This window comes from Schistocerca gregaria, chromosome 1 (assembly GCF_023897955.1).
Source record: "Schistocerca gregaria isolate iqSchGreg1 chromosome 1, iqSchGreg1.2, whole genome shotgun sequence".
Classification (NCBI taxonomy): domain Eukaryota; kingdom Metazoa; phylum Arthropoda; class Insecta; order Orthoptera; family Acrididae; genus Schistocerca; species Schistocerca gregaria.
This window is the reverse complement of record NC_064920.1, coordinates 1,047,798,255-1,047,942,433: the sequence shown is the minus strand read 5'-3', so window position 1 is coordinate 1,047,942,433 and position 144,179 is coordinate 1,047,798,255.

Below are 144,179 nucleotides of genomic sequence, written 5' to 3'. Positions count from 1 at the left end.
ATTCATAGTCATTGGCGCAATTATAGGGATTCCCTTGCCATAACTGAACCCTCTGATGACGGAAAGTCCAACCACCACCATTTTGCTATTAGTACGTGACGACTGACGTTGTATTAGACTTGTAGTGGGTACGCGAGCAGTCAACAACTGAAGTGGATGTCTTTTTGAAAGTCTGATTTTAAGCTGAGCTTGATAGTGGTGGTGGCGTCTAGGTTTTATGTTGTGTGTGTGTGTGTGTTTTTTTTTTTTTTTTAATTTCTCTCTCACTCACATCTACGTTTGGTTATGTAAGGGTAGTAGGAGTAATCCATTTAACTACAGACCTATATCATTGACGTCGGTTTGCAGTAGGGTTTTGGAGCATATACTGTATTCAAACATTATGAATCACCTCGAAGGGAACAATCTATTGACACGTAATCAGCATGGCTTCAGAAAACATCGCTCTTGTGCAACGCAGCTAGCTCTTTATTCGCACGAAGTAATGGCCGCTATCGACAGGGGATCTCAAGTTGATTCCGTATTTCTAGATTTCCGGAAAGCTTTTGACACCGTTCCTCACAAGCGACTTGTAATCAAGCTGCGGGCCTATGGGGTATCGTCTCAGTTGTGCGACTGGATTCGTGATTTCCTGTCAGGAAGGTCGCAGTTCGTAGTAATAGACGGCAAATCATCGAGTAAAACTGAAGTGATATCAGGTGTTCCCCAGGGAAGCGTCCTGGGAATTCTGCTGTTCCTGATCTATATACATGACCTGGGTGACAATCCGAGCAGTTCTCTTAGATCGTTCGCAGATGATGCTGTAATTTACCGTCTAGTAAGGTCATCCGAAGACCAGTATCAGTTGCAAAGCGATTTAGAAAAGATTGCTGTATGGTGTGTCAGGTGGCAGTTGACGCTAAATAACGAAAAGTGTGAGATGATCCACATGAGTTCCAAAAGAAATCCGTTGGAATTCGATTACTCGATAAACAGTACAATTCTCAAGGCTGTCAATTCAACTAAGTACCTGGGTGTTAAAATTACGAACAACTTCAGTTGGAAGGACCACATAGATAACATTGTCGGGAAGGCGAGCCAAAGGTAGCGTTTCATTGGCAGGACACTTAGAAGATGCAACAAGTCCACTAAAGAGACAGCTTACACTACACTCGTTCGTCCTCTGTTAGAATATTGCTGCGCGGTATGGGATCCTTACCAGGTGGGATTGACGGAGGGCATCGAAAGGGTGCAAAAAAGAGCAGCTCGTTTTGTGTTATCACGTTATAGGGGAGAGAGTGTGGCAGATATGATACACGAGTTGGGATGGAAGTCATTACAGCATAGATGTTATTCGTCGCGGCGAGACCTTTTTACGAAATTCAGGCACCAACTTTCTCTTCCGAATGCGAAAATATTTTGTTGAGCCCAACCTACATAGGTAGGAAAGATAATCAAAATAAAATAAGAGAAATCAGAGCTCGAACAGAAAGGTTTAGGTGTTCGTTTTTCCCGCTCGCTTTCGGGAGTGGAATAGTAAAGAGATAGTATGATTGTGGTTCGATGAACCCTCTGCCAAGCACTTAAATGTTAGTTGCAGAGTAGTCATGTAGATGTAGATGTAGATCTAATTCAGTACCAAGTCCCCGTATTATCATGTTATCCACTACTTTGAATAAACTGAAAGAGAATAATCAAGTTTTGAACATTGAAAAGGGAAGTAAAAAAAGCAAAAATAGAGGTAGAAAGTTTATTGATCTTACTTTGAGCAAGCACCCTCACGTCAGTGATATAATATAAATCAATGAGTGACGAGTCTTTACAAAAAAAAAGCAAATGAGTATTTTATCAAAGTTTAAGAACACAAAGGTAACTATTTACGTAATTTCTTGAGATGTAACATTGGAGTTACAGTCAAAACGTATGTTATTCTTGACACTTATTAGCCAATACGCAAAGATTTACTTACGAAATAATTTTGATTTAGTACAAAAGATTGTATTTAAGCTTTAATACCAGAGGTATCGCTAATCTGACGATTCAAAATACTGTTGTCTATTTCCATAGCAACAAATACACCTTTGGCTTCAGACGTCAACTGCTTCATGAAAATAATGAAATGTAGAACCATTTTGTACATTTTGGAATGAGTAAGTGCGGTCATTAAGAATTGAGATTAATTAACTGAAGTATCTTAATGTCAAGTGCAAAGTTGTTATTATCTGAGTAACGTGTTGTGTCAATATTACGCTGTAGAGTACGACTGTCAAGTATGATTTTCATTAAATAAATAAAGTATTAAAAATTAAGTTCTGTGAACGGTTGTATCGACTGTAGGATACAACAGCAGAAAAAAATTGTAGAATTAGGTTCCTCAATTTTTTTGGTGACGTGGAAGACACCTTCTTGTTTTGGAAGCAAGACAGACGCTTTTCGGTGATTACGGCAGGTTTATACGACACACGGCCCCGTAACATTTACAACAACTGATTTAATGTAAGTCTCATTGAAAATTTATTGATTATGTTTGATAATTGAATATTATGATAATACTTATTGTTTGTTTCATTTGATATTGACAGTTATCTCAGTTACACTGCGTCGTCAATGGCTAAATGTTGCGTATTCATTCAATACACATAAATAGTTCAGTACGAACCATTTGTTCGGTGAAGAAATGTTTTCAAAGTCCGATATAAAACATTTTTTTCATTTAAAGAGGTATCCATTGTCGATTAAAAGAATCTGAATGGACCTTCCATACAAAGCGATTGTAAAGCGCGCCTAACAAAACTAAAGTATTTACAAACATCATTACTTATTTGTAATAAGTTGTCTCAATCCCTAGCATTTGTCCAAGCGTCCCGTCAGAATTAGCAATAAAATAGAGTTTAAAAGGCACAGACACAGTTACACACCTTCAATCTGCCTCGAGAGATGATTGGGCAAGACAACAATAAACTGATTCGTCATTCATGGTTACAATGTATGTGTTTCTACAGTGCCTGTATCTTTACAATTCAACGTCCTTCACACATGCGTTCTTGTATAAACAGTCATTGTAACCATGACGTATCCATGCCTTGGCGGGCTACAGTGACGACATAATACAGTCTAACACAAAAAATAGAATGACGCACCACGATGGAATTATTCGAATGGAGCAAACATCAGTAGATGTGATGTACGTGTACAGGCAAACAAATAATTTCAGTTTCACAAAAAGTGGGTGATTTATACAAGAGCTAAAGCTTCACAAATTGAGCCAGTCAATAGCGCTTTGGTCCACTTCTGTGTCTTACGCAAACAGTTAATCGGCTTGGCCTTGACAGAGTTGCCGGATGTGCTCCTCAGGGATTTCGTGGCAAATTCTGTCTAATTGGCGAGTTGCATCGTCAGAATAATGAGCCGCTTGGAGGGCCCTTCCCTTAATGCTGCAAACATTCTCAGCTGAGGAGAGATCGGGCTACCTTGCTGGCCAAGTTCGGATTTGGCAGCGACCGTTGTGGCCGAACGGTTCTAGGCGCTTCAGTCTGGAACCGCGCTGCTGCTACGGTGGCAGGTTCGAATCCTGCCTCGGGCATGTATGTGTGTGGTGTCCTTAGGTGAGTCTAGGGGACTGATGACCTCAGCAGTTAAGTACCATAGTGCTCAGAGCCATTTGAACCACTTAGGATTTGGTAAGCAAAATGACAAACAATAGGAACACTCGCTGTGTAAGAAAAGACATTATGTTCCTAACATGTAAGGACAAGATGGGTTACTATGAAGGCATACAAAGCAGGGTGTACAATATCATCGATGTGTGCTGTAAGGGTACCGAGGATAACAACCAATGTGGTCCTGTTATGAAAGAAGTGGCATTCCAGACCATCACTCCCTGGTGTCGGACTGTATGACAAGCGACAGTGAAGTTGTTATCTCATCATTGTCCGGGCAGCCACCAGACTCAATTTCGCTGATAATTTGGCTCGGATCGAAGCAGGGCACTTGACGGAAGACATGTCTACTCCATTTGATGAGATTCTAGACCGAAGCTTGTCTGGAAACGCCCTCGACAGCGGTGGGAATCCAACCTGACTGTCGCAGCCGTAAGCCCGACAACCTGAAGTAGTGATGTAGGGTGCCTGTTCCGTTCAGAGGGGGACCCCTTTGGTTGCCATGCCTGACACTGTTACAGCACAGCGGATCATCGACGTTATAGTACGCCTCATTTCGTTGTGCAGGACATCCTGGGCTTACACACAGTGAAAGTTTCTTCTGCTTGTCTTCGTGCTTCCCAAACACTATCTTAGCCAGAAACGTCGCGTGATATCTCCCCAACTGACAACATTTGAAGCATTCTGAGCAGGGCCCTCCAACTTTCTCGGGTTTTTGAAGATCTAACGCAGAAATGTGATAGAACTAGGAACGATATCACTCAGGAGAGCATCCAACAGCTCCATCAATCAGTGCCAAGGCGAATAACTGCTAGCATAAGGGCCAGAGGTGGTCCAACGCTTTATTCACTTGCTCAGTTTGTGAAGATGAAATACATCATCAAATTTTTCTCGATCTTTAAACAGCTGTAGTCTGTACCTTTAAATTGCATCTACCGATTTCAGTCCAATTCAATTAATTACTTTGTAGTTTGTCTTTTTTGTCCTTTACAGTGAATTTGTCCGTATGTGCGAATCTCGAATTGTGCGAGCATAAGGGCTGTGATTAGGTGACATAAGGAAGTTTAGGCTGGTCCTGGAGGCGTGTCCGGATAGCTGATTTGCCTACCGCTCGCGAAAGGCGGGAAATCTGTGTTCTACTTCCGGTATTACACAAATTTTCATGTGTAACAAACAGCTGACCTCAATGTATAGTCGCAGAATATTAATCCGCTTCGTAATGAACTTATTGTCCGGTACATAATTATAGAGGCGACAATGCTTAAATTCACTCACCGCAATAGTATGGTGAATCGTGTGTGTGTGTGTGTGTGTGTGTGTGTGTGTGTGTGTGTGTGTGTGACAATCTCAATAAGAGTGTTGCACACGTTGGCGTTGTTCGCAATGTTCGTTTTGGTTTCATTTCTACCGGAATCCTTCTTGTGCTTAAGTAGGACAACATTCTAGGCCATATATCTACCACGGATTTAATTGTTGGTTCAGAGCATGTTTATCTACTGAAACTTGTGGCAGGCTCGGATCGTTTGTTGAAAACACTCGAAAATGGTTCAGAAATGGTTCTGAGCACTATGGGACTTAACATCTATGGTCATCAGTCCCCTAGAACTTAAAACTACTTAAAGCGGACTAACCTAAGGACATCACACACTTCCATGCCCGAGGCAGGATTCGAACCTGCGATCTTAGAAGTCGCGCGGCTCCGGACTGAGCGCCTAGATACGCTAGACCACCGCGGCCGGTTCGAAAATGGTACTTTGCAGGTATGAAGATGAATATTTTCCTTACTAGCAGTAAACTCCTTTAATTTGAAGAACCAGTAAACAGATACCACATTATCTCATCTAAGAAAAATAAATATGAGCAGTATTGCTACGTATGTGCATCTTTGCTGAGTAGCTGGTATTGGTAGCATTACTTAAAAGCTGGACGTGGAACATCACTTCCTGTTGTCTAAGATATAAAATGTGCATGTGGTGTATTACACATTACATCTATAGAGTTCAGTACAATTAACTGTGTCCGCAACCTTACTTGGACAAGGGACTGTACGATACAGTATCCTAAAATGTCCATACAGCTATCAAGTAAAATGTTTTATCATTGTCTGTTCCAACGTCCAAAATCATTTTCCGAAGCAGAGTTAACTATGATAAAGTTCATTGCCTCAACTAATTACGGTATCCCAGTCACAAATGACTACATCTTACATAAGAAACAAAAATTGGATATTATTCCCCTCCTCTATGCTCCCTTTCTGTTCCATCCAGGGTTTGCATAAAGTGGTGTACTATCCTCTATTTAGGACAGGTATAACTGAAAGTAACCAAAACAGTGAAATACTGCAACTATAAAATTTTCAGTATCAAAGACTGGACACAATTTGCTAAACTCATAACATTACTTGTCGAGAGTGAAATTGTACTGATCAGTCAGGCAGAGACATGGTAATTAAATTAGCTGAACATGAAAGCAGCTGGGTGTTGCAGAACTCTGACTGCACATTGCTGAGTACGTACTGAACAAGGGCTCACACTACCATCACTATTCTCATGTCTTCCTCTTAGCAAAGAAATATCGAAAACTTAATCTTTTGGGATACACGGAAATCAACAAACATCTGGCACACGATACTTATTTAATATTAACTGATCAAACACATCGTAATACGAACCCTCTGCAACACCACAGTAGAGCCCCACATTTCTCCAATTCATCCCGCACTGCCTGTCTCATTATATTCCTCTGTTTGTCATGCTGTTTTTATTATGATTGTGCCGTATATGCATTTAATATATTCTGGTCTTTCATTGATTGTACATCTTCCCCAAAAAAAGAATAAATCTTCATACATAGCGATACGTTAATAGGGCATGTACTCGTATTTCTTGTTGAAATTTTCATATACATTCTACTCTGTTACTGCATCACCTTTCATGCACACTAACTACTTCAAGAGTTTCCCAGTAGTAGACTATATTTCCTTTATTTTCGTTTACTGAGGCCATTAATTCAATTTACATTGTTACATAAGCTATGAAGTTGTTTTAAAACATGGCAATTTTTTCTGTTGAATGTATTTCTCTGAGTCTGTCTTTCGTTGTAAATATTTTCTGATTAGTTCTCTTGACTTTTTATGTTTAGCTTTAACATTTTCAATAACGTTGCTATCCCATTGTGAAATTTAACGTTTCCTCTACATGTGTAGTTCTTTTTTCAGTGTGACATCCTTTTAGATGGCTATATACAGTAGTTGTCTAATGGCCTTGTGAGTTGAAAATTGGCTGTCGAAATAAAGTTTATATTGTAGAGCAACCTGTTAAGTAGCAACTACGTTGCGTGTAAATGCATAAATGGCTCCCCCTCTACATTTTATTTTACTTTCATAAATTGTTATAAGAAATTTTTTTATTATAATAACTTAAATGCTCTTCGAAAACTGAAGGAGAAGCATTGCACACTACCAGTAAGGCGACTTGAATAAACTATTTACTTCACATTACAGTTAATACAGGAGGACTCTCTTGAAATGGTACTACCCCTGGACGTTACGTAAATAAAGCGACGTGTTGCCAAGATCGGGAAGGCACCACAGTCGGTTTTCTGGAATCTATATTGGTGTAGTATCTGCACGGGAAAGCAGAACATCTGGAAGTGCCTAGAACAATCTTCACCTAGGTAAATCTTTTCGTCAGCTTAAAAGTGTGCGTAATGGCTATCAGTGCGTAACGGCTATCACGAAGGGGAATCCCCGTACTGGTCTGCTATGGAGTAAATCGAGGTATCGCAAAAGACATAAAATATCTCAGGAGTTCCTAATCCCTCACCTTAACAACTACTTATTTGAACAACAATCTAAGGAATAAGTTACATTCATCTATTACAGCCGCTCGAAGTGGCCGAGCGGTTCTAGGCGCTGCAGCCTGGAACCGTGCGGCCGCTACGGTCGCAGATTTCGAATCCTGCATCGGGCATGTATGTGTTAGATGTCCTTAGGTTAGTTTGATTTAAGTAGTTCTACGTTCTAGGGGACTGATGACCTCAGAAGTTAAGTCCCATAGTGCTCAGAGCCATTTGAACCATCTATTACAAGTTGTAGGTGTTTACTCATTTACAAATCGCTCTGATGTAACTCACGAGTTTGGAGCGTACATTGAATGGGGGGGGGGGGGGGGGGGGGCAGGACACATAAATGAACGCAACACAAAAATCAACATTTCGAATTTGAAGCAGTACTTTCGGAGTACGCTGCTCTCAGTGTCCGAAACAGCAGCTAAACGGTGACACGTTATTCTGAAATTATCCTCTAACACCCAAAGTGTTTGAAACCTCCCCTTAGAAAATTATAAATGACTGTGCTAATAAACGTCTTACGTTACTTGATTTTCAAACAGCTGAACGTACTCAGACATTTCTCTCTTTACTTATTCTGATCGGCCGGACGGGGTGGCCGTGCGGTTCGAGGCGCTCCAGTCCGGAACCACGCGACTGCTACGGTCGCAGGTTCGAATCCTGCCTCGGGCATGGATGTGTATGTTGTCCTTAGGTTACTTAGTTTTAAGTAGTTCTAAGTTCTAGGGGACTTATGACCTCAGCAGTTGAGTCCCATAGTGCTCAGAGCCACTGTAATAGCAAATATTCCAACAATGCAAACCACCCACAGACTGCACACAGCACAGTCAGTGATTTTCATACAGAGCGCTACGTAACGTTACCAACATAAAAACCTAAACATGTTGTGTACGAGCAGGAAGTGACTTTGAGTCTGCGCGCAGCTGACTGTGACGATCTTTAGAACGACGGTAAGAGTGCGTTCTCGAATTATTATGGTGCCTCAACATGACGGCTAAGTGATTTTGGTGCATGAGTTCGCACTTGCAAGAATTTTTAATGTTGTGTCTCCACAGCTGCGCACATGAAGTGTTGAATTCCGATCATTTGTTCTGTGTTACTTTGCGCGGCGAGCTAGAGGTTATTTTAGAATTTATATTGAAAGACCCGCTTGGCGGTGCAATATGCTGTTAATGCAACTTCGATCACATATGGTTTTACATGTTACACCTAGTTTAATTTCCAAAGTGCATGAGGTAGATTTCCGTGTTCTAGAAATGGCTAACGTGCGTAAAGATTGTCGTTGTGGTGAGTTCTTGATTTTATTTGACATGATTGACGTAAGAGCCCGCAAGGGAAGACGTTTCACTGATACCGCTGTCCTTCGTCAGCTCTCATCGTAAATGATAGGTACCAGACTCAACTGTAACTACGATCCATTGTTAGATTTAGCTGCTAATTGAAAGACGAAAATGCGCCGCTCAGTTACATTTGATGTTTAACTACAGTTATGTCTGTTCATTTGTGGCTAACAAATTCTGAATCCTAGGCCACCCCAATTTGTTGTGGTAATCCTTAAATATTTACATCTACATCTACATCCATACTCAGCAAGCAACCTGATGGTGTGTGGCGGAGGGTACTTTGAGTACCTCTATCGGTTCTCCCTTCTATTCTAGTCTCGTATTGTTCGTGGAAAGAAGGATTGTCGGTATGCTTCTGTGGGGAGCAATATACTGCTTGACTTCTCGGTGAAGGTATGTTCTCGAAACTTCAACAAAAGCCCGTACCGAGCAACTAAGCGTCTCTCCAGCAAAGTCTTCCACTGGAGTTTATCTATCATCTCCGTAACGCTTCCGCGATTACGGAATGATCCTGTAACGAAGCGGGCTGCTCTCCGTTGGATCTTCTCTATCTCTTCTATCAACCCTATCTGGTACGGATCCCACACCGGATAAAAGCATTCAATCAGTGGGCGAACACATGTACTGTAACCTACTTCCTTTGTTTTCGGATAACATTTCCTTAGGATTCTTCCAATTAATCTGGCTGGCATCTGCTTTACGGACGGTGAACATTGTATGATCATTCGATTTTAAATCAGTCCTAATGCTTACTCCCAAATAATGTATGGAATTAACTGCTTCCAGTTGCTGACCCGATATATTGTAGCTAAATAATAAAGGATCTTTCTTTCTATGTATTCGCAGCACATTACACTTGTCTACATTGAGATTCAAATGCCATTCCCTGCACCATGCGTCAATTCGTTGCAAATCCACCTGCATTTCAGTACAATTTTCCATCGTTACAACCTCTCGATATATCACAGCATCACCCACAAAACGCGTCAGTGAACTTCCGATGTCATCCACAAGGTCACTTATGTATATTGTGAATAGCAACGGTCCTACGACACTCCCCTGCGGCACACCTGAAATCACTCTTACTTCGGATGACTTATCTCCATTGAGAATGACATGCTACGTTCTGTTATCTAGGAACTCTTCAATCCAACCACACTATTGGTCTGATAGTCCATATGCTCTTAATTTGTTCGTTAAACGACTGTGGGGAACTGTATCGAACGCCTTGCGGAAGTCAAGAAACACGGCATCTACCTGTGGCCCTCTGAGTGTGTGCTTACGAGAAAGGAAAGCAAGTTTTTCGTTGAGTACCAGTTAGATGACGCAGTAAAATATCGGGGTCCATGGCCACCGACGTGTTACAGGCGTGAGATGGCTATGGGCATGTTTCCTGTACTAATTAACGAATATAGTGACACATACGCACTTAATTAACTGACCATTGACATGTGACCGTTACAATTCTGACTAACGTATTGATATAATATCGTTCTTCTAGTTACATTGATAGCCACGTGGGATTAATTAACATGTTTTCCAATTCACTACAGTACCTGTTAAATTCGAAATCACAATTTCGTGCCTTTAATTTTAGGAAAGGCAAACCTACGTTTCTAGCATTTGTAGACTTAGAGAAAGCTTTTGACAATGTTGACTGGAATACTCTCTTCCTAATCCTGGTAAAATACAGGGAGCGAAAGGCTATTTACAATTTGTACAGAAACCAGATGTCAGTTACAAGAGTTGAGGGGCACGAAAGGGAAGCAGTGGTTGGGAAGGGAGAGAGACAGGGTTGTAGCCCATCCCCAATGTTATTCAATCTGCATATTGAGCAAGCAGTAAAGGAAACAAAAAAAATTCGGAGTAGGTATTAAAACCAATAGAGAAAAAATAAAAACGATGAGATTCTAATTCTGAGAGAGACAGCACAGGACTAGGAAGAGCAGTTGAACGGAATGGACAGTGTCTTCAAACGGGGATATAAGATGAACATCAACAAAAGCAAAACGTGGATAATGGAATGTAGTCGAATTAAATCAGGTGATTCTGAGGGAATTAGATTACGAAATGAGACACTTAAAGTAGTATGGAAGTTTTGCTATTTGGGGAACAAAGTAACTGACGACTGTCGAAGTAGAGAGGATATAAAATGTAGACTGGCAATAGCAAGGAAAGCGTTTCTGAAGAAGAGAAATTTGACCAATAGAGTATAGATTTAAGTGTCAGGAAGTCGTTTCTGAAAGTATTTGTATGGATTGTAGCCATGATGGAAGTGAAACATGGACGACAAATAGTTTGGACAAGAAGAGAATAGAAGCTTTCGAAATGTGGTGTTACAGAAGAATGCTGAAGATTAGATGGGTAGATCACATAACTAATGAGGAGGCATTGAATAGAATTAGGGAGAAGAGACGTTTGTGGCAAAACTTGGCCAGAAGAAGAGATCGGTTGGTAGGACATGTTCTGAAGCATCAAGGGATCACAAATTTAGCGTTGAATGGCAGCGTGGAGGGTAAACATCGTTGAGGGAGACCAAGAGATGAATACACTAAGCAGATTCAGTTTCAGGACTGAAGACAACAACAACAACAGCCACAACATAGGCTATGAGGTTGTTTTAAAACATGACAATTTTTTCTGTGGAGTGTAATTAACCCTCTCTGTCTTGCGTTGTAAATACTTTCTGGTTAGTTCTCTTGATCTTTTTTTTACTGTTTATCTTCAACATTTTCATTTACGTTGCTATCCCTCTCAGAAATTTGACGTTCCCTCTGCATGTGTAACATTTTGTTTTTTCTTTGTGGTATCCTGTCAGACTGCTGTATAGTTGTATAATGGCCTTGTGAGCTATAAATTGGGAATCGAAATAAATTTAATATTGTAGAGCAACCTGTAAAGTAACAACTGTTGCACATTAATGTATAAATAGCTCCCCCTCTACATTTCACTTTACTTCCATAAATTTTTATAAGAAGTTTTTAATTATAATGACTTAAAGGCTCCACCAAAACTGAAAGAGAAGCATTGCACACTACCTATAAGGCGTCGTGAATAAACTATTTACTTCACATTACAGTTAACACAGGAGGGCGCTCTTGAGATGATACTATGCATGCAGAAGACTGGACGTTGCGTAAACAAAGCGGCGTGTTGCCAAGTGCGGGAAGGCACGACAGTAGGTTATCCGGAACTTTTACTGGTGTGGTATCTGCACGGGAAAGCAGAACATCTGGAAGTGCCTAGAACCATCTTCGCCGAGTTAAATCCTTTCGTCAGCTTAAAAGTGTGCGTAATGGAATCCCCGTACTGGTCTGCTATGGAGTAAATGGAGATATCGCAAAAGACATAAAATATTTCAGGAGTTCCCAATCCCTCAGCTTAACGACTACTAATTTGAACCACAATCTAAAGAATGAGTTACATTCATCTATTACATTCTGTAGTCCTTCACTCATTTTCAGAGCGTACAGTGAATGGAAGGGGGAAGGGGCGAGGGCGTATGACAACTAAGGTATCGGTTCGCCCGAAAGAGTGAGTAGCTAATGGGGTCCCTTAGAAAGCAGGACACATAAATGAACACACCACAAAAATCTACAATTCGAATTAGAAGCAGCACTTTCGGAGTACGCTACTCTCAGTGTCCAAAACAGAAGCTGAGCGGTGACACGTTATTTTGCAATTAGCCTGTAACACGCAGGTGTTGTGTACGAGTAGGAAGTGACCTCGAGAGTGTGTGGAGCTGATTGTGACGATCTTTAGATCGACGGTAAGACCGCGTTTTCGAGTTATTGTGGTGCCTAAACATCAGGGCTAAGTGATTTTTAATGTTGTGTCTCCAAAGCAATGAACCTGAAGTTATGGATTCAAATCATTTGTGTGTTACTATGCGCGGTAAGCTAGAGCTTATTTTAGAATAATTATTGAAAGACCTTCTTGGCAGTGGAGTATTAATCAGTGTCAATGCAAATTCAATCAAGTATGGTTTTACGTGTTACACCTATTTTAAACTCCAAAGTGCATAAGGTAGATTTCCGTGTTCTAGAAATGGCTAACGTGCGTAAAGTTTCTCGCTGTGGTGCGTACTTGATTCGCGACAAGAATTATATCTGACATGATTGACGGAAGTGCGCAGAGGGGAAGACGTTCGACTGATACCGCTGTCTTCGTGTGCACTCGTCTTAAACAATAGGTGCTAGACACAACTGCAAATACGATCCAAGGTTAGGGTGAACTGCTGACTGAAAGAGGACAACGCGCCGCTCAATTATATTGGATATTTAACTGCAGTCATGTCTGTTTATCTGTGGCTAACTAATCCTAAGCCTTAGGCCACCACAATTTGTTGTGGTAATCCTTCAATATTTACAGGTGCGCTTACGAGAAAGGAAAGCAAGTTTGTCGTTGAGTGGCAGTTCGATGATGCAGTAAAATATCGGGGTCCGTGGCTAGCGACGTGTTACAGACGTGAGACGGCTATGGGAATGTTTCCTGTACTAATTAATAAATATTGTGACACATATGCACTCAAGTAACTGGCCATTGACATCTGACCGTTTATATAATATCACTCTTCTAGTTACATTGATAGCCACGTGGGATTAATTAGCACGTTTTCCAATTCACCACAGTACCTGTTAAGTTCCAAGCCACAGTTTAGTGCCTTTAATTTTAGGAAAGGCAAATCTACGTTTCTAGCATTTGTAGACTTAGAGAAAGCTTTTGACAATGTTGACTGTAATACTCTCTTCCCAATTCTAAAGGTGACAGGGGTAAAGTACAGGGAGCGAAAGGCTATTTACAATTTGTACAGAAACCAGATGGCAGTTATAAGGGTCGAGGGGCACGAAAGGGAAGCAGTGGTTGGGAAGGGAGTGAGACAGGGTTTTAGCCTCTACCTAATGTTATTCAATCTGTATATTGAGCAAGCAGTAAAGGAAACAAAAAAAAATTCGGAGTAGCTAATTAAATACATGGAAAAGAAATAAAAACTTTGAGGTTAGCCGATGACATTCTAATTCTGTCAGACACAGCACAGGACTTGGAAGAGCAGTTGAACGGAATGGACAGCGTCTTGAAAGGGGTATATAAGATGAACATCAACAAAAGCAAAGCGAAGATAATGGAATGTAGTCGAATTAGTCGGGCGATGCTGAGGAAATTAGATTAGGAAATGAGACACTTAATGTAGTAAAGGAATTTTGCTATTTATGGAGCTAAATAACTGATGATGGTCGAAGTAGAGAGGATATAAAATGTAGACTGGCAATGCAAAGGAAAGCGTTTCTGAAGAAGAGAACTTTTACCAATAGAGTATAGATTTAAATGTCCGGAGGACGTTTCTGAAAGTATTTGTATGGAGTGTAGCCGTGTATGGAAGTGGAACATGGACGATAAATAGTTTGGACAAGAATAGATAGCAGCTTTCGAAATGTGGTGCTGCAGAAGAATGCTGAAGATTAGATGGGTAGATCACGTAACAAATGAGGAGGTATTGAATAGAATTGGGGAGAAGAGGAGTTCGTTGCAGTAGTTGACAAGAAGAAGGCACCGGTTGGTAGGACATGTTCTGAGGCATCAGATCATCACAAATTTAGTATTGGAGGGCAGTGTGGAGGGTAAAAATCGTAGAGAGTGACCAAGAGACGAATACACTAAGCAGATTCGGAAAGATGTAGGTTGCAGTAAGTACTGGTAGATGAAGAAACTTGCACAGGATAGAGTAGCATGGATAGCTGCATCAAACCAGTCTCAGGACTGAAGACCACAACAACAACAACCACAATTTATTATTATTATTCATATAACAACTGATCTACTAACCAGACACATGATAATAAGTGATGCATTAAAAGTTGAATTTCCGTAATTCGATGTTCAGCGATTATTGCAGCACCGAGTGAGAAAACCAGTAGCACCGAGGCGGCCTTCGGCTGCAGCAGCGACCGCCACTACTGACAGCGACGCCCGTCTCCAGACACGACAGCCCACTCCAGCCAGAACCCAGACAGCCACACAGCGCGGTAGTGCAATAATGGGGGCGCGGCTGGGCGGATTCCAGGTCCGTTATGCGGCCCGCGAGCGGTCGGCGAGAGCATTAATTACTGGCGCGCCCAAGGTACCGGCTGCGTAATGGCTTTCAAGTTGGCCGGGAGGGCTGGCTGGCTGCGAGCTTAGCGGTGGGTGCCTCTGCCAACTTGAGCCGCCTCTAGAGGGCGCTGACGCAACGCGGCGCTGTAGACACTGGCGATCACAGGCGCGGAACGAGCGCGCCAGCAGAAACTCACCTCTGCAAATACTGCACCGCTACGATAGACGGGAAATGACGGCCGAGACTCCAACTGAAGGGCCATTCCTAATCTAATCGTCTCACAGGTATTAATGCTCAAGAGACCTTTCAAGAAGCAGAATGTAGCCGCCAACCAAACAGAACGTTGTCCCGGTACTTAAGGGGACTGAGACGCAGCTTTCGAGTCCACAACGGGCCAACGTGCCTTAGTGTAGCTGTGAGAGAAGATGATTATCCCTGGTGAAGACAGTGGTACATTAATAGATTCAACAATACTATCAGTATTATACTATCGACTAATAATGTCGATGCTATGTAATAGCGGATGAACTATTACATAAAATTGACTTTATAAAACGGCAAAAACGGGAGAAATGAACTATTACATAACATCGACTTCATTAGAACGCAAAAATGGGAGAATACTGTTCAAAATCTAGACGTTTCAGAGTCAAGTCGACAAGCCTGGTCCCTACTGCGTAAACTTGGAGGCGCAAATCCACCCGAACATAGAAAGGACTAAATATCTCCCAACAAGGTTCCATCCCGCATAGTTACTGCGTCAAGAGCCCCACGAGACAGAAAGCACGCAACAAAGTGAAGAAGGACTTAAAAACAATTAAAAAGTACCCCTGCAATGGACTCAAAATATTCATCACATATTCGTATCGAGGAGGTTACCAATAACCTGAAGAAGCTGGAATCAGTACCTATCGCTGCTGTACAGATCAAGTCCTATCACTGACAACATGTATAGAGGCTGGGTTGCAGAAGAAACATGACGTGGCTGCAGCATTCATAGACCTATCAGCAGCCTATGATACAATTTTGAAACAGGGACTCATGTACAAATTAATCTGTGCCGTACCCTGCAACAAGATAACCAACCTCATTGACGATATGTTGTCAAATAGAACCTTCCAAGTAATAATGGGGAATGAGAGAAGTAGACAGATGAAATTCAATAATGGACTCCCACAAGGCTCTGTCCTTGCGCCCCTTCTTTTCACTCTTTACGTCGCTGACACGCCTGCAACCAGATCGCGCTAGTTTGGTTATGGTGACGACTGGGCTCTGGCAACATCCCACAGAAATATAGAAACTGCCGAAGATATCCTTACGAGTGACCTAGGGATTCTCAGCGAGTACTTTAGAAAATAAAGGCTACACCCTAGTGCTACAAAGACGGAAGTATCTGCCTTCCATTTGAACAACAAAATGGCCAACTACATGTATATCTAGACGGGAAAATACTAAATCACAACAAACACCCAAAGTACCTTGAGGTTACCCTAGATAGGACACTAACATTCAAAGAACACCTGACCAAAACTGCAGCGAAACTTAAAACACGCAACAATATATTGCAGAAGCTCTGTGGCACCACTTGGGGCTCCACAGCATCTACCTTAAGAACATCCGCACTTGGCTTGGTGTATCCTATGGCAGAATACTGTGCCCCAGTGTGGCTCAACAACAAACACACACACGTGGTAGATATCAGGCACAATCAGGCCAACTCCTACAGTGTGGTTGCCCGTCCTCAGTAACATAGCCCCTCCTAACCTGCGCCGAGAACACGCTCTGGTTAGAGAATGACCAACCCTCTACTACAAATCCATGAAGATACTCACGGCTTCCAAGGAAACCGACTCCGGTCTAGGCATCCTCCACTAAAGACCGCACAGGCGCTGAACGAAATCAACTTTAAAATAAATGACCGATGGAAAGAGGAATGGGAGAGCAGAACAGCAGTAAACTACCACTGTATGACATGCATCTTTAGTAAACCAAAAGGATTTGATTGGCCTCGCAAAGTTTGGTCAACTCTTAATAGCATCAGAACCAACTGTGGGAGATGCGCCGACTCCTTAGACAGATGGGGCAAACTTCCTTCGGCCGCTTGCGACTGTGGCGCTGAGGGACAGACGGTCAAACACATCGTGCAGGCATGCCCACTAACGGCATATGAGGGTGACCCACTGGGTTTCCTAATGGCGACCCAAGAGGCAATCGACTATATATTATCTAAGCTGGACTTTTGTTTGTGATTGCTCTTCTGTGAGTGTAAATTTACAATTGGTGGTGTCCTTATATACAAACTGTTATTTATTGTTCTGTTTATACATATGTGATTTTTTTAAATCGTATTGTTTCTGTAATTTTTTACTGAGATGTTATGAGCCATAAGCTAAATAAATAAATAAAATGCTATCAATCCTCTTTGAGTACGTACATGATCTGGCGATTTAAAAAATACTCAATAGCGAAGCATCTTAGAGACACACCTTGTGAAGGTCCTTTAAATGGCCTACACATACAAATAAATATTCGCGCCGTCTCTGTACGTCAAAGATATCGTAGGGACATATGATTACATCTACGCTGACTGAAAATTGAAGAACAAAACTACATATTATTTTATGTACCTCGTTTGTCTTTTTTCACCGATCTCGATGTCTGCCGGTCTTTTGAGCTGGTGTGAGAAAGATGTATGTAATAGAGCTCGTGCAGCATTGTGTTAAGAAAGCTATACTATGCGGAAGCAGCAAGTTTTCGTTCTGCTACCAACATACGACGTAATTTCCTTCACCCGATGCGACGAGGACTTCCGTTTTTAAATGGACAGTTTCACAGACCAAGTTAACACAATGAGAGAATAGCTGCCGCAGCCAGGACGGCATTTTTGTGCATAACTGGGGAGAAAAGTTAAATTACCAAGCCCCCACACTCAGCTAAATGATATTAATATGAATTTCATTTTTAGTTCTGTCACACTGTTCTTCATAACACGCATCTTTGCGTGCGCGTGTTTCTGGGCTACAGTTTTTGGAGTGGCTAATTATAATTACTGTTTATATTTCTCCCTTCAACCAAAATAATATCTAACATCATTCTGTAACCCACACGTTACAGATCAGGAAATACGCTGCCTTATATGTTCACTTAGCGCGCCCCTCCCCGAAAAAACTAACCTTTACTCGCCAATAAAAACAAAAACGTCACAACTGCTTATTTTTTCAATTTTTACGAGAAAAATGATAACACGTCATTTATACATAAGTTATTTCCAAATGATAGTCCTGAAACCATTGTCATATAAAAATGCAACACTGGAGTTTTTGTGCCACCATCCGCTTCTTCTCCTTGTCCCTTTCCCAGAGCAGACTCAACAGTAAGATCTGGCTTTTACGCAGCTGCCAGTGGGTGGCACCTTTTCTGGAAAATGGCGACCAAAACTGATATCTAAGCTAGTGGTTGGTGTTGCTTCCAAAGGTCGAATATCTCCTCCTGCAGGCACCAAGTCCTTGCAAACTTTTTTTTTTTTAATTCCACTACAGACATCTTTTGCTCGGTGAAATTCTTGCACCGATTTATATCATTCACGGCAGACATTGGGAAAACGTGAATGAAAAGGCTTGTCCATCACTACATCGTTTTTATTGCGGATGGGTACTGGCTGTAAAACTGAGTGCCGTGGTCTATATCAGCCTTGTTCGCATTATTTTGTGATAATGTTTGAGTTTATTGTTTTTTTTACGTGCTTTGGAACGCACAGAAATCTCTTTGCTTCTGCTGTATCTTGCAGTCGGCGCCCGTATGGTATACGGACGCCTTTAACAACGCCGGTACATGATCATTTGTATGGCGTAAGAGCACAGCGCTGAAACTGTTAAAGGTGTATGCGCGCACGTCAGAAGCAACGTTGCATTGTTCGTCTTAACAATACAGACACTCCAGCAGCCTATTTAGCCACCTACGCCAGGCAGCGACTTTCAGTTAAAATGCCCAGGAAAGACGAGATACAGGAGTTTGGGTCTGGCCTTGAACCGTGCAAGGGGACATCCGGATTCGAGTTCCGGTCCTCCACAAACTTTTACTGTAGTCATTCCCTCGTACACTAAGTAGCCAAAATTATGGTATACTTTCTACAATCGAGTCGCATCTCCTTTTAACCCGAGATAGTGCACCACCTCGAAATGACATGTATTCAGCATGTCGTTGGAAGTCCCTTGCAGAAATATTGAGTATTATTGCCTCTACAGCTGTCCATCATTGCGCAAGTGTTGCCGGTGCAGGATTTTGTGCATGAAACGATCATTCGATTATGTCTGACAAATGTTCTATCGGAGTCATGTCGGGAGATACGAATGTCTAAATCATCCGATGGAATTGCCCAGGAAGTTTTTCAGACCAGTTGAGAACAGTTGAGGCCAGGTGACATGATGCATTGTCATCCGTATAAATTCGATTGTTGTTCCGGAACATGAAGTCTATGAAAGGCTCAAAATGGTCTTCAAGCAGCCAAACATAACACATCCCACACCATTATGGGACCACCACTAGCTTGCACAGTGCCTTTATAACCTTGGTCCATAGAATCATGCAGTCTCCACCAGACTCTAACCCTATCGTTACCAACTGAAATTGGAACTCATCTGACCAGGCCACGATTTTCCAGTAGCCTACGGTCCAATCGAAATGGTCACGAGCCCAGGAGAGAGGCTGCAGGCGGTGTCGTGTTCTTAGCAAAGACAATCATGTCGATCGTCTGCTGCCATAGCCAATTACTACCAAATTTCGCCGACTGTCCTAAGGGAGATGTTTTTCCCATTTTTTCCCAGCGGTTGTTTCACGCAGTGTTGCTTGTCTGTTGGCACTGACAATTCTAAGCAAACGCCGATGCTCCCGGTCGTTAACTGCAGGGTGTCGTCCACTGCGTTTTCCGTAGTGAGAGTTAATACCTTATATTTGGTATTCTCAGTACACTCTCGTAACATTTCCGAAATGGAATGTCCCACGTGTCTGCTGGAACCAATATTCCGCGTTCAATTTATGTCCATTCCCGTCGTGCGCCCGTAATCGCGTGGGAAACCTTTTCGCATGGATCACTTGAGTACAAACGACAACTCCGCCAAATCTCTTTTATAACTATAGTACGCAATACTACGTCCATCTGTATATGTGCATACCTTCAATGACATAAGCCATCGTAGTGTACTGCTGATGGTTACTCGTATTCGCAACTGCGAATACACTTTATTACATTATACCTTTTCGATGCATGTGCTGAGAGCTGCTGATAACTGCTAATTGTAACGGCCAGATCCATCGTGGTTGCCGGAACTTCGTAGATGGAGACTAGGATGTCTGAGTACCACTACCGAAGGCGAGGATGCTGTGGAGCTGTACGTGGGTGCCTGTGAGACGCCAGATGTGACGTAAGAAGCTCTGGTAAACCATTCATCGTTTCTCGTGTCGTTGGCCTGGAAAGTCAGCGTCCACGCGAGGTAAGCAGCTGGCGCTCGGTCGAGGAAGGCGCTGCAGTCAGTGCGCAACTACGTGCAGGCGCCACAGTACGGCAAGGCCAGTGACCAGGCAGGACAGAAACTCAACGTCATCAGCGACTGTTAGACACCAGTAGCAGATCTGGTCGATGACAGCCACGTTGGATATGATCACACCACCGAGCCTGCGCAAAAGTGGTAGCTACCAGCAGCAGAGTCTGCTCAGAGCTAAGACAGGCAGCAACAAGTCAGCCCGCACAGGCGATTGCGCACTAGAGGGTGCACGTCTCCGTAAAGCACAGAACTCCACAGTGAAAGGTCTCTACTCCACGCAGTCTGCTGGTTGGAAACCACTACATCCACATCATCTGACTTGGCACCAACAGTAGTATAACAGTTAGATGCGGCAGGGTGTTACTTGTTGACTCGTGGAGCGACCAAAGCAACTCCTCAGGATTAGTAGTTGGCAGACTGCGATCCCTTTGACTAAAAGTTAAGGTTATTTGTATTGCTTTCAGCCGGCCGGTGTGGACGAGCGGTTCTAGGCGCTTCAGTCTGGAACCACGCGACCGCAACGGTCGCAGGTTCGAATCCTGCCTCGGGCATGGATGTGTGATGTCCTTAGATTAGGTTTACGTAGTTATAAGTTCTAGGGGACTGATGAGCTCAGATGTTAAGTCCCATTGTGCTCAGAGCCATTTGAACCAATTTTTGTACTGCCTTCGTGCGCAGTTGTTTTCCCACTGAATCGGTTCTGCTCGAGCAAGCACAATAAGATCGTGGCTGGGACGTGAAGCAATTGTAGGTGCAATGGCGCTGTCTTTATGCTGTGTAGCTGCTTGAGCGCCTCTGGTCGCTCTCCTTGGCTGCACTGTGAAGTAACCACCTTTAAGTTGTAGGTGCTTTCCTGTTGTATCATCAAGTAGCCCACGATGCTATAACGTTCTGGTCTGACCGATTAACGAGCCCGTACGTTATCCAAGGAAGTAATCATAATTTTTCCCTCTTCACACTAATATCATTTTGTGGCGCAACGTAATATTAACCACTATCGCAGGTGATGTAGCTATGTATAATAAAGTACAGTCCTCAAAAGGTTGCACAAATATCTAGTGGTATCTTGGTAATATAACAAAGTGGTGCAGAGGAACCTTCTCATGAAATTCCAATCACCAACTTTCTCTTCCGAATGCCAAAATATTTTGTTGACACCGACCTACATAGGGAGATACGATCACCAGGTTAAAATAAGGGAAATCAGAGCTCGTACGGATATATAGGTGTTCGTTCTTCCCGCGCGCTATACGAGATTGGAATAACAGAGAATTGTGAAGGTGGTTCGATGAACCCTCTGTCAGACACTTAAATGTGATTTGCAGTGTGTCTATGTAGATATAGATTGGCAACTTGCTTTATATTTTCAGGAATCCCGAACTGTACAGCCGGCCGTTGTGGCCAAGCGGTTCTAGGCACTTCAGGCTTGAACCTCGCGACCGCTACGGTCGCAGGTTGAATCCTGCCTCGGGTATGGATGTGTGTGATGTCCTTAGGTTAGTTAGGTTTAAGTAGTTCTAAGTTCTAGGGGACTTATGACCTCAGATGTTAAGTCCCAAAGTGCTCAGAGCCATTTGAACAGAACTGTACGAACTATCCTATGACTACAATATCAAGGAGTTACAACTGCTGTCAGTCAACTTTAACCAATATGTGGGTGCAACAAATGCAGGGACGTGAAATGGTCGATCGCATAGGTAAGGCAGATAGCAGACTTCTGTTCAAAGGTGAGATACTAGAAAATGCAGACAGTTTGCAAAGTATATTACAGAATACAGAAGTGTCCCATCAACAACATCTCACAAATGTGTGCAAATAGTAGTAACGAGGGACACTGGACAGATAGCATGACTGGTCCCATGCTATTCTGGCACATACGAGAGTATCACGGATACGATAAAACACTGAACTGTCCGATACCTAAAAATAGACTTTAACTACAATGTGAACGCAAGTTACGCATTTTGTTTTCTTTTTTTCGACCTGCGGCGCTAGGTTATCTATCTTCTCTTGCAGAAGGCTCAGCACAGGGTGTAGAGGGGTGGTGTAGAGGAAGAGGAGATTGGTGTTTAACGTTCCGTCGACAACAGGGTCACTAGAGACGGAGCACAAGCTCGAATTACGGAAGGATGGGGAAGGAAACCGGCCGTGCCCTTGCACAGGAACCATCTCGGCATTTGCCTGTAGCAATTTAGGGCAATCACGGAAAATCTAAATCAGGATGGCAAGACGCGGGTTTGAACCATCGTTCTCCCAAATGGGAGTCCAGTGTGCTCCATTGCACCACCGCGCTCGATGGCTAGTGTAGAGAATGTGTAAGTAGGCTGGTGACGTCACGTAGCGCTCTGTATGAAAATCACTGACTGTGCTGTGTGCAGTCTGTGGCTAGTTTGCATTGTTGGAATTTGCTATTGTAGTGTTGGGCAGTTGGCTGTTAACAGCGTGTAGCGTTGCGCAGTTGGAGGTGAGCCGCCAGCAGTGGTGGATGTGGGGAGAGACATGGCGAAGTTTTGAGAGCGGATGATCTGGACGTGTGTCCATCAGAGACAGTAAATTTGTAAGACTGGATGTCATGAACTTATATATATATATATATATATATATATATATATATATATATATATATATATATATACTCCTGGAAATTGAAATAAGAACACCGTGAATTCATTGTCCCAGGAAGGGGAAACTTTATTGACACATTCCTGGGGTCAGATACATCACATGATCACACTGACAGAACCACAGGCACATAGACACAGGCAACAGAGCATGCACAATGTCGGCACTATTACAGTGTATATCCACCTATCGCAGCAATGCAGGCTGCTATTCTCCCATGGAGACGATCGTAGAGTTGCTGGATATAGTCCTGTGGAACGGCTTGCCATGCCATTTCCACCTGGCGCCTCAGTTGGACCAGCGTTCGTGCTGGACGTGCAGACCGCGTGAGACGACGCTTCATCCAGTCCCAAACATGCTCAATGGGGGACAGATCCGGAGATCTTGCTGGCCAGGGTAGTTGACTTACACCTTCTAGAGCACGTTGAGTGGTACGGGATACATGCGGACGTGCATTGTCCTGTTGGAACAGCAAGTTCCCTTGCCGGTCTAGGAATGGTAGAACGATGGGTTCGATGACGGTTTGGATGTACCGTGCACTATTCAGTGTCCCCTCGACGATCACCAGAGGTGTACGGCCAATGTAGGAGATCGCTCCCCACACCATGATGCCGGGTGTTGGCCCTGTGTGCCTCGGTCGTATGCAGTCCTGATTGTGGCGCTCACCTGCACGGCGCCAAACACGCATACGACCATCATTGGCACCAAGGCAGAAGCGACTCCCATCGCTGAAGACGACACGTCTCCATTCGTCCCTCCATTCACACCTGTCGCGACACCACTGGAGGCGGGCTGCACGATGTTGGGGCGTGAGCGGAAGACGGCCTAACGGTGTGAGGAACCGTAGCCCAGCTTCATGGAGATGGTTGCGAATGGTCCTCGCCGATACCCCAGGAGCAACAGTGTCCCTAATTTGCTGGGAAGTGGCGGTGCGGTCCTCTACTGCACTGCGTAGGATCCTACGGTCTTGGCGTGCATCCGTGCGTCGCTGCGGTCCGGTCCCAGGTCGACGGGCACTTGCACCTTCCGCCGACCACTGGCGACAACATCGATGTAATGTGGAGACCTCACGCCCCACGTGTTGAGCAATTCGGCGGTACGTCCACCCGGCCTCCCGCATGCCCACTATACGCCCTTGCTCAAAGTCCGTCAACTGCACATACGGTTCACGTCCACGCTGTCGCGACATGCTACCAGTGTTAAAGACTGCGATGGAGCTCCGTATGCCACGGCAAACTGGCTGACACCGACGGCGGCGGTGCACAAATGCTGCGCAGCTAGCGCCATTCCTGGTGTGTCCGCTGTGCCGTGCGTGTGATCATTGCTTGTACAGCCCTCTCGCAGTGTCTGGAGCAAGTAAGGTGGGTCTGACACACCGGTGTCAATGTGTTCGTTTTTCCATTTCTAGGAGTAATATATATATATATATATATATATATATATATATATATATATATATATATATATGATGACTTTTGAATATTATTAAAGTAATTACATTGTTTGTTCTCTATCAGAATCTTTCATTTGCTAACTATGCCTTTCAGTAGTTAGTGCCTTCAGTAGTTAGAGGATCTTTTATTTAGCTGTATTGCAGTAGTTCGAGTAACGAAGATTTTTGGTAAGGTAAGTGATTCATGAAAGGTAAAGGTTATTGTTAGTCAGGGACATTCTTTTGCAGGGATTATTGAAAGTCAGATTGCGTTGCGCTAAAAATATTGTGTGTCAGTTTAGTGATGATCAGAATAAGTAAAGAGAGAAATGTCTGTGCACGTTCAGTTTTCCTCAGCTGTTTGAAAATCAAATAACGTTAGGGGTTTACCAGCACAGTAATTCAATAATTTTTATAAGGGGACGTTTCAAATGTCCGGAGGCGTTACTGACAGTATCTGTAATAGCTTTTATCTGCCGGCATGTGTTTACAGATTTAAAAAGCTAAGTGCGTCACACGATGACCAGGGATCAGTTCGAGCAGCGAAGAAGTTCTGTCGTTCCACATCATCGAGCCGTGACGTCGAAGCTTTACGTAGGTGAATGAGTCGCTTCCGCGCGTCGTGCAACCGGCGGTGTAGACACGGGCAAGCGTCTGGATAGCTGGCTGTATGCTCCAGGTGAAGCTGTCGTGAAGATTAGGCAATGATCATCAACTGTGGATCGACAGGTAGTGAAGCAGATCTTACGAGTCAGCCAAGAGGCTGCCACGCCTGGAAGGTGTGAGGATAACAACTTGCAGGTCATCTGACCCTCAGTTGGAGGAGGACTGTCTTCTCCTCATCTGTGATGTCCCAGTAGAGGGCAACGGCAGACAACTGTGGTTTTGAATCAGGTTGGCTGTGTTGAAGTCAGCAAGTGGGTAGCAGGAAGACCATCTTCAAACAGCTTGTCCTGGTTTCATTGCCACTCAGTAGGCAGCCATACTCTATGGTTCTAGTGACATGGTCAGAGTGGCAGCACGGCGGAACGGGTCTTTGACCTCAGGGAGTTCCGCTATTTGAAGAGCCGAGCCCACACCTATGACACAGTTACTCGTATGATAGAATTTTCCTTGGTTTATTTGTCTCATAAGCGCTCCTTGCCTCATTGTGGTTGTTCAGTAATTATTTTGGGTCAGGGAACTATTATCTTTCTGTAACATTTGATTAATACAGTGTCGCACTGATGCAGAATTACGGAGCTTTATTTCGTACTGCCTTATTATGTTGTATTTTGACGTTTGTGATTTTGCTTCCCTAGCTCGGAGGTTACGTGCAATGCTCCCCTTGTGCCCTGTCTTCTCCTACATTGGTGGCAGGCCATGTGGCCATTCCAACTTGCACACCGGTTCACAGCTGTCTTCTCAGCTCTGAGCTCGCTTTGTAGTACTTTAAAAAATTTAGGCATTTACAACGAAATCCTTCTGCAGAACAACAAATTCAAGTATGAACGTTTGAATATACTAGAACCCTATAACTATAGGTTTCATGGGGATCACAAGGTTCTTATCGAGGATTTTCGGCAACTCATTTAACCGTTGCATGCATAAAGATTTTTTGCCGTATTGGAAACCCATCCACTAAAGTATGAGAGTTGACAGAGAGAAAGAGAGTGATGAAAGCCGATGAAGCAGTGCTGGAATGATGTATGACAAAATATTAAATTACAATTGGTTTAAATCACAGTACAGACCTACATTCAAGTTGAAATGTGTTGGTTTTGAGAAATAGGTTTGTGACACATTGATTTTCTGTTCTACACTTAAAGAGATGAGTGTTTAGTACACAAACCTGAACTTTGAAGAATGTCAAACAACTATTTCATTTTTAGATTTCAAAATACGAGTTGAGCAGTAGAATGGACGACAACGCTTATACAGCCCATGTTTCTAAAGCCAGCTTCCTCTTTTGCTGCGTTATTGTTCTTTCAGTGTTGATGATGCCAAAAGTATTGAAGTACTACACTAACTCAATTTGAAATTAAAATTAGAACTCTGAGCTCGAATAACAAACTTATCCAACTAGACTCACGTAGGCCCCGCTCTTTGCTATCATGATGATGTTTACAGGCCTTTAATTTCTAACCTTCTTCCTTGTTTACAGTATTGTAGTTTCCAACATTCTCAGATTCCATGATACTGGAATCAACGAATTTGCCAGGAAATGCGGAATGTGATTTGAGTACTTACGTGCAAAGATTTCGGGAAACGTTTATCAGATACCCTACAAGTTAGTTCATTTGGGACCCTATGGCATTTGAATTGGTCCTCATATTCTTGACATCGCTGGATCGCACGCACCGTTCAAAAGCAGTTTATCTCAGCGTCGATAAGATATTCGGGCACCTGAATTTCTGTTAACTGTTTAATTGTGTAGATGCAGCAGGTTCTGGCGAGCAATGCATCGTTGATTTCATTGTAATACATATGGTGGTCCAGGGATACGCGAAGTTTGCCAAATGTTAGCTAAATGGACAGCAAAATACCCGTAAATCATTAACGTACAAATGGCGCTCACTGGCTGTAATTTTGAATGTTCTATATCCATTACGTCTTACTGACTAGGAATCTTATAGATTCCTGCATCTCAACGGCCTTGTGAGCTTCACGAGTTGAAGCACGCCTGGGACTTAGTACACAAAATAAGTGTCTCATTTGCTACGCATTGTTTGATAATCTAATCGTGGACTGTTAAAGTTATCGATCCTAAGTTCCACTGGACACATTAATAAACAATAATACATAGGAAAACTCATTATATTGTATGGATGGTAATGAAACGTGGCATAGTGCCATTGATAAGGAGACTGAGGTTGTGCGTCTGCATTTTCTGAGCGCTATATCACTCCATACTCATATATGTCATTTATTTAACCACAGATTATTCTTTTAACCTCAAAATTACTCCAATAACGATTCACTTGGAACATTTTAATCGAACTGCTATTTGGACAACGCTTTCGTTTTACTTCGTTTATAGACTTTTAGATGGTGGATTCTTCTCGGGTTATCAGCCGAGTGGTGGCGTCGTCTTGTCGCAACGTTTCAATGAGTTTGTACCCATCATCTTCGCACTAAACTCACTGACACGTTGTGCAAGTCGACGACACCACTGGGCTGATAACCCGACAAGAATTCATCAGTGGAATACGCCGAGAAAGATTTTCATGTGTGTTTCAGACGAAGGAGTTAACGTCTTCACCAAAATTTTTAGTTATTGTAAACATACTGTAATAATACACTTCCATTGTGTGCTGGTAGTTGTTCAACGTTTCATATTTAAAGATTTGTATTATTCACAAAATCTGCCATCACTGTCAGTTTATCACATTTTTCAAACCTTTACTTTTTCTAGTTTTGCATTAAAAGTTTTCTGTGAACAATTACCAACATGTAAAACACGAAATTATGAAAGAATGCCACATGAAAGCTTTGGCGATGAGTCAGTGGTTTTGTGGAAGCGCGAGAAATAGGATGAATATGTAATTAATTCTGCATGTTCTGTTCGGTTACGAACTGGCTATAACTGGCCATACTGTAGTCCTGCTCCATCAGCGACGAAGCTATAACGCTTGATAAAATTTTTAATGAAACAGCAATAAAAATTGTTAGTTCCTTATCAATACATATCGAAGACATAAATGCGTCTACCTGTTTGGTGAAAGCATTGAGGAGCAGCACAACATTGTATTATAAGTATTATATATCTATTCAGTTCTATAAGTAACTTGCGATTATGTACACGCAAAATAGGTTCTGTTTGTAATACTATGCGAAAGTGCATCGGACAGCTGCCGAAACACAGACTGAAATTTCAGTTTTCTTGTTTAGAATTGTATTTTTGAAAATTAAACAGTGACTGGTAGCAAAGGACCTGTTACACATTATACAAAGCAGTATAATATAAACTCCTTTGTAAGAAAACAAAATTCAAGAATAAGTGTAGTCATAATTTGCAGATTCTTATCGCAGGGAAACGACTTAGTACGTGTAGCCCGCAAGTAACCCTAGAGGCAGTGCACGCAGTACTGGGAACGGAAACCTGCTCAGCAAAAAATTGCGTGCATGAAACAGATCTATAAAATGCAACAAAGATGCAAAAGAGAAATGACGGAAAATATCACCGACATCTTACATTCGGCGAAATCTAATGCATATTGTGGCAAGGACACGTAGATGTCTACAGACTAGCTGAGGAAATGGACTAGGTCACTGGCAGTCCATGAAAAAATAAACAGAAATTGCACCTAGTGAATTTCAAAAGCCCGCCGCCGTGGTCGACGAGCGGTTCTAGCACTTCAGTACAGAACCACACGATTGCTACGGTCGCAGGTTCGAATCCTGCCTCTGGCATGAATGTGTGTGACGTCCTTAGGTTAGTTAGGTTTAAGTAGTTCTAGGGGATTGAGGACCTCAGATTTTAAGTCCCATAGTGCTCAGAGCCATTTGAAGCATTCGAATTTTAAAACAGAGTGTGGATATCCGCTCAGAACTGGTACATATCAAAAGGCATGTCGACAAAACATGGAAAAGAACTACTTCACCTTTAATGTCAGGAACAGCGAACACGAAATTTCTTTGTTTTGAGTTGAAAGGACACACGTTATTACAACATCGCTTAATTTATGATAATGAAAGGAGTTTTACAGACAGGACTATGAGTAAGACATTTCATATTCTTTAGATGAAGTATTTAGTTTGTATAAGAAGGCAGTAGCAGTATACTGAACAATTGCCGCAGATTACCACTGCACTTTACTGCTGTGTTACTGAATATACTGATCTGCAGGACAGTGCTAATTTTCTTGCGTATCGTTCTTCTTAAGCAAGTTACTTCTTAAGTAAATTCGAATGTTTAGGTACGTTTCTTCCACTTTTCACAGACTATTATGTCATCACTTATCACTTTTATTCCCCTCTGATCCTCTCTGGTTCAATTAATCAACTACTTCGTTGGGCTTCCTCTCTTCCTCGTGCCTCATACGTCCGTTCCACTACTCTTCTTGAAATGTGAACCTGATCTCTTCTCATATCTCCATACCCTCGCACGCATGGTCTCTGGATTTTCTTGGACACTACAGAAACTTTAAAACATGTTAAAAATGTATGTATCATTTGTTTCTCTGTCACAGCTGCACATTTATTTACATTATTAGTAGTTTCGATTATTCTCGGCCGGTCGCTGTGGCCGAGCAGTTTTGGGCGCTTCACTCTAGAACCACGCTGCTGCTGTGGTCGCAGGTTCGAATCCTGCCTCGGACATGGATGTGTGTGATGTCCTTAGCTTAGTTAGGTTTAAGTAGTTCTAAGTTCTAGGGGACTAATGACCCCAGCAGTTGAGTCCCATAGTGCTCAGAGCCATTTGAACCATTTTTTGACCTCAGATGTTAAGTCCCATAGTGCTTAGAGGCATTTGAACCTTTTGATTATTCTCGATGAGCTTCAGATCTATGTAGTTGCAACAGTAACTTTCCATGTGTACATAGGAACTGTACGTCAGAATACTTTAAAAAGTGTAAGATTATCTCAATCGTTTTCCTGCTATTCCGAGGACTCCATACATCGATCCAAACACCTTCATCACATTAAGATTTAGCGTCATATACTGATTTTTAATAGCTACCCACTTCTCCGTTATGTGCAGCAATGTGGTCTCAGATCGTTTTATACTTTTATGTGTCTTTGAAGTTGATGTCCCTGTAAAGAAAGTTTCGGAAATAGATCTGGATTGCAACCTGAGACCTGTATCAGGATTCAGGTTACCAACAGAAACCACACTTTATTCGAAGAACCTAAAGCAGTCTTCTCTATTTGAATTCTCCCTGTTCATTAGGATTGTTCAAACTTCCTCTTTTCCTGGACAATGATAGTCTGTTTCGCTGATTTTACGCCCCCTGCACTGCAGTCTTCAATTATTCACTTTATAGTTTCCTCGTTGCTACCGAACAAAGTGATATCGTCTGCAAACACTCACAGTCCTTAGTGCTTATCCTCTTGTTAATTCTAAGAAGCCGACCATAATTAAACGAACGATGTGGAACGGTAGATCCACGATGCGAGCCAGCCAGCTTGGCACGATATTAATTTCCCAAATATACAGAGTTTCTTTCGTTTGTTTTTTTCATTTCTACACACACGTATTATAAATGATGCTCCATCGTCCATGGCACTGGCTTCTTTATCACAAATGCCGAATTTCCTGCCGTGGCACTCTCTCACCAGTGGATTTAAAGACTTAACTGTAATGGCTCACTGTGGTTATGCCAAAGTCAAACAGAAGTATCTTTAAAAGCAAAAATTCGTGATTGGCTGTACTACGACTGTTACTGGTGTGGAGTGAAACTAAAAGTTTAGTGTAGCCAATCACAGCTGACATATTTCCACGACGTGTTTCAGAGAGTTAAACCCCGACCACAGGTGGATTTACATTGTTTAATGCGACATGCGCATGTAGTGTTATGACTCTTTTGTAACCTGCGTGGCATGGTCTAGTAGAAGAACACATAAAAAAATACTGCATCAATACTCAGTATTTTGTGGATGTCTTTGACTGAAAGGGTGAAATAAAACATAAATGAAAAATAAAGAATAATGACAGTGGTAAAAGGGTAGTCTTTCGTGTTATATCACATACACACACTATGTAAACATTGAAGGAATCAACGATTGTGTCTAGAATCTGATAAGTGTAGAGTGACCGAAACATTCAAAATAAACTCTGGAAACAATGTGGAGAACTTTCAAGTCTATATATGAATAAAAATATAAGGGTAAATATCTCTAGCGGCAACAGAGTCTCTTCTGTCAGGTTTACACAGCTGAAATCTGCTCCTGGTGGAGCTAAAAAAAAGGCGCAAATGCTCGTCTTCACAAGACTTTGACAGAAGGGTGGGAAACCAGCTGCCTCAATCCTACTCCTCTTTCCTCATCAAAAACTTTGGCTTGTGAACGTGTCCGAACTCTTTTAACGTAGAACATTCTAAATCCTTTTATAGAATCTGTGTTTTTAATTAACCCTTCATATTCAGCATCTCCCTGTCACTGTCACTCTCTACACGTGCCTCTCTTCCATTGTCTCGTTTGTCTCCAATTGGCACTTTCTCCTGTCTATCTCTCGCACTGTGACTGTCTTCATTCCTTTGTCCTGCTCTTCCTTACCAATGTCTCTTTCTCTGCCACTTTCATGGTCTCCCTGTCACACTGTTGTTCTGTATATCCCATTGCCACTGTTCTTACTGTCTCTCTTATAGGTAGCTGCCTTTCTCTTCAACTACCATTGTCACATCCCCATCCATGGCCACAGATTGCTTTGGTTTTTGAGCCCTAGACCTGGAAACTTTAACACGTGGGTTTAGGGGGCTGGGTAAAAGAAGCAGATTTATTCGTGTCAAGGTTCGGCGGCTTGTGGAGGTTTCAAACATCCCAATCCTATGTAGGGTCTCCGCGCATCTGTCTATTACTTTCACTGTCTCCTCTCTCTTTTGATATTACTGCTACTACCTCCATCCATCTATCTTCCTCTTTTACTTCTACTGTCTCTCACTGACTATTTCTATCTCCTCTCTCTTTGAAACCCACTGTTGTTGTCTCTATTCATCTCTCTCCCTTCCTCTTTTACTTCTACTGTCTCTCACTGACTATTTCTATCTCCTCTCTCTTTGAAACCCACTGTTGTTGTCTCTATTCATCTCTCTCTCTCTGTTTCGCCGCCATTTTCTCCCCCCACCAACAATATCTCCTCTCTCTTTCTCTCCCACTGTCACTGTGTCGTCTTTCTTCCATCGTCTCTGTCTCTCTGCTTCCCTATTTCAGCACAAAAAATATACGAATGTGTTGGGGGGCCAAAATTTTTGTTGAGGAAAGCGTAATGAGGACTGAGGCAGATATTTCTCCACTTTCCTGTCAGTCTTTTAAAGATGAGCATATTCGCCTGTTTTGAGCAGCGACGGAAGTACTTATCAGCTGGCTCTGCTCTTTTTATTGTTGCAAAATAGTTTGCTGTGTATATAAAATGAATTCTGTAGGGTTAGTAAAGTTTTGACAGATTATTTATAAACTTCAACACGTGTCTGTATTTTTACAAACACATACAACAAATAAGTACGCATAATATAAAGTGAAAACTAATTTGTCTCTCATCCATCGCAAGTCCACTTAACATTACTTACATAAAATGTACAAAATTTTATGGTTAGACCTACAGTATACCATAAATTGCTGTGTTTCATTTCAAAGTACAAAGAATTACGAGAGATAAAATAATTTGTCGTAAGGCACTTAACCCGCCTGGTGGTACCACTGAATTATTCCTAGTTCAAGACAACCAAATAAGGGTGAAGTACCCATTATACAGAGGCAGTGCATCATAAGGTTTTATTGGTGAAAAAACGACGTTTAAAAACAGTCTGGTAACCTCGAAACTCTTGCGATGACTCCAGAACACTTGAAATATGTTCGCTACATCAATTATAACTATATTTACGATTCAAACCGAATATTACGTGCATATTTTCTATGCATACGTACGATAGCATTGAACCTCTGGAGGTCGGTAACAGATGAAGATATCTGAAAGAATTTCAAGGTTCTCCGAGAAGGTCATCTTAAAAACTTATGGTAAAAATTTAGACGGCTTCCCACGAACAGAAATTATGTAAGTGGCCGTACCCTAGATTTTTACTTTGAGGTCCAGAACTCTTTGTTTATCGGGTGCAGCTTGATAACAGTTAAAGATTTTCGAAAACGGGAAAAGGGTGTTTCTAACATAAATGTCTAAAGAGGGTAAAGTTAAAATTGGCGCCATTTTGTAAGGTTAGTTTCTTATATAATTGAAGTCCACGGTGCAAAAACGGCTAAAAACGGTATTTTTGGTTCTTTGCATGAGTACGGTAAATTTGAACCTATGGATTTAGGTAATGGATGATGCGATCGAAAAAGATTTCGAATTTTCCCGAGGACATCATCTTATGAATATATGGTTAAAAATCTCGGACGTTTGCCATGAGTGGAAATTACATAAGTGGCAGTTTCCCTCTCCAAGGTTAATAGCTTGTTGTGTAACTCTGTGCACACCCTTTGGAAAGGCCCTTGACAGAACGAGGATGACTTCTCATACCAGTAGTCTTCAGCCACCATTGCTGACGATCTTTATTCACAATTTATTCATTGGATGGGCTCGAACCTGGAAAGCAACCGCTACATAAAGTACCATCCGAAGCACATTTTCTCATGCCACGGTTCACAAAATTGCAGCATTCCGGTATATGGTTGACAGAACAACCCAACTGTCTCTCTTGAAAAGCAAGGAATGGAAACACTATGGCGAAAAGCTCTTGCAAGCAGTTTTAGCAGCTTTACAGTAGACACATTGCGACACAAAAATGGTAAAAGAATTAAATAATTAAAAGAAACACACATAGGACATGATCACCCCTACAATCCCATTGACGGGTAATATTTGATATCACATTTCCAAAGTCATACTCTTATCTTCCACCGTTGATAACAACGTTCGACAGATATCATTTTATTACAACAACACGAGAAATCCTCTCACCGTACGCATGCATACCAAAGTTAATCTTTGGACTGTTGCCGATTATACATGGGTCAGACAGGTAGATAATTTGAAAACAGGTACGAGGAATAAATGGGTTCAAATGGTTCAAATGGCTCTGAGCACTATGGGACTTACCATCTGAGGGCATTAGTCCTCTAGAACTTAGAACTACTTAAACTACTAACCTAAGGACATCACACACATTCATTCCCGAGGCACGATTCGAACCTTCGACAGTAGCGGTCGCGTGGCTCCAGACTGAAGCGCCTATAACCGCTCGGCCACAGCAGCCGGCTTCAAGTAATTCTTCGCAGAACTAAGAAACAGTGAACGTAACACACCAGCAGTATTATTTTATGTAAACATGACAGAAAAGAATCTATTGCCACTGAAGATATTTGCACTGCTGGTTTCCTTCATCTGTGCTATCAAAAAGCTCCATATTTTAAGACTTGTTTCAAAATAATGTTCTGTTTAGCGATATGTTGTTTACAACATTTACATTCTAGATACCACTTTTACTCCCTTCAGTATTTACGTAGCTTGATGGTGTATGTAAAGTAACACGTAACATGACATGAAAAAGAGCCGCAGACCACTGTAAATATTTTTACGTCGCCAAAGACTTGCACAAAATGTTACCTATGAACTGAAATATTGTTTTTTGTTTATACTTCTAGTCTGTGACACAGATTGCCCCGTATTCATGACGTAACACGTGATTGTGTTAATCTACTCAAATCCACGTGAAGATGAAGATATAGACATGCCGCACCCTGGAAATAAATAGAGTGTGGCTGGCGATAGTGTACTTGTTGGTTTATTAAATATCAAAAATATCTTAGAAACTTCAGTAAATGTGCCTAGGAACTATACACAGGTCATATCACGGGGTTTTTACTTTACAGTTGCGACTTAAAGGATTGAAATGTTTCTTTACAGCTCCACGGTCTGCTGAACGATGTGTTATCGGTAAACTGTATGATTCTAGTTCTCCATTGGAGCGACCACTCGCTTTAGTACTCTGTCGCACTTGTGTGAAAAGTTTATACGTTCAACAGCAGTGATTATTCATCTACATCACCACTCTGCAAGTCACGATTAAGTACCGAGCAAAGGCACTTCGTTAAAGTATAGGACGTAGGTCGTCAATAAATTTCGGCGTGAAACGAGAATTTGTTCGTTATTCCTTTAAATCAACAGAATTCAGTAATAAATATCAGAATTCTAGTGCACTGATTGGGACATGAATGCCAAGTGCAGCATGACTGCGTGAGAGTGAGATCTTGGCTGCAGTATTCGTTTTTCAAATAATTTTGCAGATTTGAACACTATAAACTAAGCTGGAAATAATTAGATACTACCGCTAAAGTTTCTGATGGTTCGCTCTAACTTGCTGAAGTTCGACTCACTGCACGTAATTTCAGCTAAGTCCAACGCGATATGCCACACGAATAAGTCGGAGTTCTGTGCCACTGTGCGCTGATTTTTACCAAGTCTGAAATTTACGCTTCTGCACGTAATTATTCGAAGTTCAGCTCTGCAGTATTCCATCTCCCCAAAGTCTGTCTCCGTAACTTTCACTCGACTTTCCAAGCCACAAAACACGTGAATCCTTCCCAGGCAGCCCTGATTCACACGAAGTTCCCCACTCTGCGCTCCCAGTCCTTATATATATCCTCTTTCTACATATCCCATACTTTCAGTGCCTAAATACATAAACATGAAGATCAAAGAAGCTTGCAACCCGCATTAAACTACTGGCACCACAGCGTGGCGCTTCCAAAGCTGCATCTGCTGCCATCAAACACGATGGTGTTTGCGTTTACCGTTCGCCTTCAACAGTCTTTTATGAACCTTGTCCTATATAAGATGCTATACTTTGCTGATTAAAAAGATATTATTAAAAAGAAGCATGAGCCCATTTCCCCGATCAGTTCACTAGAAATAGCCAAAATAGCCAAACGTCCTTTACTTTAATAATCCTTACTTAAAATGAAAATTAATTTTTATTGAAGAGTTAAAATATAATTAATTATAAAAAATTAAATATATCTACAATTATTCCAAACAAATACTCGAACTGTCAAAACATGTTCTATATCATTCGCTGCAGTGTGACGTGCGTTAATTCTGTTACATTTTGCTAGAAAGTTACTGAGTTTGAAAGAAAATGTTGCAACCCACTCTTTACCTTTGGCACGAATCGTCCATTTGGTATCGAAAGCAATGTGCCCCTTTTTTAAATTGGGTATTTTTACTAAGTCGATTTGTGTTCTCGCTTGTTGACCACTGTTTACTGCGTTGAACTTAACGGGATTTTACGGTGGTACAATGCTGAAATGGTAGTGTCTACAGTAGCACCTCGTGGCACCAATCAAGTGTACGTATAGTTTTGGAGGGAAAACTTCTGGCAATTTCACCGGATACGCTGGGATGGATCAGGCTTAGCCAGTTCTGGCTGACTCGCGCGCTCACGACCGTAATCCCCCCCACAAGTCTCACATGGAGAGTACGATTAAATCAGTAGTACAGCAGATACAATAATATTACCGCAAACAACAGGTATTGTTCACATAGGAGGGCACTGAATTCTGTAGGGCTGCGGTTTGAGGACTGACACTGACGAGCATGGCAAGCCAGTGAATGACTTCGCGATTCTGCTGTTCAAGTTTGGTCTTCCGTGCCGAAATTTACTCTGGGGGAGACAAAGGTGCATACATCAGGGAATTACCTAATTATTAAGTTGGATCAGGGCATTGACGAAGAGCAACCTCAGGCTGTACAAGACGAATATGTGAATAGTGAACTTCCCCAGCTAAATGTGGTTGCGAAGATACCTCTCGATTGGAGGACGTTGTTAAATTTGTTTCCATGTGCTACTGCCAGAGAATGAATATCTTTCCTCATTCTATGAATGCTGCAGTTGATGACTGTACTAGTTGTCACCCTATTTAAGTCACTTCTTTGTAAGATAGTTCACATTTATTACTGGTTTTGTGGAATCAGTGAGAAAACGAGTGATCCCTGGCCAGTGACATTGACGTCTACTGTCACCTAGCAGGGATAGTCAACCATGCCGGCGAGAAACACGTGTCTGAACATCAACTCAGATGCTAGCCAAACCTATAGAATGCGTTGTTGGCCACGTACGGGACCTATTCAGTCTTCAGTATCTTAAAAGTGTCACTCGCGGTCACAACAATATTCTGTATAGGTGTGAGCGCATTGTGTCGGAGTTAAGCGAAATCGAACATGGGGCAAATTGTTGACACTCCTGTGGTGGCTGCTTCCGTAAACAAGGTAGCCGAAGCGTTTGGTGTGTAAAGACACACCATAGAGAAGATCTACATTGCATACAAAGGAAGCGGGAAACATCATCTGCTGTGTCCCACGGCGGACTGAATTTTGCGTTGAGAAATCGTGACAGGCGGTCATTGAAAAGGATTGTCACTAAAAACAGGAAGACGGTTCTTCAAAAGTCACTGCGGAACTTAATGGCCCACATGCGAACCCTGTCAACACCGAAGCAACAGGAACAAAGCTCCATAAGTAGGAAACTTCAGTGTAGGCTGGAATTCCTAAACCACTCATCAGTAGTGCAGATACCCGTAACAGCAAAACGTGTTCCTGAAGCCATACAGCCAGGACTGTGGAGCGATGGGAGAATGTTATATGGTCGGAAGAGGCTTATTTCACCGTGTTTCCAGCTTATGGACGAGTTTACGGTCCAAGAGTGAAACATGGTGACGTTTCGGTGACGACTTGTACAGCCATATCGTGGCATTCCATGGACCAGAAGATTGATTTACACATGGCGTTACTGCCAACCATTATGTGACCATATTTGCTGATCAGGTGCATTCCTTGGTGCAATGTTTGTTCCGCAGCGGTGATGCTGTGACCTGAGACGATAGGCACTCTGTTCACACAGCTCACACGGTTAACGACTTGTTCTGTCAGCACGAGGATGAAGTGTTGCACCTGCTTTGGCCACAACAGTCAACAGTGGCATTGAGCACTTGTGATCTACTTTGAAGAGAAAGATAAGTGACTGCTTTTCCACACCATCATCGTTGCCTGAACTGGCCACTACTTTTCAGGAATAACGGTACAAGATTCCTATGAAAAACATACTGGACCTGCGTTTATCCACTCCGAGACAAATGGAAACTGTTCCGGATGCCAACTGTTTTCCTGTACCGTATGAGGGATGGTAACGTGTTGTGTTCCTTGTGTTTCCAGCCGAGCGGGATAGCCGTGGGGTCTAGGCGTCTTGTTACGGTTGGCGCAGCTCCCTCCGTCGGAGATTCGAGTCCTCCCTCGGGCATCCGTGTGTGTGTTGTCCTTAGCGTAATAGAGGCCGATAATCGCAGCAGCTTGGTCCCACAGGAACTTACCACAAATATCTTATGTTTTTCACATTTTTTTCCACTTCCTAGTACAACCAAAATGCAAGAACTTCTAAAGGAAGCACGAACACGGATGTCATAGTTTGGTTCTCGTCGCTGTGGGGACAGCTTGAAATAGCATTGCCATGTTTGTTCTTCCACCGTACTCAGGGAACCTACGTAAGAGATGAATATCGGCCATCTCGTGTGTAACTTTTCTGTCCATTATATACACTTCCAAAAAATCAAAACCGATACAGAAGCGAATAGTAAATACTGTAGTACCGTGAGTGAAAGAAACAAGTTTGCTTACAAATAACAGTTACAGCTTACATCGCCGACATTTGCATTGTTGAGGGGGATCATTCCAGCGCAGTACAGATGCAAAGATAAATGACGGTAATAAATCAAACGAACTGCAATTATTCTCTAACGACCGACAGGAGACAACAGGGCCCTCACAGCCGAAATATTCGCAAAATATTACTGGACAACAGGGACACGTCTAGGCGCAGGATAAATATGGTGTTTCAAAATTCCTGTTATCGCGTTCTAGTCACTGTGAAGGTAACGTGGTAGATAAAATTTTTATGGGTGCACTGTTTTGATGTTAAATAAGTCTGAAAAAAGAATAGGGTCACCAGATGTTCCACGTGAAATATGGAACATCTGCCCAAAATTTGGATAAAAACGGTAAAAAACGGGTCGTTAGACAAAAAGAAAATATTCTGCATAAATGACTGCGTCGCTTCACTAAAATAACTGAAAGCTTAAATTTATACATACCAAAACGAGTTTATTTTAACAAGACACATCGAAACTGGCCTGTAATGGCACTGTATCTTATGACAATTCATTGTTTTTCCAAGAACTGATTATACAACAAATGAAAATATGGTGAAATTGATAGAATGATTCTGGGTATCTCGTAATAAATGTTGTGTGTACTTGTGATCTGTATCCAGTTGTGTTGGTTCCTAAGTTTGTTGCTTGGTAATAACAGAACATGAGGTGTCGTTTAACTTCATCAGACCATCTCATCCTCTGTCTTTCTTTTCCTTCTACAGTGGTTGCAGGAAGCATATTCTGCGAAACACCTCTATTTGGATTTAAATCATTTTCCCTGTGGCTAACAGTGTCGTTACCATTGTGGACGGGCATAGGGTTCAAGCGTTGTCCCCGACCATGGCAGCGCTTTTCCGAGGCTTCATTAGTTCTGTCCTGAAGCAACTAATCACACTAAAAGGGGGCTTAGCCCTATTTGCGGTTTGTTCTTTTCGTCGCCTTTTACAACTGGCAGAACATACCGGAGACGTATTCTTTTCCCGGGCCTCCATGGGGTTTATTATTATTATTATTATTATTATTATTATTATTATTATTACTATTTTCCTTTCTCAGACGTTATGTCTGGTTAAAAATGGAAAGTGACGCGGACCTTGATCTAGTGCGACTTCCTTTTAACTGTATGGTATTTGTTACATTGCATTTAGGAACTTTTGGGTAGTGGAACATGTATCAAAAATTACAGATTTCTGTAGTTGCATATATACGTTTGGATGTAGCTGTATTGCGTTGATGTACTGGTGGACATTGTGTGGTATGACTCCTGTAGTTGATAGTATAATTGGTATAATGTCAACATTATCCTAATGCAACATGTCCTTGACTTCCTCAAATTCAAATGGCTCTGAGCACTATGCTACTTAACTTCTGAGGTTATCAGTCGCCTAGAACTTAAACTAATTAAACCTAACTAACCTAAGGGCATCACACACTTCCATGTCAGAGGCAGGATTCGAACCTGGGATCGTAGCGGTCGCTCGGCTCCAGACACTAGCGCCTAAAACCGCACGGCCACTCCGGTCGGATTGACTTCCTCAACCAGTTGCCCGACGTAGACATAGAAAATCTGTATACCTTGTAGCTAGTTATCAGAAACAGTGGTACTAATTCTGTACGTATCAGAAGGCCTAACATCTTTCAAAACCTTTGAACTGGTTAATAGCAAATTCCAAAAGTCCTTGCATGTAAGTCTTAACTATTACAATATCTTCAATAGTTTCAGTAGTAAAACGGTTTTTCTCTTCAATCCAAAGGGATTTGACAATTGAAAATACCCTTTCAACAGTAGTATTTGTGCCTGGTACAGAAAGAGAAAAACTTACAAGGATCTCTATACTTTTAAATTAAGTAACTGTACGTTTAAGTGAAGAGTGTGGAATTATCTGTTTCCAAATTAGCTTTTTCCCATTCCTCAAGTTTCTTGGATACATTGTTGTTCACACACACTATCTCATCAAACAATACATTTTCGTCCATCTGAAATGTTGCACCTGAATCTGCTGTCTTAAGAATTTTCCGATTCTTGAATCATGCCTTGTCGTCGAATATGGGGCGTCTAGGAAACCTGCTTCCTCGGGTCGCTAGACAACAATTCAAGCAAGTCGTATTAACGAGTTTTGTTACAGAAAATAAATGACAATACTTAGCTTTGAGAAATACAGATGTGACGAAAGCAATGGGCGCCATGCAAAATAAACAATGTTCTTCAGTATATAGAACTCGTAAGTAGCTGATCTTGAAGTGCCTAACCTCGATGCTGCAGCAGAAGTGGGCTGCGGCCATTCGGCGCGGCGCTTATGTTCTCTTCGCATAGAGGCCGCTACTGTCACGTTGTTGTCCTGGAGAGACGTCGGTCAACGTGCAATTGGCTGACCTCTTGTTCGCAGCTCTCTCTGCTCTCTCATTTCCGGCTGGCGTGCTGGGCGTTTGATTTTTATGCTGCAGCACAGGCAGTTTAAAAGTTGAGCCCAAGAAACAGAATTTTTCAGTGTTATCCACTGAAATGGTTTCAGAGCTTGAAACAGAGAAGACCACTTTTCTAAATAAGCCGCTAAAGTGTCCTAAAATAAATCGGTAATCGTCTCGTACTTTGACTAAATGAAAATACCTTTCTTTTCCAAGTTGGTTAAAATTGAAGAAATAACTGAATTTTGATATTTACTACATTTCCTGTTACTGATTTCTTTTCCTTTAAGCAGCGTTAACTCCTCAGCTGATTCATTAACCGAAATCGTGGGTCTTTCCAACTTTAGGATTGCATTTGAAAACATTTTCAATTGGCCTTCTGTGAAATAAAGCCAAAGAAGGGGCTGTGGGTTCTCAAAAAACTGTTTCAGCAGTGTATAAGTAATACACTTCTCATGAGACAGAAAATAACATTTCAAAGATTGATAAATATCAGCAAGCTTTGTTACTCCTGGCAACTACGAAAACCATCTAGTTTTAACACTAGCTAGATCTTGTTTGTATTCAGCTTCAACTAAATCACAGAATGATTTCAGTTCTTCCACACGCACAGTGCAAATGTGAAAATATTGAAAAATTTTATTCAATGTTGTTTCCACTTCAATGGAAAGACTGCACTTTTTTGAATTCCATTGTGAACTACATGGGCTCTACAACCGATGCTTTGAATGTTCATCTTGAGAATACAACTTAGTTTTGAGTACACATAGTTTGTTCCTACCCTCTTGTACCTACCTAAGTTGGTATTACAGTTATGTGTACCAAACGCGAGAATCTTGTGATCTATATTTTGCTTTTTTTTTAAGTATGCAGAATCTAGCTAGCTAATAATTCTGCCGTTTCTTCTCCAGTATTCTGAAGACAGATTACTTTGCAATGAACACCTTTGATATGGACAAAATACCTATCTATAACGGCACTAGTTTTAAGATTCTGTGATTTGATATATCAACCATCACAGACACATACTTAGCATCGTAAAGTTCTCATTGAACTTCAAGCATGTTCACTAAAAACTACTCGCAGTTTTTGTCCTAGAACATATAATTTTTTTTCTCAAATAGGTCTCTTATGAGAAGAGGCTCGCAGCCCATTGAACAGAAATAATGATTGTAATTGCGGTATGGAACGCCAACAGCCCTTCTTCCGCAGCGATACGGTATTCTTACGCTGTTTGTATCTTATTCTTACTTATGAAGGAAGTTACGTTGCTAGAAGTTCTCGCGGAAACTGCCAAGAGGTGCTTCTTTTTCTTTATGAGCTGCATTTTATGGGCACGTCCTCCACGTTGAACGGAAAAAAACTGAACGACACAATGTTCATGCCACCCCCGTGCTCGTGGTTTCCTTCAAGAAAGGCATCCCTTCTTTCATGGTTTTCGACGAAGAACTCTTTCTTTTCCCCATATGAACGACAGCGAATTACTTTCATTCACAGCAAACAACAGACATCAGAACGCACTAAAGCAAACTTGCCGAACCCTGTGTTGAAACTGTCCCTTATTTCTCATTGTTGCCTGTAACAGTCCGAAGACATCGTGTCGGTTGCATCTACAGCAAATTTATGTCATCTAACAGTGAATAACTATTTCGTAACTACAAATACAGTCGAGCGTTGACAGTCCTGTAGTGATCTTTAACTAAAACTTGTTACATCCGTCCGTCGTTCCTGCAGTAGCAAATTATCGATACGACTCGCGAAATCACGCATATACGTCACTGTGATAGGGCACGATGACGGCAAGTCTTATATTCGCACCTTTCCTCATCCCTTGACCAAAGAGTGCTTATTTATTTCATCTTTGCGTTCAAGACAAAGCAAGACTCAAGAAAAACTTAAAAAAAAACTATATCTATGACACTAAATTGACATAAAAACAAAAACACAAAATGAATAAAAAAACCGGATATTTGGCGTCCCGTTGAATACGGGACAGTTCGCCACCCTAAGATAGTATGACTTTAAAATCTGCCTCAACGCAGCATGCGCACAGGGGGGGCACTGAGATCTGATGTGGGTGCTGTACAGGAGCGTCTCTACGCCCCGACTCCGCTGTTCGTTGCTCAATCTCTGCCTACGTCGCTTTCTTTCATACAAACTGTCTACAGACCCTGTTGGAACACCATAGTCGACACTCGTATTTGTGGTCGTACTAATTCTTCGCTGTCGTTGTCTATTCGGACGAAGATTGTATATGAGTGAGTCAGGGCACCCAGGAAAAATTCTCGATATCCACAAAGCGCAGCTCGGTCACTAGGTACAGTGTCGTCAAATGGGAGTAATGAAAATGGTCTGATCTTCGGACATTTTATATGCGAACGGTACACTTCTGGACATGGGTTCCTTATGAAAACCTCATACACGAAGTCCCCTCTACAACTACCAAAAGTCTGTAATAGGAATTAACAGGAATTCTGATACATCCTTTACAGGCTGCAGCTTAGGGACCAACCGCAAATGGGCCCAAAAAATAGTTAAAAGTCTATTACGTTATTATTTTCTGTGGGTCTTATTGGGCTGAATTATCAAGTGGATCACTGATGCAAATTACGTCAACGTTCACCTCTCAAAGCACTTGCATGAAGACGCCTGTGAGAACCGGTTATACAAGAGCCACTTCAGCCCGCAAAGAAGCTTAACACCTTTTCAACGAATGGTTAACAGTTTGATCAGGGTTTGATATCTCAAAAAGTTGATTTCTCCCGAACCTTATTTCATCCAAATCGGAACCGTTAATCCTTCATTTCATGTTATCAGACGTGGGTTCTTGAGCTCCTGAAGAGGAGGAAACCCGCTTTGCGATAACTTCAGCTTTAAGAAGATATCCCGGTAGGTGTACAGGATTTCTTAAGATCCATAGCGACTGGCAGTTATCTGACAACCTACCGCTGTCATATCAAGGTTACGCGGTCGCCAAGAATGTTTTAATGGTAAACTTTATCTACTAACTTCTCTCTAAAATTCATAAAATTCAATATCAGGAACTGTGAAACAGCCTGTATGTCTTGCACTTACAGGCTGCCATATAATCCAGTAACATTTACTAAGCATTTTAGTATGGGGGACCCGTGGTCTCCATCTCCGTACAGAGTAATAAACCAATGTGTCTTTAAAAATAATACGAATGCATTTTTATAAAAACATACTTCCACTATAGTTGTACATAGAGATGTTAATAAATTTCGTTGAAGATATCAGTAATTTGAATTCCGATGACAATATTTTCTGAGACATTAGGCGGCATCATATTGTTCTTCAGATTTTTTCAGTGTGCGACGGTTCGGTCCCTCTGCCGGGGTTTCTTTCAGTATTTCTCTGGTGTCCCTGAATGGATGAACACTGTCTTATAAAGACTGTCTCGTTCACTTATAAAACGCTATTTTCCTGCCCTTTTGAAACGTTTCAGTTACAACTTCTTCATAATGTTCGCATTCTCGATGCATCTAGCGCACTTGTTTTGATTTTCGTAGTGCACTTTGTTCTGTACGATTAACCAGTAGCCTCTGGAGAAGGTATGGAGCAATCTGTTCATTCGATTTCTCGATAAATATCCTATCCTGTTCCATTCCCTCTTACATATTGTCATGGCTGAGTGTGTATCTGCTTATATACAATCCAAACGTTTGTCCTGGCAGCGACAGTATGGGTGGTGTGCAGTCATTGCGAACGTAACCTGGTTTGGTAGTTTAGCCACTAAGTTGAGAGCAGAGCGTAAGACAAATGTAGGTTCAGATTTTGTCGTGATGTAGTTGGTCAGAAGCAACGGATCTCTCTCCCCACTACCACTGTTTGACAGTAAAACCGTTTCGCCTAGGCACCACGTTAGGCTTTCTGTTGCTGAATGGGTATAGCAGCTGCCATGGTCTTGTGGGCAGGATGGTCCCAGAGTGGATATTGGTATTGAAAAATGTTGGTTCAGTTTGTCGAAGTTTCTAACCGATTTGTTTCAATATTAGAGAGACGTTTTCCATTAAATATTATACGGATTTTGTATGGGAGAGCGCTTTCGTGATACTAGATTTGTTCGAACTTCAAGGAACACAGCGAGTTTCCAAAACCATGCGACCTCATCATTTCATGCTAGTTCTATCCGTTTTATAGTTTCGATGGTGTATTTTCCGTGAAGTTATTTCCGTTTTTAAAGCACCATTCTTTGTGTTTTTCATCGGGGCCTTTGTGGTGTTAACCACACCGCGTGTTGGTGGTCTTGTAGCTTCTTTTGCATAACGGACCCGTGTATCATGCAGCGCGTGAGATACTGCACCGAACGAGTCACAGTATCAACACTGGATTTTTGCCATCAAACACTTTTTCAGATTTTTAACGAAATGACGGAAACCGCATTTAGGCTACATCCAGTAACTGCTGCTACTGATCAGTAGCTTTATCTGCTTGTTTTCACAGTAACTGGGAGTGGAATAGATCGTTGCCCGTCTTCTTCAACTACGGGAGCGTGCATGTATTACCTGACTGTTTGGGTGTGTTTTGGTTGGAATCCTAGCCTTTCTGTTGTAAGTCTGAATGCATTCCAAGTTCGCTACACCCCTGTCATTCATTAAAAGTAGTACTTTAAGGGTGCTTCATGTAATTATCACTTCTAATTATTAGCACATTGTTGTGACTTGAAATGCAGTTGGTGGTGGTACCACAATTTTCTCTTTCGGTAAATGATTACTATTCCCTAGTACTGCTCCATTCGTGTACATGTAGCCGGTTGTAAGTAAGAGACATGTAAGTCATAAGAGAACTTCAACAGTTGGAGAAATAGTATAAAAAGAAGTGGGGGATATATGAGAGCTTCCAAAGATAGAGAAATGAGTATAAGTGGGATGGGCGACGTAACACAGGTCTAAAGAATGTTCAGTACGTTGCATTCCCTGTCGTGATAGTGTAGTTTTGCCTAATCAGTTGTGCTAATTAATTAATTACCAGTCTTATTGGGTAGTATCTGTTGAGTTATCAGTAAGTATTCGAAGCATGCTAGGCAGCGGAAGTAACCTAACTGGAAATGCACTTATTCATTTGCATTTGATTTCACGTAGGTCTCTCCGTTAAGTGCCCGCATTCAAATATACAAGTAAACTGTAAGGAAATAACGAGACACCCAACATCAAGGGCTGCCATACCTCGGCGCAAGTGGGGGCCGCGGCTCATCCATCAAGCTGTCAGCGAAAGGACAAAATATAATGTAGTCGGGTGTTCTCCTTTCAATAAAATGTTTTAAATGTTCGTATTGCTTTTAACAGGATCGAAACTAGAACTTTTTTGTGCCTACTTACAAGTCGCCATTCGTCTTCCTAAATATTATAAATACTTCATACCCAAATGTCTTTCCCTCCATCCTACAAATTAACGTATTGGCGCCCTTGCCTAACATCCCCCCTTTGGAGTAGCGACTCTTCTCAGTCATGTTTCACGAATAATTAGATTTTCGGCAACCGGTTTCACTTCTTCGGAGAAATCGAGTAACCGCGTAAAAATCTTCCGAATGTTGTTAGTACTCAAATTGACAGGTAATCCAAAATATTACTATTATTGATTTAAATAATGAGAACTCCACCTGTTACTTATTTTTTGCTCTTCAGAACAATGTGTTTCGAGAATCTATTCTCGTTTTCAAGTGTATTTGTACATTTGTTTACAGGAATATGTTTTGTGGTGTTTACGTATGTGCTTTTCTGCCTCTCTTGCGTGTTGTCGAAGTTAGACTGCAATCGGAAAATCGGACAGAATGAATTTGTGCGGTCTTTTTAAATACTAGTGTTAGGAATGGTATCTTTGTTTGTTTATTTACAAGTACTGTGCCTCCTCCATTATACAGAATATCACACACACGCAAATGATCATTAATACTGTTTGTTTACAAAACATGCTACAAAGATATTATCACATTATGGTTTCACAAAGACTATGTACAGTCAGAGTTGTTACAGTGCTTTGAATTACGTTATGTGTGTATATAAGTTTGTAAATAAGAGAACGTGGTCTCGTGGTTCTAGGCGCGCAGTCCGGAACCGAGCGACTGCTACGGTCGCAGGTTCGAATCCTGCCTCGGGCATGGATGTGTGTGATGTCCTTAGGTTAGTTAGGTTTAAGTAGTTCTAAGTTCTAGTGATGATCACAGCTGTTAAGTCCCGTAGTGCTCAGAACCAATTGAACCAAAACGTATTCATTATTTTACCGCTATTGATTACTAAATTGTCGATTACATTTTTTCGTTTAATGTCATAAGCAGGAGAAATATTTAAAGAAATTAACTGATTCACTGCCTAGCTTGTCATTCAGAATGTTTCTCCTTGCTTTTGTGGTGCACAAAAATTTCAAGCTTCTCTATTAAACCCTTTGTATGAGTTTTCTTGGAAGTGGCGAAGTAAGTTAAGATTTTCTTCTATATTTCCGAATGGGTGTCCAGCGTTTGTTATGTGTTGCTACTGCTGATTTTGTAAATTGGTTGTGCGTGCAATGGTTGATGTTTTCAGTGTATCTGATTTGAGAATTCCTCCCAGTTTGTCGTATGCAATACCCGTTATTTCGTATATTCCTGTGTCTATGAATCTATCTTTTTTATTGTTTAAGGTGTGGACTAGTTCCTGTTGTGCTTTATGGAGAAAGCTACTTTCACTTTATGTGACCTAAGGAGCCAGGGATTTCTTTCTGTTTTGTTATTTGTCTCTGCGTACTGTGTAACATTATTTCAGTCATTAATGACACAATTGCAGGCTTTCACAGAACATCTAATATTCTACAGGCCAGGATATTTTTTGAAATTCTTTTATGTCCCCCCCAACGCCGATGCAGGATGTTTACTTCCGTAATAGCGGGTAGCCACGAAGAAGGGAACCCTTCATCTCTATTGAAATTGTACTCATTCTTTGATATTTCCACTTATTAACTGGCTGTCATTCTAAAAGTTTCACTTCTCCGTGTAGAATGATTATGTTCTTAAAACTTTTTTTTATTGGTCGGCTGCCGGTGCGTTAACTTAAGTCTTGAACGTGTGTGGCATTCGTTCTCTTTGTTTTCTTTTACTATCCTTCCACTTTCGCCAGTGTACATAATCAGACTCCACTTCTCATAACCTCGAAGCGTGCAGGTGATCAAGGACGTCCATTGTAGATTGCAAGAAATCCTTTAACATGACTCGATTCGAACTCAGTCATTTAACTATTCTTCCGTGGGATTCTGTATATGAGATCGCTTGCGTAAGAAACAAACGTTTATCTCAGTGAATATGCAGAAAATTCTTATCGTTAGCGCTATTATCAACACCACCCTGAATGAGGGCCCCATTTATGCAGAAGGCGTCATTATCGTTGGCCATCCATGTTTCCCTGAGGAAATCTAGCTCTGATCAAAAGCTGATGCAGAATGCACGCGGAAGACAGTGTTGAGATCAGTTTGTTTTTGGTCCACCAATAGCAGCCGAAAAAGTTTTACCCAGTAGCTCTACATCTGAGTCAGATCACGGGAAAATAGTCTTCTGTAAGTGAATGCGATACCGCTTTTCGACGGTGTTCACCAGTGTAATTCTAATGAAATATTCCAGCAGAAGGATTGAAACGTCTAACAGGGAATACACTCCTGGAAATGGAAAAAAGAACACATTGACACCGGTGTGTCAGACCCACCATACTTGCTCCGGACACTGCGAGAGGGCTGTACAAGCAATGATCACACGCACGGCACAGCGGACACACCAGGAACCGCGGTGTTGGCCGTCGAATGGCGCTACCTGCGCAGCATTTGTGCACCGCAGCCGTCAGTGTCAGCCAGTTTGCCGTGGCATACGGAGCCTGATCGCAGTCTTTAACACTAGTAGCATGCCTCGACAGCGTGGATGTGAACCGTATGTGCAGTGACGGACTTTCAGCGAGGGCGTATAGTGGGCATGCGGGAGGCCGGGTGGACGTACAGCCGAATTGCTCAACACGTGGGGCGTGAGGTCTCCACAGTACATCGATGTTGTCGCCAGTGGTCGGCGGAAGGTGCACGTGACCGTCGACCTGAGACCGGACCGCAGCGACGCACGGATGCACTCAGTGCCGTAGGGGACCGCACCGCCACTTCCCAGCAAATTAGGGACACTGTTGCTCCCGGGGTATCGGCGACGACCATTCGCAACCGTCTCCATGAAGCTGGGCTACGGTCCCGCACACCGTTAGGCCGTCTTCCACTCACGCCCCAACATCGTGCAGCCCGCCTCCAGTGGTGTCGCGACAGGCGTGAATGGAGGGACGAATGGAGACGTGTCGTCTTCAGCGATGAGAGTCGGTCCTGCCAATGATGGTCGTATGCGTTGTAATTATGTAATAGGCGTATTTAAACTGTTTTAGCATGTAGTTATCTGAACTGTTTCTTATATAAATTGTTTTGTTAATTAAATTGCATTGTGTATTATTGAGAAAGAGCGGGAAACCGCGCATAGATACATTTTGAGAAAGAGCGGGAAACAGCGCGCAGTAATACATCTGTAATGGTAGCAGGGATTGTCTGCACCAAAAACCATTGTTGGCGGCGAGACCGCACTTTTGTAGCATTGAGCGTTGGAAGCGAGCAGTTGCGAGTAAGATGTGAGACGAGGCAGTCGTAGCTAGCGAGACATGAGAGGAGGTCGCTGTAAGCGAGGTATGAATTAACACTTTGAAAGAAGCGGTGTGCTCGCCAGCCACTCGCTATATGTAGCGCAATGCTAGTTTTTAAGAATTTTTGTAAAGCACTATGCCCCTTGTAATTGTTTGTCAAGATCGTTCTCAGAATATAGTTATGTAATTTTGATGGAAAATTAGGTATATAGCGCAACGCTACTTTTTAAGAATTTTTGTAAAGAACTATACCCCTTGTAATTGTTTGTCAAGATCGTTCTCAGAATATAGTTAACTTCTACCAGATTAAATGCATTAAGAATTTTCAATCCCAAAATCATTCACGTAAATGCTTTACGGAATTTATTGTTATCTTAAAAGAAAAGTCTAAACTGAGCTTCAGCTTTTATCAAATCTAAATTAACTTCAACTTAAAGAATTCCAGTCACAAAGTATTATGAAACTCCACCAGCAGCTTATAATTATGTTAAAGAGAAGTAAGTATATTCATTCCACAGTTTGCTGTAGCAGTCAGATGGCGATCCAGTATAAATAATTAAAGGTAAGAATCAGTCTTAAAAATTTCAGGTAACGACTGAGGGCCACGGCGACAACACATTTTATGTTTCGTCGTAATAATCAGCAGGTAGTCTTGACAGAGCAGCAGTTAAAAGATTTTAAGAGACGCAGCGTTCAGTCAGCAAGCAAACGTTCATCCAATATTAGACGGGAAGGTTTCAGCGTGTTTGGCGCCGTGCAGGTGAGCGCCACAATCAGGACTGCATACCACCGAGGCACACAGGGCCAACACCCGGCATCATGGTGTGGGGAGCGATCTCGTACACTGGCCGTACACCTCTGGTGATCGTCGAGGGGACACTGAATAGTGCACGGTACATCCAAACCGTCATCGAACCCATCGTTCTACCATTCCTAGACCGGCAAGGGAACTTGCTGTTCCAACAGGACAATGCACGTCCGCATGTATCCCGTGCCACCCAACGTGCTCTAGATGGTGTAAGTCAACTACCCTGGCCAGCAAGATCTCCGGATCTGTCCCCCATTGAGCATGTTTGGGACTGGATGAAGCGTCGTCTCACGCGGTCTGCACGTCCAGCACGAACGCTGGTCCAACTGAGGCGCCAGGTGGAAATGGCATGGCACGCCGTTCCACAGGACTACATCCAGCATCTCTACGATCGTCTTCATGGGAGAATAGCAGCCTGCATTGCTGCGAAAGGTGGATATACACTGTACTAGTGCCGACATTGTGCATGCTCTGTTGCCTGTGTCTATGTGCCTGTGGTTCTGTCAGTGTGATCATGTGATGTATCTGACCCCAGGAATGTGTCAATAAAGTTTCCCCTTCCTGGGACAATGAATTCACGGTGTTCTTATTTCAATTTCCAGGAGTGTACATTGGAAGAATAATACCACGCAGCCTAATGACTCAGATTTTATAATGAACGATAACGGATACAAAAGCTTATGGAACTAATAACTTTTGTTCATTTTCATAGTCTCGTTAATTCAATAAATCATAAATTTATAATAATTTTTTATTAAATTAAACGAAAAACTTTAATGTCACTTTGTAACGCCGGAAATGCATATCCTCCTATTTCCATCTATTGCACTGCAAATTTTTTTCCTTATTTTGTTACCTGAAGATATAACATTTCTGTGTCTTTGTATGTTGTAATTGTTTTAATATTTGTATATATATGCATTTATGTCTTCGTATAATTGGTATGTTTTGTGAATATTATTTGCATTTATATGCTGGGTCTGGCCTAGGGAAAACTATGCTATCGAACGAATACATCGATAGGTCGTGTGGACAACCAAAGTGTTTAGGATCTACGGTAGCGCGGGCAGAGGTAGTCTGGCTGGAGTAGTGCAGTTGAGCAGGTGTGTTGTGTGACGCTCCCGCGACTTGCCGCGCTTTCAGGGTTTGGCAGCATGTAAAATGAAATGAAATGTCGTGTGGCTAGGGCCTCCCGTCGGGTAAACCGTTCGCCTGGTGCAGGTCTTCCGATTTGACGCCACTTTGGCAACCTGCGCGTCGATGGGGATGAAATGATGATGATTAGGACAACACAACACTCATTCCCTGAGAGGAGAAAATCTCCAACCCAGCCGGGAATCGAACCCGGGCCCTGAGGATTGACTGTCTGTCACGCTGACCACCCAGCTACCGGGGGCGGACGACAGCATGTAATTGCGCTCGACTTGCTATGATAGTTTCTGACACGGTGTCGCGGACGGGAAGCGTTAGCTGGCACACATCAAGAGCTCGTTTCGCCTGGTGACCGTGTCGATAAGGAGGCGCGCCAACATCCGGCTTCTGCAACAGTGACGGCCGACAATGAGTGATTATCGCCACCTCCTCGATCGACGGCTTCAAACCTTCAATCAACCAACAAGGAAGACTAAAAGCACGTAAAGGTTTAGAACTGTATGGCAGACCTCAGCATTTCAAACTGTTTCATCACTAAATTACAGCAACGTGTCATGAACCTTTGTTGCTCATTGTCCCAATTGCATTACCAAGCAGGGTCCCTTCCTTTTCCGAAATGAACCCGAGTGTCGTTGAAATTCAAACGCCAGCATTAAAGTAATTTTATTCCATTTCACTGTGTTAATTTCAAAGATCAGTTAAAGTATTCATAGCTGGCTACAATATTTAGGTTACACAAGCACAAATTATGAGTGCGAGTTTTGTTACCATATTTTAGCTTACCTGTGACTACAGCTCAGCTTGGTACGTACTAAATTTTACTATTGTTAATTGTTCAGAATCATTAAATTCAAGTTCAAAGTTAAATCTCTTATTTCTAAATTACGTAGATTCAAGTAGCTTTTGAAATGATTGTTGAGGTAGCCCAAGACTAACCTTATTTTATTGAATTTCGTAGTGCTTCAGAGACAAAGCTCACTATTAATTTCAGTCACTAAATAAACTTTCAACTTTCCGGTTTTATTAATTCTTTTGCTAAATTAATTCAGAGTGTAGCGAAATTTATTACTTCTGACAAACTTTCAGTTTTCACACTACGCGTGTCAACCTTCAGTTGCCACGCTTCTAGTGCTAATTATATGTGCAATAACCTTCCTTTTTCAGTTACTGTAGTAATTGTCCATAGGACTGGCGACCGTAATTTTCCCCAAATCTCAAATATCTAATTACCGCTAGTTCATTGTTAACGTAACGGCTGCACATTTACTTTGTTTATTAACTTTACCCCTTTTGAAAATTAATTTCCACCAGTTTCATTTGCATTTTTCCTTTCATTTAGATGTAACCCTTTCCTCCCTCTTTACCGACAGATTAACTCCGGTGACGATTGCTTTTCCCAAATTTCCATTAGGTACATGCGGTTTAATTTTTCACTGTCATTAAGGTCGATAAGTGAGGCGGACGTTACAACTTTACGGGCTTTTAATAAGGAAACTACTCTAAAATGATATTCTTGCTGGATAATCTATATCTACACTAACAATGAATCTGTAAAAACGTCTTGTCTGTCTGTCTGTAAAAATGCTAATCTGAAACGCCTTTAGACGAATTTTCATCGCGTTTTCACGGATAACTTGAGCGCAATTTATGGAAACGTGTAGGCTTCATTTCGTCAAGATCTGCTTACAAAAGAAAAGGTATCTTGATTTAAAGTTTTATCTGAAACGGTCGTATCTATTTGACTGTTTGAACACGCTAACGTCTAAAACGACTAGTCTTATTTTCATGGGGTTTTCGCAGGCAATTTGAGTGCACTAGGGACAACGTGCAGGCTTTATTTCATTGGAATCCATTACGGAAAAAGAGATGTTGTAATTTAAAGATTTATCCGTGCCAATAAACGTGAAAGTAGCTCTGTTACAGTAATTTTTGAGAACAGCGGTCTGCAAAAACGTATTTTAAAAATGATCACAAACAGTCTCTACCGCAAAAGTCATTTATTTTGTGGTAACCAGTTTCGGTCAGTTTTTGACCATCTTCAGACTCAATACCATGATGGTAGGTGGTGGCGGTTAACCGAGCAGATGTTATGCCGCCACAGAATTCAGCTGCAACAGTTGCTGCGGTCGAGGCTCTTTTTCATTTTACGTAGGGCGAACACACGGCTCACGCTGTGACTGAAAACTCCTGCTCATGACTATCAGAGGAGAAACAGCGCAGGCGTGAACGCGCGTCCACACCTGCGCGTAGTATTCTCTGAATGTTAACAGTAGGACCTCTCTGGGGGACACCACCTTGACGAAGCACTGTACGTGCAGGTGGAGAGGCTTGCGTATCCGCGGAAAGCTGAGAGCTATGCCGAAGGTAGAGGACCTACTGCCGGAAAGGCCTCAGTCGATGGATCAGACTAGGAGTGCCCCACAACGTCTCTTCTTCCCTATCCACTTCTAGTTCTACTCTATTCCCTGACCCAATCCTAGGTGCGATGCGATCCGTGCTGAGGGATGCGTGACACATGGGAAGATGTGTCACAAACGGAGCCTCAGGGATACAGGGCGACCTCCCTGAGTAATTAGCTTTACACCACACCAGATATTCGCGGTGTGGACCTTCTAGATCCCCAAATGTCGTGGGACCAACATGGACACGACTACAGAAAAAGAAACTAACGGGCACATTAAGACCTCAGATACCCAAACATCGGGACTGAACCGATGGAAGGCACTTCCACTACTGAATCAGTGTCTAGACCTGAGCCAGGCACTTCCACTACTGAATCAGGGTCTAGACCTGAGCCAGAAGTGGGAACTGTAACCGAGAAGCTAGACCAGATTAAGATCAAAGGCTTGTCTGGGACCCAAAGGAGGAAGCTACTCGGGGAACAGAGTGAAAAGGAAGGAAAAGATGGTCTTCTTAAACACAAGTGGAGGGAAGTAAAGGGACTAGAACCCAAGACCCCTATGGAAAAACTGTCTGAGGTTGAAGGGGACACGCAGACTCCCACAACGTCTCTGGATAAGCGAGTCTAGAAAAAACCAAGACTAGAAATAGGGTAACAGATCTATAGTACTGCAGTCTCGGTTTTTATGATGGCAGTTATCCAGGAAAGTTATCCACTCGTGGCCATTACCTCACAGCAGGAGGGAATAATACAGATGGCCCTCTTCGAAAAGATTGGGGGCGGGCTGGGGAGGAGGGGGGGGGGCGGGACACTGACCCAGGTCCCAACTTCAGGAGGGTCTGTGAGGGGGTGCACACAGTAGAATGGCTCAAGGATAAAGTGCCCATGATATCCCCATAGGAAGATGCGAAGCTGGTGGTCAAGACGGCAACGGAGTGTCTTAAGACCGCAAAGATATCATTTTGGGTACCCAAGATCCTTAAGGAAGTCTCTCCCAAGACTCTGTTCGGGCAAACAGGGGCCCAGAACCGAAACGTCCCGACAGAAGACTGGAGAGGGATTAGCCAGAAGGTTGCTCCAGAAGGACGAACCTTGATGGTGGACGTTGATGAGAAGTCCCTGAAGCCGATGAGGGAGCAGGACCTGAAACTGTTTTTATGGTTCTCGTGGGTCACCGTCAGGGTTCTCAAAGACCTCAAAGATGCCAGTAAGACGACGCCTGGGGGTGCTCCAGACTATTCTGCAGCACAGTAAAGGGGCCCCTGCTGCCCTGAGCCGCTGTCTGGGGAGACAGGAAGTGGATGTGGTCCTGATGCAAGAACCCTACTTATACAAAGGGGGTGTATCTGGCCTTGACGGCACTGGAGGTAAGCTGATCTATGCTAGGAATCTAAAAAAACTCGAGAACATGCATCTATGTTAGAAACGGCATTTCTTTCATGCCAGTGATGGATTTCTGCTCTAGGAACTTAGTGACCATCAAAATACATCAATGTGAGGAAGGCATCACAAGGAAAATTATCTTGGCCTCAGCATACCTTCCTTACGAAGACAGTTCTCCCCCTCCCTTGGAGGTGAGGAGACTGGTAGAGACTTGTCATCCGCAAGGTGACCAACTGCTGGTGGGGTGCGACGCCAATGCCCACAACCTAGTGTGGGGCACCAAGGTCACCAACAGTAGAGGTGCATACCTTCTTGAATTCCTCTTAGTTAACAACTTAGAGGTCCTGAATAGGGGCAATGAACCTACATTCAGCAATAGCAGAAGGGAGAAATAATTGACATAACATTTGGTTCCATGACGATGGGTAGCCATGTCAAACAATGGCCTGTGGTGTTGGAGCCATCCTCATCGGACCACTTGTACATTAAATTCAAGGTTGAAATGGGAATCAGACAGACCATGTTCTTATAGAAATCCCAGGAAAACAAACTGGGAGACACATAGGAGGGACCTTGACTTTGGGTTATCTGAAATTAAAACCACAATAAGGAAGCCAGTAGAATTTGAGGAAGTAGCCGAGGCTGTTACCTCTGCCATTGTGACCTCATGCCAGGACAACTGCACAATCACCAGGAAGTGCAAAAATAGGAGTGTTCCTTAGTGCAATAACAAATTGGAAACACAAAGAAAACAGGTATGGAGACTGTTTAATATTGCTAGACGTAAAGGACAATGGGCTAAATATCGTGAGGCCACAGTGGTCAGACCCAAGATTTCCTCTGGGGCCATAGTGTGGGGAAGAAGGTAGAACAGCGGGTTGTTGCTAAAGATCTTGCTAAGGTGCAGAGATTGGCCTGCTTAGCCATGACGGGAGGAATTAGCAGCACACCAACCGCTGGAACGGAAGCCATCCTGGATATGCCTCCACTTCACCTTTGGGTTAAGATGGAGGCAGCAGCTGGGGCATACAGACTTAAAACTGGTCAAAACTGGGTCTCATTCGGATATCCAGAATCACACACTAACCTAGTGAGTGAGGTAAATTTATGTATGGCTGGGGAAATTCCCGCTGACTACATAATAACTTGGAACTGCTTCGACAAGCCTTACAACGTAATAATTAGAAGTAGGGAGCAGTGGGAGAAAACAGTTCGACACCGTACGGGAAACATCGTTTGTTCATCAATGGGTCGAAAACAGATCAAGGCGTTGGGGCAGGGTTGTACGGGGTTCAGCCAAGACTGGAGAGCAGCATCTGTCTATGGAAACTGGCCTCTGTATTCCAAGCGGAAATTACTGCAATCAGGGCATGTGTTGAGGAGAATATGAGTAGGTGCTACATTTACCGTAGCTTCTAAATCTATTCAGACAGCCAGGCAGCCCTGAAATCATTGGCACCTCCTGCAACAAGAGCTAAGACTGTTGCAGATTGCCACAGGGCTCTGGTGGAGCTAGGGGGAAGCAATAGGGTGTACCTAGTGTGGATCCCTGGCCACTCAGGGATCTGTGGCAATGAACAAGCCCATGGATTGCCTAGGGTGGGGACAACAACTTCATTTATGGGATCGGAATTTATCTTGACAATCACCAAGGCTATGATCAAATTAGAACTATGGAACTGACTTAGGAGAAACAGCACGTAGGATGTTGGACCAAGGGCCATAAACAAAAACATGGTAATGTAATGATGCCCAAGCCATGTTTTCAAAGAAACTTTGTAATCCTGGGATTGAACAGGAAAGAGATCAAACTCATGACTGGACTGATGACCGGCCATAGGAACTTTAAAAACGCCTACACACAATGGGTATAATGGAAGAGGACCCTAAATGTAGGATCTGTGATAAGGTTGAAGAAACTGTATCACACCTAATCTTTGAATGCATGGCACTGGAGAGTAAAAGGTACAGAATCTTCGGTATAACGAGACCTGCGTGGACATAAACTATGTTAAAAGTTATTAACTTCGTTGCAAAATGTACACGTTGTATAATGAATAACCATTTAAATAGTTCGACGCGTGGATACACGCTACTGCCAATGCCCCTCTGCGCTCACTGCTCGTCAGCGACGCAACGCTACTCGCTGCATCATGCGTTGGGACAGCTTGCGAGAGGCGCAGGGCGCGGAGCACATCTCAAGCTAGGCTTGCCTGAACAGGCTGACACGTGACGACAGCTCACTTTACAGTACACACAGTACTTTACTTGAAGTTGAAACGTTCTGGGTTGCTATAGAATGTCACATTCATTCCAAACGATTGCCGTTTCGATTCCTCTGCTGGGATCTTCTTCAGGATCTGGTGGTGTTAACTGTAGACTTTAACTTCAGTAACAATGGACACGAAAGCCTGTAGACTTAAAATAGCTTACTCACCATCACTTATCAAACCAAAACTACTGATCTGGGAGCGAAGCCACAGGTAACAGCTGGTAATCACATATACTAATCAACCTGAAGCCAATCGGCACACGGACCGTCCTGTCGAACAGCAGCGTTGAGCGTGCTGTGTTCAACGTGCTGCTGAACGCTCAGGAATGATGCGACTTGTGCATACGGCACGGGGCCTCAATATTGTATGCGCGATCGCAACGCACTCCAGCAGCAGTTCGTAAATGACACTGTTTACTCAAGAGGCGCTCGTAAAATTCCCTCGTTAGGTCTGTTAAAACGCACATTTCCTCCAGTGTTCATATCCTAGTCACGTTGCTGTATGTGTAATATACATAAATAAAAACTTTTATATTGGTGTACATGTTTTAAGACAAAAAGGGAAGTACCATGTCCAACCAATAAGAATACAGGCTTAAAAAAATGGCTCTGAGCACTATGGGACTTAACTGCTGAGGTCATCAGTCCCCTAGAACTTAGAACTACTTAAACCTAACTAACCTAAGGACATCACACACATCCATGCCCGAGGCAGGATGCGAACCTGCGACCGTAGCGGCCGCGCGGTTCCAGACTGTAGCGCCTAGAACCGCTCGGCCACAACGGCCGGCGCGAACACAGGCTTATAAAAGATCCATTACAAACAGTGCGACACAAATTTGCAACAGTTCTCCACATATGATAAACCCTATTTTATCTTTCCCACATTTTAGTAAAACTCTAAGGTCATTCTTACTTGATCGCTGTTCCTTCCCAGTAGCAGAATCTTTACAACATGTGAATTACGAAACTCAAAAGAAAAAGGGACAAATTATCTTTATACAAGTAGCACAAGCCTGTCCTGTAGATTAAGCTAATCGAACTAACTTACTCCTCAAAGAAAGGCGCACTTATATTTACATAATATCAAATATTGTAATATATACTTACATTAAGCTAATAACAAAGCATCAGAACCTATTATATACGCGAATGTCAGGAAAAAATGATTTGGACTTTGCGAGGCGCGAACCATAATCATATCAGATATCTGGTCATGAACCATCAACGCTATTCACAACGCTTTTCTTTTTAAAAATCATATAACAATGCCTAACGTGTACCTTTGGCATTTTTTTCTCTTATTTTAAAGCCCCTTAGGGAAATGGAACTAAAAAAAGAAACTCAGTGCCAACGCCACTTTTCATCCTATAAGAAAAACTCTGGTCCACTTCAGGCGTTGGCTCCTGACTAAAGCTACCCCAGAGAGCTGCCTATATACCAGGGGAAATATGGGAATTCAAGGTTAGGGCTATCCTTACAAACAAAACAAAATCTTCCTTTTTGTGAATTTTATTTATTTATTTATTTATTTATTTATTTATTTATTTATTTATTTATTTATTTTTTGGTTGTGTAACTGATCAGAGACCTGCGCCCCGCTGGTAATATGTTGAGTCACGTCTTCTCGAAATGGATGTGTTCCGTTCAATTGTTCAGAAATGTTCATTGGTTCAAACAGGAAACCTTCTTCTCTCTTGGCTTAACACATTCATGCTGCGAGGTGGGTCGTGGAAAGCACTCCCAAGGAAGTTCGAGAAAAATTGTCTGTATTTTGGGTGACGGACAATGACATAATGACGGTCATTGAGGTATGTCCAAAAATCGAGTACAGAGTCTATAGTCTGTCCATATAGGTAGTGAATGGCTTGTCCGCGAATCAAATTCATAGCACTGGTCTTTGTCTGAGGAAAATCCACAATATGACGAATCAGTTTCAAATCCTCCGCCGCCGGTCCGCAAACAAACCGATGTTCGTCATTGTCTGGCACTCCATACATAGAGTTCATTGGGTGAGGTGGATACGGTGAAGGCGAGATTGGTTGATTTGCTTACCACTGACAGTTAGGTAACAGACAGATTGAACATTCGTGTCAAGGTAACAGGTGAAAACCGCGCGCCGTACATGACGCCAGTCAACCTGGCGGAACTTTTGTTCAATCGGGTTAGGTGGACAACCTAATTGGAGGACATTGTGTATTGCCTTTGTAAAAGCTGTCTTGGTAAGGTGAGGCGTAGATAACTGAGTTCAAGAAAGAAGTATGTTATATAATGGACCTGGTCCGGAACATCCGAGATCATCACTGGGGGGACAGTGAGACCGGCGTATATGCCGACAGGAGGAGACCAGTGAGGCTCGTTGGGCAACGTGTCCATACCGTAATCTGGGAGCTGACAAGTAGGGAGCGAACTCTATCCGCCACGTGAAACAGACCTATCCCACCTCGTTCACGGGGAAGAGTAAGGGTAGCATAGTTGACTTTGGACAGCCCAGAGCTGACGAAAGATGCCATCGCTGTCAACATGTGACGTGCCACAGTAAGCGGGAAAGGTAGAACTTGTGCTACATGGGAAACTCGGTATGCGATATATATATATTGACATATCGAGCTCGTAGGAGAATATCTAGGGATCGAAGGCGATGGTCCATAAGACCTGCTCAGATCATTAAAAGGAGACGTCGGCAGTTGATGGAGGCTGAACGCCGGAGATCAGATGATAAATCTATTCCCAAACAGCGAGTAGTATAAACGGTGGTGAGAGGTGTAACGCACTCCACGGGAAGTGCCATTGAACATAACTTGTGACTTACGTGCGCTTAAAGAGTTACCTGACGCCTCACCATAAGTCGCTACCCAAAACTGCTCGAACATCTTCGGCATTACGTAAACAGATGACTAAATCGTCAGTATAGGCTGTGCAACAGAATCGGTAGCGATCTATGGACAACCCTACCAAACGTTGTCTTAGTCCACATAGCAAGGCATATAAAACCGCTGATAGACGGTAACCTCGACGTACGGATCGACCTATTTTTATCGGAGGAGTGAGTGTGCCATTGTACATAATCCTGAATGAGGCACCCCGCAGAAGGAGCATCACTACCGTGATAACGGCGACTGGGAAACCCATATGGTGGAGAACGGCCGTAAGGAACGAATGGTCAACCCTATCAGAAGATTGACTAAAGTCCAAAGACGCAAGGGCTCCAGAGAGGCGTTGTGCCGGGGTAACGGCGATCATATCCCTGTAGCGGCATAAAGCCGTGCGGATATTATTATCCCCTCCCAAAGATGCTTGGTCTGGCGACACAGCATTCGGGCAACGTTTTTAATTCGTGCCGCCAAAAGGAGAGTGAAGATTTTCATACCACTGTTAAGGAGGGTGATGTGCCGATAATCACTGATATCTTGGCAACCATGCGGTTTATGTACAGGAAGTTGTGATAAAATTCGAGGGGAAGGCCGTCGGGTCCTGGGGACCAATTGATGGTTTCCGCCCGGATCTCATCGCGGACTTCATCATCAGTCACCTCTGACATCAAGTCAGTCACCGCATCTCCTGCGATACCACCGAAGTTGAGCTTCCTCGATCAACTCTGGGGAATTGCGGCGTAGAGCTGCCGGTCGTCAGCGTGAAGCACATTCCCTATTGCAGATTGGGTTACGTAGCGCCGCTCTTCTTGGTCTGTTAGGACGTGAATCAATTTTTGGCGTCGATTTTGGCGTTCTTGGATGATATGGTACATCGACGGATGTTCATGAGGCATGCGATGAGCAGTACGAAATCGTACTATCGCTCCTTCCAAATGCCTTCGCATGAGATTGGAGATTTTGGCCTTAGCATGGTTCATCCTTGTATGACGCTCAGGGGAGGCTGGCATCGTGGAGCATTCTCGTAGGATCCTGTAGTAAAAGTCCATTGTGCTCTTCCTCCAGGCGACAACATCTTTGCCATACCGGATCAAAATTTTTCGAAGAGCAGGTAGCAGGATATGGTAGACGGATACGTGGAACTGCGTCTATTACATGTGATCCAAGAGTCTTCTAGTAGAAGTCGACAGTCAGGTGAATTCAGAAGTGCTGTGTTCAGTTTCCATTAACCACGTCCGTGCCATACTGCCTGTCTTGTGAGGACATCACAGAAGTAAGCCTCGTGATCTGAGAAAGCAACAGGCCAGATTTCAGCCTGTCGATTGTGTTGAATTAGGGATCGCGAGATGCAGATGCGATCCAGTCGGTTAGAGGGGTGCGCAGTGTAGTACGTAAAGCACAAAAGATTACCGTGAACATGTCTCCACGTGTCGACAAATTGTAATCGCGTGATGACTGTTTCCAGAGTTGCGCGTATTGAGTGACGCGGTAATTGATCCTGTCGTCTTTGGGTACAGTTGAAGTCTCCATCCATGACCCAGTCATCGTGTGGTCGCATAAAAAGGGGTGTGACTTCATTCGCGAAGAAGGCATTGCGTTCACTACGGTAGCTGGACGGCGCATAAATGTTGACGATGCGTACACCGAGTAAGGGCCATACCTCTGCCATTGGGGGGGGGGGGGGGGGGTATAGGACATCTTCGGCAGGAAGACCTTTTCGTAATATGATGGCAACACCACTACCGGTGTCCGAAGCGGGAGAAAGATGCGCCGTGAAGCCACATGGTGGTGAAAAATGGGCGGCATGCACTTCCTGAAAAAGCGCCATATCTATATCCGCATCATAATGACATAGCGGAGCACCGCTAGTTCGTGGGGCGCACGAATAGTCGCGAGGTTAATCGTTGCGACGCGATAATGCTGGTGTTGCACAGGCACAGGTGGGATTCCTTCTTCAGGGGCGAGAGGTCGTCGATCTTGCCGGTCGGATGCTATTGTGAAGAGTTAGCGGCCGCCGGCGCAACCGATGGGGGCGCCCCATCGTCAGCACCGTCCACCCCAGTACCTTCGATCTCCACGTCGTCTGCCCAGGAGACTGATACTGCGGTAGGGCATCGGCTGTGAACATCATCCACGTGGAGAGGAGACGTAGTTTTCGGCTCAATGGATACGCTCGCTTCAACGTCGACCTATGGGGGCGACGGCGCCAGTAAGGAGGGATGTTCGTTGCCAGTGGTCGCCTGTGGTGGGTCGTTCGTATCAGACGTTTGGTCATCAAAGAGCGGTTTGTCGTCCATCTTCGAGTCTGCATACCCGGTATCCATCCGTAGAATGGATTCATCAGTGTGTGTACGGCTACGTTTCTTTCTCTTTCGTCGCGATCCTTGTTGTCGAATATGTCGTTCAGGGGCCGATTGCGGGCGGCTTTCGTCTGAATCCAGACCAGTCGAAGGAATGTACTCCCGGATCAAAGTCCATCTCAGTAGCATTTTTAGTCACCGTGCTGCGAAGATTCGGCAGGTCGGGATCTGGCTTCTGTGGCATCTCAGAAGGAACTCAGTAGCGGTTGCATCTACCTGATCATACGACGTCAACGGAGCAGGAAGACCCTGTGTAGAGGTGCTACCTTCCTGGGCAACCTTGGCATATGTGACAGGGATCTGAGTGATCACCGCTGGGGACGCTTCCTCGCCGACCAACGTCTGGATCAGGTGGCGTCGCATGCAGGCGGATCTGACGTGGCCTTCTTGTCCACAACCCGCACATGTTCAGGGTTGGCCGTCGTACATTACAATAGCTCGCACCCCGCCAATTGTCAGGTATGATGTTCTATGTTTTTTTAGTTCAATTTTGACCTGACGCACACCATTGAGCACATGGTAGGTCGTGAAGGTTTTCCATTTTTCCTCTACGTAACCGATGACGTTATCGTATGGTTGTAACGCAGAGACAACTACACTCTTGGAAATGGAAAAAAGAACACATTGACACCGGTGTGTCAGACCCACCATACTTGCTCCGGACACTGCGAGAAGGCTGTACAAGCAATGATCACACGCACGGCACAGCGGACACACCAGGAACCGCGGTGTTGGCCGTCGAATGGCGCTAGCTGCGCAGCATTTGTGCACCGCCGCCGTCAGTGTCAGCCAGTTTGCCGTGGCATACGGACCTCCATCGCAGTCTTTAACACTAGTAGCATGCCGCGACAGCGTGGACGTGAACCGTATGTGCAGTTGACGGACTTTGAGCGAGGGCGTATAGGGGGCATGCGGGAGGCCGGGTGGACGTACCGCCGAATTGCTCAACACGTGGGGCGTGAGGTCTCCACAGTACATCGATGTTGTCGCCAGTGGTCGGCGGAAGGTGCACGTGCCCGTCGACCTGGGACCGGACCGCAGCAACGCACGGATGCACGCCAAGACCGTAGGATCCTACGCAGTGCCGTAGGGGACCTCACCACCACTTCCCAGCAAATTAGGGACACTGTTGCTCCTGGGGTATCGGCGACGACCATTCGCAACCGTCTCCATGAAGCTGGGCTACGGTCCCGCACACCGTTAGGCCGTCTTCCGCTCACACCCCAACATCGTGCAGCCCGCCTCCAGTGGTGTCGCGACAGGCGTGAATGGAGGGACGAATGGAGACGTGTCGTTTTCAGCGATGAGAGTCGCTTCTGCCTTGGTGCCAATGATGGTCGTATGCGGGTTTGGCGCCACAATCAGGACTGCATACGACCGAGGCACACAGGGCCAACACCCGGCATCATGGTGTGGGGAGCGATCTCCTACACTGGCCGTACACCTCTGGTGATCGTCGAGGGGACACTGAATAGTGCACGGTACATCCAAACCGTCATCGAACCCATCGTTCTACCATTCCTAGACCGGCAAGGGAACTTGCTGTTCCAACAGGACAATGCACGTCCGCATGTATCCCGTGCCACCCAACGTGCTCTAGAAGGTGTAAGTCTACTACCCTGGCCAGCAACATCTCCGGATCTGTCCCCCATTGAGCACGTTTGGGACTGGATGAAGCGTCGTCTCACGTGGTCTGCACGTACAGCACGAACGCTGGTCCAACTGAGGCGCCAGGTGGAAATGCATCTCTACGATCGTCTCCATGGGAGAATAGCAGCCTGCATTGGTGCGAAAGGTGGATATACACTGTACTAGTGCCGACATTGTGCATGCTCTGTTGCCTGTGTCTATGTGCCTGTGGTTTTGTCAGTGTGATCATGTCATGTATCTGACCCCAGGAATGTGTCAATAAAGTTTCCCCTTCCTGGGACAATGAATTCACGATGCTCTTATTTCAATTTCCAGGAGTGTACGTCCTTCGGCACTTCAAAAGGTAGTTCAGACACCCTAATCGTGCGCTGACCGTACTCTGCGAGTTCAAGTGTTACATCTCCGACGTGGCCATCAGAGTATTTGAACTTAAGTCCATTGGAATGTCGGCGAATAACATCTTCACACACTTCGGTGTTTGTCATTTTAATATGAACGACACTACTCGTGATCGAAAAATGGATTCCGAGAACGTGGTTAGGATGTAAACGAACTTCTTCACGTAGGAACGTTTCAACTTCATGTGCACGTGGTCGCGCATGTTCAGCTGGGAAGGAAACTTTAAAGGCGGGTCCACATTGAGCGCGCCGTGCCGCGCCGCGCTGCGGAAAACGGCTGTGCGCGGCTGTGCGCGCTCAGTGTGGACCCGCCTTAAGGGTCGCACGGCGGTTAGCGCTCGACATTTTGTTCACGGTGGACGGACACAAGCCTTAAAAGCTACGACGCGGAAGTAAACAACGCCGGCAGCGGAGCACTGGCCGGCGCGCAGGGCCGTCCGCACGCTGCCACGGCTGAGAGCCGACTGACCTTCTTAAGTGAAAACAACTCTGTTATGATCAATTCTAAGATCCTGCCACTTCCTAAATGCTTTAATCGTAACTATGTTACTAACTGAAATTTAAGTATAACAAACTGTAGCAAGAACAACGTGTTTTGGTGGTTCCTCAGAGTGTCACTAACTTCAAATGAGATACTCTCATAATACGCAACTTACAATAATTTTTGTTCCGTTAATGTGGAGTCTCATTACTGTATTGCAACGAATCACGCAGTTAACAACTGATTCTCAATTTGCTTCTGCTCAGAAACGAGATATATACGGAACTGAATGAAAATTTGGCGCCTCACAGCTCAATGCTGAAAGGAGATGGTGCACATGTGACGTAGGCGGCATTGTGTCATCTGAATGGTCAACGCTCAGACGCACGCTCAGAATATCTGACATGCTATATTTTGCTTTGCACTTTCGAAAAGACTCCCGAACGTGTTATTCCACGCTATGGCGTCAGAAACTCGGCAGGCTCAACGCTCGGATGCACGGTCCGTGTGCCGACGGCTTAAGCATTATGACTGTTGCCCACCGCGACGTTTGATGCCTCCTGGTGGCGGTAAGTAAGAGAGAGGGACACGGAGGGAGATCACGGTAGCGAAGATATGCGCTGCAATTAGAGAAATTCATTGAGAAAAACGGCACTGACAGAGGGTACGTTATTAACGCACAGATCCTGTGAACGCATATCTCGAAAACAGCGAAGCTTCTCGAATGTTCACGTGCTACTGTCGTGAGCATCTTCGGAGAGTGGTAGAATGACAGTGAAACTACCACTAGGCGCTAAATGGTTGAACGTCCACGACTCCTCACAGAACGTTGGGTTCTGGGGCTTGTCCGCTCTGTACAGTAGGATGATGGTGATCTGCGACATCTCTGCCGAAACAGCTCAATACTGGTGCACGCACGAGTGTACAGAAGCGTACCACCTATCGTACAGTGTTGAACATGCAGCTTCGCAGCGAACGGCCCCAACGACATCGTCAGTTACGACTGCAGTGGGCACGGGACCGTGGGGATCGGACCGTCGATCAATGCCAACGTGTCGGCTCTTCCGGTGAACCACATTTTTTGCTACACTAGATCGTAACAAAACCGTCAACCAGGTGAGCAGCATCTCGAAACGTGCAACACGCCTCAGACGAAAGTTGATGGGAGACATTCTACTGCACTTGCAAAGGACTTGTTGCAGTAATCGAACACACGCCGACAGATGCGAACCGTCTGCATGCATGCATGCTTGATGTCTCTAGCACTATAACTGTCAGTGTCTCTGAGCCAAAACGCGCAACACGCCACAAACGAAAGTTGATGGGAGACATGCTACTGCGCTTGCAAGGGACTTGTTGTAGTAATCGAAGACACGCCGACAGATGCGAACCGTCTGCATGCATGCATGCTTGATGTCTCTAGCAGTATAACTGTCAGTGTCTCTGAGCCAAAACGTGCAACACGCCACAGACGAAAGTTGATGGGAGACATACTACTGCGCTTGCAAGGGACTTGTTGTAGTAATCGAAGACACGCCGACAGATGCGAACCGTCTGCATGCATGCATGCTTGATGCCTCTAGCAGTATAACTGTCAGTGTCTCTGAGCCAAAACGTGCAACACGCCACAGACGAAAGTTGATGGGAGACATGCTACTGCGCTTGCAAGGGACTTGTTGTAGTAATCGAAGACACGCAGACAGATGCGAACCGTCTGCATGCATGCATGCTTGATGTCTCTAGCAGTATAACTGTCAGTGTCTCTGAGCCAAAACGTGCAACACGCCACAGACGAAAGTTGATGGGAGACATTCTACTGCGCTTGCAAGGGACTTGTTGTAGTAATCGAAGACACGCCGACAGATGCGAACCGTCTGCATGCATGCATGCTTGATGTCTCTAGCAGTATAACTGTCAGTGTCTGAGCCAAAACGTGCAACACGCCACAGACGAAAGTTGATGGGAGACATGCTACTGCGCTTGCAAGGGACTTGTTGTAGTAATCGAAGACACGCCGACAGATGCGAACCGTCTGCATGCATGCGTGCTTGACGTCTCTAGCAGTATAACTGTCAGTGTCTCTGAGCCAAAGCGTGCAACACGCCACAGACGAAAGTTGATGGGAGACATTCTACTGCGCTTGCAAGGGACTTGTTGTAGTAATCGAAGACACGCCGACAGATGCGAACCGTCTGCATGCATGCGTGCTTGATGTCTCTAGCAGTATAACTGTCAGTGTCTCAGAGCCAAAACGTGCAACACGCCACAGACGAAAGTTGATGGGAGACATTCTACTGCGCTTGCAAGTGACTTGTTGTAGTAATCGAAGACACGCCGACAGATGCGAACCGTCTGCATGCATGCATGCTTGATGTCTCTAGCAGTATAACTGTTAGTGTCTCTGATCCATAACGTGCAACACGCCACAGACGAAAGTTGATGGGAGACATACTACTGCGGTTGCAAGGGACTTGTTGTAGTAATCGAAGACATGCCGACAGATGCGAACCGTCTGCATGCATGCATGCTTGATGCCTCTAGCAGTATAACTGTCAGTGTCTCTGAGCCAAAACGTGCAACACGCCACAGACGAAAGTTGATGGGAGACATGCTACTGCGCTTGCAAGGGACTTGTTGTAGTAATCGAAGACACGCAGACAGATGCGAACCGTCTGCATGCATGCATGCTTGATGTCTCTAGCAGTATAACTGTCAGTGTCTCTGAGCCAAAACGTGCAACATGCCAGAAACGAAAGTTGATGGGAGACATGCTACTGTGCTTGCAAGGGACTTGTTGTAGTAATCGAAGACACGCCGACAGATGCGAACCGTCTGCATGCATGCATGCTTGATGTCTCTAGCAGTATAACTGTCAGTGTCTCTGAGCCAAAACGTGCAACACGCCACAGACGAAAGTTGATGGGAGACATGCTACTGCGCTTGCAAGGGACTTGTTGTAGTAATCGAAGACACGCCGACAGATGCGAACCGTCTGCATGCATGTGTGCTTGACGTCTCTAGCAGTATAACTGTCAGTGTCTCTGAGCCAAAGCGTGCAACAGGCCACAGACGAAAGTTGATGGGAGACATTTTACTGCGCTTGCAAGGGACTTGTTGTAGTAATCGAAGACACGCCGACAGATGCGAACCGTCTGCATGCATGCGTGCTTGATGTCTCTAGCAGTATAACTGTCAGTGTCTCTGAGCCAAAACGTGCAACACGCCACAGACGAAAGTTGATGGGAGACATTCGCTCACAGCTGCAATCGGCGCTGACTTCGGTTGCGCAGCTTGAGGCTGTTGCCAATGGGCACCACTGTGGGGAGCCGGACTCGGGTATCACGGGGATGTCAACCTCATCCCGTCTGTCCCCAGATCGGTCTGCCGCTGTGGTTGCCCCGGTTGCTGCCCGCAGTGGGGCTGAGCCCTCGCCTGTGGTTGATTGGGAGGTCGTTCCAAGGCGTGGCAGGCAGCGAAAGGCGTCCCCGGAAGCTGACCAGAAAGCCTCCCCGGTGCGTCTGACAAACCGGTTTCAGGCACTGTCTCTGGCTGAGCCAGATGCAGCTGCCTGCCCTTTTTCAGAGGATCATTCTCAGCCTTCAAGGTCCGTGCAATCGCAGAGGTTGGGCTTACTGGTAGTTGGGAGCTCCAATGTTAGGCGCGTAATGGGGCCCCTTAGGGATATGGCGGCTAAGGAGGGGTAGAAATCCAGTGTGCACTCCGTGTGCATTCCGGGAGGAGTCATTCCTGATGTGGAAAGGGTCCTTCCGGATGCCATGAAGAGCACAGGGTGCAGCCAGCTGCAGGTGGTGGCACATGTCGGCACTAATGACGTATGTCGCTTTGGATCTGAGGAAATTCTCTCTGGATTCCAGCGGCTATCTGATTTGGTGAAGGCTGCCGGTCTTGCTTACGAGATGAAGGCAGAGCTCACCATCTGCAGCATCGTTGACAGAACCGACTGCGGACCTTTGGTGCAGAGCCGGGTGGAGGGTCTGAATCAGAGGCTCAGACGGTTTTGCGACCGTATTGGCTGCAGATTCCTTGACTTGCGCCATAGGGTGGTGGGGTTTCGGGTTCCGCTGAATAGGTCAGGAGTTCACTACACTCAGCTGGCGGCTACACGGGTAGCGGAGGCTGTGTGGCGTGGACTAGGCGGTTTTTTTAGGTTAGAAGGCCTCGGGAAAGTGCGGGATGGGCTGCAATGTCAAAGGGTGCTTGGCAATTACAGGACGTGCTTGGATCAAGGAACAGTCGGAATTATAGTTGTAAACTGTTGTAGTTGCGCTGGAAAAGTCTCTGAGCTTCAAGCACTAATAGAAAGCACAGAAGCCGATATCGTTATAGGTACAGAAAGCTGGCTAAAGCCTGAAATAAGTTCTGCAGAAATTTTTACGAAGTCTCAGACGGTGTTCAGGAAAGATAGATTAGGCAGAATTGGTGGTGGAGTGTTGGTGTCTGTCAGTAGTGGTTTATCTTGTAGTGAAGTCGAAGTAGATACTCTGTGCGAATTGGTGTGGGTGAAGGTTATACTTAACAGCCGAATTAAGTTAATAATTGGCTCCTTCTACCGACCCCCAGACTCCGATGATACAGTTGCGGAACAGTTCAGAGAAAGTTTGAGTCTCGTAACAAATAAATACCCCACTCATACGGTTATAGTTGGTGGGGACTTCAACCTACCCTCGGTATGTTGGCAAAAATACTTGTTCAAAACCGTTGGTAGGCACAAAACGTCTTCCGAGATTGTCCTAAATGCATTCTCCGAAAATTATTTAGAGCAGTTAGTCCGCGAACCCACGCGAATTGTAAATGGTTGCGAAAACACACTTGACCTCTTGGCCACAAACAATCCAGAGCTGATAGAGAGCATCATGACTGATACAGGGATTAGTGATCACAAGGTCATTGTAGCTAGGCTCAATACCATTTCTTCCAAATCCATCAGAAACAAACGCAAAATAATTTTATTTAAAAAAGCGGATAAAGTACCACTAGAAGCCTTCCTAAAAGACAATTTCCATTCCTTCCGAACTGACTATGCGAATGTAGACGAGATGTGGCTCAAATTCAAAGATATAGTAGCAACAGCAATTGAGATATTCATACCTCATAAATTGGTAAGAGATGGAACGGATCCCCCGTGGTACACAAAAAAGGTCCGAACGCTGTTGCAGAGGCAACGGAAAAAGCATGCGAAGTTCAGAAGAACGCGAAATCCTGAAGATGGGCTAAAATTTACAGACGCGCGAAATTTGGCACGTACTTCGATGCGAGATGCCTTTAATAGGTTCCACAACGAAACATTGTATCGAAATTTGGTAGAAAATCCGAAGAAATTCTGGTCGTATGTAAAGTACACAAGCGGCAAGACGCAGTCAATACCTTCGCTACGCAGTGCCGATGGTACTGTTATCGACGACTGCGCCGCTAAAGCGGAGTTATTGAACGCAGTTTTCCGAAATTCCTTCACCAGGAAAGACGAATGGAATATTCCAGAATTTGAAACACGAACATCTGCTACCATGAGTTTCTTAGAAGTAGATACCTTAGGGGTTGCGAAGCAACTCAAATTGCTTGATACGGGCAAGTCTTCAGGTCCAGATTGTATACCGATTAGGTTCCTTTCAGATTACGCTGATACTATAGCTCCCTACTTAGCACTCATATACAACCGCTCGCTCACCGATAGATCTGTACCTACAGATTGGAAAATTGCGCAGGTCGCACCAGTGTTCAAGAAGGGTAGTAGGAGTAATCCATTTAACTACAGACCTATATCATTGACGTCGGTTTGCAGTAGGGTTTTGGAGCATATACTGTATTCAAACATTATGAATCACCTCGAAGGGAACGATCTATTGACACGTAATCAGCATGGCTTCAGAAAACATCGCTCTTGTGCAACGCAGCTAGCTCTTTATTCGCACGAAGTAATGGCCGCTATCGACAGGGGATCTCAAGTTGATTCCGTATTTCTAGATTTCCGGAAAGCTTTTGACACCGTTCCTCACAAGCGACTTCTAATCAAGCTGCGGAGCTATGGGGTATCGTCTCAGTTGTGCCACTGGATTCGTGATTTCCTGTCAGGAAGGTCGCAGTTCGTAGTAATAGACGGCAAATCATCGAGTAAACTGAAGTGATATCAGGTGTTCCCCAGGGAAGCGTCCTGGGACCTCTGCTGTTCCTGATCTATATAAATGACCTGGGTGACAATCTGAGCAGTTCTCTTAGGTTGTTCGCTGATGATGCTGTAATTTACCGTCTAGTAAGGTCATCCGAAGACCAGTATCAGCTGCAAAGCGATTTAGAAAAGATTGCTGTATGGTGTGTCAGGTGGCAGTTGACGCTAAATAACGAAAAGTGTGAGATGATCCACATGAGTTCCAAAAGAAATCCGTTGGAATTCGATTACTCGATAAATAGTACAATTCTCAAGGCTGTCAATTCAACTAAGTACCTGGGTGTTAAAATTACAAACAACTTCAGTTGGAAGGACCACATAGATAATATTGTCGGGAAGGCGAGCCAAAGGTTGCGTATCATTGGCAGGACACTTAGAAGATGCAGCAAGTCCACTAAAGAGACAGCTTACACTACACTCGTTCGTCCTCTGTTAGAATATTACTGCGCGGTGTGGGATCCTTACCAGGTGGGATTGACGGAGGACATCGAGAGGGTGCAAAGAAGGGCAGCACGTTTTGTATTATCGCGTTATAGGGGAGAGAGTGTGGCAGATATGATACACGAGTTGGGATGGAAGTCATTACAGCATAGACGTTTTTCGTCGTGGCGAGACCTTTTTACGAAATTTCAGTCACCAACTTTCTCTTCCGAATGCGAAAATATTTTGTTGAGCCCAACCTACATAGGAAGGAATGATCATCAAAATAAAATAAGAGAAATCAGAGCTCGAACAGAAAGGTTTAGGTGTTCGTTTTTCCCGCTCGCTGTTCGGGAGTGGAATAGTAGAGAGATAGTATGATTGTGGTTCGATGAACCCTCTGCCAAGCACTTAAATGTGAATTGCAGAGTAGTCATGTAGATGTAGATGTAGATTCTACTGCGCTTGCAAGTGACTTGTTGTAGTAATCGAAGACACGCCGACAGATGCGAACCGTCTGCATGCATGCATGCTTGATGTCTCTAGCAGTATAACTGTTAGTGTCTCTGAGCCATAACGTGCAACACGCCACAGACGAAAGTTGATGGGAGACATTCTACTGCACTTGCAAGGGACTTGTTGTAGTAATCGAAGACACGCTGACAGATGCGAACCGTCTGCATGCATGCATGCTTGATGTCTCTAGCAGTATAACTGTCAGTGTCTCTGAGCCAAAACGTGCAACACGCCACAGACGAAAGTTGATGGGAGACATGCTACTGCGCTTGCAAGGGACTTGTTGTAGTAATCGAAGACACGCCGACAGATGCGAACCGTCTGCATGCATGCGTGCTTGATGTCTCTAGCAGTATAACTGTCAGTGTCTCTGAGCCAAAACGTGCAACACGCCACAGACGAAAGTTGATGGGAGACATTCTAGTGCGCTTGCAAGGGACTTGTTGTAGTAATCGAAGACACGCCGACAGATGCGAACCGTCTGCATGCATGCGTGCTTGATGTCTCTAGCAGTATAACTGTCAGTGTCTCTGAGCCAAAACTTGCAACACGCCACAGACGAAAGATGATGGAAGACATTCTACTGCGCTTGCAAGGGACCTGTTGTAGTAATCGAAGACACGCTGACAGATGCGAACCATCTGCATGCATGCATGCTTGCTGTCTCTAGCAGTATAACTGTCAGTGTCTCTGAGCCAAAACGTGCAACAGGCCACAGACGAAAGTTGATGGGAGACATTCTACTGCGCTTGCAAGTGACTTGTTGTAGTAATCGAAGACACGCCGACAGATGCGAACCGTCTGCATGCATGCATGCTTGATGTCTCTAGCAGTATAACTGTCAGTGTCTCTGAGCCAAAACGTGCAACAGGCCACAGACGAAAGATGATGGGAGACATTCTACTGCACTTGCAAAGGACTTGTTGTAGTAATCGAAGACACGCCGACAGATGCGAACCGTCAGCATGCATACATGCTTGATGTCTCTAGCAGTATAACTGTTAGTGTCTCTGAGCCAAAACGTGCAACACACCACAGACGAAAGTTGATGGGAGACTTCTACTGCGCCTGCTAGGGACTTGTTGTAGTAATCGAAGACACGCCGACAGATGCGAACCGTCTGCATGCATGCATGCTTGATGTCTCTAGCAGTATAACTGTCAGTGTCTCTGAACCACAACGTGCAACACGCCACAGACGAAAGTTGATGGGAGACATGCTACTGCGCTTGCAAGCGACTTGTTGTAGTAATAGAAAACACGCCGACAGATGCGAACCGTCTGCATGCATGCATGCTTGATGTCTCTAGCAGTATAACTGTCAGTGTCTCTGAGCCAAAACGTGCAACACGCCACAGACGAAAGTAGATGGGAGACATTCTACTGCGCTTGCAAGGAACTTGTTGTAGTAATCGAAGACACGCCGACAGATGCGAACCATCTGCATGCATGCATGCTTGATGTCTCTAGCAGTATAACTGTCAGTGTCTCTGAGCCAAAACGTGCAACACGCCACAGACGAAAGTTGATGGGAGACATTCTACTGCGCTTGCAAGCGATTTGTTGTAGTAATCGAAGACACGCCGACAGATGCGAACCGTCTGCATGCATGCATGCTTGATGTCTCTAGCAGTATAACTGTCAGTGTCTCTGAGCCAAAACTTGCAACACGCCACAGACGAAAGTTGATGGAAGACATTCTACTGCGCCTGCAAGGAACTTGTTGTAGTAATCGAAGACACGCCGACAGATGCGAACCATCTGCATGCATGCATGCTTGGTGTCTCTAGCAGTATAACTGTCAGTGTCTCTGAGCCAAAATGTGCAACACGCCACAGACGAAAGTTGATGGGAGACATTCTACTGCGCTTTCAAGGGACTTGTTGTAGTAATCGAAGACACGCCGATAGATGCGAACCGCGTGCATGCATGCATACTTGATGTCTCTAGCAGTATAACTGTCAGTGTCTCTGAGCCAAAACGTGCAACACGCCACAGACGAAAGTTGATGGGAGACATTCTACTGCGCTTGCAAGGGACTTGTTGTAGTAATCGAAGATACGCCGACAGATGCGAACCGTCTGCATGCATGCATGCTTGATGTCTCTAGCAGTATAACTGTCAGTGTCTCTGAGCCAAAACGTGCAACACGCCACAGACGAAAGTTGATGGGAGACATTCTACTGCGCTTGCAAGGTACTTGTTGTAGTAATCGAAGGCACGCCAACAGATGTGAACCGTCTGCATTCATGCATGCTTGATGTCTCTAGCAGTATAACTGTCAGGGTCTCTGAGCCAAAACGTGCCATAGTCGTTTGAGGAGCATTACAGTTAGTATTATTGTGAATTCACCCTGATGTCTCGGCGACCAAATTCGCTGGATGTTAATTCTATGGTCCCCTTCTGGGTCGCTATCGTGCGGCATCACAGCATACGCGAATCAGCGGCCCATTCTTTACGCTGCGCGTAGACATCTTATACCAAACACCTCCACAAACCCACCAACAAACACTCGGAAAACTCAAATGCAGAGATCAGTCATTTATTTCGTTCCTAAATCAGACGAAGAAGCTGTTAAGCAGATGGTCAGAATATTTTTGGCTCATCAGTGTAATTCCCCGCCGGCCGAAGTGGCCGAGCGGTTCTAGGCGCTACAGTCAGGAACCGCGCGACCGCTACGGTCGCAGGTTCGAAACCTGCCTCGGACATGGATGTGTGTGATGTCCTTAGGTTAGTTCGGTTTAAGTAGTTCTAAGTGCTAGGGTACTGATGACCACAGCTCAGAGCCATTTGAACCTTTTTCTCAATATATATCCCCACGCTAGGACCTGAACGGCAGGTTTAGCCGAAGTGTCTGGTGACAAGATCCGAAATTTTATAGGTGGAGTTCGGATGCATCTCATGTACGGTCATACCATAACAATGCGAACTACTTCATGATCATTTTCTTTACAAGCAATCATTTACTTTGCGTTCAGATTCCTGACGTCTGTCTCTGTGCCGTAGCTGAAATGGGAAACGGGGAGGCGGGATGGAAGCCTCTTTTCCAGGAAGACGAGCAGCCGACCTCGGCTCTGCGCGGCTCCAGTAATGGCGCTCCGGGAACTGGCTGCGGTGACGCTGATTGCGCTTTAACGGGGATCTGATGTCGGGCGGCATCGGCCACGACGGTTCTGGCGCGCTGCCAGAGGCCCGGGAAGGGTACGGCGACGCTCGCGCCTCGCGACAGCGAGATGCATTGGGTTTGGAACAGAGAACTGTGTAAAGCCTGGTGACTTTTACCTGCGCGATGTCGCTGACACGTCCAATTTGTATTATTTCTATCACAGTTAGTTACGCACCGCTGGCTACTAACCCTGGCAGTACCAATGCATTTCGCATAACGCGCATTATAAAGAAAGCGAGCGGGTACTTTCTGCCCACAATAAAAAAGTTTAAAAAGTTAGTTAAATTTTATTGACCTACGTCCCATGGTCGCCCCAGTATCTGTCGCAAGAGAGATTGCGCCTTGCACGTAGTACTACAAGTTGTTTTACATAAATTATTGGTATTATCTTAGATTATATGTATTAAATAACATATTATAACCACTTTATATTCACAACACAACGTGTTTTGAGTGTGTAATTGTACTAAAGTTATTATCTTGTGAAAAAGATAACAAAGTAATGAAACTCGTAGACATCCACATTTGGCATTCGTTCCTTTTCAAGCAGATTTGAATAAGGATAGCGCTAGTGGCCGGTAGTTCTTCAGTGGTTAGACCAGTACAATCTCAGGGTCACGCATGCACTGCACGTAATTTCTCGATTTCTGATTTATTGTGTCCTACAAGTTTATATCAGTAATTATATGGATCAGGGCTGCACAATCTCTTAGTATTTCTCTTGGACGAGGTAAAATTTTTAGTGCATTTTTTTTTTTAATTTTTGGAGACGTTAATTGCACTATTCTGTAAGTTCATCTACTCCAAGATAAAAATCTTCAGTCCATGCTTCATCTTCGTCTTCTCTGTCACTACCATAAACTTCAGTTTGTGCATAGTGGTCAGCACTTGTTATTTCTGCCACACTAGAAATCGGAATAGCTTTCCTCGAAATTTCGAGTTGATAGATTTTGAGCTTTCCCCTCATTCACTTGTCCTTCCAGTTCTTGCAAAGTCTAGGAATATCTTTAAGTTTCACCTCGTTCCACCTAATTCAGAATGTATACTGTCCGTCTCACAAACATTAAATATAAGAACGAATCAGGACTGTACTTACATTGTGTAAAAAACCACTTAATGACGAATAAACGTGACTGAAAATAATAATAACGAGAGCCGTCTCTCGTTGTATTCTGTTCAACAGTCAGTCACGTACTGACCAATTGTTTAAGGGCAGAAAAGCAGCCGCAATGTAGGAGTGGGGAGGGGCAGGTGGCAAGAGAGGTATTGTCAAGAGGAGTAAATTTATTGGAAGCGATGGACAGTTAAAATATGACATATGTTGTTCAAAACACAACCACGTGATCGGTACGAGGTTACAGCGGTGCAGATCTGTAAGTAGAGGCCAGAACCTTAAAATATATCTTCAGCGCACTCTTATCAATACCGCTGCACTTACAATAGTATGTATTACCAAGGCGGGGGAGGGGCGCGGGCAGAAAATTACTTTGTGACCACCAAAAAAAATTTAAAAATGCAAATTTCGTTGAACATTGTTAACTTTTACGCACAGAACACTGTTGAAAGAGATACTGATGTGTAAATAGAGTGCAAAACATGAAATCGTTGGACACAACGTTCATTGTGGAAAGTGACAACTCCTACTAAGACTACAATTTTTGCTTTCAGTTTCAATGAAAATTTTGAAACATTTATAGAATCTGGTAGAAGACATCATAATAACAATACTTCTTCAAAATTTTAAAATATAAAGTAAATGACTAGATTATAGTATTTTGTATAGGGAGGGGGGTCTTGCTATTGCGAGGGCTACAATTTCAGCATCATAAATGCTATAATCGTAAAATTGGCTACAAGTGTACTACATACGTGCTTCTCTACGCCTGTGACTTGATCAGTGCAACTGCACAAAGTAGATAGTAGTAATTCCATCTCCATTTTGTGCGCCGGCCGCCGTGGTCTAGCGCTTCTAGGCGCTCAGTCCAGAACCGCGCGACTGCTAGGGTCGCAGTTTCGATTCCTGCCTCGGGCATGGATGTGTGTGATGTCCTTAGGTTAGTTAGGTTTAAGTAGTTCTAAGTTCTAAGGGACTGATGACCACAGATGTTAAGTCTCATAGTGCTCACAGCCATTTGTGCAGAAAGAAAAATTAAGCAGCACGTTTATCAACGAGGAATAGCAACAGAAAGTTTGTTGTTTGTGGTCGTGTGTTGTGCCTCCTATAAGAAGCTGAAACGTCAACCAGCACGTGATGGAATTCGACAGCTGTAGGATCACACTGGCTGCAATCTTAAGAATGTCATGGGAATATATAACTGATGCTTTCAAGAGGGCTACACTGCACGATCTCAAAGCTCTCACATTATTACGCCCGAGAAGATAGACTAATTGTTCAATTACGATACCATAGTGCTTGTGGTATCTACATCTACATATATACTCCGCTAGCCACCAAGCGGTGTGTGGCGGAGGGCACAATTCGCACCGAAGTCCTATTCCCCCCCCCCCCCCCTCACCCCCCGTTCCACTCGCAGATCGAGCGAGGTAAACGACTGTCTGAACGCCTCAGTACGAGCTTTTATTTCCCTTATCTTTGAATGATGATCAATACACAGATTTGAAAGTTTGCGGCAAGAATATATGCTCTACATTCTCGGCGAAGATTGGATCTCGGAATTTAGTGAACAGCCCCTTCTGTATAGCTCGTCGTCTACCTGCAAGTGTGTTCCACTTCAAACGTTCTATGAGATTTGTAACGCTGTCGCGATGGTTAAAAGTACCAGTCACGAATCTTGCCGCTCTTCTTTGGACCTTCTCAATTTCTTGAATCAGACCCAACTGGTTACGGTCCCGTACAGACGAACAATACTCTAAGACTGGACGAACTAACGTATTGTAAGCTATTTCCTTTGTTTAAGGACTGCAGTACTTCAGGATTCTACCGATAAACCGCAATCTAAGAGTTCGCCTTACCCGTTACTTGTGTAATCTGATCATTCCATTTGAGATCATTTCGAATAGTCACACCCAGATACTTGACTGATGTTACCGCTTCCAAAGACTGATCATTTATTTTGTACTCGTACATTAATGGGGATTTTCGCCTTGTTATTCGCAGTAGGCTACACTTATTAATATTGAGAGATAACTACTAGTCAGTCGACCACGCATTTATTTTCTGCAAATCCTCATTGATTTCTTCACAACTTTCGTGTGATACTACTTTCCTGTAGACCACTGCATCATCGGTAAACAGTCTAAGGCCGTTGTCAATACCATCAACCAGATCGTTTATGAAAATCGTAAAAAGCAGAGGACCTATTACGCTGCCCTGAGGCACACGTGAAGTTACTCTTGTTTCTGTTGGAGTTACCGCGTTCAGGACGACATACTGCTCCCTGTCTTTTAGAAAACTTTCTGTTCAACCGCATATGTAATTGGATAGACCGTAAGCGCACACTTTTTGTAGCAAGCGATAGTGCGGAATTGAGTCGAACACCTTTCGAAAGTCGAGAAAAATGGCATCAACCTGGGAGCCGGTATCTAGAGCTTGTTGTGTATCACACACAAAGAGGGCCAGCTGTGTCTCACATGATCGCTGTTTCCTAAAACCGTGCTGGTTTCTGTAAATGAGCTTCTCAGAGTCTAGGAAGGTCATTACGTGTGAACACAAAATATGTTCCATGATTCTACAGCAAATCAATGTCAGTGAAATTGGCAGGTAATTATTTGCATCCGATTTTCTACCCTTTTTATAGATTGCTGTGACCTGGGCCTTCTTCCGGTCCCGTGGGACTTCCCGCCGTTCCTACGATCTCTGATAGGTGACGGATAAGAATGGTGCTATATTTGTATTGATATGACGATTTACGATGCAGGCTTCCCTCCGACATGAATGCATGTCCGAATGAATAGGCACTACGGTAGCTAGAGCGGTTATGAATATATTGAATGTATTCGCAGTTGCGAATATGGACAACCATGAGCTGTACAGTGGAATGACAACAATGAAAATTTATGCCTCAGCGGGACTCAAACCCGGATTGCCCTCTTATAGCGATCTGTCGCCTTTTATTTGGCTATTCGTGCACGACTCACGACCAGAAACATGGCTGACGACGTATGAACGTTTGCGCCTGGCAATGAGTCGTGCCTAGGTAGCCAAATAAGGCGACCGCTCACGGGCTATCCAGGTTCGAGTCTCCATATTCGCGATGGCGGATGCATTAACGTAATTGTTCTCTGGGCCACACAGGATCGAACAGTCACATTAGGTAGCCTGAACTTGAAACTGGCTTGTTTGTAACACGTACCCAACCGGACAGCGCAACAATGTGTAATGCACCATGGACTGTCAGCATGGCAACCGTTTTTGTGCTTTCCTTGTTGATACAAGACAGAGAGATGGGCCTGCCGGAGTGGCCGTGGGGTTCTAGGCGCTACAGTCTGGATCCAAGCGACCGCTCCCGTTGCAGGTTTGAATCCTGCCTCGGGCATGGATGTGTGTGATGTTCTTAGGTTAGTTAGGTTTAATTAGTTCTAAGTTCTCGGCGACTAATTACCTCAGAAATTAAGTCGCATAGTGCTCAGAGCCATTTTGAACAGAGAGATGGGCCGACGGTTGTACAGCCAACGATAGCAGTGGACACACGTGTGGCACCACATCTTCTTTCAACAATAATTTCCATTCTGCGTACATAATCACGAAGGAACAGAAGCACGTTTGGGAGGGCTCCCAGGAGAAAGAACGTTATCAGAATACCATCATAGTCTCGTTTTCCCAGTACTTGGTGTTATGGTGAGTGGTGTCATTAAGCAGCCGGCCGGAGTGACCTTGCGGTTCTAGACGCTACAGTCTGGAGCAGAGCGACCGCTACGGTTGCAGGTTCGAATCCTGCCTCGGGCATGGATATGTATGATGTCCTTAGGTTAGTTAGGTTTAATTAATTCTACGTTCTAGGCGACTGATGACCTCAGAAGTCAAGTCCCATACTGCTCAGAGCCATTTGAATCATTTGTCATTAAGTACATAATTTGGACATGAGGCTTTACACTCGTTATCAGGCCAGATACGAATCTCCAATGACAATTACCTTTACAGAAGACATCAGAGTAATAAAAGTCTCTTTGTAACTGTTTTGTTTATTTTATTAATTTTTTTCATGAAGACTGCTTTCTTATTTTTCAGCTTTCATCTATGCCTGTGCTGTAACGTGAACCTGAACAGTGGTAGTGGTGTTCTTACAAAACGCTCTCTGATGATATGAGTTGTCACATCCAAATGAAACTCCATAACTGTTAGCAAACAACTTTCACAATAAATGATTAACAATCCTAAGATTCTATATTAAATAACCTATCCTGTGAAATTTCGTATTGTACTGTGCAATGAGCAGTGTTACAACGCATGACGTCATGGTCTGTTCTTTGCAATCGCAACACAAAAATTAACAGAATAAATATCCTACGTAACCTTTGAAGGAATGATTGCCCAAGTTGCTTCTGTAAGAACTTCTCTGCTAATTTACATACGAAAAGTGACCAAATAAAATTTCGAACTCTAAATGGCACAAAAGCGAACACGTTAACACTGCACTGTCCGAATAGTCAGTTGAGAAAAAATCATGCTAAATATTTATCTTTCTCAAGCTCACTAGAAATTACGCTCGAGAAAATAATGTCTTTCTTACTTCTCACTGAGTGCTACGCTGGCAACAACAATACTACATACTGCCGAAGATCATACTGCATGTACTCGGAACCTCTTTGGCGTAAAGTATCGACTATTGAAGACTTCTCTTTGAAAAATATCTAATATACAGATATGAAGCATGGCACATCGAATAAAAAGGAAGCTCACAGTCAACAATTCAGTGATACGGTTGGTCTGATTAGAATCAGCAACAAACCAACACCAACAACATAATCTAAGTATATATGGCGACCGCACAAATACCACATGCATAAATAGAGGAAGTGTATGAAGATTTTAACGCATAATTCACAGTTAAGAAGACATGATACTCTAATAATCAAGGGGGGTATAACGGGATACTAGGGGAAGAAATACAAAGCAGTTACAGGAAAATATGGGCTTGGTAGTAGGGACGAGGGAAAGCGATAATTGAGTTCATCAATAAGTTTCAGCTGCTAATAGCGAACACACTGTTCAGTATTCGAAAGAGGGAGACATCTATTTAGAAAATACCGGAGACACAAGACGATTCCAACTGGGTTACATCATTGTTGGGCATTCAGACATCAGATACTATAAAGGGTATCCTTCAACAAACATAGAATCAAATCATCATCTAGTAATGATGAAGAGTATACTGCTGTTGAAGACAATTGTCCAGAATAATCACTGTGGAATGAAATGTGATATTGAAATACTGAGGAAAAATGAGGTACGTTTGATGTTTTCTGGGGGGTGTAAATGCTACGATAATGAACACCACAAATGGCAGTTCAGTTGAAGAGGGATGAACATCTCTAAAATGGACAGTCACAGTAGCTGGACACACAAACATTGGTACAAGAAAGGCAGCTGTGGAGAAGCCTTCAGTAATGATAGAAATATTGCGATTGATCGATGAAAGAAGAAAATAAGAATTTCCTAAGGAAAAGCTGAATACAACTACACAACTGACTTACGAATGAGGTAAATGGAAAATGAAGGAAAGCCATGGCGGAATTGTTTCAGAAAAAATGTGAAGACGCTGAAAAGGAAATGGCCATCGATATGCACAGAGAAAGGGGATAGCTGGAAAGAGTACGCTGAATGACATTACTGAAGGAAGAAACTTAGTTGTGATAGAAGGAATTTGAGTAAATTTCGAAGACATAAGACAATATTATCTGACTTTAACAGACAATAGGAAGACTTCCGATCAAATACGGCGGAAGGAATACACAAGCGGCAAGGAAAACGACGCTCAAGTGAAAGTTTAGAGGGAAGTGAGAAAAATGGTAACAAAAAAAGTATTCAAATGTGTGTGAAATCTTATGGGGCTTAACTGCTAAGGTCATCAGTCCCTAAGCTTACACACTACTTAACCTAAATTATCCTAAGGACAAACACACACACCCATGCCCGAGAGAGGACTCGAACCTCCGCCGGGACTAGCCGCACAGAAAAATGGTAACACCTCTAAGCCATGGTACTGGAAATTAAAAGACAATAAAGACAATCTTGTCACAACGGCCGGCCGAGCTGTTCTAGGTGCTCCAGTCTGGAACCGCGCGACCGCTACGGTCCAAGGTACGAATCCTGCCTCCGGCATGGATATGTTGATATCGTTAGGTTAGTTGGGTTTAAGTAGTCCTAAGTTCTAGGGGCCTGAAGACCTCAGAAGTTAAGTCCCATAGTGCTCAGAGGCATTTGAACCTATTTTGACAGAACGTTATCAAAAAAGAGTTACATCTTTATCTTTATTTATGTCGCGCACGAGATAAGCCTCCCAGACCAACCTATGCATGTGCATATTTACGGTGGCTACTAAATGAAATAGTATCTCCACGTTTGCATCCTCAGGTTCTCATTTCTTCACATTACACCTGATTCAACTTTTTCACGTACATGAAATCACGGAATCTACGTTGTAATCCATCAGAAAATCCCCATCAATACGCCGAACTGTAACACGTGATGCGATTGTGAACGGTATACCTAGTGCCATCGTCAACACTTATTTGAAGCCTTGAGTAAATCGTAAAGATAGGGAAGTTTTATCGATGACTATTGCTGAGCGACTAGGTAAACTACAGGTGGAGAGATGTATTTCTGCTGATGTTTGTATAAATGTGTTAAAAGAATTGATGAACTAGAACTGGTCTTACAATATCCTGATGTGCTTGTAGGAGCTAACAGTACCTGGTAGCTAAAGGTGCCAGCAACGCAGGAGCGTCTATAACCCCGACCATCATAGAACGTCAGCGAGACTACTGTATAATGAATAAACGTTAGAGATAATGTAAAGAAAAGCAGTTCTCTATTATATTGTATTCGGGAACGACTGATGCGCTAGGGCAAGATTGTACTTAATGTTAACACTGGACTGTAAGTCACTGCTTTTTATTGTAATATTTCTTTCATGAATATATGAAGAATTTGTCGCATTTGTACCCGGGTTGAAAGTGTATTGCGCAAAAGGAGCGGTCGGAAGTAATGACTTGTGATGACTTTACTGTCAAAATCCCGGTGATGGATACATTGTGGCATGTTAGGGATACCGGTGGTGATTTCGGATTCAGTATGCCTCATGATGCCAGTCAACGTGCTGGACGGACTTGCAGATAGCTCAGAGGTTAAACAGCAGCGGTTAAACTATTATAGTTCCTTAGCTACTTGAGGGGTATGGATTGTGTAATACAAGTAATGTTGTTAAGTATTCAGTTGTTTCGTCTGTTACTGCAGAAAATTAAAATGTAAACCTGGATCGTTGGTTCAGCGACAGAGCGTAAGTTTAGCACCAAATTAATTGTTTTCATATTCTGAAGTGATGCCGCATATTAGGTGACAAAATCACTTGGCTGGAATCTTACGTTGAACGAATTATTTACTGCTGAAAAAGGATATTTGGTAATATAAAGCAATGTAAGCTCCACGGGTACCATGTTGCTAGTTGTACAAATAGAAGGTATTTAACGTTAAACTAAATAATTTTAACGAAGAATATCCTGTGATTATTTTAGTTGCATATTTACAATTGTAGCTGTAGGCCTGGTGTGTATGCGCTGAAATGCAAGCGTAAGCAGTATTCTCGCAGGGATTTACAATAAACTGCTTAATATGAGGGATACTCACTCATCTGGACGCTCATAAGCAAGCGGAGGTCAGTTACGTAGTACTATGCGTTTAGTGTGCAATGTAGTCACTGTGCTTCAAACAAGATAGAGTCTGGAAATGAAACGTGTGTGAGTGATGTAAATAAAGTTATCCTATTATACTCAATTACGTGGAGTGGCCTGTCGCTGGTTGTTGGAATTAAATTACGAAGGGGGTTAGTAATATGACACAACGGAATCTATGCAGCGGTGATAAACGAAGGACTAACATCTTATCCCATTCTTTGATATAATTACATGGAGTGGAACCAAAGTTATTTAAATTTGGGTCGGCAACTGCAACATTACACTGATTATGAAAACAATTCATGAAGTAATTAATATATTGAGAAAAAGAAACAAACAAGCATTTACATTTGGCAAGCGCTGCTCAGTATTGAGTATAAAATAGAGTTTTACTGTAGTGTGGAATGATAACGGCTGAACTATTTGTAAGAGGAAGCAACTACTGTACTTTATTAGTATGTAAGATGAAAGTTTTTGAAGGTATTTTGCAAAATAAGTATGGAGAGAGATTGCTAAGAAACAGTGTGTTACTTAATTGTGTTGGAAGTTGAGGAACGGAGAAAAACAATGATGTTATAAATGTGTAAGTAAAGTGGGACATTTGGATAAGTGCACTAAATTTTATTTTTTGTAGAACAGTTCGTTAGCACGACGTAGTCCAGTTGTCATGTGTTGATGACTTATTGAGCTATGTACGAGGGTTGGAACTTCAATAGTGGCAACTATTTATTTACAACTCGTACAAAATAGATATGTGTTTCAAAGTTTTACTGGCCTTCAAAGTAGTCACCAGCATTGTGTATAACCCGTTGCCAGCGATGTAGAAGACGTTGGATACTCTTAGCAGTGCCAGTTGTGTTGACAGTTCGAACTGCGAAATCTGTTGCCCAACGAATTTTTAGCAGTTCTGAAGCGAATGCCGTGAAGTGTTCCCTTCAGTTTATAAATCGAATTGAACTCACGAGGGCTTAAGTCAGGGAAGTGGTGTAGGTGGTGTAGCACTTAGCATTCCCACCAGTCAAACAAATCAGTAACAGCTTTCTATGTACGTGCTTGAGCAGTCGTCTGCAAAATGACGGTCATATCCAGCAGAAAGTGTCGTCACTTCTGTCTCTATGCTGTTTTTGGAACACGACTTACAACCAGCTTAGAGACAGAAGTAGTTGCCACTATTAAAGTTCCAAACCTCGTATTTTCAAGTTTGAGGCTGTCTGAAGTCAGCGAGGACACTCCAAGACAGGAATCACAAGCAGATAGTCCTCCATAGACGGTAGCGTTTAGGGTACAGGAGGAACATAGGCCTACGAATCCCAGACTTTCCCGGCAGTTGTGTTACGGTAGAACTTTGAGTTCAGGGAATTAGCTGGTAAGTCCACACACCATCTAGACGCTGTTGTACGGTTACTATACATGGTGGTCACAGAAAGGCACATCTTAGCATATGCAGTAAGTTTGATACTTACTCCTGCGATCAGTAACGTCAGTGGATTCACACAGGTTAGTGTGAGATAGGAAATGAATTGTGTAAAGCTGCTGGCACAGTGGTCTCCAACACCAACGGAGTAGTCTCAACCCTAATAGAAGGGCAAGTCACATAGAACACTGTTGCTACTAACTATATTGCGAAGGGGAGTGGCAGCTTCCAAATGAACACTGCAGCTACGAAACTTGGGACTTACTAGAGGTTAGGATCATCACTACTTACTGAATCGAAGAGAACGAGCCTGAATATATTCTGTCAGAGGCACTGGTGAGGTGCAGAGTCTCAAGCTACATTTGTCGATGCCTGTGAAGTGTCGATGGATTGGTGGGCCAGCTATGGACAGGAAAAAACCGTGCCACAACCCTTTAAAAACTCCGGATGTTCGTACTCAAGAGAGTTCTCAGTCAGATCCCATGTAAGTCAGTTTTCTCACTACGAGTGCTGCTCAGAAGTACGTCTTTACGATGCTACTAGTGATTGCTAATTCTGTTAGCTCTTATCCCGCGGAATCTTCTGTTGCTTTTTGTAAAGCTAAAGGTAGATTCCATGTCAAACATGGTATCTCACGACGTAACCAGAAATAAAGACAGTCTCTACCTGACGTAGCAACGAATGAGACATGTCAGCTTAGACCCGCCTGAAGGGGTTCCGCTGCTGGGAGAGTACTTACGTTAGAGCGCAGTGCCACTCAGTCCCAGACTACAATAATTGCTTACAACGACAGCATCGTCTTACTTCAGATACGGTAGCGCACACTTTATTAGAACGGTATGGAAGTTTATAGTCAATTGTACACTGATATGAGACTATCATTCTGTAGTGTAGCAAATGATAAGTTATAGAGTACTGTAACAGTACCAAATACATCAGTGACATTCCCGTGGGCATGGATTGTTTCGAAGGTAAGTTTTCAGACTGTTCCAACTTTAATAAGTAATGTAATATTTTGTTTGCGTTGTAGCATCCACTCGACCACCTCCAGAATTAAGTCTGGACTTGGAAGGACCCATTACACTGTCGACATGAAAGTCTCAAGTGGTTTTCCTCCGGCACTGAAGTAGTTAGACAGTACAGTGCCGTCACGAATATCTTAAGTGGTTTTTATCTGGCGCTACAGCCTCCACTGTAGTACCTAATCTCAATGTATTAGGTACGTGTGTTTCAGACTCTTGAAATCTATAAGTCTCCTGAAAGTATTCTTATCGAGTTCCAAAATTCACAACTCTCGTAGATGCCCTGTGACGTGTTTGGCGCTGGTCCATATAATCACCTGCCATCACTGGAAGCCTGTCTTTCTACATTTACTCCTAACCGCTCTGGAACCGGAGACTGACCTGGAACTCCCTTTATGTTCTCGTATCTTTCCTAAATAATGTTCCAGGACACTACACAGCAATGATTGGCGCCATCTACAGATATAATAATGAAATATGTATAATGATCACAGTTTTAAATATGGCTGACAGCAGCAACCGTAAACAGTGTATAAATTATACATCCAACCGGTTGCATAAGTTTAGCGTAAAAACCTGGACCAGGGCTCGACACCATTAAGGGTATCTTGTACGGGTTCTCAGTTCACGGTCAGAAAAAGTAATCACCCGATTCGCTCCATTATGGACAGTATTAGCAGCGGGTGTCAAGAATTAGCTAGGTTTCTTCATGGAGAGAGTAATAAGTTACACGTCTTCCAAAATGATTGTTAAGTAGCAAATACTGAGATCTTGGTGAATGAAATTGAGAACCTGTAATGTACCAGAAAACAAAATTAATTTCGTTTGATATTACTGATTTGTACGCTAATGTACCAACTCAAACAACTGTAGAAATCGTGAAGGAAAACAAGCGTGCATTCAAAAAAGATATAACAGAGGAATAAAGTTTCAACAACCAGATCGGCTTGCAATGTCTAATCCGTTATCGGGCCTTCTAGCAGACATACTTATAAATTCACTAGAAGAGAAATTTTTCAGAAATCATGCTACTAGATACGTAGATGATATTTTGATGATATACAATGGAACTTACGACATGGTTAGGCATCTCTTTAAAATATTCAATGATCTTCATGAGAAAATTAGATTCACTTGCGAGTTACAAGATGAGAGAAACGAGAGCTAAATTATTTGGATGTAAATTTGGCCATAGTAGATTGTGAAATAACTTTTGATATCTTGCGTAGGGCAACGAAAGCTTCGGATTCAACACGTCTTCAGTCCTATATCATACTTTTCTTTCAATCAACTACTCATCGAGCTGTACTCATAACACTATCATCAATTACTAAGAACAGAAATTAATTTATTAAAACAATGGCGTATAATAACAGTTATGACTACTCAGTAGCGGAAAAAATTTTTGAAGTGAAAACCAATAAAAGAATCAGTACTTAAGGTAACGTTCCGAATGAGGCGAAAAACAGTCAATACCGTCACTGCGCGATAGCGATGGAAATGTTACCGATGATGGTGCCACTAAAGCGGAGTTCCTATATACAGTTTTCCGTAATTCCTTCACGAAATAAGACGAAGTAAATATTCCAGAATTCGAAACCAGAACAGCTGTTACCATGAGTGACATACAAGTAGATATCTTAGGTCTTACGAAACAAATCAAATCACTTAAGAAAGGCTAGTCTTCCGGTCCAGATGGTATATCAATCAAGTTACTTTCAGAGTATGCAGACACAATAGCGCCTTTCCTAGCAATCATATACAACCGCTCAATTGACGAAAGGTCTGCTCCTAAAGACTGGAAAGTAGTAGAGGTCATACCAATAATCAAGAAAGGAAATAGGAGTAACCCATTGAATTACAGACCCATATAACTGACCTCAATTTTCAGTAGGATTTTGGAGCATATACTGCATTCGAACATTATGAATCACCTTGAAGAAAATGACTTATTGATGCATAACCAACACGGATTCAGAAAATATCGTTCTTGTGCAACACAGCAAGCTCTTTAATCCCTTGAAGCAATGAGTGCTGTCAACAAGGGACCTCAGATCGATACCATATTCCTAGATAACCAGAAGGTTTTTGATACCGTTCCTCACAAGCGACTATTAATCAAAATGCGTGCATATGGAGTATTGCCTCAGTTGTGTGACTGGATTCGTAATTCCCTCTCAGAGAGGTCACAGTTCGTAGTGACAGATGGTAAATCATGGAGCAGAACAGAAGCGATATCTGGCGTTCCGCAAGGTAGTATCATCGGCCCTCTGCTGTTCCTGATTTACATAAAAGATCTAGGTGATAATCTGAGCAGCCCCCTTAGATTGTTTGCAGATGACGCTGTAATTTACCATCTTGTAAAATCATCAGACTATCAAATCGAATTACAAAATGATCTAGATAGAATTTCTGTATGGTGCGAAAAGTGGCAATTGGCACTAAACAAAGAAAAGTGCGAGGTTATCCACGTGGGTACTAAGAGAAATCCGATAAATTTTTGGTATACGATAAATAGCACAAATCTAAGGGCTGTCAATTCGAGTAAATGTCAGGGAATTACAATCACGAGCAACATAAAGTGGAAAGATCACATAGATAATATTGTGGGGAAGGCGAAACAAAGACTAAATAAGAGAAATCAGAGCTTTAACGGAAAGATTTAGGTGTTCCTTTTTGTCACGCGTCTATCGAGAGTGGAATGGTAGAGAAGTAGTATGAAAATGGTTCGATGAACCCTCTGCCAGGCACTTAAGTGTGAATTGCAACGTAAACATGTAGATGTAGGATATTAATAAAGGAAAAAGTATTCCAATACCTTATTTAGGTTGTAAGTAGGCTGGTTAGGTGTTTTTATTGGTAACGCCGCCGCCACGTAGCGCTCTGTATGAAAATCACTGGCTGTGCCATGTGCAGTCTGTGGCTGGTTTGCATTGTTGTCTGCCATTGTAGTGTTGGGCAGTGACAGCTGGATGCTAACAGCGCGTAGCGTTGCGCAGTTGGAGGTGAGCCGCCAGCAGTGGTGGACGCGGGGAGAGAGATGGCGGAGTTTTGAAATTTGTAAGACTGGATGTCATAAACTGCTATATATATTTTGACTATTAAGGTAAATACATTGTTTGTTCTGTATCAAAATCTTTCATTTGCTAACTATGCCTATCAGTAGTTAGTGCCTTCAGTAGTTTGAATCTTTTATTTAGCTGGCAGTAGTGGCGCTCGCTGTATTGCAGCAGCTTGAGTAAAGAAGATTTTTGTGAGGTAAGTGATTTGTGAAACGTATAGGTTAATGTTAGTCAGGGCTATTCTTTCGTAGGGATTTTTGGAAGTCAGATTGCGTTGCGCTAAAAATATTGTGTGTCAGCTTAAGCACAGTCTTGTATAATTTTTCGAAGGGGACGTTTCAAGGTATTGTATCACATAGGATTCAAGTTGTATTATTTAAAAAAAATATGGCTGCAAGGTTGTTCTCTCCTCAAATAACAATTTACAAGAAAATTTAGTTCATAATTTAAAAACCTCAAACGACCCGTTTCATAGGTCGGGAGCTTACAAAATTACTTGTGACTGTTGCCTGGTGTTTTATATCGTTGCTCATTAGAATACACGTTACTGGTATATGCACTTACGTTGTTCTTTAGTGTGTGCTACCATGAGTATTTTACAATTCTCTCTGTGGATGCTTTTCAAAATACGATGCCCCGTAAACGACTTGCACTAGTATTCTGCAACAATTTCCACTGGCAATCTAATTTATCGCAGTTCTAGTCTTGTAATGTTAATAGGTAATGTTCAGTTTGAAAAAGTGTATGTTTGCACAGAAAATACACTTTCTAAGTATTATTACGATCTATTTGTTGGCTAACAACGACGAGCCCTTGACTACCATTCCATTTTCCGAAAAGTGCAAGTCAATAGGACTATTCATTTCCGCAATATCTGCACCGCACACTTTAGGCAATCCACTCTGTATATGCACATATAGGTTTGTCTCCTTGTTATTTTCCCTTAAAGTCCAATTCCAGTTGACTCTGCTCGTAGTTTGATTGCGTAGACTCAGCAGTTTAGGGGACTTTGCTTGTCTTAGCAGGGAACGGTATAATGATTCAACTAGTTTGATATTCAACATTTGTTTTAAACGTCCAGTAAAATGCAAAGACAGAGGAATTTTATCGATGACTACTGTTTATCGAATATGTGAGCTACTTATGGGGCACTGTATTAGTGCTAATGTTTCTAAAAGTGTGTTATGGAAGCTAGTAATTAGAACTAATGTCGCTGTTTTCTTATATACCAGGGAAGATAACAGTACCTGGCAACAAACCGAATGAGCAACGATGCCAGCGCTACAAGTCAGCGAGATTGCTGTATAATTTTAAAATATAAGAAATATTGTAATGTAGAGGCAGTTCACCATTGTATTACACTGATTTGACAGAAGTCATGGGATAACTACTAATATCGTGTAGGACCTCCTATTTCCCGGCGTAGTGCAGCAAATTGATGTGTCAAGGACTTAACAAGTCTTAGAAAACCCCTAGCAGAAATATTGAGGCATGTTTCCTCTGTAGACGTCCATAATTGCGAGAGTATTACCTGTGCAGGACTTCGTGCGCGAACTGAACTCTCAATTATGTCCCATAAATGGTCGATGGCATTCATATGTGGGCGAGAAAATCCTTCAGCTGAGATGTCGATAACGTTGTTCAAATTAGCCGCGAACAACCCAGGCTCAGTGACATGGCACAATGCCGCCCATAATAATTTCAGCTTTTATTGGGAATTTGAAGTCCATGAACGGCTGTAAAAGGTCTCCAAGTAGCCAAACATTACCATTTTCAGTCAATGATCGTTTCAGTTGGGCCAGAGGACCCAATACATTCCATGTAAACACCTCACACCAATATGGAACAGCTGCCAGTTTGCGAAATGCTTTGTTGACAACTTGTGTCCATGACTTCGTGTTGTCTGTGCCTCACTCAAACCCTACCATCACCTCATACCAACTGAAATCGGGACTCATTTGATCATACCACGATTTTCACTCGCTTATGTTCCAAGCGATATGATCTTCAACCCAGCAGAGACGTTGCAGGCGATGTCTTCCTGTTAGCAAACGCACTCGCATTGATCTTCTGCTGCCACAGTCCATTAATGCCCGATTCCGCTGCACTGTGCTGACGGATACGTTCTTCACACGTTAGACATTGATTTCTATTTTACGCGGGTTTGCTTGTCTGTTGGCACTGACAACTCTGCGCAAACGCCGCAGTTCTCGGTCGTTAAGTGAAGGCCGTCGGCCACTGCGTTGTCCGTGCCGATAGATAATGCCTGAAATTCAGTATTCTCCGCTCTCCCTGGACACAGTGGATCTCGGTACATTGAATTGCCTAACGATTTTCGAACTGGAACGTCCAATGGGCCTAGCTCAACTACCGCGTTCAAAGACTGATTATTCGCGTCTTGCGGCCGTACTCACGTTTAACACCTTTTCACGTAAACCACCTGAATATGAATGACAGCTCCACCAATGCAGTGCCTTTCTATACCTCGTGAACGCGATACTATCGAGATCTGTACACGCGCTTCTGTCTATCCCATGACATTTGTAACCTCGGTATATCTTCTGGAACGACTGATGCACCAGGCCAAGATTATATTTAACGCTGAATGTTTCTGATATTGAACTACAAGTTTGTCAGAGATCTTACAGGGCGGAGACTGTAATATTTTCTGGGAAAATATACGAAGAATATATTTAGTGTTCGTGAAATTGGTGCAAATGGCTCTGAGCACTATGGGACTTAACATCTGTGATCATTAGCCCCCTATTACTTAGAACTACTGAAATATAACTAAGATAAGGACATGACACACATCCATGCCCGTGGCAGGATTCGAACCTGCGACCGTAGTGGTCACGCGGTTCCAGACTGAAGCGCTTAGAACCGCACGGCCACACCGGCCGGCCTAGTGAAAGTGTTTTGTACGACGTAATTGTAGAAGAACATGAAGAAATTACATTTAGTGTTAATGAAAGCACTGTGTGTTAAAATCTACGACGTATGTGTCGAAGAACGAGGAGAATGACTTAAGAAACAAAGAAGCAAAGCTTGAAAGCTGCTTTAAAACAAAAAGGAACAAACGCTTTTGGTCTTAATTAGTCTTCTTTACACTCTCAAAAGACGGCATTTAAACAACATTAATTGAAGATTTTATTCTTTTGAAACGCTATAAACTCTGAGACGAAGAGAGAACTTTTAGTTTGTAAGAAGCGATGAAAACTATACCGTAATTTGATGGCAGATAATGTTATCAGTGACAACGGTTCAAATTTACCTTGCGCTGAACCCGGGGATATATTTGAGGTCTCTTTTGCTGGTGTCCGCACCTGATTCGGACTTTATAATCCAGCTAGACTAGAAAGAGGCAGGTGTTAATTTGCACCACCAATCTCATATCATCTTTCTTATGTATAACTGCTGACAGGCAGTCAGTCAAGGTTGGTATTTGGCGCACAATATCTACATCAATTTTACTTGGGTCAGCTTGTAGTTTGGGTTCAATGTGCTACCATCTACAAGAAGCATCCCTTCTAGCTATCGTAGTTCCAGGTATTTTTCTCCTCTCATTAGGGCTAATTCCCTCAACTGTAACAGTCCTCTTCCGGCCAAAGTCATCATAGGACTTTCCAGTGCCCTCATTGACATCAACAAACAGAAGAGCGGTGAAATGAGGAAAGACCAATGTATTTACGTTCGCTGTTCTGTTATTGGCAACATACTTCTGTCTGAAGGTATTGAACGGTAAGACAGTCTTGTTATCAAACTCAATGGTGTATTCGCTCGCTTTAATATTCGCTAATGTAGGCTTAGAGCGCTATTTATTAGCACTTTGTATCGACAGGATTATTTAACTCGCAATTTGCCCGTCGTAATAATAGAAATCACGGGAAAAGTATTACTAATAACTAGATTCCTGACGCTGATTTCTTTATTTGTTGTTTATAAAATACGATACGTCATATTCGTTGTACATTACTGTATACGATATTAATTAAAAATTTCACAGAAAGGCCGTAAAAAACCGAAGATTTTATCCAAAATGTATACTTATATGTGAGATGTATCACTTTTAGGTCAAATCACTTTTTCCATAGTTTTGGAATAAGTATATTCCATTGCTAATGTGTGATTATAAAGGAGCTGCAGAACACCGTTATGTGGCTTCCACGATTTCATCATTCGCAAATAATTTAGATGTGGGTCAGGTTCAATCATAGGTCCCGATGTGTTGGTTATGCAAATATACTCCATCAAGAAGTATTATAAATCTCTTCGTTACCCATTGCTAAACACCTTTAACTTTCCTGCTGGTGCATGACTTAATTTTTAAATTTATGGTTTCTTTCCCAGATGGACTATCCCTCAGTTAGCCTAGAAGACTTACATAATATGCACCTGTCATTTTCCAGTTCTACAAATCATAGGACCGTGTCTTGATTTTTCTTCAGTTTTGCTTCCGTTGTCATTCGCATGTCAGGACTGGTTCTCTGGTATCTTTACCTTGATCGTCATCTAACTCGCTTAATTTTATTTCCCATTTTTGTGTATGTTCTTCTCATCAGCAACTTGGATGAGCGGACTGCTAAGCAGATTGTACGATGGTTCTTGCACTTATCTGGTCTCATCTTGCTATTTTCGTATCTGAAAGGATGATATTTTTTTGGAAGTCTAATAGTATGTTGCTAGTCTCATCAATTCTCCTCACCAGTTTGAATATCTTTTTTGTTGCCACTTACTCCAACCGTTTTAGAAATTCCGATGAGATGTTATGCATTCCCTCTGCTTATTTAAAGTCTGGTCTCTCAAAGCGCTTTTAAATTGTAATAACGGATTCCAAATCGCGTTCAGTTTATTTTTCTACCACTTCATCAGATAAGTCCCCTTCCTCACAGAGATCTTAATGTACTCCTTCCACCTATCCACTCTCTCCTTTGCGTAGAACAGTGAAATTCCCGTTGCACTCTTAATGTGAAGGCCCTTGCGTTTAATTTCACCGAAGGTTGTTTTGACTTTGCTTTATGCTGAGGCAGTCCTTGTGACAGTTGTTTCTTTTTTTTTCCTTCACACTTACCTTGCAACCATTTCGCATTGGTTGCACAGGACTTCCCGTTTATTTCATTCCAAAGGTATTTCTATTGTTGTACACCTGTATTTCCCTCGACATGTTTGTAGTTCCTTCTTTCGTCGATGAGTTGAAGTACTTCTTCTGCTGCCCGTGCTTTCTTCGCAGTTACCTCCCTTCTACGGATGTTTGTCTGGGCAACATCTGTGAGTGCTCATTTTAGAATTCCCCTTCAATTGAACCACCTACTATGACATTCATTACCGCAGTATCCACCTCCTCATAGAACCTCAAACACGTCTCATTGGTGTTCAGTACTTCAGTAGCTCACTCCATTACACACTGATTCTGCCGGACGATTCTCTTAAGCTTTAGTCTACTCTTCGTCATTACTAAAATGTGACCTGAGTCTACGAATATCTGCTCCTCAGTACGCCTCCCGACCAAGTATCTGATTTCGAACTGTCTATACAACTATTTCCACATATGTGTTTACGACTAGTAGTAAGCAAATACGAACCAATCCCTCCACTAAGCTCTCGAATCAGTAAACCTTTACGTGATATTTCCGTAGACTTTTCTGTAACATTTGTGTTTCCTCAGGTGCTTCAGAAATCTGCAATCACCGATCGTCCACTACCACACTGTACACTACTTCGTTTTCCACGGATGTTGTAGTTTAGAGATTTCTTTCATAATCCCCAACAAGATATGAATGCTTTTATCAGTTTCTTCATTGTTATAGAATTCCTGGAACATTTTCCAAATAACGACGAATTTCATTGTGTCATTAAACGTCAAAATATGTTAATTAAACACTCATGTTCATCATCCATTTTATCGAAACTTACTACCTAAAAACCAACGGAAAGACTATTCACCGTTTCTTTACGGTGACTCTCATATCCGGTTTGTGCCTTACTTTACCGATCTACAACTTCAACAACAGGAAAAAAGGTGTGCATTAAAAATTTTAAATCTGTAGTACTGTCAGACGTTTCCGTTTGTAATTCATATTAAGCTTTAACAAACTACATGAGTTTCATGTCTACACTCACAGAAGAAATTTGATGACTCAATTGGTGTGGCACTAATTCTAAGCACAATACTAGAGAAAAAGAAATAGTGAAACGAATTAGATATTTGAAGTATAAACTACAAACGAAAAAATTCTCCTGCCGGTGAAAAAAAAGGCGAATTTGCTCTTATTTAAATGACTATGACTGAAAATTGGGGAACAAGCTGCCTCTTTCTACCTTCCACAGCACCTTTATATACTTAACAAATAATTGGTTTGCGAATACATTCGTACTCTTCTTAACATGCAGCTCACCTCTCTCTGTCACAAGCTTCGTAACTAACTGGCCAACACGAGCCCTTCTCTGAAGCTACTCATTCCCGTTCACTCTCACTCACTTATTCAGCCAAACTCATTGTCAATATCTCGTTGTCTCTCTAGCTGCCAGTGTGTCTTAGCCACAGTCTCCTTAATCCTGTCTCACTATTACTGTCTCCTCTCACTGTTAGCATAGCCCTCTTTTTCCCTAGTATGTCATTCATTCCGTGGTACTGTTGCTGTCTCTTCTCACTGTCACTATCCCATTCTTCTTCATTGTCACTTTCGTACATTCATTATCACTGATCCTCACTCACTTCCACCATCCCCTCCTCTTTATTCCTCAAACACTGGTATTCTCTTCTACATTTTTCCAAGCACTGTTCTGTCACCGTCACCTATGTTCCACTGCCACTGTGTCCCTCTCTTACTGTCACACTGCTATTGTCTTCTTCGCTCGTTCTGTATCACAACAACTGTCTACGGTATTGCAGTATTTATGACTTTTTAAATTTTTTCTCACTCGCATTGTCTCTTTACTCTCAGTACAAAAAAGTGCGAATATTTTCATATTCCCAAATTACTGGAAACATTTTTAAAGGTGCTATGGAAAGCAGAATGAGGCAGTTGGTAACTTTCTTCTCAGTCAGTATTTTGAAGAAACAGACGAATAATTGCCTTTTTTGTGCTCCTATAGATGTATTCTTCTGCTACTTTCTTCATTTCCCTGCTACAGTAGAGCATGCCATTCATATGTTCACCTTTTCATATTTTCATATTTCATATCTTTGACCTTTTTGTGTCAGTAAAATCTTGATATTTTACTTATGTAGAACTGAAATAATGAAAAACTAATTTTCATCTCAGACCGGATTTCACGTGCACTTGCATGTCCTTCTGTCTTACACCATGAACTTCCCGGATGATAACGGACACATTGAACTGTAAAATTTCTCCGTGCTACGTCGTGTTATATACTACGTTCTCGCCCGACACTGGATTCTACGTGCGTATTTTACGTGTACGAGTATCTTAGAACCTCTGCAACTGGTATACAGATATAAAGAATTTTTTTTTAATGTTCCAGATAGGGATCTTAGGCTGGGCATAGCCATCTTGAATCCGTGGCTCGCTTTTGGTTTTTGGCGTGTTCCTCTGTCACAGATAAAGATTTTTGAAAATTGGAAGACGTCACGTCTAGATAAATGCATAGAGAGCATACCATTAAAATTTTACCTGGCGGTGAAAAAATGGTAAAAACAGTCTTTTTAGGGTTTTCTTTGGAACTACTCAAAACTAGTACCTGCATAAACTAATTAGGACGCAAGGTATACAAAGTCTAACTCAAAAATAACCAACTGATATACTTCACTTACCTAAACTGTAGTGAGTGTGAAATATTTAAACTTTGGACCTGTATTGTAGGATACTTTCAGTAAGACGATCTTTCTGTTGGGTCTACAACTGGTCCCTAGTCTAAAGGATATCCAAAACACTTGACTCTACGTTTCTATCACCAATAGTACTCAAGATATTATTTCCGCAAAATCCCGTTTGTATGCGGGGCAGTTTGGAACGTGTTGGCAGAGCATGCTGTCACACTTGTACCGATTCAATAGTGCTTGCATATTTAACTGATTTTCTTTGATATATATTCAAATAATTTCGTAATATCCTTTCTTTCAGGAGTGCTAGTTCTGCAAGGTTCGCAGGAGAGCTTCTGTAAAGTTTGGAAGGTAGGAGACGAGGTACTGGCAGAAGTAAAGCTGTGAGGACGGGGCGTGAGTCGTGCTTGGGTAGCTCTATCGGTAGAGCACTTGCCCGCGAAAGGCAAAGGTCCCGAGTTTGAGTCTCGGCCCGGCACACAGTTTTAATCTGCCAGGATTCCATGGAACTTCTTCTTTTATTTTTGTGAATATGAAGATGACCAATGTATTTCCACAGCTGATTATGATTTTTGTCTTATTATAAATGTAATTGTGTGCAGACCAGGTCAACATATTATAGAAGGGATCGTGTGTAAAACAAAAAGAAGAGTATAATATTCCATAAAAATTTTGTCAAAGACAGAATATCTGTTATGCAAAAGAATTCGCCATAACAAGCTGCCACTCGACTTACATATTTCACCACAGCAGCAATTAAATTTAATTCATATCAGCATCATCTCTGAGTCAGGCATACATCTTCCCAACTCGCCCTGTTATAAATTTTAAATAGTTCTTTGTAAGAAAAAAATAAGAAGAGAATGGAATACGACAGTACATCACTGGAAAGTTGACTTTGCTATATTATTTTAGAATTACTGTTACATCACGCATTGATTTAACTCAGGAATTTAAAGGATAGCTTTACTTGATTTTTTTGAACAACCGCGACTCATACAATTCTGATAGATACATCTTCGATTTATTATGTGGGAGTGTGTTCTAAAAATTCCCAGTTGTTCGACTTCGGTAGCATAGAAAACATGACGCTCAACAAGCGACGTATTTCAAAAGTGCTCTTTCTATCCAAAGTGCCATTTACCGAGACTGCGATATTATTTACTATATCTTTAACATGAGTCCTCGCGGTTTCCTTTGTCTGTACCACTGCCTCACGCAATATTCGTTTCGATGGCCGACGTTTCATTTTATGAAGCTGAGTTTCTTTTAACGACTGGACAGCAATACGAACTTCTTTTATTACCGAATGCACCGACCGCGAAACATTTTATCAGAAACGAGCGCGCCAAATGCGACCTATTGTCGTTGAGTATCTCGAGAACACTGACAGTCCCAATAACCTCTTCAATTTCCTTTTATTCCTGCAATGCAGTAGTCTGTGTTTGTTTTTGCAGGCGATATGACTGGCTCGATATGATGTTCCCTCTTTGTAACACGCCGTCAATAAAGGCCCATTACTTAGGAGCCAAGCTTTCTACTACAATGCATCGGATTTTACTGCCATCTGAAGTAGCAACCAAAAGAGTTTTTCCCAGGAAAATTACTCAGTGATAATCAGTAGTTCCGGATTCAGGCTGAAGAGGTCGTAGTGATAATAGTGGAACATCACGCAAGGAATGATCTTATTGGTCATTTGAGCCGTTTCGGAATTTATCCATCATCAGATATGCGGGGCTATATCTACGTGCAGCAATCGCTCCTGGATCTATAATGATGGATACATTTCGAAACGTGTCATATGAACAGTAAAGTCATTCCTTGTCTGATGTTTGACTTTTACCATTGCGACTCAGTGAGCCTGAATCCAGAGCCACTCATTATTATTACAGTGGTCGACTGCCTCCTGCATGACTGTAGGTCACATTTACATTAATTCTGTGGCAGTTTCTCATCTGTCTGCTTTATTTATAAGGTATTTTACCATATGCAGACCGACCAGAACACTCCAATTTTGACATATTACAAATTTAGTAGTTCGTTACGAATATAAGTAGTACGTTCCCAATATGGCTACTTTCATACTCTGTAAGCAATGTTAGTATGTGTGGCTTCTGGGTAGATTCTTGTACCAATATCGCCTGAGCCTTTATTTACACTTAGCAGTGTCTGAGCCCTACCGTCTCTATTCTTCCTGACTAAATGTTAACAACTAAATTACTTTCAACCGGTCTTCTGACCACATAAAATGAGCAATTTAATTTTTACGAATAGCAAATGAATATCTGAGAGCTCTTGAGATAGCTGGATAAAGTATATGCGATTACAGTGAAGCAGATTTTAAATATCACGAAATATGATTCGTTTTTGAAAACGAACCAATCAGTGCTGATCAGAGTCTGTATAATTAGGGTAAAATGCTCCAAGGCTTCAGAAATCTTCAGTAACGGTATAATTGGTTTTGACACGCGTATTATCAGACAAACGTAAAAGCAAAAGTTCTGAGGATACAGATTGTCTTTTAACCACTATGTGCAAAAGAATTAATTGATCACTTTGCTAAAACCCCATACTTGCTCCCATTGCCATTCATATGTTTTAAATTTGGCTCAAAGATGCTCTTCTTCTGAAGTGATGGAAGAGGGGTTAATAATGTCACATTTGCACCAAATGTTACCACAATTTTTCCCAGCACCACCGCGGACGCGTCACACAATGGGAGGACTGTCACAGCCCCGTCTTACCCCCATTTCGCCCATTCCTTTGACGCCTCAGTGTTGGAGGTCAGAACCGCTATGCGCACTGTAGATATTACGAGGTTTTCTTATGAGTGACCGAGGAAAACATTTCAGACACACCGCCGCCAAGAAACGAAATGAAAAGGCCTCAAGGGGTAGCATAAAGGGAGGCAGTGAAACCACACCTTTTCTCTGGACGTTGTTTCCCACGCGTTTTGCTATGGAAAGTGACAGTCGGCAGTGCGGTGAACAACAGGAAGGAGTTCTTGACAACCTTTGGCACTGTTGACACGACTGTAGCCCCATCGAATGTGATCTCACCCCTTTGGAATGCAGTGGATCTCAGTTTTTGCTCTGGTGTACAGGGTGAAACCAGTAGGGACCCCTTAAGGAAATTTCAAGGTGACCCGAAACAGTAAAGGATCCTTATGTCTTTTTAGTGTGATAATGGAGGGTGCGCCATTCATACATGAGTGAATGAAACCGCAACGGCTGCCGCTGAAATCCCCAGTTCGGCAAAATGTTCGGTGCACTCGCCCAACTATATTAGGAATTTTAAAAACGTACCTCTACTCATCAAACCTGTGAAGTAGCCTGAGGAGCCTGCAGATAGACAACCCCTTGACACACCTCCGAGGCCAAGTGGATTCCTGAAGATGCCTAGGAGTAACTGTGGAAGGCCATCTTTTCCACATCCTTGTTCATTTCTGTGTCACTGTTTTCTACTTTAAATAAAATTGTCGAAGTATTGAATTCGATATGCCTTTATATTTGCACCAAATCGTGTCTGTGTTTCTCTTCTATTTTAATTTTAGGCTGTTGTATGCAAATTTACCCTCTTGTCATTCACGGATGGCACTTCCTACATCTTTGTAACTACAGATGTATCCCCTCACCATTCATAGATGGCACGCCCTACATTTTTTAACTGTCTTTTCAGTGTACTGACGTACTTATGTCTGTATTTGTATCAACACCGCTAAATTAAGTATAGTAAATTTTATGGTAGCTTTTAAAATCAACAGTGTGTTTATGTCTATATGTACCAATCCAGATGTAATAGCATGCACGTATCTTTGTATTTTTACGGAAACAAACATCAGCTTGGCTGTTTGTCTATATAGAGGGTGCTCGTGGTAGGGGTGCCAATCATTGTTGCTGCTGTAGTTTGTAAGCAGTAACTTCAGTGCATATTCGTATTCTGTCAGATATGCTGTTTCTTTTTCTCAGTACGGTTATACAGGGTCATTTTTTCCATTGTGTGCAAGCTGTAGGGATTGATCGATGGGAGGTTAGGGACTAAAAAAGGTCTAATGAACTTTTCTCTGGAAATGCAAGGTTTCCATGCTAGAGCCATTTTTTCAGTCATACTTTATTACAGAGACTGCGGTCCAAAATGTGCTTTACCATGCAACCACAATTACAGTATGCATGATTTCCTCCTAGAGGGTGGTACTGTTCCTCGTATGTGCTGCCCCAGCGCCCTGCCATAGTAATTGGTAATGTTGTGTCCGATTCACTTCCCTTGCTGACTCACCTTGTAATGGATGTGATACAGCGTCGTACGTAATGGTTCTGTCTTCGAGTCGAGAGGGGTGTTTACTTAAGGAAAGGGAAATGGCATCGGACGGCGGACAGCAAGGTTGTATCAGAAGACCTATCCCCACTGACAACAACCACAGCATTCAATGCTTGCCTGAGATAGGATCGTTTCAGCAATCAGGAAATCATGAAGGACACACCCGAAATGTTCGGACACCAGACTTGGAGCAAAATGTGATTAACACTGTAGAAGGCGACCGCTGTGTCAGTGCCATGAAGTTGGCCCGCCAGCACACGGTAAGCCAGACTACCGGGTGGAACATTCGCCATGACAATTTTTACTACCATTATCACTTGCGGAGTGTGCAGGGCTTACTAGCGACAGACTTTCCTCATTGTGAGCAGTTTTGTCACCGGTTTCTTCATCACGCAACAACGATTCCAGGTTTTCTGTCATCCATCCTATTCACAGATGAGGCCGCCTTTATGTGGAGTGGCATTTACTGCCGGCCGCGGTGGTCTCGCGGTTCTAGGCGCGCAGTCCGGAACCGTGGGACTGCTACGGTCGCAGGTTCGAATCCTGCCTCGGGCATGGATGTGTGTGATGTCCTTAGGTTAGTTAGGTTTAAGTAGTTCTAGGGGACTAATGACCACAGCAGTTGAGTCCCGTAGTGCTCAGAGCCATTTGAACCATTTTTTTGGCATTTACAACTATCATAGCAGTCATCTGTAGGATAGTATGCACAGCACAGTTGGTATGGTGACAGCGAATCAACAACATCGACGCAGCCGGAGTGTGTGTACCGGGATAATTGGCGACCGCATTTTTGAATCAGTCTTCCTCCCGTGTCGCCTAACATGTCGGAGCTGTCGGCGTTTCTAACTAGTAACTTTGTCTCCCGTGTTGGAAGAAGTGCCAATAATGATTCGAAGGTTTATGTGGCTCTTACGTGATGGTGCACTAGCCTACTTCACCGTTAAAGTCAGGGCGCGTCTCTATCGTGTCTTCCCCGGTCGATAGGTTGGAGAGGGATCCAATTGCATGGCCTGCTAGTTCACTGGATCTCAACGCGTGCAATTTATTGTTATGGGACAATCTCAAAAGTATCGTGTATGCAGAGCCCATTCCAGATACGGAGACACTGGAGGAGCTTATCCATGCTGCCTTTGACACTGTTTAGATATAGCCTCGCCGATGTGAACGTGTGAGACAGAAAATGCTATGGCGGGTACATGCATGCACTGAGGCACATGGAAATCATTTTCAACACATACTTTAACTGTGGTAGCATGATATAGCGCGTATTACACTGCAGTATCTGTAACGATGTATGACTGAATAAATGGTCTCTAGCAAGGAAACCATGCACTTCGATACATAAGTTCATTAGATGTTTTTTGTTCCATATCCTCTCATTAATCAGTCTCTAGAGTTTGTATATGGCGAAAAAATCACTCTGTACATGTGACTATATACTGAAGTTTGAAAGATATTACGTGTCCAAACACAATTTTGATGTTACCACATAGTGTAATGTATGGTGAAAATTTTCCTGGTTTGTACTTTTACTGTTTTTCACTGTCTTGTGTACGCTTGTCGCTTAGTTCTTTCTATTACCTCTAGTACTGATGATGCCTGTTCTGTAGCCGAAATCGATCTGCAACACTTCAGATTATTTGCGACAGATTGGTGTAGTCTTCTTTTTGCGAATTCAGCATATTCACGTATGGCTTACTTATGGTTATCTAGCGAAGCTACAGTATTTGGAATATTTCAAATCATACATACTTTCCAAGGCAGTAACGATCGAGGAGCTAGCTGACCTTTCGTGCGAGCGCTACCGGAAAAAGAGAACTTACGATTTTTTTTCGAGAGAAAGTGAATAGCATAATGCAAAAAAACAAAGAATCAGTGGAGTAATAGGAGGAAATAGATATTGCGAGGAAAAGAACTATCGGGTTTTGACTCTGAAGTAATGTGTTACAGGTGTGGACAGGGGCCATCAGCAGAAGCAATGTCGCCATTCTAGATTGTTATCAATGTAGTCAAGTCAGCTTAATGCGCGAGACTGTTGGAATGAGAAACAAGGAAAACAATATAAAAACCGTCCATTAAACAAAAACGGGAATGCATCGCCCATCGGAAGCCATTCCCAGTAGAAGAGGACTCTGCACATAAAGGTGAAGAAACATTAGAGCACTCGGACCTCGCTGCGCAAGCCCTCATATATTAGCAATACAAAAATGCCCGTCATAAAATTTCGTCCTCCACTTATTCCTTGCAGTAAATGAACGTTAAGGAATGACAATCTGGCAGCACTGTAATGACTGGAACGTTAACTACCTCTGTCAGGCTACACCAGCAGTGATGTGTAATTGGTGCAGGGGACAGCGTTTTGGGTTAACTTACAGGAGATTGAGGGTCTGATTCTGGATCGAGGCTGTTACAGGGTGACAACAATGTTCGCCTTTAGGGTTGGAACTAAGAGTTTTCGGAAATACATGGCAGTGTTGCCAATAATAGGAGAAGGTTATTCTACAATATTTGGACAACACTTTCTGGCATGGTGCCAAACTAGATCTTCCTTGGAATGTAATGAACTCATGGAACTTTGTTTCTGCTGGGAACAACAACTGCAAGCAAGGCAATGTCGCAAGGTAGACCAGTCAGGAATGTGTTACCAACTGAACTGAGAACACATATACTAAATATTGGTTCCCATTATAACATACCTCTAGGTACAGGAAAGCTGATTTGGATTGGATGTCGATGTACCGCAAGAAGTTTTATGTGAAATGGAACAACTAATAAGTAAAGAGGAATTAGATAAGAAGCGTAGCCCATATTAGGATCATAAATGGAGATTTTATGGTTCCAGTTGGTCTTGATACTTTTGTCATAGACGAGGCCAGTGTACCATTGGACTTGAAGAGTGCCAATTTGGATGTTTTGGTTGAAAAAGGTATTGATGGGTAGGTAATGTGATGACCAGAGCCACAAGCGAACTGTTAGGACATCTCCATGATGTAAGAAAGTGAATTACTTCCAAGGAATTGATCAAGGGACAGTGGGAGTTTTTTACTGTGATTTTTAGATTTGTTTAACTTAATGGTCCTTTGCCATTAATGCCTGCTAACAACATCATACCCCTAGATAACCATAGTCTGTAGGAATGTGTACTGTGTTTCCAAGGATTAACAGCGAAAATGGAATAATGTGGTGACCAAACCTGGTAAAGAGAATGATAGAACACAGAGACAACCATGGAATGCAAATTCCGCCATTTTTCCAAAACCAGTCACCATATGCTGCTAACAAGAGAAACTTCCCATTGCACTCCCCCCCCCCCCCCCCCGCCCCTCCCCTCCGCAGATTGTGTGGTAAAATCGGCCACTGGATAACCTGTCAAAAACTGAACACAGGACAAGCATGAAAGCAGCAAGAAAGTTTACTTAACTATGAAAGAAAGCAAACTAGAAGCAATGAACTGTCCAAGCAGACGAACTGTGAGAATCACAGAGTCCTGGTTGTGTGGTCGTGCTGTTGGAATGCAAAGTGGGAGACCCGTGTTCAAAACTCCTTTGCACTGTATTTTTTTCACAAAATTATGAACTTTTCATCTGGGCATTGACGTTTCTGTTCTCCTTCTTTAGTCTTGACAGTTGTCATACTATGCATTGGTTATAGAATTTGAATCATATGGTAAGAATATATTACCGTTGCAAGGAAATGTCACGAGTGGAGAGAGAAGGTGAGCTACTGCACAAACCTCTCACAGAAATGAAAACAACAAATAAATGGATGTGAGGTATGTTTCAAGAAAGGAATTTAAAACTCAAGACATCCAAAATGGAGCGCTATAGCAGGTATGTACGTCTGAAGGTCCCTTACATCTTGCTATCGCAAACGAACATCACACTCTGGCACAGACGCAAATCTGAATACAGAGAACAGACAGATACTTTCTAAATTTGTGCAGTATATAGCGATTTCTTTTCCTCAGTTCTTTACTTCTTCTTCCTGTGTTCATGCTTAATCTGAGTTCAGTTTTTGATGGGCTATTCACTGCGCCGTGTTACCACTAAATCTGAGGGGGGACGTGATGTGGCATTTCCCCAGTACGAAGTACAGGTTCTGTTGTGATTACACGTACTTCAAAGCCAAAACCTTCACTGACACATAACCTATTCCAGCTCTGAAGAATAGCATGTGGAATTAAAAATGGATTGGTTATATTCCGGAGACTGCTTAATGGCAGACTTCAAGTAGTATAACATAAAAAGTGTATGACAAAATCATTGTATTTTCGAGAGATGGAAGAACACGTGAGGCGTTTGGAAAAGGTATATAACAGACTACCAACAGCATGTCTTTCACTCAGTGTCATTTTGCACAAATTATGTTAAATTCTTTCGCCATCTAGTTATTGCAGAGGTGTAAAAACTGGTTCCTGATTAGTTTCAGTAGTTTTTGACTTCGCAACTCTGTAGACAACCAAAAAAATTCAATAAATTTAGAGCCTATACAATTATTATAGGAAACTCAGAAAATATTTCCCATAAATTGCTATGCCATTGAACCGATACCAGATTAACAGCATTTGAGGTGAATAAAATAATGACATCAGATCCGGTATTGATATTGACCACTTTCGAAAAAGAATGCCTCCTTTCATGTGATGCTAGTAATTGTACACTGAGATGCATTCTCATCCAAAATTTAGATGGTAAAGAAATTTCTGTGACCTCTGCATATAGGAAATTTAACAAGGCAGAACGGCGTCTTTCTGTGACAGAAAAGGAAATGGTAGCAGTAATTCATGGAATTACATATTTTCGTTGTTACGTGTTTGACCAAAAGTTCTAAGTATTAACAGACCAAGCATCGCTAAAATGGCATGGATTAAAGGATATGTCTTACATATTAATAAGATGGACACTCAATCTGATAGGTACTTTTTTTATTATTATGGAGTACTTCATAAATAAGGAAAGATGCATAAAAATGGAGACATGTAAAAGAAGAAAAATCAGAGCACTGCAAGCAATAGGCAGAAGTATAATTGAATGGCAGGAGGCACAAGCGAGTAATTTAAACTTCAGCAACAGTTTGCGATGTACTATGGGTTACTCTGTAGACTGAAAAAGTGCGGACCATGTGTAGTTGTTCCAGCAGCATTCAGAAATGTAGTTATGCAACAACACCATGACCACATATTAGCAGATCGTGGCGGACACAGAACTACGGATAGGAGAACTGGAAAAAAAAATATTTGTTGTAAACTAGGTAACATGAAACAGAAGATATGTAAAACAATGTATATAGTGTGCACAAAGGCTGATCTTAGCCAACGAACAGCCCTATTGAAATTGTGGCCTGAAGCGGACATGCCTTTAAAATGACGTAGATTGGACATTTCAGGACATTTTGATAAAACCCTGCAAGAAATAAGTGCATATTAACAGTAACGGAGCACTTTTCTTTATACGTCCTAAGGTAGTAATCCCAGACGTAGAAACAGTAGCACAAGCCTTAATAAATAACTGTATCCTCATGTTCAGAGTACCAGATGCAATAATAACAGGCCAAAGTACTGATTTCATGTTAGATTTAATGAAATGGTTGTCATTGCCTTCACATTTGGAAGTTAAGAACGAGTCCCTTCTATCCACAGGCAAATGGACAAACATTCTTTATGTTTGTCCATTTGCCTGTGGATAGAAGGGACTCGTTCTTAACTTCCAAATGTGTTGAGCCGTTACTGGAGCATGCAAACCTGATAAATGGGGCACATACACAGCATTCATAGTTTTGGCGTACAATTCTAAAGTTTACACCAGTGCAAATATTTCATGATACGACGTACTACATGGGAGGAAAATGGCATCTTCTTTTGACATGATAAAATCTAAGCTTCGGGAGAGCAGCAAGTTAGTAACAGACTTTGTAAAACATTTATGTGAAGTTTAACAAAGGGTCAAAAGATTCGACATAAAAACATTTTGATGTCAGGATCTGACAGAGCACCATGCCACAATGTAGCGTTGTTCAATGGGTGATAATATCCAACCCATATACACCAAAGGTGTAACCAAGCAATTTTTAACTAAGTTCCACAAACCACACCAATTTGTTGAAGTGACATCATCGGTAAATCTTAAGCTGCAGTTGCCAACCAAAACATCTGTTATCCGCATATTCAAAGTGAATATCATTCAAACTAGCTGTTGATACTTTACCACAGTTGCGTCACTCTCACAAGCCACGAAAAGAGCTTCTGAAAATGTTATGAAACGAGTACCAAGAAATACACAATATGCCTTATGCACTCAAATCGTAAAATAAGAAGTTGTCATCAGATTTTTGTATTGTTTCAGAGCTCGCTGTAAATTCGTCATTTATGTATCACGTACAATATATTTCAGAAGATTGTACTGAGTAGGATAGAGTTTCTTTTGTTTTTTTTTCTACACATCTTCAAAAATGGAACGAACTGATGAGACGTTACTTTCTCTTAGGTGCAACACTATGGATGTACACAAAGGTTATCGTAGTTCGGGTACCTCTTCACTTCGTCAAGAAAGGAGTACTGAATACAGTTATAACACCCACTAAATTATGGGATAGCTTTCTCCAGACAACTGGATATACTATTGACTTGTCAATGTGGGACTTCAAGATTAACCTCTGGCGTATGGGAAATACAAAATGACATTGCAGGAAGTATTCGCAAAATTACGTGGAGGAGCGCAGAAAGAAAATGTTTTGCAGGAAATTCTAATCGAGTGTCATGAGCTACGATCTTCATATGAGAGACTGACAGCACATCTAAACCATTTGACAGAAGCAGTATCATAAACGTTCATCACGAGGAAAACAGGGTTGTTGGCTGCTGGTGGGAAATTGCTGGAAACGACTGACAAAGAAAATATATGAAACTTAAATAATACACTGAAATTACAATAGATGGGCACACTATGCAGTTAGAAAACGTGGAACACAGTGTGCTTAATAACACTAGAAAAACGAGGGCTGACTATAGAAATGGCGCAGTCAACAAAAGGCATCGTGCGGAAAATGAATAACAACTTGGAAAGAATTCAGAATCGATTCAGTGCATTAGACGAGAGAATGAGCATAGCCAGACGGTTGCGAGCATGAACAGATAGCTTGAATAGCTGCGAGGCTAAAAGCGGCAACGCTGCAAGAAGCAGTTTGCCGTGCCATGCGCGGACGTCTGAGTTCCGTCCAACTCCTAGCAGGTTTATGCCAGGCACGAAAACAGTTCCCAGAAAAACTACACAAATAGCAAATCGGACCGAGAGAAACCTAGTCTTATTCTATAGCTTTTGAAACTTGTAAATAACAGAGAATTGTACAATGTTTAATTAAGAAAAATTTGGGACGAATTTGTTTGAATAAGAGAGGAATGTTACGCAGAAGTAATGTATTAGGGACAAACGTAAAATTTTCTAAAAATCCTCCTAAGCGTCCATCAAGCCACTGCAACCCAGGGAAAGCCAGGCCAGCACACCATGTTGCAACCAGAACAACTAAACAGGCAGAGAGCCGATATTACGGAAAGCAGAACAAACCCAGAAGATATTGCCTCATCTCGTGTGAGAGAGAAGCTACAATCATAAACTTAGCATCATTACCTCAGAAAAGAAAAGACATCACGTCATGGTAACAGCACAGCTTGATTTCTTAAGAGAGAGTAAAATTTTCACAAGAGCACCCTAAGATTTTCACAAGTACAGCTATTAGCCCGCTGATATGGCGGGAAAGCCACATGATGAAGCCGTGAAAGCAATTTTTGTGAGAGTGCTATAGACAGCTGATGAGCCCGGGAAAGTAGGCCTCATTAGGTCAATGCTGGCTCTCCATAACGTCACTGCCTCAAACCAGTAGTAATAAATATTCTTCAGAGCCTCTGTGTCATTCTTTACGTTGCAGTACAGCAGCTATCAGACAGTACCTGCGATGTGCTACTGCCGTTTGACAAGATAACCTCCGAATCTGAAATGGGGGCCCTATTCTGTATCTTTCATATCGATCGGTGTACTAGTTTAGTCTCGGTAGAGACGTCATTTTGGGTTCCTTATCGAAATATCCTATTCAGTAAGCTTCTGAGACTTGTTACCGAACGGTCCTCCCACCGATTTTACAATTGTACCGAGAGGTTTTGGATTTCGGTCTGGCCCTGTTGATCCGTGAGCTGTGGTTTATATAAACTATAATTTGTTATTTTAAACACATTTAGCGGTTTTAGCTTTGGATTTAGTGATTTTGTTACTAAAGAAGCACCAGCGGACGCATTCGGTTGGAAAGTGAGTTCATAGTAGACTATTTTCCTTTGTTAGAAAATTGGTAAGGTTAGGTTGTTACTGTGAATGATTACCTCCAAAAAAAAGAAACGTTTTAGGTCAATATTCTCTCAAAATACGTGTTATTTTTATGCAAATAAGAGTTTAAAGATCATTAAATATCAAGACATCGGCTTTGCTTACGTATATTACTTGAGTGTGAACTGACATTATAGTGACTTTGTGTATTTTTCCCACAAATGGTTTAGTTAGTAACTATCGAAACGTATTTACAACTTTCAAGTAACAATGGAAAGCAATTATGTGACGCTTGATATTGGAAACCTTCCAAACTATCGTGCATGTATGACTTACGCACCACCGTTTGGCAACGAAGTAAGCCTATGTACCTCTAAGTAAGCCGGCCGCGGTGGTCTTGCGGTTCTGGGCGCTGCAGTCCGGAACCGCGGGACTGCTACGGTCGCAGGTTCGAATCCTGCCTCGGGCATGGATGTGTGTGATGTAGTTAGGTTTAAGTAGGGGACTGATGACCTAAGATGCTAAGTCCCATAGTGCTCAGAGCCATTTGAACAAACCTCTAAGTAATAATAGGAGAATTGAGGCCTACGGTACATTGGCGGGACCAAGTGGGCAGTCCGCCTTTGGCCGCGGAGCAGCTCGGACTTGTTTACGTCCCGGCTGCGAACGTTCGCGGAAGAAGAGGTGTTTACACCGCCGTCACTCGCCTGTGTTACTGTTTGAATAGAACGCAATGGCGCACAATTTCCGAAAAACCACGATACAGTTCACGTTCTGTAACGAGTATGCAAGACCGAAGGCTTTCGAAATCGAACGTTTCTTGAGGGACGATCTTAATTACACGGAGATTATTCAAATTCATTTATCAATCGTGAGCAGCACTCTTTACGTCAAGATGATTGACGACGCAGCGTGCGATAGGATCATTGAAGCCGCCAAACGAGGATTCCACTTCCGACACTCCGATGGTCATATTGGCGAAGTTTTAGTCTCTCATTCGGGCCTGGGCGTGCGTACGATTCGAGTCTTCGAGCTGCCTTTCGAGGTACCCGAATCATTGGCCACTGAATCACTCCAGCCATATGGCAGAGTTATTAGTCATATGGCCGAACGTTGGGAAAATTTTAGAACGTATCCAGTGCTCAGTGGTGTCCGACAGGTGCGAATTGCCCTTACGAAACATGTGCCATCGTACATCAACATCGGCGGCTGTAGAGCTATTGTCATCTATGATGGACAGCCCCGAACATGCTCCGGGTGTGGTGGTGAAGGACATCTTCGATCTGCGTGTATGCAGAGGGGACTCGTGCAACTCCCCAGGGGGGAATTCCAGAATCCGACGACACAAACGTCACTGCCGATGTCTTACGTGACGCCGAGGTCGGAGCGCACTATCGAACCGCCGCCGCATTTGATTGAGGCGCCTTCGGACCCCACTGACGAAGGAGTGGCTCCGACCAACCTCCAATCTCAGACACTACAGGTGGTGCAAAAAGAGGATGACGCATCACAATAGGCATGGAAGCTGAAGTGGAACGGCCCCAGGGCGTTGTGGAGGCGGCGACAACGCAGGAGATGCTAGATTCGCCAACACCAGAGGCCGGGGTTAGGGCCCGCAAACAATGCTCGTCAAAGCGCAGCAAGAAGCGCCGACTAAACTCTGCGGGGACGCTCTCTTCTCTTCTTGGGAGCCCAGATGAGTATAACACTATGGATCTGTCTGACGTGGAACCACAAGCTTCGGATGTCGCAGACCATATGAATTCGGACAGTGAAAAGATGTCATGTGGTTCAGACGACGCACCCGCTCAGTGGCCTGCTACCCCTTCTGCGGTGGAGTCTAAATCTGCGAAAGAGCGACAGATGTCACACATCAATGCTGCACAGGAAAATTTGGAGCACTCCAATGACATCAGCTGGTATGAGAAGGACGACGAAATCACCTATGCGGACTATTCTATTGGTGGGGACTCGCATCCGTCCGCAACTCAAGAAACCTAATACCGCAGGGACACGTCCGTCGGGCGACCCTCTGCGGATGTGCGAAGGAAATATCGATACGGTGAAACTTTGTGATTTTAACATTACGCGGAGATGACAGCTACTCGACCCTAGGCATACAGAATAGCGACAGTGAATGTAAATGCCATTAGATCTCCCGTGAAACAGCAGTTGTTTAGGGACATGATATACGCGTCAGATGTGGATATACTGATGGTGCAAGAAATTTACATTCCAGAGTTCCAGGAAATACATGGATACGTCTCCTACTCCTCGCCTCACTCGAACAACGACAGTGGCACTGCGATATTGGTCCGGGACGGGATTCCGATTCGCGACCGGGCTTATCTACCTTCGGCACGAGGACTGGCGATAACTGTTAATGGAACTCGCATTTTCCATGTTTGTGCCCCTTCCGGCACAGACAACAGACGGGAGCGTGCGAGATATTATTGGGAAGAGATTGTGCCATTATTTACCGACAGATTAGATCATTTCATTATAGGTGGTGACTTCAATTGTGTTTTAGCTTTAAATGACCAGACACCACATTACAATACCTGTCGTGAATTGCATGTGCTATGCCGGGATCTGGAGTTAGGCGACACATGGGACATGATTCATAGCAACCTTTAGGGATATACTTTTTTCACTAGTCACTCGGCGTGCAGACACTATCGAATATATGTTTCGGTTGGCCTACAGGATAAGGTGGTCGACGCGGAACGATGGCCTGCGCCATTTACTGATCATCAAATGGTTCAAATGGCTCTGAGCACTATGGGACTAAACTTCTATGGTCATCAGTCCCCTATAACGTAGAACTACTTAAACCTAACTAACCTAAGGACATCACACAACACCCAGTCATCACGAGGCAGAGAAAATCCCTGACCCCGCCGGGAATCGAACCCGGGCGTGGGCAGCGAGAACGCTACCGCACGACCACGAGCTGCGGACCACTGATCATCTGGCTGACATTTGTACAATATCACTCCCTAGGCAAAGTGTGTGGAGAAGCTGCGGGGCATGGAAGCTCAATTCGTCACTTTTGGCGGACCCCGAATGTCGTCAGAGGGTCGAGGCGGTATGGGCCACATGTCATCGCCGTCTACCAACATACACCTCCGTGCTTCAATGCTGGCTCGAGTGTACTAAGCCGGCAATAAGAAGAGCTCTAATACAGTATGGTCGGGATAAGATGAGATGGCAAAGGGCGCTGATGACCTCGATGTTGAGCGCCCATAAGCCGCAACACACCACCACGAGATGGCAAAGAGACACTCATGCTTCGTGAGCTGTCATTCCAGGTGCAGAACATCAGGCGTAAGTTCATCGTGTCAAGGCACAAATCCTATCGATCACGCGACGACAACTGGATGGCATCCCAATACAGGCAAGATGTCTCGACACCATCACTGGGGAACGTACCTCGATACACCATATGTCGCGGGAACATAAACGTTACCGCCGGGCATTGGTAACAGTGCTCCACGGTTTAGATGGCCGTCAACTGAGAACACAACACGACATTGCCAATGCATTTTTAGAGCATTTCCGCCACATCTATGCCGGTACACCGACGGACCGTCGAGTGGGGGAAGAGATACTGCAAACGACATTGACAGAGACGGATAAGGCAGCGCTTATGGATCCACTCACAGAAGACGATATAAAGGTGGCACTCACAAAAGGAGCGGCCCATAAATCACCCGGGCCAGATGGGATTACGTTAGAGTGGACATGATGATGCCACAGCTGGTGTCGATGTAGAATGAGGCGATGTGTCCGGACATGCGCCTACCGTCGGATTTTGTGTTGGGCTTTCTTCTTCCCATCCCAAAGATGGCGGGGAGTCGCAGTGTTAATCGATATCGGCCTCTCACTATGCTAAACACCGACTATAAAACCTTTACACGACTACTAGACTCTCGTCTCAAGGTCGCGATATCCAGGTTAATATCCCCTGATCAGGCTTGCCTAGGAGTGTGAAGCAACATCTCCTCGGCGTTGAGTGAATACCGTGACGTTATCGCCCTTGCGGAAAACGTGTAAAATGCGAGCAGCGATGATATCTGTGGACTTCGATCATGCGTTCGACAGGGTCAACCATGACTTCTTGGCGCCAGTAATGAGCCAAATGGCGATTACACATGTTTTCATCTCGATCGTTATGAGGCTAATACGAGGGGCTACCTCGAAGATGATTGTCAAAGTTTGGGAAGCTGGCTATATTCCCATTAACAGCTCAGCCGACAAGGATGCCCACTCTCCATGATGCTGTTTGCTATAGCACTTGAGCCGATGATGTGTGTTATGAGGCACTCCCTTACTGGGATAGATCTAAATGCGAACTCTTTCGTTTGTCGCGCATATGCAGACGACCTGCTCCTTCTTGTCAGATCAGGACATGAAGTGCGTAAGGCTGTTGAACATCTAGACTCTTACGGGATGGCGGAAGGCAGTGTCGTGAACATGACGAAATCCAAAATTATGCACATTGGACGGGGTCTGGAAGACGTGCCGGGACCCTTTCAGACGGTGGAATCACTGAGATGTCTGGGGATCACATTTACCCGTTCACCACGGCGGTCAGCGGCGGCGAGTTCTCGGCGGCTTCTGCATTATCTTCGTCTGACGATACGCAACAACTAACTCAGAGCCTTTTACATGATCCAACGTGTGGCATACACCAACGTTCACGTAGCGTCACGACTGCCCCATTTAGAACAGATCTTACCAATACCGAAGGGTATTGCAGACCGCCTCATGGCTGCCTTTGCTTACTATGTTAGTACTGGGATGTTATTTAAGATCAAATACGATACGTTAACGCTACAGTTCCAGGACGGTGGCCTCAACCTCACAAACGTGCAAAACAAAGCTTTGGCGCTTTAGATGCGAGCGATGATACGAAATTGGCAACAACGGAAGCGTACCATAACGTCAGCTCTGATAAAAGTACTTGTTCCGCCTTCGTACGAACCACCTACAGCGGTGGGCAACATTTCGCCTTTTCTTGCACACATTGCCTCATTTCTTGATTATTATAGGTATGTTCGTCTGAGAGTACCTTCGACGAGAATACCCACGACTCAGGAGATCTATAGGTGCTTGACGGATCACCATGGCCGCAACATAATGGAATTCAAATACGCGTCGAGAACGGGGAACCACATTTGGTGTGCAGTGCATAATCAATTACTGTCAACACCAGCGAGATCGATGTGGTATATTCTTATAAACCGTAAACTTGTGACCAGGAGTCGATTACATACAATTCATTTGGTCGATTCTCCCCTTGCACAAACTGTGGACTGTTAGCAACGGAAGAACATGGTTTAGTGTGTGGCGCAGCGAGGGACGTCTGGATGCTGACGCGTCGAATACTGGCCTTCCTTCGGTACACTAACGACACAGAAATCACATCGGCTGTATTTTTTTCTACCGGACAAGACCTTTGTTCCCAAACAAAAGACGTATGCGGTCAATTGGATCGCTGGACATTCGACGAAATATTTGTATTCGTACGATAGTCCGTGATGGATTATTGGATGTATTTACAAGAACAAAACGAGCTCATACGGAGTCATACGAAATACAGGACTTACTTTTCCAATTTTTTAGGAAGTGTTTTTCACAATCCTCCCGACAGATGGGGTGTCCCAGGAATTAGAAGACTCCTGCAGCAGAAAGACTAGAGACAGTACTGCGCGATTCAGTTAAATTGGCATATAGCACTCTGAAAAGAAAACTGGCCCCTACCTGCTGGTGCCAGTTACGATTGGATTATATTAAACAAAAAAAAATATGCCGCCCACAATGGCAGAAATAGTCAAGATTATTTGGCTTTCTGCCACATTTATGATGCGACACCGCGTGCTGCAGGGATTGTGATGCAGATGATAACTTTATTTTCACTCCCGCGCGTGAGTGGATTTTCATTTACTTTATTCATGTTAAAAAAAGAGGGCGGCCTTTACGTTGATTTTATGGTTTCCAAATTGTTTTTGCTGTCTGGACACTTTTCTTATCCCTAGGACAGCACAATTGTACGAATAAAGATTGTTTGTTTACCCTGCCTTCCTGTTCCTAAAAAATAAAAAAATTAAATAAAAATAGTGGTCGCGTTGTTGGACCATAAAGCAGAGGAACCACGTTTTTATTTTTATTTTATTTTTATATAAAAAAGGTGATAGCGTAAGAGATAATATTTAAAAAAGTAAAAAAATAAAAATTAAAAAAGTTGGTAGAGCACTTAAAAAACTCTGTGGTAACGTGCTGACTTGTCATAAAGCGTCTGTTGTGTTTCGTGGTTCTAGTCTGGCTGACTATAACGTTGTTATCCATTCTGAAAAAAAAAAAAAAAAAAGTGGTCAGCGCCCGGGAATGTGATGCGGAAGGTCATTGGTTCGCGCATGGCTGGATACAATAATTTTTTTGTTCCTCTGCCTATATGTAACACGTTCTGAGACATTGTTATTCGTGTAATGTAAGATTTTTCTACAATATTCGTTATTACTTACACGTAAGAGCGCACTTCCTCAGGAATGATTTAGTGATTTCTGTGTGTTTAAAATACGAAATACGAAATTGTTGGAGGTGAAATTGCGGTGAATGAAACAAGCGACAGTGACCTTTATATTTTTTCTTGTCAGAAACAATTAACCTTTTTTTCCGAATATGTAGCGATTTCCGAGTATGCGGTTAGACAGTAATCTAAGAGCAAAACTTAACTTACTGGGAATGTAACTAGCAGCCGTCATCTTCGTAATCTTGCTTGTCACAAGTATTTATCTGCGATTGAATCCTCGACCACAATAGACAGTTGAAAGATCTCTGCGTAATATTTTAGACTGTAGCACCATATACGAAACATTTTCATTCATGAGATGCATGTTATATACTTCCACGAACTGCAGGAGCTCTCGGAAATGCGTTTTTTCTTTCAGTTTTAGTTTTAAGACCCTAATCGTTGACTTATCATATAGGGAAGTGGGCTACTTAATCATTTGGATCTCTAGGAGCGAGTTATAACCTCATTCTGTTTATCTTCCTATTCTTTGAAACCCTCAGAATCAACTTTTCTGGTGTTTTTATATATGTATTAGTACAATGTGGTGCTATACATTAATCCTAACTCACTTTCCGAAACGTAAAATCCAAAATAAAATGTCAGTGTGAGTGAGAATAAGATGACATAATGCGGCGTTCACGACAATCTGCAGAATACAGTCAGATACGCTATCGTTATTATGCATGCATGGAAACATGTGGTCAGAGAAAATGTGAAAAATTTTATGCATTTCAGCTGAGAATCGTGGAAATGGATGTACTGTGCCTGATACTGTTAAGGAGGAGGCAAGGGCGGTGAATGCGGGCACGTCAGCTCGATGGAATGCGGCGTCATGCGTTATGGCAGCGTAAACGCAATTTTCCGTACTTGCAAGAATAGCGCGCCTGTCGTCTGCTAGCCACATTGTGTTCGTGGCGCTGTGCTCGTTTCAGTGCGCATGCGCGGATCTGTGGCCGCTTGCTTTTGATTGGCTTGCGCGACACGAACCGACAACAGCGCTTCGGTTCTCTAGACCCGAACGGTATCGCTACCGAAATGCATACTGCATAACGCAGGGACTCTAATTCGAGTACTAGACCGTTCGGTGCTCTTGAGTACCGAAACGATCGGCACAATGGCGGAAAGATACAAAATAGGCACCCTGCCACCAGACATGTCTACCATACTCGGTCGCTGCGAGCTGCCGACCTTGCAACCACTGATGGGAAGTTTGAAACCTCTAACTGTGGCCTGCTGAGCCAAAATGTTGGTGCTCGGCGCACTACACATGTGTCACAGTATTCGGGAGCTATGATAACCGTTACTGCCCCCAACATTTAGCTGTAAACAGTCACTGATTACATCTACTTCCCTCGGTGGAGGTGGTATACAGTGGACCATGTTCATACCGTGTAGAACTACTCAGACGTTACCAAAGTACACTGGTAATTTACCTTGTTCATCCCGGGAGGCCACGACTGTCGTATGGGCTACGCCGTTCTCCCACTCACGCCCGACACCATGATAGCGTGAGTCAAACGCAGCAGTTTGCTACTACAGCATGAGCGAATTTCAAGGCCATGTGCTGCACCTCCGCCAACCTGGACGTCAACACAGAGGAGAATACATGATTGTAAGCTCTACTGAACAAATTCTTCTTTCGCTAGTGTTGTATCATTAACGCCCAGAGGGCCAACTATCTTGCTACACAATACCCCACGCTTCGTCATCACACCACTAGAGGTCTCACGAAGGTCTGTATATCGTTAGCTGCAGATTTGCTGAAAAAAACTGGGTTATCATCGCAGTATAACGAGAGAGTAGTTGAGGTCAAACAATGGACAAGAAGTTAGTATTATATATTACATGGGTTTGGGAGTAAGTTTTTCCAGATACGAGAGAAAATAAGAAAAAATAATGTGGAAATTGTATATGAATTTATGCTCAATTATCGTTATTATTATTTATATGTGTCGCGTTCTTTTCAATCAAGCTGTAACTTGTGATATCAATGCCATCCGTCAGTGCAGCGAATGTGTGGATTTACCTGCAATTTTTGCTGCCTTTTAGTAAATTTGCTTTAGCAATCTCTTTAATCTCCTTGAGCAATATCTTGTAGAGTTTTATTTGTTGGTAGAAAATTGCTGTTCCGATATGCATGTTTATATGTTCTTGGTTATGTACGAGGGGCGTTCAATAAGTAATGTAACACTTTTTTTCCGAAAGCAGGTTGGTTTTATTCAGGACTCCAGTTCGCCATATTATTCCCCACTCTTTTGGCTAAAAATGCCTTACTTTTCAACATAATCTTCATTCAATAAGACGGCTTACGCCACCTTACTGGTCGGGCCTGTATGCCCACATGATATAACCTCACCATAATGTAGACACTGTTTCCGGCGGAGAGCAACCTCCATTGGGCCAAACAGATGGATGAGAGAGGTCCAGGCTGCAGGATGGATGAGGAAGGACCCAAGTTGTAGGGTGGGAGAGGAACAACAGCATTATAAAGTTTTGTGAAGTACTCTTACCCGTGCGCAGACTTGTGCGAGGAACTGCACTTTGATGTATCGGAGTAGTTAGTTTACATTTTTGTGGCGACGAAAACGCTGAAATCGTTTTCTTTTTTCAGTTTATTGGCAGTAGCACAATACACTTCCGAACCCATTTTTCCACAATGTAGGTGGACATCAAACAGAATAATGCCTGAGAGTCCCAGAAGACCAAGGCCATGACTTTGCTGGCTGAGGGTGTGGCTTGAACGATTTCTTCTGAGGAGAGGTGATGTTGCACCACTCCATGGACAGTCGTTTTCTTCCGGGTTCGAAGTGCTAAGCAAATGTTTCATCGCCTGTGACCATATTCGACAAAAAATTGTCACGATCAGCCTCGTAACTCACAAGCAATTCCGCACACATGGTGCTTCATTGCTCTTTATGGTCTTCTGTTAGGCGGTGAGGAACCTAAAGGGCACACGCCTTTGGGTACACGAACAGATGGACGAGTCTCTCAGCACTGCCAACAGAGACGTCCAGTTGTGCAGCGAGGTGTTTGATTGTGATCCGTCGACCACCTCGTGTGAACGGATCCGCACGTTCCAACATTGTAGCAGTCACAGCTGTTACAGTCTGGTTGGCACGAGGGTGATCGGACAGGTTTCCATGACTTTTTTTGCTTCCTTGACAGTCACCTCGCCCAACGACTCACTGTGCATTTGTTCACTGTTAGGTTTCCGTAGAAATTCTGCAGGAGCCTATGAATTTCTGGGATGCTCTGGTTTTAACATCATAAGAAAATCAGTCTTTGCCCTCTGCTTGCAAAGCACATTAATTGCATGTGCCATTTTGAAGGCTACATATAGTGCTGCCACCTGTCAGAACTGCAGAGTCTGAAGCGAGAATATTCACAATGTCTCACAGGAAATTTCGCATCTTCTTAAACCCGAAAATGGCTGAGAAGGATTGTATTTCATTACCTATTTGACGCCACTCATAACTGTAGGCTAGCTTTTATTCCGCGGTCTGGACAGTACAGTTTTTGCAGTAATTACCACGGTTATTTTATGTGTACAGCTGACATATAAATGTTATCACGTGGCGTATTTCAGAGCCCCAGTGTTTTGAACAGATCCTTGGAAAGAGATCAACTGCTATTTTTGCTTATTGCCCTTATGGCCCATTTCTGTAATATGAAAACTGTGTTCATATTTTGTGCGTTTGTTCCCCAAAAAAGAATTCCATAGCTACGTGTTTAGGGTATCTGTGAATAGTATGTATCTAAAAGACACTGGGTGTTACATGGTGATGAAAGGACTCGAAAGTCATAACATGCGGACGACGTTGTTTGTGTATTCGCACCATTTTACCTGAGAATACATACATTCCCAAAATGTTTGCGTTTGTTAGACATTCTAAAGAGCCTTCATGTATATTTAATAGTGTCATTTTCTCTCGTAAAATTGAAATTCCTTGCGTTTTTTTTCTTTACTTTAAATGTCATGTTATCTTCTACTGACGAATTGCAAACTTCTTTGTGGGGTTCACTTACTAGTATTTTCTCAATGCCTACAATAATGCAATCATCAGCTGAGGAAATTTTTTCTTCGTGATTAATACTGCTTGGAAAGTCAATGTTCCACATCAGGAACAGTATTTGCCCTAATGTCCTAACCTGAGAATTTCCTATATTAATTTATTTTCATCCTGATAAGTGATTTAGTAGAAGTTTTTCGAGTAGATATCTGGGGATGTTTTATCTTACTCCAAGTTCCCTATCTGCAGGGAGTGATCAAAACAGTCGTGACCTATATATTTTAGTCCTAATTCGTCTAGCTTATTTCGTAGTATCATATAGTTAACATTATCAAAAACCTTGGAAAGATATAGAGAAATTCATGTGGCACGCTCTCCTTCATTAAGAGCTTCAAGTACTACTATAGCTGGTTCTCTACTTCCATACTTCTAGGACCAAACTGTGATTGGCTTATAAGGTTGTAATTCAGTAACCTGTCTTTCATAACTAATTCCTTAATTCTTTAAGAATGGCGACAACAGGGCAACGGACCAATAGACTACTAGATCTTCTACATTATCTTTGTTTACAAGAGGTACACCTCTCCTCTTTTTAAATCCTCTGGATATTCCCACGACGTGAATGATCCATACATACTATTTGTTAAGGGAGCTTATATACTCTGCATATTTTGTTTAAGCTCACACACTGCTACTTCATCTAAGCCTATTAACTTTTTATTTTATGGTTTTGTAAATTTTTACTGCCTACATGCTCTTTGGTTGGTAGTAACATCATTGTACTTTTAGTACGTAATTACTTCAAGTGCTACATTCGTTTTTGGGAATTTTTGCTGCAATTTCTCTGCAGTACTTGAAAAGTGCTCAAGGGTTGCTAGGTGGTGTGGATCATTTATTACACCATCCCCTTTCCTTTGCTGTATTGCCTTTCCCTTGTTTGCATTTCAATGAGTTCTCATATTGTTTTGCTTTTATTCTCTTCAATGTACGTGATGATTCAAATGAATACCACAACTTTAAAAATGTGTACTTAATGAAATAAACATAATGTAACCTTCTGTTATACATCATTACAAAGAGTATTTAAAAAGGTTTTTTGCCACTCAAAAACAAGTTTAGAGATGTTCAATATGGCCCCTCCAGACACTCGAGCAATATCAACCCAATACTCCCACTCGTTCCACACTCTCTGTAGCATATCAGGCGCAACAGTTTGGATAGCTGCTGTTATTTCTCGTTTCAAATCATCAATGGTGGCTGGGAGATGTGGCCGAAACACCATATCCTTAACATACCCCCATAAGAAAAAATCGCAGGGGGTAAGATCAGGGCTTCTTGGAGGCCAGTGATGAAGTGCTCTGTCACGGGCTGCCTGGCGGTCGATCTATCGCCTCGGGTAGTTGACGTTCATGTAGTTAGGGACAGATAAGTGCCAATGTGGTGGCGCTCCATCCTGCTGAAATATGAATTGTTGTGTTTCTTGTTCGAGCTGACGGAACAGCCAATTCTCTAACATCTCCAGATACTGTAGTCCAGTTACAGTAGCACTTCGAAGAAAAAGGGACCAAAAACTTTATTGGCTGAAATGGCACAGAAAACGTTCACCTTAGGCGAGTCACGTTCATACTGAGTTGTATCCCGCGGATTCTCAGTGCCCCATATACAGACATTGTGATTTTCCTGGGCTGCGAACAAATGCTTGCAGGATGCGTGCTACACTTCATCACTCGTTCTCGGCCGTCCAGAACCTTTCCCTTTTGCACAAACACCCATTCTCTGTAAACTGTTTATACCAACGTTTACTACACCACCTATTAGGAGGTTTAACACCATACTTCGTTCGAAATGCACACTGAACAACTGTCGTCGATTCACTTCTGCCGTACTCAATAACACAAAGAACTTTCTGTTGAGCGGTCGCCATCTTAGCATCAACTGACGCTGACGCCTAGTCAACAGCACCTCAAGCGAACAAATGTACAACTAAATGACACTTTATAGCTCCCTTAATTCCCCGACAGATAGTGCTTAGCTCTGCCTTTTGTCGTTGCAGAGTTTTAAATTCCTGAAGTTGTGGTATTCTTTTTGAATCACCCTGTATATCTAAGGGTTTGGGTGAACTTCTTAATCCCATCTTTGTTTTAGTGAGACTAGTGTGAATACTTTCGTAAATTTCTTTTCGAAGTACAGTTTCAATAATGTTGAAAGTTTAGAGAATTTAACGTTCACGTTTGTTTCGCTTCACATTTAATCTCACATTTGGTTTGATAATTCTCTTGATAAATTTTGTTTTCGATTTTTGATAAATCTCTTTTTTTAAGCCGGAAATTTAGAAAAACTCTCCCAAATCCGATTCTACTGCTATTATTTGCCGAAAATGGTCTGATACTCAAGATGTTTTACAGTTACACCACACTTTTTCTTTCCGTATCTGTGGGCACATTGTCGATTACTGATGCGGTCATATAGCAACTCTTACTGTACTACTCACCTGTACGGAGATGCCAGAACTGTTAAGGTCATTATGAGAGTGCTATTACTTTCATTTATGATATTTGTGTTTATATCTCCACAAAAAGGGGTTGACTTTAGTACTTGAAGTTTCATCTAGAGGTTCTGTTAATTTATTGAAAAAAAGTATCCGAATTACCACTGGGTGATCGATAAACACACAAAATGATAAATCTCTTGGTGATACCAAACTCTGCTATTTCAATAGCTAGTATTTCAAAGCGTTGGCCTTCATTTAGTGTATTATTATGCCTGATACTCCATGCATTGAAGTGGTCCTACTGTAAGAGTCTATCATTTTATACAAAGGCAACACTTGATGTAGAGTTTCGTCTCTCTTCAGTAGCGCACAGTGACAGAAACTGTAGTGCAGATTAAAGATCGGAACTCGATTTCAAATTCGTGTATTATAATTACTGTTGATAGCATGTTTGATGCTGGATTGTTAAAACTATGAAATATCTCATGTTAATGTTTCCTTTAATTTCTTTTCCTTTACAACGGGTACCATCTGGTGTTCTCGAATCTATGTTGTGAGTGAGTGTTACAGAACATATTATACTGTAGTACTCTTTAGGCAGGGCAACCTGTTTGGATTTATCCTAAAGCAGACCTACTTCTCCTACCTAAGATAGGTGTTTGACCATGTATGACCGCATATTCCCCACCTATATCTAATCACCTGTACCTGTCTTCCTTTCCAAGTCCTGTTTAGAAGCAAGCCATGGCCAGTGAAACCTCTCCTATTGACAGTCCCGACGGGTGCCTCTGCAGCATGCACAGAGTCAGCTGCCATCTGTGTCATTTCTACAACACAATAATCTGCCTCACAGCTTCATGACGGCGAGGCTAACCATGGCTCCAGAACAACTCTGCAAGATCTACAGTGGCGCCACGAGTCAGGGGAGGCTACTTTGTCCTGGACACCACCTGTGTCATCTGTCCCATCTCTGTCCAAACTGTTACCCACTCCAACCCCACCCACTATTGCTACATGGTCCTTTGGCGTTTTTTTGAAAAATCCTTTTGTAAAGAATCTATCCTTTATCACTTCACGTAGCTCTGCATTTGCTTCGAATACGCTGGTGGCCTGGCACGTTGCCCCTAAGCTTCCCTGCAACTAAGGGCCTGCACCTCGCGCATGGTTACGACGAAGTAGTTGAACTTTCTTCTTCCAAGGCTTCCTGATCTCGGTTGAAGTGTGCTGCATATTTCATGCTCGTAGTCAAATTTCAACCTTACTTAGATACTTATTTTTACTGTTCAAAATAAAATTAATAGGTGGCATTCTCTCTCTCCCTATCTGCCAGTTCTCTTCCACCTTCCACCTCTCTTTCTCCTTAGATCTCGATCAATTCTTCTTTTTTTCCTGTAACGTATAATACTACAATTTCGTTCGCGATGTCTGCAATCTTTGTTGCTTAGTTGGTTGATTTGCGGGAGGGAGCCAAACAGCGAGGTCATCGCTCCCATCGGTTTAGGTAAGAATGCGGAAGGAAGTCGGCTATGCCCTTTCCATGGAACCATCCCGGCATTTGACTGAAGCGATTTAGGGAAATCACGGGAAACCTAAATCAGCATTTCCGGACTCATGTTTGAACCGTCGTGTTCCTGACCGCGAGTCCAGTGTGTAACCACTGCGCCACTTCGCTCGGTACAATCTTTGTCAGCTACCACAGAGTACGAATGTCTCTGGAGCGATCATTGCGTTCTGCGCATATTGTCAACAAGAAGCTGAAACAGTCATGTGGTATGAGGACGAGGCAGTTAGTTTAAGTTCAGTTCCCACTGGCCGTCACGTCACGTCACATCACGTCACGTCACAACAAAACATTCCATAATGCATTTCAAATGGTGGCATTGATAGGGGTCGTCAACGGCATGTCACATGACGCCACGTCAATGCTTCTCGGGAAGAGCGTTTTGGCGGTTACCATCGTAAGTTATATATTTTCACAGCTTTCACTCGTGTTATAGCAACTGATTTTGTAGTTTTGTTCCATCGTGATCTTTATTTTATTATAATTCTTTGTTTTCGTGGCAAATTGCAAATTTTCCTTAACTACTTGGATTTTTTCCGCTGAGTGTCCCTACATAAGTTGGGTGGATATCTGAAAGCGAAAGCTTATTTAGGTTTTACAATAAGTGAAAAGGTCAGCTTTCATGAAGGAGGAAGATGCAGTTGTTTATAAGGTTATTAGTTACGTAATAAAAGTAAACGTAATGGGTACGATAAACAGGCTCCATTTCATTTTAAAGCTATTTTAAATGTGCTTGTATGTATACATTTTTGCCTAGTAAATAAGTGTCTGATTTTTGAAATTTTGTTCCACCTCTCTGTTCTTTACCAAACAAAATTGGTCAAGACTACACTTTACGAAGTTAACATTGGCCAAACATAAACTTTGTCGTTGTTAGTTCCTCAGTCCCGATGCTATACTCTGACTTTTTGTATCACGAATGGTGACTCAAAACCTCGCATTCGCCGTCCAGTACTGCGATAAGCAATTTGACGTGACGTGGTGCGGTAGACAGTGTGAACACACGTTGCCGTGACGGTGTCACGACATGATGCCTAGGAGCCCAGTTTCTTCTACAGTATTTAAATGCAAATTCTTATGATGTCTACGAAACTCCTACCAAATCCACAGCACTTACGAAGGTAATCTGTCTGTAACAGCGATATAAAGCTATTGAAAATTTATTAGACGAATTACACACAAACCTACGCTGTTTCGAGATCAATAGATCACAATGGCAATTAATATTGACAACATAAAATCGATTCAGTGCACCTGGATGCTCACTCCATAGATATTTCTATTCTACTTCAGTGACTACGGAATATTCAACAGTCATTACGAGGCAGTTGTAACTAAGGTCGTCATATAGATATGATGGTTGGTTACTTAAAATTAAGAAAAGAATTGTAATCCGATACAGCACCCCATTTTCTTCTTGTTCCTTGACTGTTAGAGAAGAGAGAACGTAAGTGTGTGACAGTAAAATGATTAATAATTTGAAATTCAAAATGCTTCGTTACCAGTTGTAGGGGATCATTTCAGCTTTCATATCATATATCTTGCCTGGAAATTCGAAGATCGAGTAAATATAAATGTTTATTTGTAATGCGTAATGCAGCCATGTTCCCATTTAGAGAAGCTATTAACTGAGACGGCATACGCTCTTACCTGTTTTGGCCATAAATCGTGCTTACAGCTTCGCGATTTCTTCAGAGAAAGCTTAACGTAATAAATTATTAACAGAATTATTTCATTCACATCAAGCCACCAGACAAGACAAGCGAATAAAATGGCGTTTATTTCTACTTGAAAACACACGATACATTATAATCCGTCTACCGTGCACATTTTGTAAGCTATTGATGTGTCTTGCTGCTTACATCACTATAATCTGGCTTACGTGCACAGGTCGCCCTGCAAGATTGTTTTCTTTTGCAAAATGTTGTTATAGGCCCTTGCGTTGGATAGTTTATACTGATATTAACTACTTTAATAGTATAGCGAGTTTGCTTTAAAAAAAATTAAAAGCTTATACGGTAAAAGTAGCAAGACAAACAACTGTGGACGCACATTAGTCTAACGAAAGTGAAATGAAATCTGTAGCTGAACAATCCACAAATCTGGTTAGTCAACCAGTCGATCGCTTTACAGTACTGTTAACAAACTAGAAATGTTGTCAACGGTAATGCCTGAAATTTTAGTAAAGCAAGAGCCTTTGTTAAATGTGCAAACAAAAATGTTACAAAAGCAAGATTCTCTGTCGTGTGCGCAGAATGAAAGTTCTATAAAACAAGACCTTATGTTGTATGAACTTGCGATAGAACAAAAGGCTCTGTCAGAATCGACAAAATGAAGTTTCAGTAAAACAGGACGCCTTAGTATCTGAAATTTCAACAAAGCAAGACGCCTTAGCATATAAAGTTTGCCCTAGCGTCTAACGCGAGAGAAAAATGAGGCCAAGACTCGTTGATGTGGGGAGAGGACTGTAATGAACAAATAGAAAATGATTTTTACAGTGCAAAAGAAGTTTACTACACAGCAAAGCAAAAGCTAAATTCAGATTTAGACACCGAATTCATTATTTTTTTGAATACTTGAATGAAAGGACTGTCACTTGTAGTAAGGGGAACGATTTACACTTTCAGGGACATAGTGGAAAGTGATGTCGGTTCCACATAATTTCTCTCTGTTAATACTCTTTGTTATAATCGTGCTATCGTCAAGGTTGGTATAATGCATACACATTCGCGTGTAATAATTTTCCAGTTATACTCCTCTTTCCTACTGGACAATAATATTAAGAGAAAGAATATTCTGAAATAGACCAATAACTTGTTTCATCAATGACTCATTCACTGCACACAAGGGCGTTTTCGGTAGTCGTATGAAGTAAGATACAGTGAGTGGCTTTAGTTCTCAAATGGGCTCTGAAACAAGTATTCGCTAAGTGTAGTATAAACATTTTCGACAGATTTCAGGTTAGACGACCTGTTCAGCAAGCCGTTACGATTTCTCAGTAAATTTTTAACACATGGAACATAAGAGCGAATCGTACATTTAGTGAACCGACATATATCAGCGTCTTACCACGGATTCAAATCAATACCGCTGAAGAAAGAAAGACGTCTTCTCACATGAACTACTCTGTAGAAAACCAGTGCTAAAATCCTTTATGTTGCTTCCCATTATGCAAATGCCACATTCCAAAGCTACGTACGTTTACAGTAAGATGGTAAACATATGCAAAAGTTGTTCTTCGGCAGGAGGTAGATTGCACCAAGGTATAATCAGGCACAAGACTTTTTTTTAAAAAAAAGCATCCTTTGTCTGAGGCGTTGGGGATGGAACTACACATCAAACGCTTGAGCGTGCGGCCAGACCACCTCCGATATCGGCCGAACTCGACCGAACTATTCTGACCATAGAACCGCAACACAGTGGTCGGTAACTTTGAAGCCCACTGTAGTTCCCACATACGCTGGCGGTGTATTGTTTGCAGCAGCAGCTAGCTTATTGGTGTGTGGTGGTGGGGGAGGGGAGAGGTTGCTGTACTCACTTTCATTTCTTCAACAGTTACACAACGATGGAATTTTCCATATCTTGCGAAAGTAACCAGGACTACACTGTTTCATTTCATGAATATTCCATTTGTTACATATTTACGGTGACTACGTTCTTGAGCAAACCAGGTTTATTGTATGAGGCACCCGTAAGAAGGGAACCTCTAATGGAATCAGTTGGGCATTTCCACCCACCGCCACACCCTGAACAATTTTTCATGAATGAATATTAAGTTACATTTCTGCTGATATAGCGATTGTGGACTATCTCGTGGAAAATTAAATCTAAAAACAGTTTAAAGACTCGATACACGTTGAGGGGCACAATAAGTGCAATATTAGAAAGAAATTAGGTGATTTACATGTCAGAATATTACGAAATAATTGTCCATTAGAAATCAGACCTAATCAGTGGAGCATACGAAACAATCACATCAAATCGGCTCTGGTTAATAGCTATGCTTTAGTACATGGAAGATAAATTCATTGGTTTCCCCCATTCGATTATGCTAATGGAGAGTTAACTAAAAAACGTAACATAGAAATTAAAACTAGAAAATGACACGCAATTCACTTAACAGGTTTGATCCACGCAATTTTTCCTCTTAATTAAAGTCATGTTATAGAGCCAGTTATGAAACTGACACAAAATAAGATGTTAAGAGAGAGTGGTGACCGACTTACCCAAATATACACCATATTCTTCCAATCCGCATGTGGCATACAGCAAACCAGTTTTTAACAGTCTTGGTTGCGATTTAAGTTTTTTTTTTTCAATTTTCAACGACGCGTTTCGCCTTATTTAGGCATCTTCAGGTTATCTTTCCTATATGGACGCGAGAGGCACCAAGATGAGCATAACCCGTTGATGGGGGCTCAGGTAGTAAGCATAATGCATTATGGGTACTACCCGAGCCCTCCTCTTACTCTGTTACTCTCTCCTGTGAACGGGAAAGTGTTATGCAGATCTTGGTGCCTCTCGCGTCCATCTAGAAAAAACAACCTGAAGATGCCTAAATAAGACTAAACGCGTCGTTGAAAAATAGAAAAAATAAAATTGCAACCAAGACTGTTATATACCATTAATGCATCATATTGTCTGGTTTTAGTTTACTATGCGGCGTGAACTGACAACTTGAGTGGGTTAGCTTCTGAAATGAAGGATTTTGCGTTGACAGGCATCTAACACAGATCCCTTTCTCAGATATTTTTCAAAATTATCTTATCGTTGTTATTTATTTGTGGGACTGTTTTCCAGTAAGGAAGGTCTTCAAAAATATCAAAGAAATGAATAAAACAGATCTTCTGATGAGATATTATATGGTGCGGTACTGGTTGCGATTCCTAGGTTTTTAGAAATTCCACGGAAAAAAGTTGATCGTCAACATTAGAAATATATCCATTTAAACAAATATTTTTCTTTTCTCGTCGTATTAGATCGTTTTAGCTACATTTTCAAAACATTTCTGTCTCGTAAAAAAGTCTTCAGTCGTTCATACGTGCCGAAGTATTGCCTGGGCAATCTCTGGGAGTGAACATGTTCCTTTGGCTGGGAGGAGCAAGAGCAAAAGTCACTTGTAATATGGGCATTGGGCCTGGTAGACGAACGAGCTCAAAGGCGGGTCGGGTGCCGACGGAAACGAACAATTTAAATAGAACGAACAGTATTCAATAAGTTGTAGAAACAAATTTCTCAGCTTCAGAGTTGGAAGAGAAGTGTGAAATAAAGAAGCTTTAATCGTTGGAGAAACAGGAACTAGACAACGGCTTAGTTTAGCTTTGAGACAGGATATAGAATGACACAACGACAACGTAAGAAAAAATCGCCCTGATATTTCGAGAATAATCGACTATACTAACCTCTAAGGTGAGTTGACGTTTGTCGTACCTGGAAATGATGAAACGGCAGACGCTAACAATCCTGAAATAATCAGATAGCAAATGATTTCATTTCAGCTTAAGATGCAGCTGTGAAAGAGCACATGAGCAATGCTATAGTCTTTAAGGGTACATCCAAGAATATACAGAACTAGGTACTAGAGTGTATGTTACATGAATGTCTAGAGGAAGTTAATGCAGAAATAGCTAAGGCAGTTTTCATGTTTACGATAGCAGATGAAAGTTCTGATGTACCTTCTAAATTTCGGGTGTATGTAGTATTTCCTTATCTGTTATCCACTGCCGCTATTGTTGAAATATTTTGGATGCATTTAAGTCCATCTGGTAACGTTGCTTCCTCCTTAAAATCTTGCTTTAATTACGTCCTCTCCAACTTGTCCAAGAAAATAAAAAAAGTAACATTATAATTTGTGATGGTGCTTGCGTCATGCACGGCAAATATGCAGGCGTTTAGGTTATTGTAAGAGAAGGGTATCATTTCTTGTTTTAGGTGCATTGTTATGCACAACAACTGAAATTAATTCTTACCCAAGTTACAAGTCAAAATAAATAAGTAAATCTCTTTCCCAGTACTATTGGTAGGTATTAATATTCTTCTCTCAACAACTTAATAAGAGGCTGTTTTGGAAGCAATTGTGAAACGAACACTCCCTCGTGGACAAGGCACACCATAGAACTTTAAATCCAAAACAGTCCTGACTGTCAATAAGAATAAAGAGGCTATTCTACAATGTCTTCAATACACCAACAACCAGACAACTATGAATTAAGCATTTGACCTAAGGTTGAAACTGCAACAGCCAAAATTTTTCTTTGGTTGGAGGTATTTTATAAAATAAGTGCCCACGTGGGTATCTTGTACAGCCAATTACAAAAGTGCGTCACTGTTCCCGTAAGCAATAAAATCATTCGAAAGTTAAATTTTGAAAATTATATTATCTCGACATTTTGGGATTGCCACGCGTCGTTCTCGAGAATGGGTTGCCCAAGCATACGTGAACTGAATTTTCCGAGGACGCTCACAACAACCCGTAGTGGGTCACCCACCTATCCTCAACTGACCTTACGTGCACTCAATATTCCATATTGTTTCCCTATGTTAGGCACTCAGTCGATGAGGCTGAGTTACCCAAATTACCACTATTAAAATACTACAGGGAAGCTTCTCCTAAGAATTCGCATCAGCTTATATTTATCTACATTTAAAGCAAACTTCAAGTCACTATAGTTTACTGAGACGTCGGGTAAATGAAATGATCGTATGTCATTTTTGGCCATAAGGTACCGTCTGGACATGGTCGGCCTCCTGATGCAACTCTTTCTGTTTCAAGCTACGTCAGCGACTAGCCCAACGTTGTTATGAAGATGAGATGAGATGGTTAGGATAACGCAAAGACCCAGTCCCCTACCAAACACCGAGCGAGGTGGCGCAGTGGTTAGCACACTGGACTCGCATTCGGGAGGACGACGGTTCAATCCCGCCTCCCGCCATCCTGATTTAGGTTTTCCGTGATTTCTCTAAATCGCTCCAGGCAAATGCCGGGATGGATCCTTTCAAAGGGCACGGCCGACTTCTTCCCCCGCCCTTCCCTAATCCGATGAGACCGATAATCTCGCTGTCTTGTCTCATCCCCCAAACAACCCAACACTACCCCTACCAAACAAAACCTCCGACCCGGTCGGGAACTGAAACCGGACCCGGCGATCAAGTGGCAGTGACGCACACAAGTGTACCACAAGCTGCGGACACAAATACGTAGGGTGCAAGACTAAGACACAAGATTGTAGTCGCATATTCATTTTTAATTTTAACACAGTTAGATGTCATTGAGGCTCACTAATCTCCAATCCCTAATTTTCAAACTTTAACTTGCTTGCGGGATTAGTGATGCACTTTTATAACAATGACATGAAAAACAGCGAAGGTTTGAGAAGAGGTAATATAGGGAAGGTCGGTTAACATCGAACAGCGGAATGTATCATACAAAAGCTGTTTCTAAATTCTAGAGCTAGTGGAGGCGCCAAAAAACACCACCACTGCATGTACTACGGAGGAATAGAACGGATCACACGAATTTGAATGAAAACTACAATATGTTTAGGAGCAAAATCATACTACCAGTTTTTAATTATAATTGTGGCGCACGAACATTACTTAGGAGTGAAAGTTCCTGGCAAATTGAAACTGTGGGCCGGACCGAGGCTCGAACTCGGGACCTTTGCCTTTCGCGGCCAAGTTCTTTACGATCTGGGCTACCCCACTCTCGCCACTCGACACCTACTCACAGCTTTACTTCCGCCAGTAACTCGTCTCCTACCTCCCAAACTTCACAGACGTTCTCCTGCGAAACTTACAGAACGAGCACTCCTGAAAGAAAGTATAATGTGGAGGCATGGCTTTGCCACAGCCTGGGGGATGTTTCTCTCATTCTGCAGCGGAGTGTGCGCTGATATGAAACTTCCTTACAGATTAAAAATGTGTGCCGCACCGAGACGCGAACTCGGGACCTTTGCAGATCACAGGCAAGCGCTCAACGATCTTTTCTTTTTTTCCCCTTTCTCACTTTATTTTGTTCGGAATTTGTCGGTGCATTTGCTCTGGTTGGACGTCCCATGACGCTTACTGACGCCGTTGACCCACTAACTCAGTTTTCCTTTTTTTTTTTTTGTATTACAGAGGGCAGCTGAGCTGCTGTGTCGGCAAGATCTGAGCTACCCATCACGACTCACGACCTGTCCTCACATCTTTACTTTCACCAGTACCTCGTCTCCTGCCTTCCTAACTTCACAAAAGTTCTCCTGCGAAACTCGCAGAACCTAGGAACGTTCTGTTTGGTTTGCAAGTGGGTTGTTATTGTTGTTGTGGTCTTCAGTCTCAGGACTGAGACTGGTTTGATGCAGCTCTCCATGCTACTCTATCCTGTGCAAGCTTCTTCATCTCCCGGTACCTACTGCAGCCTACATCCTTCTTAATCTGCTTAGTGTATTCATCTCTTGGTCTCCCTCTACGATTTTTACCCTCCACGCTGCCCTCCAGTAGTAAATAGGTGATCCCTTGATGCCAAAACATGTCCTACCAACCGATCCCATCTTCTGGTCAAGTTGTGCCACAAACTACTCTTCTCCCCAATTCTATTCAATACCTCCTCATTAGTTATGTGATCTACCCATCTAATCTTCAGCATTCTTCTGAAGCACCACATTGCGAAAGCTTCTATTCTCTTCTTGTCTAAACTATTTATCGTCCATGTTTCACTTCCATACATGGCTACACTCCAATCAATACTTTCAGAAACGACTTCCTCACACTTGAATCTATACTCGATGTTAACATATTTCTCTTCTTCAGAAACGCTTCCCTTGGCATTGTCAGTAAACATTTTATATCCTCTCTACTTCGGCCATCATCAGTTATTTTGCTCCCAAAATAGCAAAACTCCTTTTCTAATTCAAGTGTCTTATTTCCTAATCTAAATCCCTCAGCAACACCCGACTTAATTCGACTACATTGCATTATCCTCGTTTTGCTTTTGTTGATGTTCATCCTATACCCTCCTTTCAAGACACTGTCTATTCCGTTCAACTGCTCTTCCAAGTCCATTGCTGTCTCTGACAGAATCACAATGTCATCAGCGAACCTCAAAGTTTTTATTTCTTCTCCATGGATTTTAATGCCTACTCCGAACTTTTCTTTTGTTTACTTTGCTGCTTGCTCAATTTACAGATTGAAGAGCATCGGGGAGAGGCTATAACCATGTATCACTCCCTTGCCAACCGCTGCTTCCCTTTAATGCTCTCGACTCTTATAACTGCCATCTGGTATCTGTACAAATTGTAAATATCCTTTCGCTCCCTATATTTTACCCCTGCCACCTTCAGAATTTGAAGGAGAGTATTCCAGTCAACATTGTCAAAAGCTTTCTCAAAGTCTACAAATTCTAGAAACGTAGGTTTGCCTTTCCTTAATCTTTCTCCTAAGATAAGTCGTAGGGTCAGTATTGCCTCACGTGTTCCAACATTTCTCCGGAATCCAAACTGATCTTCCCCGATGTCGGCTCCTACCAGTTTTTGCATTCGTCTGTAAAGAATTCGCGTTAGTATTTTGCAGCTGTGACTTATTAAACTAATAGTTCGGTAATTTTCACATCTGTCAACACCTGCTTTCTTTGGGATTGGAATTATTATATTCTTCTTGAAGTCTGAGGGAATTTCGCCTCTTTCATACATCTTGCTCACCAGATGGTAGTTTCGTCAGGACTGACTCTCCCAAGGCTGTCAGTAGTTCTAATGGAATGTTGTCTGTTCCCGGGGCCTCGTTTCGACTTAGGTCTTTCAGTGCTCTGTCAAACTCTTCACGCAGTATCATATCTTCCATTTCATCTTCACCTACATCCTCTTCCATTTCCTTAATAATGGCCTCAAGAACATCGCCCCTCTATATACTCCTTCCACCTTTCTGCTTTCCCTTCTTTTCTTAAAAGTGGGTTTCCATCTGAGCTCTTGATATTCATTTAAATGGTTCTCTTTTCTCGAAAGGTCTCTTTAATTTTCCTGTAGGCAGTATCTATCTTACCACTCGTTAGATAAGCCTCTACATCCTTACATTTGTCCTCTATCCATCCCTGCTTAGCCATTTTGCACTTCCTGTCGATCCCATTTTTGAGACGTTTGTATTCCTTTTTGCCTACTTCAGTTACTGAATTTTTGTATTTTCTTCTTTCATCAATTAAATTCAGTATCTCTTCTGTTACCCAAGGATTTCTACTATCCCTCTTGCAAGTAGGTAATATTACATTTTTATTGAGCGATGCCGTAGCGCTCGTGTGAGGTCTGCCATAGTGATGCTGAACGAGTGTGTGCTGCATGTCTGGACGAACTTTTGCCGTTAGAAACTCGGTTACAGCACGCTGTTTCTCATGCTCCGGCATAGTTACGTGACACGCCGCCATTTTACACTCTATAATTCGGTGCCCTCTAATGGCAGCGAATCGATGAAGTCGACGGAGTAATATGCGTGACATGTAACACCTCAACCGATAGTGAGAACAGTATGAAAAAGTACTTTTCAGCACGCCCTCGTAACTTAGGTACAACTGATATTATTATTTTTTTTGTATGCTGTACCAGCTGTCAGCCCAAGTGAACTACCATAACCATAAATCTTTTACACTCTATAATAATATGACGTCTGATGCAACCCTCCACAAATTGTAAAGATTAAAAGGCAAAGTGTAGAAAAAAATATTGAAAAAATCTGTGTAGGGATATTCCTACAGTATTGAGTTTTATAATTATACTTAGTAACGTATCGTAGTAACCTTCAGAAATAATACAATTTCGTGTCCGACAACACACATTAAACGCGCAAGTAAATGGCCAAGTACAATTCTGTTTCTGAAAATTTATTTCGACCGTACCAGTTCACTGCGGTCGATTGACTAAAATATTCAGTCAGTGCTGTTTGCCTCGCCTACATTATTCACGAAGAAGAGCTTTCAAAACGACAAAGGCTGTTGGTGAAAGGCAGCAACAGCTGCATTTAGTCCTCTAGAACTACTACCCTGTGTCGTGAAAACGGCCTCGCTGGTTCCCTGCCGTGCTAATGTCACTGATTTCTGTTTTACCCTCTCGGCTGCTGTTGTAATCGATAGTACGGCGGGGGGGATAAACGAAGTGTTCATTGTCAAATGGCAAACCATCCAGACAAATTAGCGGTGCTCGGAAATGATAGCAGTTGAAATGCCGTTCAATTGTGTATTGTTGTTGACAGCCGAGATGGCAAAAAAACTGAAACTAAATGTAACCTTTCCTGAGAACTGTTCGAAGAGTTATAGGAATCAAGCATCTCTTAGGTTTTCTGCTCGCTGTTTATACAGACGTTGATTACGTGAGGCACACTAGCACACTATAGTCGTGGCATTAGACTTGACGTAGCATAAATGTTGTAGTTGTAGCGCGGTTGATGTAGTTTGCTGCCAGTTCTATTAAATTTTTCGTAAGTTTTCATCGTATGATGTAATTTTTATTTCGATAACCTAAATGTAATATAAAAACGTTAAGAGCGCCGTTTAGAGGTATGGACAAAGCGTCAAGATGTACCTTCCCTCTGGTTCATACATCTCTGGAAACACATTACGTGTACTGACAAGAGTTAAAATTTTTTGTGGTATACAGCTGAATATAACGTATTTTCAGAAAATTCCCATTTGTAGGAAACCAAATCATAACTTCCACAGAATTTTAATTTACAGTTTCATGTGTAACTACTTTTGTTGAGCTTATAATATAAGTTTTCATTAGGAGATTTTATTATTTTTTTTTTTTTTTACAATGAAAGGTACGTCTGAGTTGTTCAATGCTCTGTTCCATCTTAACAGATGGATTAAATTCCAATGTAAATTCTTTTCTGTCTTCATTTTTAAGTTATATTTTTGCAGATCTTATTACACTCTACCTGATGTTAATAAACTTCTCCTCCGTCGCTTTAGACCTATGTAGAATCGCAGATTTTAACAATTTATTGTCACTAAATGAAAAGTGCTGGAACTACCTGTCTCTTGTAAGGCTTTCACCATTGTTTATTTAGCGGAACACCGTTTAGCAAGCTGAATATTTCGACGTGTATCACCGCCTGTGGACATTGCCAGCGTCCACTACTCAAAAATGGTTCAAATGGCTCTGAGAACTGTGGAACTTAACTGCTGTGGTCATCAGTCCCCTAGAACTTAGAAATACTTAAACCTAGCTAACCTAAGGACATCACACACATCCATGCCCGAAGCAGGATTCGAACCTGCGACCATACATCAACTACTCGCAATGTGGTTTTTCTCGGACCAGAATCCCGACATCTCACAAACTCACATAGAGCAGTAGGGACTCTGGTAACCATACCCATGGTACCCCAACCCACCAAGAACCGGAGACCTTCACATGACACGGTAACATTGCTAAACTTCGGCAGGCATACAGCAGTCTTAGCTCAGATTGATTTTGTGCTACGTTTTAACGCTAATAGCAGAACTTCGAACATTTTACAGTCACGACGGCTGCAAATATTGACTCACCAATCAGTTTCCAGTGCAGCTAGTGAGCAGCCAAATTATAATTGTTCCCAATAACACTATCTATAGAATTAGTGGCTGACCTTCGAGGTACTAATAGCTGCGCGGCGCGACGGTTTGGACTCTACTTTTGGATCCTACCCTGGTCGGTGCTCATAAGGTGTGATGAACTGGGCTACGCTGTGTTCTTAGTAGTCACCTACCTTCTGCTGAGATATATGTACTGGAACCAAAAAACTAACGCTTGTGTGTGACCCATATGCTGAAAAATAAGACACAGAAAGGCTAAAACCGAAGAATGATGACAACAAGGAAAACTCTGCTTAGTAAATGTAAACGTAAAACACCAGTAATTAAAATATTATAGAAACAAAAATCGGAGAAAACCAGGAAGTCTGTCGGGAAGAGCTCCCTGGATAGAATACATGGGACCTACACAGCTAGTATAGAATTTTCAAATGTGTGTGAATTCCTAAGGGACTAAACTGCTTTGGTCATCGGTCCCTAGACTTACACATTATTAAACTAACTTTAAACCAACTTATGCTAAGAACAACACACTTCCCCATGCCCGAGGAAGGACTCGAACCTCCGGCGGGAGGGGCCGCTCAATCCGTGACTTGACGCCTCTAACCGCGCATCCACTCCAGGCGGAAGTTAATGTAGAACAAATATTTTCCACACATCGCTGAAGAGAATGTACTTTTAGGATGAGTGTCGTAAGTTCAAGGAAGCTTAAATTTCTTACAGAAAGACTCTTCGAGAAATAAGTAATATCATCACCTAATCGTTCATGTGAAAGCTAAACCTCGTTTGATCACACGTGTGGATTACAACAACATTCCTCCTCTGATAGAAATGTAATTTCAGCAAATACGGACAGAAGTGATGAAATTAAAATGTAATTAATTCCGTGAAAATTTAGGATAATTAATCAGTTAAATTGCCAATCAGTCGCACATGGTATTGCAGATAATTACTCATAAAGCCAGTTTCATTTACACCTAAACATACGCCCCAAAATCCAGTCCTTCGTTTCTGCTACTGTCAACAGCGCCAAAGGATTTTGAATCTATCCGACTACGTATATTTAGCTTGCAAACACATATATATTTCCCCTGAAATTCTCTTGAATCGTGTATCGTTCTTACAGCTTAATAAATCAATAAGAAATTGCTAACTAATGCAAGACCGACGTAAACTACAATTTCATGTTTACCGAACGATTTGGCGCAGTGGAATCGCATTCGGAAGGACGACGGTTCAAACCCGCCTCCAGCCAACCTGTTTAAGATTTTCCGTGATTTCCCTAAATCACTTCATGCAAATGCCGGGATGGTTCCTCTGAAGGGACACAGTCGACTTAGTTTCGTATCCTCCATATTTCTATGGAATCGATGACCTCGCTACTTTGCATGCTGCTCCAAATTAACGAAACAAACATGTGTGTCTAAACTAACGAAATTTTGCTTCAAATAATTGATGAGCCCTTTAGCTTTTCGGCTCCTGCTGCTTTCCTTATGCCTTGTCACACCGTCCGTTTAATTAGTGATGGATAAATTTTGATTACTGATTGATAAATTTGATTCTAGAGCCATTCACCAACTGACGCTTGCTGACGTTCACGATTATACGAAGGCACTTTAAAAAGTAAGTTAAACGTCATTATAGCAGGCTAAGTGACTTATTAAATGTTTCATTGTTCTTAACACTGACACAGATACATCACACTGTCTTCAACATAATCAACAATCCTGTGTTCGCATCCGTCGGAACTTTTTACTAATCGTTCAATTCCTCGACCATAGATCTCCGCTCTTTGGTCAAAAAGCATTCGTGTACCGCTGTGTGAACGTCCTTAACTTCGGAAAATCGCTTTCGACTCGACGATTTTTCAGTTTGCCGAAAAAATTGCCGGGAATTTTTGGTCTGCGGCCGATGTCGATGGCCTTCCTTCCTGACCAGCATCATCCATGTCTGTGCAGCGTTGGTCAAATTGTTCGCACCGTTTCATTAGGGCTCGAACAAGATATTGCATGAGGTCCGTATGCCGCCAGAATTTCACGGTGAATCTGTGCACAAGAATCGTACTGTTCCACGTACTCCAGTTTTATGGTGCGTTTCCAATTTTTCTTTTATTTATTTGGCCTCCAGAGTTGGTATATCTAAAATGCATGGTTACAATGTATACAGAAGTGTGTGAAGAGAATACACAAATCAATATTTACAGATACACAAACTCAAGCTTTCGCATTGTTGTCCGCCATAAATTATTAACAAGTAAATGCAGAAGTAAATTATATAGCTTTGATTTATCAGTTCCCCACCACTTGTCAAATGTAATAATATGTAAGACATAAAGTGAAATATGCATAGCACTGAAACCTACAGACTGTTCCCTAAACTCTTGAAGAGGCGAACAATCACTTTATAAGGGTTAATATCTTTAATAAACAAAAGAGAAGAGACTGAATGAGGAAGGTATTATCCCATAGAGAGCAAAGAATTCAAAACATCTGATCGTTCACACTCAGATTTGGGACACGAAAGCAATACGTAGTTTACATCAGCTTCCGACTCACAATCACACTCATATGCAGAAGAGCCATATACGTTAATTCGATGTAGACGGAGAGGCGTGTTCGAGCTGGAGTCAAACGATGATGGAAATCGTTGATCGGTACGAATGTGTCCTCGTAAGCCATGACCTTATAGAAATTAAAAGTTCTAACACCTCATAATAATCAAGTTTCGTTTTTTGGGACACGTTCCACATCCCTTGACACTGAGATTTTCAGTGGCTCTTGACCTCAAGTAAATAGTCTGTAAGCGGCAACTCGAAATCAGTGCCTATAAATGCAGTTTTTTTACACCAACGTAACCATTATAGCGGAATAGCGGGTGGAAGCGTGAGGATGAGTCCACAGCAAATGAACTGTCTGTACCATCCATTAACTGCTAACATACACCAGTACCACATCGAACATGTAACGGTTGGGTGTTTTATTCTATTTTCGCTGCTGAATATTTTTAAGGACACTCTGGGACTCAGACACGATTAATATCTTGAAGAAAGGATTAGAAGACATAAACCTGAGTATTTCCAAAAGTATCACTGTGTTCACTGTAAGAATAGCACCGCTTTAGACCGTTGTAAGGCTTTCCAGACTTGGGTCTGGGAATAGAAAAGCACATTAAAATGTGATTTTCTGGAGCCAACGTTATGTATACGGACATAACGAGATCACGGAGCTGCAGCGAGACGTTTAATGCTGTAATCTACATCAACACTTTCCGATCTGGTCGTACTGAAGTAATAGACTGGAATCCGAGAGCTGTAAGGTCATTAAAATAAAGGAAAATGCGAAAAAATCGAATAGAAAGAGTGACAGGAGACGATATATCAAAGCTGGTAGAGACGCCCGGATTTTTTTCTTCTTCTATAGGAGGCCCTCCATAATCGGTACCTCCACTGGAAGGGCATTTGTCAGTGTTGAACGCATGGCTGCAGAACAGGTAAGGAGCGCTCTGTATAGAAGAGTGTCTAATTTGGAGAGACAAATCTTTGGCACACTGTTACACAGTGTTAAGAGCATATTCCTGTCGAATCGAGTAATCCCTCGGTACACGGCCAGGAGAAAGCTGAGAAGCTCTTCCCGTCTTACACGGGTAAATATTTTAAGGTTCTTCGCACTTAGTAATACTAGATTGAATGTAAGGTACCCAACATAACAAACTGTGAAATATCAGTCCTTGGGACATAGTTTGAGATTTTAACTGGACAGTGTACTTTCCACACGTGGCGTGACGTCAACGCGAGCAGCACTGGATTTGCTAAAAGGGACGACCATTAAGTTCTCATCCGAAATTTATAGCCTGTTGGCAGACAGTCATTCATTGACGTGTGCTATAATAGTAAGGCCGTTTGGGCCTGAAGATACGAATTTTCTGTGGAATAACCAAATCTATATCCCTGCGTAATGTAACATTTCAGTGGGGAGAGTGTCTATGCGTTCTAAATGAGTAGAATACGGAATACACAAAGGGTTGTATAGAATTGCACCATGTGGATAGCCATGGTAGACAAGAAAAACTCCGAACATGTAGCCTTTGAATGTGACATAGACTCTTCTTGGAGCCACCAGGAGCATCCACAAAGAAATTTCGAATTCAGCAGCTTGTGAAAGGGAATCGGTATGTGAACGCCATAATTACCCTTTATTCCACACTGTTCTTAAAACATCAACTTATTTTTTCTTTTTCTTTTATTTGTAATTGTTCAAGGATATAGAAGATGGACTTAACAGGTCGATGAACTCTTGAATGATTCTACAGCTGACAACCAAGCAATCTTACCCAGTCTAAATACTAGGAACTCAGCAACAAAAGAGCCAGTACCAGCTGCTGAGGAAGTTGAGGCAACCATCATGAAGCTGAACGATAATAAGGCCTCAGAAATGGATCTAATACAAGCAGAACTCATTAAAAATGCAATAAAAGAATTTGCCAAACGTTTACAGAAGATTTTCGTGAAGATTTAGATACATGGAAGTATCGCTGGTTATTGGAACATAGAAGTCATATGCCCAATACACAAGAATGGTGATGCTATGGTGTGCTGTAACTACAGAACAATTTGCCTCTTAGTTCAAGCATATAAAATATTCCCCAATATCCTTTTTAATAAGCTTACATCTCATGTTGGTGACTATGAATATGGTTTTCGTCAAGGAAGACTTGCTGTTGATCAGGTCTTCACAAAACGGCAAATATTAGAAAAATGCAAATTATTTGAGACTGATAAACATCACCTCTTTATAGGCTTCATAGCAACTTACGAAAGCGGCGACGGAAGGGAGCTGTATACAGAAATGGAAGAGTTATACATCCGTAATAAATTGATTGCCCTAGTGAAAGCTACTGCAGAAGACAACTGTTAAAATACATAATGCATTATGAAGTACTATCAGAAAAACGAAGCTATACAGAGATAAGTATTATCATGTCTTCTGTTTAATATAGTCTGGGAAGTGATTGTAAAAGATGCAGGTATCAATACCAGAGCGGCAAACCTCTATAAATACTTTCAGGTGCTGGCATATGCATACGATATTGATATAATTGCAAGAACGCCAAGAGCAATAAAAGAAGCCTTTAAAAGTCTTGAAGAGCTGCTACCAAGGTGAAACTACTAATAAATGAAGAGAAAGCTAATTATATGCTGGTAATTAAGAAAAATATCCAAATGAGCCCCCATGCATAGAAATTGGTTCACAAAAGTTTTATGCTGTGCTTAGTTTCAGTTACTTGGGATCAGAAGTAAACTGTAAGAACAATGACAGCTCTGAAATCCAAAAACTAATATTTCCCCATAACAAGTGCTACCATAGCTTCAAAAAATACTTGAAATTTAAGTAGCTGTTCAGAAAAACTAAATTTATCATGTGTAAAGTTTTAGTGAAGTCGTGGCTAAGATACGGTGCTGAAACAAGGACAGTAACATAATTTGATGAAATCCCACTGGACATATTTGAAGGAAATATCGTGAGACAAATTCGTGGGCCAGTAGAAAAAAAAGGTGTTTTGAAAAGGAGATTCAACTATGAATTGTGTAATGTGTGTACTCATCAGACACCATCACCTACATTAAAATTAATAGGCAAAAACTGGCAGGACATGTGCTGAGAGCAAACGACAGAATGATCAAGAAGATATTCAGCGCAGTGCCTGAACGAACCAGGAGAGTAGGAAGATCAAAGCTTAGGTGGCACCAGGGTGTCAGAGAGGACATAAGGAAAATTGTATTTCAAAATTGGATTCTAAACAGGGAAGAATGGCATCATCTTCGAGAGAAGGCCAAGACTCACAGCCGGCTGTTGAGCCAGTGATGATGATGATGATGATGAAGAATGTCTGGAAAATTTTGGAAAGATAATACATTAATTCCGGAGAAACCAAATTTTTACAACTTGCGTTTATGCAAAACTGTGAAACTTATCATATTCATTCGTATGTGACACTTCACTCTTGTGTAAAACCTTGTGAAATTAGCCTAATTATTAAACGTTTCTTACGTATAAAAACGTAGTTTTAAACTCCAAATGACAACATTTATGACAGATTTAATGGTACTATCGCAAATGGATGGATGTGACGTGTCTATAAATACTGTGGAATACAAGAAAGCAGCTTTTGTCTTCATTCAAATATTATGAGGCGAATCACATTTCCTGATACTCTAATTTCTGGTTCATTATCAAGTCTAAAATTTTGATTATTTTCTCGCCCACTGTACGCTTCAGTTCTGTGTGCAAA